Genomic DNA, 110633 nt, shown 5'->3' on the forward strand with positions numbered 1-110633 from the left:
CTCTACTCTAAAGTCATGGGTGGGTAACTGCTCGAATGGAAGAGCAGAGAAGGGTGTTAAACTACAACCTCCTCTTCCTCTGTGTGATGAAGCCTCTCCTTTGCGCTGCAGGTAAAGAAGAGTGGATCTCGTACTCCCAGTGGAACCAGCAGCTCCAGCAGGCCTTTGAGGCGGCCTACTGGGTGTCTGGGGACGACCCCAATGAGAAGCACCCTGACCTGGTGCACAAGAAAGGCATCTATAAGGACAGCTATGGGGCCTCTAGCGCCTGGTGTGACTACCAGCTGAGACCCAACTTCACCATCGCCATGGTGGTGGTGAGTCGCCCGCATGTCATGATCATGTTCAAAGGAATGCATTGCAGGAGCCTCTGGTTAGTTTGGGACCCCTGCTGGAGAGGGGCTGTCTTCTGGATTGTGTGGGGTGCTGGCGTGATTCGGTTGTCCCGCTCTGTCTCAAGGGCTCCAGAGCTGTTAGCTACAATACGTTGGCCAATAGCAGGGCCTGGCGTGATTGGCCGGTTGTCCCGCTCTCTGTCTCAAGGCTCCAGAGCTGTTCACGGTGGAGCGGGCCTGGAGCGCTCTGCAGGTGGCTGAGAAGAAGCTCCTGGGACCCGCGGCTCTGTCCCAAGGCTCCATGAGGTTCAAGAAGCTCCTGGGACCTCTGGGCATGAAGACCCTGGAGCGACCTTCCAGCTCCCTCGTGGAGAAGAGCCCTGGGAGGCGGCCTTCTCTCTCGTGGTGGGCGACACTCACCCCTAGCCGTGACCCACCGCTCCACGAGCGGCTCCGATGCCGTGAGCGGTGCTCCGGTCTTCATTGAATGTATTTTAACTCTAAATCTGTCCTTCTGGTCACATGACATCTATTGTTCTGTCCATCACCTGGAGAGGATCCTCCTCTGTCTCTCCTCCTGTAGGAGCGCTGACGCGTGATCGCTTCCACGAGCGGTTCGGCGTCAGTGAGCGGTGCCCGGCCTCATTGAATGTATTTTAACTCTAAATCTGTCCTTCTGTACACATTACATCTATTGTTCTGTCCATCCTGGAGAGGGATCTCCTGTTGCTCTCCAGGTTTCTTCCCTTTTTTTCCCCCTGAAGGGTTATTTGGGAGTTTTTCCTGGTCCGATGTGAGGTTTTGGGGCAGGGATGTCTATGTGTACAGATTGTAAAGCACTCCGAGACAAATTAGTAATTTATGAAATTGGGCTATACAAATAAACTGAATTGAATTGAATGTGTGTGTCCGTGTGTTGTGTAGTGACATGGTGTACTGCGGTGTGTATGACAACGCTCTGGACGACGACAACTACAACCTGGCCAAAGGCTTCAACTACCACCAGGGGCCGGTGAGTGTGACGACCACCTGCTCACACACACACTGCAGGTGTGTGAGCAGCACACGCACACAGGCTGCTACCTGTGCAGGGGTTAGTGTCATGGAGGAGGAAGACGAGGAGGAAGGGCGAGCAGAGGACGCCTGTAGGTGTCAAGCTGGACCCGATGCTCACAAGGCCCGCCCCTCTGCACTCTCTGGAGTAGATCTCTCTGGAGTAGATCTCCCAGGAGCCTCTAGAGTTTCTTAAACGTCCCTCTAGGCGACGCTGAACCTCTGAATGATGACTCTGTCGTGGACGAGTTCCACAGCAGCGCTCTGAAGGCTGGAGGAAGGTCCAGAACCACACCAACCTCCCTCTGGTTCTGACTGTTTGTGTGTGTGTGTTTTTGTGTGTGTGTGTGTGTGTAGGAGTGGCTGTGGCCGGTGGGTTACTTCCTGCGTGCTAAGCTCTACTTTGCCAAGAAGCTGGGAGAGGAGATCTACGCTGAGGCCGTGACGCTGGTGAAGAACGTCCTGTCTCAGCACTACACCCACCTGGAGAGGTGAGCCTAACCACGCCCCAGCCCCCTCAGCTGAGCCTAACCACACACCCTCAGCTGAGCCTAACCACGCCCCCACCCCCTCAGCTGAGCCTAACCATGCCCCAGCCCCCTCAGCTGAGCCTAACCACGCCCCCTCAGCTGAGCCTAACCACGCCCCAGCCCCCTCAGCTGAGTCTAACCACACACCCTCAGCTGAGCCTAACCACGCCCCAGCCCCCTCAGCTGAGCCTAACCATGCCCCAGCCCTCAGCTGAGCCTAACCACACCCCGCCCCCTCAGCTGAGCCTAACCATGCCCCAGCCCCCTCAGCTGAGCCTAACCACGCCCCCGCCCCTTCAGCTGAGCCTAACTACGCCCCTTCCCCCTCAGCTGAGCCTAACCACGCACAACCTCCTCAGCTGAGCCTAACCACGCCCCCTCTGGTATTCCCCTGTGAATCATGTGGGTGCCCTGGTCGGTCCCTTCGAGGTCCTCGTGCTCTGTAGCGTGTGATCTCTGTAGCGTTGGTAACTGTTGGTCTTCCTAGGTCTCCATGGAAGGGTCTGCCGGAGCTGACCAATGAGAAGGGCCAGCACTGCCCGTTCAGCTGTGAGACCCAGGCCTGGTCTGTGGCCACCGTGCTGGAGGTCCTCTACGACCTCTAAACGCCCCCTGAAGGGAGCAGCCCTACTTCCTGGAGTAGGCCACTGTAGACACATGGCTTGTAGACGCACACAGAACCACACACACACACACACACACACACACACACACGCTCAGTCCACTGGCTCTAGTCACACTAGATAGGTGACGCGAGGGGTGGTTCCTCCTTCCCTCTCGCTGGGTTCACTGCTACCCTGCCCACCGCCTGCCAGGAGCTCCTGAGGCTCCCCTCCCATGTGGTAGTCCCCTCAGTCTGTAACGGCCCCCAGGGGCCCTCTGGCATCACGTCGCCATGTTGAGAGCTGCGTGGAGGCAACCCCTCAGTCAGAGCTATGATCTGAATTACAAATGTAGCACCATGGCACATGTGTTAGCTTGAATCCCTTCACTGGTAGGGTTGGGTTAGAGGTTAGAGGTTATCCTCATAACTCTACTCTATCCTCATACCTCTACTCTATCCTCATAACTCTACTCTATCCTCATACCTCTACTCTATCCTCATACCTCTACTCTATCCTCATACCTCTACCCTCATAACTCTACTCTATCCTCATTACTCTTCATTAAGTTCATGAATGTTACACACGTGTTAATATGTAATATGTCAGAAGTTCACCGTGAAGCATGAACTAATCCTACTGAAGCAGAAATATGAAATACACCTAATTGAAAGCGAGCGTTTGTGTTCTTGAGTTGCTGGCAGCAGATGGAGAACCCGTGTTCCTCGTCTCTCCCATCGTGATGTCTCTGCATGTGAAACCTGTTGCAGCTCATTAAAGGATGTGACTCCACGCTGTCTGTCTGTCTCTGAGCCAGAAACATGGGGCTCACGTACATTTTGTCATCAGATTTATTGAACTTCATAGAGAATAACTTGTTTACTAGTACGAATAACAATATCAAGATTCAAGATTCAAGATTCAAGATGTTTTATTTGTCACATACACACACAGGGTGTGCAGTGAAATGAAAGTGGCAATGCTCAGCAGGAATGTGCAAGGGCAACAAGTACACACTATTTACAAATAAAAAACAACACAATATTTACAGTAAGTGTGTGTGTGTGTGTGTGTGTGTGTGTGTGTGTGCCTAAGAGGGGCAGTTGTGTGGGTCTATGTGGGGGTCCTGGTGAGGTCGGAGTTCACAATCCTGATGGCCTGAGGAAAGAAACTCCGTCTCAGTCTCTCTGTTCTTGCAGACACGGAGGCGCCTGCCTGACCGCAGCAGCTGAAACAGTCTGTTGTTGGGGTGGTGAGGATCCTTCATGATCCTGCTGGCTCTGGTTCTGCACCTCCTGTACAAGTCCTGCAGGGTGGGAGTGTAGTCAATAGTGCGCTCAGCCGAACGCACTACTCTCTGCAGAGCCTTCCTGTCCTGAGCGGAGCAGTTGCCAAACCAGGCTGTGATGCTTCCTGTCAGGACGCTCTCTACAGCTCCAGAGTAGAAGGACTGAAGGATCCTCTGGGAAACTTTAAATTTCCTCAGCTGCCTGAGGTGGTAGAGGCGCTGCCTTGCCTTTCTCACCAGAGTGTCTGTGTTTGTTGACCATGTCAGATCCTCGGTCAGATATCTAACATGTCATTAAATAATAAAAGGAGCAGTGGATATGTTGAATACCATTGTTCCTAGGAAGAACTGCGACACTTGTATTCCACATCATTCAAATGGGTTCCAGGCTTTGGTCGTCCTGCAGTGTGCATGTTCTCCTCGTGGCGGCGCGGTTCCCTCGAGGTTCTCCGGTTCCTCTCCCAGTCCAAAGGTGAATTAGACTGAGCTCCCTTCAGATGTTCATGGTTCTGTCTCTAAAGCCCTGAGATGAACTGGACCCGGTCCAGGTGAACCGCTTCACCCGACGTCAGCTGGGCCCAGCACCCCCGACTCTGAATACGAGAAGCAGTAAGTAAGAGTTTCATTTAGGAAGCCGAAATGTTATAAATCGATTCAATTCAGTATATTTTGTCTGAACACATGACATCCTGAGCTTTGACCTTTGACCTCACATCGGATCAGGAGCAACTCCCAAGAAATAGGAAAAAAAGTAAGAACCCTTCAGGAGAGAAACAGGAGGATCCCTCTCCAGAATGGACAGAACAATAGATGTCATGTGACCAGGTGAACAATAGATGTCATGTGACCAAATGAACAATAGATGTCATGTGACCAAATGAACAATAGATGTCATGTGACTAGATGAACAATAGATGTCATGTGACCAAATGAACAATAGATGTCATGTGACCAAATGAACAATAGATGTCATGTGACCAGGTGAACAATAGATGTCATGTGACCAGATGAACAATAGATGTCATGTGACCAAATGAACAATAGATGTCATGTGACCAAATGAACAATAGATGTCATGTGACTAGATGAACAATAGATGTCATGTGACCACATGAACAATAGATGTCATGTGACTAGATGAACAATAGATGTCATGTGACCAAATGAACAATAGATGTCATGTGACCAGATGAACAATAGATGTCATGTGACCAGATGAACAATAGATGTCATGTGACCAGGTGAACAATAGATGTCATGAGACCAGAAGAACAATAGATGTCATGTGACCAGGTGAACAATATATGTCATGTGACCAGATGAACAATAGATGTCATGTGACTAGATGAACAATAGATGTCATGTGACCAGGTGAACAATATATGTCATGTGACCAGATGAACAATAGATGTCATGTGACTAGATGAACAATAGATGTCATGTGACCAGATGAACAATAGATGTCATGTGACTAGATGAACAATAGATGACATGTGACCAGATGAACAATAGATGTCATGTGACCAGATGAACAATAGATGTCATGTGACCAGATGAACAATAGATGTCATGTGACCAGATGAACAATAGATGTCATGTGACCAGGTGAACAATAGATGTCATGTGACCAGATGAACAATAGATGTCATGTGACCAGATGAACAATAGATGTCATGTGACTAGATGAACAATAGATGTCATGTGACCAGGTGAACAATAGATGTCATGTGACAAGATGAACAATAGATGTCATGTGACCAGATGAACAATAGATGTCATGTGACCAGATGAACAATAGATGTCATGTGACCAGATGATCAATAGATGTCATGTGACCAGGTGAACAATAGATGTCATGTGACCAGGTGAACAATAGATGTCATGTGACTAGATGAACAATAGATGTCATGTGACTAGATGATCAATAGATGTCATGTGACCAGATGAACAATAGATGTCATGAGACCAGATGAACAATAGATGTCATGTGACCAGATGAACAATAGATGTCATGTGACCAGATGAACAATAGATGTCATGTGACCAGGTGAACAATAGATGTCATGTGACTAGATGAACAATAGATGTCATGTGACCAGGTGAACAATAGATGTCATGTGACCAGATGATCCCTACCTCTTTGCATCCCTACCTCTCTGCATCCCTACCTCTCTACCTCTTTGCATCCCTACCTCTCTGCATCCCTACCTCTTTGCATCCCTACCTCTCTGCATCCCTACCTCTTTGCATCCCTACCTCTCTACATCCCTACCTCTACCTCTTCGCATCCCTACCTCTCTACCTCTTCGCATCCCTACCTCTCTACATCCCTACCTCTCTACCTCTTTGCATCCCTACCTCTCTGCATCCCTACCTCTTTGCATCCCTACCTCTCTACCTCTTTGCATCCCTACCTCTCTACATCCCTACCTCTCTACCTCTTTGCATCCCTACCTCTCTACATCCCTACCTCTCTGCATCCCTACCTCTTTGCATCCCTACCTCCCTACCTCTCTGCATCCCTACATCTCTGCATCATGTGTTAGGATGGTCAGGCCCTTGTAATTCAATGTGAATGATAAAAGTTGTAGACAGATATGTAGATAAGTAACTTTCCACGAGTAATAAATCAAACATATTGAGGAGAGATATGCATTGAATATGTATCTCTAATTACTGCTACAAGTCAACGTTACATTAAGGATACAAGTCAACAAACAAAAGCACATATGTTGCATCTACAATTGTTTCTATAACTATTCATGAAGTATTTAAAGGGCTTTCCATAATGTCTGGACTACACTACACTAACATATATATTTAAAAGACACATTAAGGCTGAGGATATGATCAGGTAGTGTATCAAACCAAAGTACTTCCATATATGTATATTTATATATGTGTATATATATATACACACACATATACAGGACTGTCTCAGAAAATTAGAATATTGTGATAAAGTTCTTTATTTTCTGTAATGCAATTAAAAAAACAAAAATGTCATGCATTCTGGATTCATTACAAATCAACTGAAATATTGCAAGCCTTTTATTCTTTTAATATTGCTGATTATGGCTTACAGCATAAGAAAACTCTAAAATCCTATCTCATAAAATTGTAATATTTCCTCAGACCAAGTAAAAAAGATTTATAACAGCTGAGTGTTTGTCAAGGCTCAGGAAACCCTTGCAGGTGTTTCGAGTTAATTAGACAATTCAAGTGATTTGTTTAATACCCTACTAGTATACTTTTTCATGATATTCTAATATTTAGAGATAGGATATTTTAGTTTTCTTAAGCTGTAAGCCATAATCAGCAATAAATCAGAATAAAAGGCTTGCAATATTTCAGTTGATTTGTAATGAATCCAGAATGCATGACATTTTTGTGTTTTTTTAATTGCATTACAGAAAATAAAGAACTTCATCACAATATTCTAATTTTCTGAGACAGTCCTGTATATATATATACAAATGTATATATATATATACATATCTTCACTTAGACAGGAACAGAAGCAATGCAAATTGTTTATGTTATATCATGACACATTGTTTGTTATATTATGACATTGTTTATGTTATATCATGACATTGTTTATGTTATATCATGACACATTGTTTGTTATATTATGACATTGTTTGTTATATCATGACACATTGTTTATGTTATATCATGACATTGTTTATGTTATATCATGACACATTGTTTATGTTATATTATGACATTGTTTATGTTATATCATGACATTGTTTATGTTATATCATGACATTGTTTATGTTATATCATGACACATTGTTTATGTTATATTATGACATTGTTTATGTTATATCATGACATTGTTTATGTTATATTATGACATTGTTTATGTTATATTATTACATTATTTATGTTATATCATGACACTGTTTATGTTATATCATGACATTGTTTATGTTATATCATGACACATTGTTTATGTTATATCATGACACATTGTTTATGTTATATTATGACATTGTTTATGTTATATCATGACATTGTTTATGTTATATCATGACATTGTTTATGTTATATCATGACATTGTTTATGTTTTATCATGACATTGTTTATGTTATATCATGACATTGTTTATGTTATATCATGACATTGTTTATGTTATATCATGACATTGTTTATGTTATATCATGACATTGTTTATGTTATATTATTACATTATTTATGTTATATCATGACATTGTTTATGTTATATCATGACATTGTTTATGTTATATCATGACATTGTTTATGTTATATCATGACACTGTTTGTTATATCATGACACATTGTTTATGTTATATTATGACATTGTTTATGTTATATCATGACATTGTTTATTATATCATGACATTAATTTATGTTATATCATGACATTGTTTATGTTATATCATGACATTGTTTATGTTATATCATGACATTGTTTATGTTCTGTCATGACACATTGTTTATGTTATATCATGACATTGTTTATGTTATATCATGACATTTTTATATTATATCATGACATTGTTTATGTTATATCATGACATTGTTTATGTTATATCATGACATTGTTTATGTTATATCATGACACATAGTTTATGTTATATCATGACATTGTTTATGTTATATCATGACACATAGTTTATGTTATATCATGACACATTGTTTATGTTATATCATGACATTGTTTATGTTATATCATGACATTGTTTATGTTATATCATGACATTGTTTATGTTATATCATGACATTGTTTATGTTATATCATGACATTGTTTATGTTCTGTCATGACACATTGTTTATGTTATATCATGACATTGTTTATGTTATATCATGACATTGTTTATGTTATATCATGACATTGTTTATGTTATATCATGACATTGTTTATGTTATATCATGACATTGTTTATGTTATATCATGACATTGTTTATGTTATATCATGACATTGTTTATGTTATATTATGACATTGTTTATATATTATGACACATTGTTTATGTTATATCATGACATTGTTTATGTTATATCATGACATTGTTTGTTATATCATGACATCGTTTATGTTATATCATGACACATTGTTTATGTTATATCATGACATTGTTTATGTTATATCATGACATTGTTTATGTTATATCATGACATTGTTTATGTTATATCATGACATTGTTTATGTTATATCATGACACATTGTTTATGTTATATCATGACATTGTTTGTTATATCATGACACATTGTTTATGTTATATCATGACATTGTTTATGTTATATCATGACACATTGTTTATGTTATATCATGACATTGTTTATGTTATATCATGACATTGTTTATGTTATATCATGACATTGTTTATGTTATATCATGACATTGTTTATGTTATATCATGACATTGTTTATGTTATATCATGACATTGTTTATGTTATATTATGACACATTGTTTATGTTATATCATGACATTGTTTATGTAATATTATGACACATTGTTTATGTTATATCATGACATTGTTTATGTTATATCATGACATTGTTTGTTATATCATGACATCGTTTATGTTATATCATGACACATTGTTTATGTTATATCATGACATTGTTTATGTTATATCATGACATTGTTTATGTTATATCATGACATTGTTTATGTTATATCATGACACTGTTTGTTATATCATGACACATTGTTTATGTTATATTATGACACATTGTTTATGTTATATTATGACATTGTTTATGTTATATCATGACACATTGTTTATGTTATATCATGACATTGTTTATGTTATATCATGACATTGTTTATGTTATATCATGACATTGTTTATGTTATATCATGACATTGTTTATGTTATATCATGACACATTGTTTATGTTATATTATGACACATTGTTTATGTTATATCATGACATTGTTTATGTTATATCATGACACATTGTTTATGTTATATCATGACATTGTTTATGTTATATCATGACATTGTTTATGTTATATCATGACATTGTTTATGTTATATTATGACATTGTTTATGTTATATCATGACATTGTTTATGTTATATCATGACACATTGTTTATGTTATATCATGACATTGTTTATGTTATATCATGACATTGTTTGTTATATCATGACATCGTTTATGTTATATCATGACACATTGTTTATGTTATATCATGACATTGTTTATGTTATATCATGACATTGTTTATGTTATATCATGACATTGTTTATGTTATATCATGACATTGTTTATGTTATATCATGACACATTGTTTATGTTATATTATGACACATTGTTTATGTTATATCATGACATTGTTTATGTTATATCATGACATTGTTTATGTTATATCATGACATTGTTTATGTTATATCATGACATTGTTTATGTTATATCATGACATTGTTTATGTTATATCATGACACATAGTTTATGTTATATCATGACACATAATTTATGTTATATCATGACATTGTTTATGTTATATCATGACATTGTTTATGTTATATCATGACATTGTTTATGTTATATCATGACATTGTTTATGTTATATCATGACATTGTTTATGTTATATCATGACATTGTTTATGTTATATCATGACATTGTTTATGTTATATCATGACATTGTTTATGTTATATCATGACATTGTTTATGTTATATCATGACATTGTTTATGTTATATCATGACATTGTTTATGTTATATCATGACATTGTTTATGTTATATCATGACACATTGTTTATGTTATATTATGACATTGTTTATGTTATATCATGACATTGTTTGTCATATCATGACATTGTTTATGTTATATCATGACATTGTTTATGTTATATCATGACATTGTTTATGTTATATCATGACATTGTTTATGTTATATCATGACATTGTTTATGTTATATCATGACATTGTTTATGTTATATCATGACATTGTTTATGTTATATCATGACACATTGTTTATGTTATATCATGACATTGTTTATGTTATATCATGACATTGTTTATGTTATATCATGACACATTGTTTATGTTATATCATGACATTGTTTATGTTATATCATGACATTGTTTATGTTATATCATGACATTGTTTATGTTATATCATGACATTGTTTATGTTATATCATGACATTGTTTATGTTATATCATGACATTGTTTATGTTATATCATGACACATTGTTTATGTTATATCATGACATTGTTTATGTTATATCATGACATTGTTTATGTTATATCATGACATTGTTTATGTTATATCATGACACATTGTTTATGTTATATCATGACATTGTTTATGTTATATCATGACATTGTTTATGTTATATCATGACATTGTTTATGTTATATCATGACACATTGTTTATGTTATATCATGACATTGTTTATGTTATATCATGACATTGTTTATGTTATATCATGACACATTGTTTATGTTATATCATGACATTGTTTATGTTATATCATGACATTGTTTATGTTATATCATGACATTGTTTATGTTATATCATGACATTGTTTATGTTATATCATGACATTGTTTATGTTATATCATGACATTGTTTATGTTATATCATGACATTGTTTATGTTATATCATGACATTGTTTATGTTATATCATGACATTGTTTATGTTATATCATGACATTGTTTATGTTATATCATGACACATTGTTTATGTTATATCATGACATTGTTTATGTTATATCATGACATTGTTTATGTTATATCATGACATTGTTTATGTTATATCATGACATTGTTTATGTTTTATCATGACATTGTTTATGTTATATCATGACATTGTTTATGTTATATCATGACATTGTTTGTTATATCATGACATTGTTTATGTTATATCATGACATTGTTTATGTTTTATCATGACATTGTTTATGTTATATCATGACATTGTTTATGTTATATCATGACATTGTTTATGTTATATCATGACATTGTTTATGTTATATCATGACATTGTTTATGTTATATCATGACATTGTTTATGTTATATCATGACATTGTTTATGTTATATCATGACATTGTTTATGTTATATCATGACATTGTTTATGTTTTATCATGACATTGTTTATGTGTTATGACAGTTATATCATGACATTGTTTATGTATATCATGACATTGTTTATGTATCACATTGTTTATGTTATATCATGACATTGTTTATGTTATAGCATGACATTGTTTGTTATATCATGACATTGTTTATGTTATATCATGACATTGTTTGTTATATCATGACATTGTTTATGTTATATCATGACACATTGTTTATGTTGAAGTTTGAAACTGTGAATATTCAGCAAAACAAAAGACAGTAAGCAAGATAATATAGAACAATCACATCTATTCATCTCTATTTGATTTGTGTGTATTTTTATGTGTGTCACCAATGTAGGCAGAGATATGATGGAGGCAGAGAAGCAGCAGAGAGCAGGAGAGGAAAAGACCACATATTTATTTATCCATATATTTATCCATATATTTATATATTTATTTTTTATTACTATTATTATCCATATGCATTGTATATTTGTTGTGTTGCTATGACTCGGTGCTTTGGCAAAATCAGCAGAGAACAGTCAGTGGTCAGTCAGTAGTCAGTCAGTGGTCAGTCAGTAGTCAGTCAGTGGTCAGTCAGTAGTCAGTGAGTGGTCAGTCAGTGGTCAGTCAGTAGTCAGTGGTCAGTCAGTGGTCAGTCAGTGGTCAGTCAGTTGTCAGCCAGTGGTAAGTCAGTAGTCAGTCAGTAGTCAGTCAGTGGTCAGTCAGTGGTAGTCAGTCAGTGGTCAGTCAGTGGTTAGTCAGTCAGTAGTCAGTCAGTGGTTAGTCAGTCAGTAGTCAGTCAGTGGTCAGTCAGTGGTCAGTCAGTAGTCAGTCAGTGGTTAATCAGTCAGTAGTCAGTCAGTGGTCAGTCAGTGGTTAATCAGTCAGTAGTCAGTCAGTGGTTAGTCAGTGGTCAGTCAGTAGTCAGTCAGTGGTTAGTCAGTGGTTAATCAGTCAGTAGTCAGTCAGTGGTTAGTCAGTCAGTGGTCAGTCAGTAGTTAGTCAGTCAGTGGTCAGTCAGTGGTCAGTCAGTGGTTAATCAGTCAGTAGTCAGTCAGTGGTCAGTCAGTGGTCAGTCAGTGGTCAGTCAGTGGTCAGACAGTGGTCAGTTAGTGGTCAGTCAGTGGTCAGTCAGTGGTCAGACAGTGGTCAGTCAGTGGTCAGTCAGTCAGTGGTCAGTCAGTGGTCGGTCAGTGGTCAGTCAGTGGTCAGTCAGTCAGCCGGTCAGTCAGTGGTTAGTCAGTCAATATTATGTGTCAGTCGGTCAGTCACTGAATCAGTAGTCAGTCAGTAGTCGGTCAGTGGTCAGTCAGTGGTCAGTCAGTCAGAAAGTCAGTGGTCAGTCAGTCGGTCAGTGGTCAGTCAGTCGGTGGTCAGTCAGTGGTCAGTCGGTGGGTAGTTGTTAAAGAATATATATGTAAGCTTGTTAAAGCATATATATGTTGGCATATAACAGCCCTGTGTATGTTTTGCATAAATATATATGTAAGATGGAAAAAACACTGAATAGAGTTGAATAAGATACGGGAGCAATCTGGCGTCTGAGACACACCTCTGAGAGATAACAGTGAGACCCCTCCTCCATATCAGAGCTCTCTATACTCTCAGAGATAACGAAGGGTCCAGATGTGGCCATTATTCTCCTTTTAGACACTCGAGGCCAGCCACTGACCTCGGACCTGACACACACACACACGTCCTTCCTATGACCCAACACACACACACCATGGGAACAGGCCTTTCTCCCCCCCTTATGTTTGGACAGCCTTCTGGGTAAATCCAGACCCCCATCCCTCAAACAAGGCGCCTTCCTGTCTTCCCCCACCTTTTCAATACATGTGAACTCATTGGCAGACGAGAAGAACCAATGAAGGAACGGCAGAGGCGGGAGCTGGCAACAAGAACCAATGAGAAGACACCGCCCCCTTTGCTCCTGTCCAATCAGAACTGTTCCTTTCGGCTATTTAAAATGGCCGCTCACACTGAGACGGCGTCTTTTTCTCCAGGGCGGAGGCTACTGGTCAGAGCTCTGGAGAAGGGTCCATATGCATGATGTCTACTTGTATCCTGATTTCTGAATAAAACGCTAATAGATATAACGTAGAAGTCTACCGCTCTTTCTTCCAGTGAGTCCTGTCCAGGTGGTGTGATGCAGTCCAAAAACCAACATAGTCAATAGTCAGTCAGTAGTTAGTCAGTGGTCAGTCAGTGGTCAGTCAGTAGTCAGTCAGTGGTCAGTCAGTAGTCAGTCAGTGGTCAGTCAGTCAGTGGTCAGTCAGTAGTCAGTCAGTAGTCAGTCAGTAGTTAGTCAGTAGTCAGTCAGTCAGTAGTCAGTCAGTCAGTGGTCAGTCAGTAGTCAGTCAGTCAGTGGTTAGTCAGTAGTCAGTCAGTGGTCAGTCAGTAGTCAGTCAGTGGTTAGTCAGTAGTCAGTCAGTGGTCAGTCAGTAGTCAGTCAGTAGTCAGTCAGTAGTTAGTCAGTAGTCAGTCAGTCAGTGGTCAGTCAGTCAGCACATGAGTAAATACATAAATCTCACTCCAGCTGCAGAGCTGCTGTCCAGCGTCATGGTTCTGCTTTTCATCTGGACCCAGAATGTTGTGTAGTCCTGGACCAGAGTGGCACTGTCAACAACAACAATAACAACAACATGGACATGAGTCAGTTTTTCAAGTTTTTCAAAGTTAGAAATGATCCGTTATTGGATCATGTCGTATGTGAAGCTGTTTGGTGGATGCAGTACCACTAGTGACCACTAGAGGGCCAACAGCTGTGAGCAGACAGCAGGTAGCTCTGTTTAGAGGTGTGGCCTCATCAGAACAGTGAATAGTCCAACAGAGGAGCTGTTACCTGAAGTAGACATCTCTGTAGTTACTGTTGCTAGGGGCCTCCCACATCACCTGGACCTTCTTCTTCTTGACACCTGATGCCTGACTGACAGTTGAGTTCTGCAAGAAGAACACACACACACACACACACACACACACACACACACACACACACACACACACACACACACACACACACACACACACACACACACACACACAAACACACAGACACACATACAAATTGGTCATCACAAAGATAGAAAACATCCATATTTACTATTTTCAATAGTTCTTCTCCCTCATGACATCAGACAATAGCAATTCAAAAGAGAGTTGTGATATCAGTAGCAGCAGCAGCAGCACTAGCAGCAGCACTAGCAGCAGCACTAGCAGCAGCACTAGCAGCAGCAGCAGCAGCAGCAGCAGCACTAGCAGCAGCACTAGCAGCAGCAGCAGCAGCAGCAGCAGCACTAGCAGCAGCAGCAGCAGCAGCAGCAGCAGCAGCAGCAGCACTAGCAGCAGCAGCGGCACTGCAGCAGCAGCAGCGCGGCAGCAGCAGCAGCGGCGGCACTGGCAGCGGCGGCGGCAGCGGCAGCAGCACTGGCAGCAGCGGCGGCGGCAGCGGCAGCAGCGGCAGCGGCAGCGGCAGCGGCACTGGCGGCAGCAGCGGCTGGCAGCAGCGGCAGCGGCGGCGGCGGCAGCACTGGCAGCGGCGGCAGCGGCACTGGCAGCAGCAGCGGCGGCAGCGGCAGCACTAGCAGCAGCAGCAGCAGCAGCGGCGCTGGCGGCGGCACTGCAGCGGCACTGGCAGCGGCACTGGCAGCAGCACTGCAGCAGCGGCACTGGCAGCAGCACTGGCAGCGGCGGCGGCGGCACTGGCGGCAGCGGCAGCGGCACTGGCACGGCAGCGGCGGCAGCACTGGCACTGGCAGCAGCAGCGGCGCAGCACTGGCGGCAGCAGCTGGCAGCGGCAGCAGCACAGCAGCAGCACTGGCAGCAGCACGCGCGGCAGCAGCGCAGCAGCACTGGCAGCGGCAGCAGCAGCAGCAGCAGCACTAGCAGCACTAGCAGCACTAGCAGCAGCAGCAGCAGCACTAGCAGCACTAGCAGCAGCAGCAGCACTAGCAGCAGCAGCACTAGCAGCACTAGCAGCAGCAGCACTAGCAGCACTAGCAGCAGTGCATGTGAAGCGCGCACACACCTGCATGTTGTTGCAGTGCAGTGCAGTGAACAGGGAGCGGCTGATGTTGGTGAAGCTCCCCACAGGCCACACCTCCTCTAGGGAGAGAAGGCTTGTTTACTCACAAACACAACTTGTTGTTGTGACATCTGTAGTGGTCACGACTACTTCATGTTCTCCTGTGACGTTCCCTCCTGTGACGTTCCCTCTTATGATGTTCCCTCCTGTGATGTTCCCTCCTGTGACGTTCCCTCCTGTGACGTTCCCTCTTATGATGTTCCCTCCTGTGACGTTCCCTCTTGTGATGTTCCCTCTTGTGATGTTCCCTCTTGTGACGTTCCCTCCTGTGACGTTCCCTCCTGTGACATTCCCTCTTATGATGTTCCCTCCTGTGACGTTCCCTCTTGTGACGTTCCCTCCTGTGACATTCCCTCTTGTGACGTTCCCTCCTGTGACGTTCCCTCCTGTGACGTTCCCTCTTATGATGTTCCCTCCTGTGACTTTCCCTCTTATGATGTTCCCTCCTGTGACGTTCCCTCCTGTGACGTTCCCTCCTGTGACGTTCCCTCTTATGACGTTCCCTCCTGTGACGTTCCCTCTTATGATGTTCCCTCCTGTGACGTTCCCTCCTGTGACGTTCCCTCTTATGATGTTCCCTCCTGTGACGTTCCCTCCTGTGACGTTCCCTCCTGTGACGTTCCCTCTTATGATGTTCCCTCCTGTGATGTTCCCTCCTGTGATGTTCCCTCCTGTGACGTTCCCTCTTATGATGTTCCCTCCTGTGACGTTCCCTCTTATGATGTTCCCTCCTGTGATGTTCCCTCCTGTGACGTTCCCTCCTGTGACGTTCCCTCCTGTGACGTTCCCTCTTATGATGTTCCCTCCTGTGACGTTCCCTCTTATGATGTTCCCTCCTGTGATGTTCCCTCTTGTGATGTTCCCTCTTGTGATGTTCCCTCCTGTGACGTTCCCTCCTGTGACATTCCCTCTTATGATGTTCCCTCCTGTGACGTTCCCTCTTGTGACGTTCCCTCCTGTGACATTCCCTCTTGTGACGTTCCCTCCTGTGACGTTCCCTCCTGTGACGTTCCCTCCTGTGACGTTCCCTCTTATGATGTTCCCTCCTGTGACTTTCCCTCTTATGATGTTCCCTCCTGTGACGTTCCCTCCTGTGACGTTCCCTCTTATGACGTTCCCTCCTGTGACGTTCCCTCTTATGATGTTCCCTCCTGTGACGTTCCCTCTTATGATGTTCCCTCCTGTGACGTTCCCTCCTGTGACGTTCCCTCTTATGATGTTCCCTCCTGTGACTTTCCCTCTTATGATGTTCCCTCCTGTGACGTTCCCTCCTGTGACGTTCCCTCCTGTGATGTTCCCTCTTATGATGTTCCCTCCTGTGACGTTCCCTCTTATGATGTTCCCTCCTGTGACGTTCCCTCCTGTGACGTTCCCTCTTATGATGTTCCCTCCTGTGACGTTCCCTCTTATGATGTTCCCTCCTGTGATGTTCCCTCCTGTGACGTTCCCTCTTGTGATGTTCCCTCTTGTGATGTTCCCTCCTGTGATGTTCCCTCCTGTGACGTTCCCTCCTGTGACGTTCCCTCCTGTGACATTCCCTCTTATGATGTTCCCTCCTGTGACGTTCCCTCTTGTGATGTTCCCTCCTGTGACGTTCCCTCCTGTGACATTCCCTCTTATGATGTTCCCTCCTGTGATGTTCCCTCCTGTGACGTTCCCTCTTATGATGTTCCCTCCTGTGACGTTCCCTCCTGTGACATTCCCTCTTATGATGTTCCCTCCTGTGATGTTCCCTCCTGTGACGTTCCCTCCTGTGACGTTCCCTCTTATGATGTTCCCTCCTGTGACGTTCCCTCCTGTGACATTCCCTCTTATGACGTTCCCTCCTGTGACGTTCCCTCCTGTGACGTTCCCTCCCATGTTCCACTGAAGGTTCCCTTACCGCTGCCTTTCCTGCTTCTGGCCTGCAACAAGAAGCCTTGGAACTCAGTGGAGCTGTTCTTCACCTCCACCGTCACTGAGAGGAGGAGGAGGGAGGAAACAGGATGCATCATGGGTAAATGAAGAGGAGTGTTACTGGAAGAGGAGGAAACTGGACTGGGCCTCAGGCCTGCACTGGGCCTCAGACCTGTACTGGGCCTCAGACCTGTACTGGGTCTCAGACCTGTACTGGGCCTCAGACCTGTACTGGGCCTCAGACCTGTACTGGGCCCCAGACCTGTACTGGGCCCCAGACCTGTACTGGGTCTCAGACCTGTACTGGGCCTCAGACCTGCACTGGGCCTCAGACCTGTACTGGGCCTCAGACCTGTACTGGGTCTCGGACCTGTACTGGGCCTCAGACCTGTACTGGGCCTCAGACCTGTACTGGGCCCCAGGCCTGTACTGGGTCTCAGACCTGTACTGGGCCTCAGACCTGTACTGGGCCCCAGACCTGTACTGGGTCTCAGGCCTGTACTGGGCCTCAGACCTGTACTGGGCCTCAGGCCTGTACTGGGCCTCAGGCCTGTACTGGGTCTCAGACCTGTACTGGGTCTCAGACCTGTACTGGGCCTCAGGCCTGTACTGGGCCCCAGACCTGTACTGGGTCTCAGGCCTGTACTGGGCCTCAGACCTGTACTGGGCCTCAGGCCTGTACTGGGCCTCAGGCCTGTACTGGGTCTCAGACCTGTACTGGGTCTCAGACCTGCACTGGGCCTCAGACCTGCACTGGGCCTCAGACCTGCACTGGGCCTCAGACCTGCACTGGGCCTGGAGATGATAACATGTGTTCTCACTCAGGTGTAGCGAGGCCTTCACCTGTGCGTGGAGCTGCTTCGTGGGGGGACACCTGTTACATCATCACAGCTGTCATGACATCATTGTCGGGTAAGGACGTACCTGTAATGACTCCGCCCGGCCTGTAGGTGGCGCTGGAAGTGGACAGGGTGAATGGCGGGCTGCTGGTGGAGGCGGTGTAGGGCGGGTGTGAGGGCGCCATGGAGCCACAGGAGAACGCCACGGAGCCGTTAGGGAAGCACACGCACTGCTGCACCCTGCACACGCACACGGCCACCAGCAGGGCGGCGACACCGAGCCGCATCTGAGACAACAGGACGTTACTGGTAAGCAACAGGACGTTATTGGTAAGCAACAGGACGTTACTGGTAAACAACAGGACGTTACTGGTAAACAACAGGACTTTACTGGTAAACAACAGGACGTTACTGGTAAACAGGACGTTATTGGTAAACAACAGGACTTTACTGGTAAACAACAGGACGTTACTGGTAAACAACAGGACGTTACTGGTAAACAACAGGACGTTACTGGTAAACAACAGGACGTTACTGGTAAACAGGACGTTACTGGTAAACAACAGGACGTTACTGGTAACCAACAGGACTTTACTGGTAAACAGGACTTTACTGGTAAACAACGGGACTTTACTGGTAACCAACAGGACGTTACTGGTAACCAACAGGACTTTACTGGTAAACAACGGGACTTTACTGGTAACCAACAGGACTTTACTGGTAAACAACAGGACGTTACTGGTAAACAGGACGTTACTGGTAAACAACAGGACTTTACTGGTAAACAACAGGACGTTACTGGTAAACAACAGGACGTTACTGGTAAACAGGATGTTACTGGTAAACAACAGGACGTTACTGGTAAACAACAGGACTTTACTGGTAAACAACAGGACGTTACTGGTAAACAGGATGTTACTGGTAAACAACAGGACGTTACTGGTAAACAACAGGACTTTACTGGTAAACAACAGGACGTTACTGGTAAACAACAGGACGTTACTGGTAAACAGGACTTTACTGGTAAACAACAGGACGTTATTGGTAAACAACAGGACGTTACTGGTAAACAACAGGACATTACTGGTAAACAACAGGACTTTACTGGTAAACAACAGGACTTTACTGGTAAACAACAGGACATTACTGGTAAACAGGACTTTACTGGTAAACAACAGGACGTTACTGGTAAACAGGACTTTACTGGTAAACAACAGGACGTTATTGGTAAGCAACAGGACGTTATTGGTAAGCAACAGGACGTTACTGGTAAACAACAGGACGTTACTGGTAAACAACAGGACTTTACTGGTAAACAACAGGACGTTACTGGTAAACAGGACGTTATTGGTAAACAACAGGACTTTACTGGTAAACAACAGGACGTTACTGGTAAACAACAGGACTTTACTGGTAAACAACAGGACGTTACTGGTAAACAGGACGTTATTGGTAAACAACAGGACGTTACTGGTAAACAGGACGTTACTGGTAAACAACAGGACGTTACTGGTAAACAGGACGTTACTGGTAAACAACAGGACGTTACTGGTAAACAACAGGACGTTACTGGTAAACAACAGGACTTTACTGGTAAACAACAGGACGTTACTGGTAAACAACAGGACGTTACTGGTAAACAGGACGTTACTGGTAAACAACAGGACGTTATTGGTAAACAACAGGACGTTACTGGTAAACAACAGGACGTTACTGGTAAACAACAGGACGTTACTGGTAAACAGGACGTTACTGGTAAACAACAGGACGTTACTGGTAAACAACAGGACGTTACTGGTAAACAGGACGTTACTGGTAAACAACAGGACGTTACTGGTAAACAGGATGTTACTGGTAAACAACAGGACGTTACTGGTAAACAACAGGACTTTACTGGTAACCAACAGGACGTTACTGGTAAACAACAGGACTTTACTGGTAAACAGGACGTTACTGGTAAACAACAGGACGTTACTGGTAAACAGGACGTTACTGGTAAACAGGACGTTACTGGTAAACAACAGGACGTTACTGGTAAACAACAGGACGTTACTGGTAAACAACAGGACTTTACTGGTAAACAACAGGACGTTACTGGTAAACAACAGGACGTTATTGGTAAACAACAGGACGTTACTGGTAAACAACAGGACGTTACTGGTAAACAGGATGTTACTGGTAAACAACAGGACGTTACTGGTAAACAACAGGACTTTACTGGTAAACAACAGGACGTTACTGGTAAACAACAGGACGTTACTGGTAAACAGGACTTTACTGGTAAACAACAGGACGTTATTGGTAAACAACAGGACGTTACTGGTAAACAACAGGACTTTACTGGTAAACAACAGGACATTACTGGTAAACAGGACTTTACTGGTAAACAACAGGACGTTACTGGTAAACAGGACTTTACTGGTAAACAACAGGACGTTATTGGTAAACAACAGGACGTTACTGGTAAACAACAGGACGTTACTGGTAAACAACAGGACTTTACTGGTAAACAACAGGACGTTACTGGTAAACAACAGGACGTTACTGGTAAACAGGACGTTATTGGTAAACAACAGGACTTTACTGGTAAACAACAGGACGTTACTGGTAAACAGGACGTTACTGGTAAACAACAGGACGTTACTGGTAAACAACAGGACGTTACTGGTAAACAACAGGACGTTACTGGTAAACAGGACTTTACTGGTAAACAACAGGACGTTACTGGTAAACAACAGGACGTTACTGGTAAACAACAGGACTTTACTGGTAAACAACAGGACGTTACTGGTAAACAGGACGTTACTGGTAAACAACAGGACGTTATTGGTAAACAACAGGACGTTACTGGTAAACAACAGGACTTTACTGGTAAACAACAGGACGTTACTGGTAAACAGGACGTTATTGGTAAACAACAGGACTTTACTGGTAAACAACAGGACTTTACTGGTAAACAACGGGACTTTACTGGTAACCAACAGGACTTTACTGGTAAACAGGACGTTATTGGTAAACAACAGGACTTTACTGGTAAACAACAGGACTTTACTGGTAACCAACAGGACGTTACTGGTAAACAACAGGACTTTACTGGTAAACAGGACTTTACTGGTAAACAGGACGTTACTGGTAACCAACAGGACGTTACTGGTAAACAGGACGATACTGGTAAACAGGACGTTACTGGTAAACAACAGGACGTTACTGGTAAACAACAGGACGTTACTGGTAAACAACAGGACGTTATTGGTAAACAACAGGACGTTACTGGTAAACAACAGGACTTTACTGGTAAACAACAGGACGTTACTGGTAAACAGGACTTTACTGGTAAACAACAGGACGTTATTGGTAAACAACAGGACGTTACTGGTAAACAACAGGACTTTACTGGTAAACAACAGGACGTTACTGGTAAACAGGACTTTACTGGTAAACAACAGGACTTTACTGGTAAACAGGACTTTACTGGTAAACAACAGGACATTATTGGTAAACAACAGGACTTTACTGGTAAACAACAGGACGTTACTGGTAAACAACAGGACTTTACTGGTAAACAACAGGACGTTACTGGTAAACAGGACTTTACTGGTAAACAGGACGTTATTGGTAAACAACAGGACGTTACTGGTAAACAGGACGTTACTGGTAAACAGGACGTTACTGGTAAACAACAGGACGTTACTGGTAAACAGGACGTTACTGGTAAACAACAGGACGTTACTGGTAAACAGGACGTTACTGGTAAACAACAGGACGTTACTGGTAAACAACAGGACGTTACTGGTAAACAGGACTTTACTGGTAAACAGGACGTTATTGGTAAACAGGACTTTACTGGTAAACAGGACGTTATTGGTAAACAACAGGACGTTACTGGTAAACAACAGGACGTTACTGGTAAACAGGACTTTACTGGTAAACAACAGGACGTTACTGGTAAACAGGACGTTATTGGTAAACAGGACTTTACTGGTAAACAACAGGACGTTACTGGTAAACAGGACGTTACTGGTAAACAACAGGACTTTACTGGTAAACAACAGGACGTTACTGGTAAACAACAGGACGTTACTGGTAAACAGGACTTTACTGGTAAACAACAGGACGTTACTGGTAAACAGGACGTTATTGGTAAACAACAGGACTTTACTGGTAAACAACAGGACTTTACTGGTAAACAACAGGACGTTACTGGTAAACAACAGGACGTTACTGGTAAACAGGACTTTACTGGTAAACAACAGGACTTTACTGGTAACCAACAGGACGTTACTGGTAAACAACAGGACGTTACTGGTAAACAACAGGACTTTACTGGTAAACAGACGTTACTGGTAAAAAGGATTTTACTGGTAAACAACAGGACGTTACTGGTAAACAACAGGACGTTACTGGTAAACAGGACGTTATTGGTAAACAACAGGACTTTACTGGTAAACAGGACGTTACTGGTAAACAACAGGACTTTACTGGTAAACAACAGGACGTTACTGGTAAACAGGACTTTACTGGTAAACAGGATGTTCCTGGTAAACAGGACTTTCCTGGTAAACAGGATGTTCCTGGTAAACAACAGGACTTTACTGGTAAACAACAGGACGTTACTGGTAAACAACAGGACGTTACTGGTAAACAACAGGACTTTACTGGTAAACAGGACATTATTGGTAAACAGGACTTTACTGGTAAACAGGACTTTACTGGTAAACAACAGGACGTTACTGGTAAACAACAGGACGTTACTGGTAAACAACAGGACGTTACTGGTAAACAACAGGACATTACTGGTAAACAGGACGTTACTGGTAAACAGGACGTTACTGGTAAACAACAGGACGTTACTGGTAAACAGGACGTTACTGGTAAACAGGACTTTACTGGTAAACAGGACGTTATTGGTAAACAACAGGACTTTACTGGTAAACAACAGGACGTTACTGGTAAACAACAGGACGTTACTGGTAAACAGGACTTCACTGGTAAACAGGACGTTACTGGTAAACAACAGGACTTTATTGGTAAACAACAGGATGTTACTGGTAAACAACAGGACTTTACTGGTAAACAGGACTTTACTGGTAAACAACAGGACGTTACTGGTAAACAGGACTTTACTGGTAAACAGGACTTTACTGGTAAACAACAGGACTTTACTGGTAAACAACAGGACTTTACTGGTAAACAGGACGTTACTGGTAAACAGGACTTTCCTGGTAAACAGGATGTTCCTGGTAAACAACAGGATGTTCCTGGTAAACAACAGGACTTTACTGGTAAACAACAGGACGTTACTGGTAAACAACAGGACGTTACTGGTAAACAGGACTTTACTGGTAAACAGGACTTTACTGGTAAACAGGACGTTACTGGTAAACAACAGGACTTTACTGGTAAACAACAGGACGTTACTGGTAAACAGGACGTTACTGGTAAAAAACAGGACGTTACTGGTAAACAGGACTTTACTGGTAAACAGGACGTTATTGGTAAACAACAGGACTTTACTGGTAAACAACAGGACGTTACTGGTAAACAACAGGACGTTACTGGTAAACAGGACTTCACTGGTAAACAGGACGTTACTGGTAAACAACAGGATGTTACTGGTAAACAACAGGACTTTACTGGTAAACAGGACTTTACTGGTAAACAACAGGACGTTACTGGTAAACAACAGGACGTTACTGGTAAACAGGACTTTACTGGTAAACAACAGGACTTTACTGGTAAACAGGACGTTACTGGTAAACAACAGGACTTTACTGGTAAACAGGATGTTACTGGTAAACAGGACTTTACTGGTAAACAGGTGTAACCTGTGGCTCAATTTCAAGATTTAATTTCTAATGTCTAAAATGTTGTCTCCAGATTCGGCTATGGAGCTCAAGTCGTGTGTGAAAAAACACAAAATGAAGTTGAAGTTAAGGGCTTTTACTGAACATAAAAATAAATCAAGTAAACATATTGTGGCACCATGAATGCCCGTGACAAAATAATAATAAAAACTGTCCACACCAATTTACCATCAAATGCAATGCAAGTCTTTTATTTCCCAATACCAGAGGTTTTAGTTCAATCGGTATCGTCGTCTCCCCACTTCCCTCTTGTGGGCTTCTGTCCTGTCTTTTATCTGCCACGTCGGGTGGTGATTGGTTGCCGGCCCGTGCCTCCAATCACCCCAGGTGTTTTCACTTTGTCGTCTGGCTGTCGGTGTTCCGTTGGCTCCCTCTCTGGGCAGTGGAAGTACAGGAACAGTCGGTATTTCCATCCCTTACTTCCCTCGTGGTCTCGTCCGTGGCTGGCTGCCACACACCCCTCCTCAGCTCCAACCGGGAGGGCGGCGCCCATCCCCAAAGGCGTCTCTCCGGGACATGGCATCCAGCGTTCCATGCGGCCCCGGACCTGTGGGACGGAGAAGGCAAAGGATTGAAGGGACAGGAACCAGCGAGTGACCCTGGCATTAGTTTCTTTGTTCCTTGACATCCAGACGAGAGGGCGTGGTCCGTGACAAGGGTGAAGTGCCCCAACAAATAATATTTAACTCTTCCAACGCCCATTTAATGGCTAAACATTCTTTCTCGATCGTCGAGTAGTTTTGTTCTCGGGTAGCAGTTTTCTGCTGATATACGTAATGGGTGTTCCTCCTTCTTGCAGCTGTGATAGAACGGCCCACCCCTGTTTCGATCGTCTGTCTGGACGATGAGGGTTTGGAGAAATCGGGGTCACCAACACTGGTCCTGAGCAGAGCGCCTCTTTGAGCTCTTGGAATGCCTTCTCCGTCTCTTCTGTCCACAGGATCCGTCGGCCAGCCGGCTCCTGGTGAGGTCCGTGAGGGTGCTGCGAGGGAGGAGAAATGGGACAAACCCGGTAATAGCTGGTGAGCCCCACCTAGGAGCCTGATTCGCACCTGCTTTTTGGTTTGGGGCGGGGCCAGTTTCGTATCGCCGACCTTGCCTGCCTGGGGTTTGACGCATCCACGCCCTATTGTAAACCCCAGGTAATCTGCGTCCCGAAGGCCGAGGCGACACTTCTTGGGGTTGGCGGTCAGCCCGGCCCCTCTCAGGGCTCTCAGCACGGCGGTGACCTGCTGGAGATGGGTCCCCCACTCCTCCCCATGGATGACAATATCATCTATGTAGGCTGCTGCATATTTCTGGTGGGGCCGGAGGGTCCATCAGCCTCTGGAAGGTGGCCGGGGCTCCATGTAGGCCAAACGGGAGCATTAGGTAGTGGAACAACCCGTCGGGGCTGATGAAGGCGGTCTTCTCCCGGGCCGCTGGCGCCAGGGTACCTGCCAGTACCCTTGGTCAGGTCTAGGGTGGTGATATATCGGCTGGTCCCCAGCCGCCGATCAACTCGTCCACCCTAGGCATGGGGTATGCGTCGAACTTGGATATCAGGTTTAGTTGCCGGAAATCATTACAGAACCTGAGGGTTCCGTCTGTTTTGGGACCAGCACAATGGGGCAACTCCACTCACATAGGGGCTCTTCGATGATCCCATTCTGTAACATCGTTTTAACCTCTTGCCGCACGGCTTCTCTACGGGCCTCCGGATTCGTGGGGCCTCAGCTTTACCTTCTTCCCGGGCTCGGTAATGATGTGATGTTCCAGAAGGTTGGTATGGCCGGCTTCCGTAGAGAACACATCTCTATGGCGGTCGATCAGCTCTCGGAGGTCCTGGCGTTGTCTCTCGGATAGCTGCTCGCCCATAGGTACCACTACGGCCTCCGTTTTTGACGGGCCTGGTGGGAGAGATACAGCACACACAGCCTCCCGGGCGACCCATTTTTTTAACAAATTGATGTGATATACCTTCTCTGGTGGTCTTCGCCCGGGCTGCCTAATGCGGTAGTTGACCTCTCCCACCTTTCGATCACCTCGTAGGGGCCGTGCCATTTGGCCAGGAACTTGCACTCCGAGGTGGGCACCAGCACCAACACTCTGTCTCCGGCGCCGAACACCCGGGGCTGTGCGCTCCTGTTGTAGACACGGGCTTGGGCGGCCTGGGCGGCCTCCATGTGTTCTCTTACCACGGGCCATATAGTGGCCATTCTCTCCTGTACCTCCTCCACGTGTTCCACCAGGGTCCGATGGGGTGAGGGTTGTTGCTCCCAGGCTTCTTTGGCCAGGTCTAGGAGTCCTCTGGGTTGTCTCCCGTATAGCAGCTCGAAGGGAGAAAATCCTGTGGAAGCCTGGGGCACCTCACGAATGGCAAACATTAGGTGTGGTAAGAGCTGATCCCAATTCCTTCCGTCCGCGTCGATAACTTTCCTCAACATCTGTTTCAGGGTCTGGTTGAAGCGCTCTACCAGCCCGTCAGTCTGAGGGTGGTATACTGACGTTCTCAACTGGGTAATGTTCATGACTCGCATAGGTCTTTCATGATTCGGGACATGAAGGGGTGCCTTGGTCTGTTAATATTTCCTCGGGATGCCTACCCGTGAAAACATTAGCATTAGCTCATGAGCTATTCCTTGGAGGCCATGGTGCGTGGGGAATTGCTTGGTACCTGGTGGCGTAGTCTAGGACTACTAGGATGTATTGGTGTCCTCGGCACTTTTTGGCAGTGGCCCGACCAGGTCCATCCCTATTCGACTAAACGGTACGGCAATTATAGGCAAGGGGACTAGGGGGTCGCGGTGATGGGGTCTGGGTGCCACCTGTTGGCACTCGGGACAGCTCCGGCAGTACTCTTCTACGGCTTTCTTTATGCCTGGCCAGTAAAACCTGGCTTTAATCCTCTCTAGGGTTTCTCTACTCCTAGGTGGGCTCGAGCTGGTGAGTGTGAGCTAAGCGCAGCACCGTGGGGATAAATGGCCGTGGTACTAACAACAAGTCACTAGTTCCGGAGGCTTTCCGGACAACCTGGTATAATAATGCATTTTTAATGGCAAAGTGAGGATATACACGTTGTCTCACCCTTGACGAGTCGCCCGTCGATCACAGAGACTTGCTGCAGAGCGCTGGTGAGGTTGACATCCTCGAGCTGGGCAGAGCCGAATCTCCCGGCTAGAGGCTCAGCCCTTGGGCCCACGTCGGTGTCGTTGTTGAAGGGGAACATGTCCCATTGGTCGGCTTCCTCTCTGCTGGGAAGCGTCTGCCTCTTCCTCGAGGGGGTTCCTTTCCCCTTCCCTCGTCTCCCCCGGTCCCTCTTCCTCTTCCGCCACTACCTCCCCGGTGCTGGACTCTCCTTCTGAGATGGGGTCGGTGGAGCCTTGGGGGTCGACGTCCTGCACCGCACAGAGGCGGGTGCCGAGTGGCGCTGCCTGGGAGGCGGGGCCGAGGCCCCTCGGCCTTTCCATGCCCTCCCCTGGCCAGGCGCAGCCACAGCTGTCTGAAGAGGGGGAAGTCCCGCCCGATGAGCACGGCTACTGGTAGGCCTGGTACGACCCCGGCGGTGCCCGAGTATGTTCCCTTTATTGTTTTTAACGTGATGTTTGTAGTGGGGTACTGACGGTGCTCGCCATGTATACACGTGACACTCAGTGTGTCTTCCAGGAGAGGGGTCTGGGCGAACTCCGGTCGCACCAGCGTCACCACGCTTCCGGAATCTATCAGGGCGATGGCGTCTCGCCCGTTAGCGGTGACCGGAGTCGAGGGTGAGTCCCCCGTCTCTTCTGCCCAGCCTGTGGTTAGTAACCCATAGGGTCGTCCGGCGGGTTTCTCGCTGGTGGCCGAGACCATGTGCACATCACCCTTCTGGGGACAGTTCCAGGCGATGTGGCCTCCCTCCCCGCACTCGTAACACCTTCGGTGGTCGGGGTTGGTGGGGGGCCGTCTCCATGGTGTTTCCTGTGTAGGTCTCACGACGGGCCCCTCCTCGGGCTGTCGCTTCTTGGGGCGTGGGGCTTCTGTATTCCCAGCCGTCCACTGCGCAGTACTCCTGGGCGGCCTGGTACCCTTCCAGCAGATCCACCAGCTGGTCCACGCTCTGGGATTCTGTTGACACACCAATTTCTTGGCGTCGTGGGAAGTGACCTCATGAATCGGTCCATGATGATCCGTTCGATGGGAGTGAGGGTTTTTGGCTCTGAGATCAGCCAAGCATTGGTAAGCCTCACTAGCTCATGCATCTGTGCTCGAGGGGTGACTGTGGGGTCGAATACCCACTCGTGGTAACGCTGGGCTCGGGTGATCAGTGTAAACCCATGGCGTTTCAAAATTTCCCGTTTTAGGGTGTCAAAAGTGGTAAGGGGGTCAGTGGCTACGTCCTGGTAGGTGGTCTGCGCTATGCCTGACAAAAATGGGCTAATCAGTCCTACCCATTGGTCGATAGGCCACTCTTCTCTGACCGCGGTCCTCTCAAAGGTTAGCAGGAAGACCTCAATGTCATCCCGGGGTCTGCTTGGTGAGGAAGCGTGCGGGGTGGACCCGGCGGTCCCTCTCATAGCCAGCCTGCTCCTCCTGGGCTTCGTAACGCTCCGTGAGTTGGGTCCGCAGAAGCTCGGTGGTTTGCTGCTGCACCAGCAGGGTCTGGTCGTGGCGCGTCTGCTGCTGTTGATTGTTAACTATGAGCTGTTGATTGTTAGCCACGAGTTGTGCAATCAGCGCCGTTAAATCCTTTGATTCCATTGTAGTTGGGGGGGTTTAATCATTATCTTCAGTCAGAATGCGAAACCCGCATTCTCCACCATATGTGGCACCCGGTGGGTGCCCGTGACTGAGAAATAATAATTAAACTGTCCACACCCAATTACCATCAAATGCAAAGTCTTTTATTTCCCAATACCAGAGGTTTTAGTTCAATCGGCGATCGTCGTCTCCCCACTTCCCTCTTGTGGGCTTCTGTCCTGTCTTTTATCTGCCACGTACGGGTGGTGATTGGTTGCCGCCCGTGCCTCCAATCACCCCAGGTGTTTTCACTTTTGTCGTCTGGCTGTCGGTGTTCCGTTGGCTCCCTCTCTGGGCCGCAGTGGGGAAGTACAGGGAACAGTCGGTATTTCCCATCCCTTACTTCCCCTCGTGGTCTCGTCCGTGGCTGGCTGCCACAATATGTATAATGAAAAGAAATTTTCAGTGGGCATTGTATTCATCCATCTCGTGGGTAGCTCGCCATCTTCCTCGGCTACAAAGTTGGTATCTCAAAAACCTGACCTGTACACAAGGTCACAAAACAGTTGATTCAAAACACAAACAAATGTTAACAGCAGTAACCAAAAGCGCTGACAGTCAGGGAAATACAAAAGAAAGGATAAAACCATGTCATATAACAAAATGGAGGTCTAACATTTACACACAATATTCTCAGCACATTGCACAGTCTACAACACAAAATTAACTTCAAAGTAATGGAGGTAAACTCTCGCTGCACTCACCGCTGTCTGCACCCACACGAAAACAGGAAGTGACCTCCCTTGACCCGGATATTTATCAGGACTCGGGTCCTGGATGGGCCAATTAAAAGTCTTTCCTCCCTGAGCCAATCAGTGGGTTACACAGGACTTTACTGTCGACGGTCTTCATCGTGTTCTGACATGTGACCCGCCGTGAGCTCATGACCACGGACGTGTTCATAGGTCCAGCAGCCGCTCCACGGGATCCACGAGAACACACTCCCCTCAGCGCTGCTCAAATAGTTCATTTCAATAACTCAGAGGGCAAATTATGAACTTGTATTATTTCACAAAAGAGCCCAAAAACTTTTTGGAATCTTAAGTAATCTTTTCTTTTTCTCTCATTAATAATTTCAGTAACTTCCTATTCCTCTGGTGAAACCAACCACACGGCTTTTTGTACATGAAGTCGTTCAGACTCGAGTCCACTGAACGAGTGCTTATTAAATATAATAATAATAATAATAATCATTTATTTTATATAGCGCTTCTCAAGGCACCCGAAGTCGCTTTACAGAGTCCAGTAGTCACACACAGTCGTCCCGGTGGTGGTGAGCTACATCAGGAGCCACAGCTACTGACCGACAGGGCAGACTGACGGAAGCGTGGCAGCCAATCAGCGCCTACGGCCCCTCCCACAATCAGCGCCTACGGCCCCTCCACCAATCAGCGCCTACGGCCCCTCCCCCAATCAGCGCCTACGGCCCCTCCACCAATCAGCGCCTACGGCCCCTTCCCCAATCAGCGCCTACGGCCCCTACCCCAATCAGCGCCTACGGCCCCTCCCCCAATCAGCGCCTACGGCCTCCCCAATCAGCGCCTCGGGCCCTCCCCCAATCAGCGCCTACGGCCCCTCCCCAATCAGCGCCTACGGCCCCTACCCCAATCAGCGCCTACGGCCCCTCCCCCAATCAGCGCCTACAGCCCCTCCCCCACCACCAACATTCATTCACATCCATATGATGCGGTGCATGTCTTTATGATGGTGGGAAACCGGAGTACCCGGAGTACCCAGAGTAAACCCACGCAGGCACGAGGAGAACATGAGGAGACCACGAGGAGACCACCAGGAGAACATGAGGAGAACACGAGGAGAATACCAGAACATGAGGAGAACACCAGGAGAACATGAAGAGAACACCAGGAGAACACCAGGAGAACACCAGAACATGCTCCACACAGAATTCGAACCCAGGGCCTTCTTGCTGTGAGGCGACGGTGCTAACCACTGAGCCACCGTGCGAAACTATATAAATTAGGGCTGTCAATTGATTTTAAAAAATTAACTAATTAATCGCACATTTTGAAATTGCGATTAATTAATCGCGCTTAAAAGTTTTTTCCTTCTTTTTAAAGACAAAACTTCACACAGAGCTGTGTTTTCAAAGAGGCTCCTACCTATAAAGTGCCAGCGAGGTATTTAATATCATGGATGATAAATTGTTTCTTCAGTGAAACATCAGATTAGTAAAAAAAAAGAAGTATATTGAGACCCCATTGGTCCTGTCATCTTTACCACTGAACAGCAGAACCAGTGGCCTTGGGAACTGACTGACATTCACATATGTCACGTTCACCCTCTGGAGGCTGGGGGCATTTTATACATTTTACAAAATAAATTAAATTCACCGTTTAAAGTCTTTTGCATGTGACACACCCCCACGTGTTATACATCAAACATTCCAGAACAATCTCAGCTCTATTCAATGAGGCTCATTGTCCTCAAGCCGTGTTCTCTGCTCTCTGACTGACAGGCTGCTAAATGAGCCTCACCTGTGAGGTGGGAGGTCCTTTGTGATTTACTGAGTGTTCATTGGTTGTTTTTTTCCCGAAATGTTGAGACAAACGGATTGACCAATCACGGTGAAGGTTTCGTGTGTCGAGTTCTTTCCGCGCCGCGTCCCCCGACACGTCGCCCCTCCGTTCCTCTGTGTATCAGAGGGGGAGACGGGAGGAAGGAGGAGCAGGAGGAAACCCGACTGATTCATCCACGACTTTAAACTGATTTATGCTCCTTATTTTCGCGGAGAAATAATTGTTTTAAAAACGGAAAGTGTCAAACCGTACTGCCGCGGTTTAAAAAAATAAAAAAAGTTGCGTTAAAATATTTTAGTGCGTTAACGCGGCCAAATTAATCGCATAGATTAACGCTGACAGCCCTAATATAAATATATAAATATAATTATGAAAAGTGTCAAATGGAAGTAAAACGATCAGAAGCGATGCTGCCACTCCTCTGGTCTGTCCACGCTCCTCTTGTCATTGATAAAACCTGGAGCACAGACCACAGACCACTGACTACAAACCAGACCACTGATTAGACCACAGACTCGACCACAGACCAGACCACTGACTACAGACTCGACCACAGACCACTGACTACAGACTCGACCACAGACCACTGACTACAGACCAGACCACAGACTCGACCACAGACCACTGACTACAGACCAGACCACTGACTAGACCACAGACTCGACCACTGACTAGACCACAGACTCGACCACTGACTAGACCACAGACTAGACCACAGACCACTGACTAGACCACTGACTACAGACCAGACCACAGATTACAGACCAGACCACTGACTACAGACCACAGACTAGACCACAGATTACAGACCAGACCACTGACTACAGACCAGACCAGAGATTACAGACCAGACCACTGACTACAGACCAGACCACTGACTACAGACCAGACCACTGACTACAGACCACAGACTAGACCACTGACTACAGACCAGACCACATATTACAGACCTGACCACAGACCAGACTACAGACCTCTGACCACTGACCGGACCACAGACGACCTGCATGGGGTCCCCCCCCACATGTCGACACATTAACTGGAGAAATGTAAAGAATATATATTCTAGTTTAGCATAGCCTAGTATTGTTTGCATAAATGTTATGTGGAAAGTGGAAAATCACTGTGGAAGGTTTGAAACTCTAGCAGGGCAGTCCAGCGCCTGAACTGATCAAAGAAGATAACAGTGACACACGAAAGAACTTTATGCACCAACGCTCACCCTAGATTTGAATAGAACAAAGCAACACTCATGCTCACATGAACAGGAGAGCAACAGAGACAACTACTGAGCGCAGATAAGATAAGGAAAGGTCCAGCTTTGACAATTAATATCCGGATTCAACCACAGCCCACTCTCACACACACACACACACCTACACTGGCCCTTTGTAAATATCCTGGGAACGACCTTCTCGCCACAGCGCATCCCACCTAGGAAGAGATAAGACTATCTTAGAAAACTCCCCAGCTCAGTCAAGGAAGCTACATGTGAATTCCATCTTCCTTTCTCACACTTTCACAACATATGCACTCATTGGCAGACGAGAAGAACCAATGAAGGAGCGACAACGGCGGAAGCAGAGGAACAAGAGCCAATGAGAAAACCCCACCCCCTTATCTCCTGACCAATCAGAACTGGTCCTTTCGGCTATTTAAAATGGCTGCACACTCTGAACCGTGGTCTTCTCTCCAGCGCTGGGGCCACTGGTCCCAGCTGAGGAGGGGGTTCCATGCATGATGTCTACTTGTATCCTGATTTCTGAATAAAACGCTAATAAATGTAACGTAGAAGTCTACCGCTCTATTTCTTCCAGTGAGTGTCGTCCAGATGGTGTGTCGCTGTCCAAACTCCAACAGAAACATCTGTAGAACATGGGAAGGAGTTCTTTCCATGTCTTCATATCTCAGAGGTCTCTCAGGACACGGACCCCAAGAGTCCAGTACTCACCTCGTCTGTGGGGTGTCAGTTGTTCCCTGCAGTAACAGACGCAGCAGTTTGAGCTGGATGGCGTCTGATCGGCGTCTGATCGGCGTCTGCGTGGCGTCTGATCGGCGTCTGCGTGGCGTCTGATCGGCGTCTGGGTGGCGTCTGCGTGGCGTCTGATCGGCGTCTGGGTGGCGTCTGATCGGCGTCTGGGTGGCGTCTGATCGGCGTCTGGGTGGCGTTTGATCGGCGTCTGGGTGGCGTCTGAGGCTCTACTGCAGCCTCAGATCCAGAGCGTCCTCCAGACCTCTTTAGTGGTTGTGGGCAGTTTGGTTTCCAGCGGCTCGTATTTCAGGTGATATCTTAATTAGCACCCGCAGTGCCCTGTGATTGCTCCTTCATTCTCTCTATTGAGTTTCTATACCAACAGCTTGCGTTACCATGGTTACGCTGGAAAACATTGACATTCAAGCTATTCACTCAGTGAGTTGGGAGACTTAAATCACGAGGCCACCTGAAACTCAGTGAGGGATGCAGGGCGTAGGTCACCCAGAGAGCCGCCAGCAGGTGTCAAACACTGGAGCTTTATTCTTTATGAGAGACAACAACAACAACTACAGCAGAACAGTAAACAACACTCTGAGAGATGAGAGGCCTTGTGTTGGTACTTCTCCAGTGGTGAACGCCCATTGACTGACACCTGGAGGCTGTACCTGCACGTGTTTCCAGGTGTTTACTGTGTGTGTGTGTGTGGGGGGCAACATGACGTCTGCCCACACAGGAGCTGCACATCAGGAACAACTCAGGAGTTCATTTGACCCGATGGACGTGATGTCAGCGTGGCGGCTCAGGTGGAACATGTGTATTGTTGAGCTCCTCAGAACATCTGCTCCACACCTGAAGTGTGCCGACTACCATCTACTATAGAAATACACTGAGTATGGAACAGGACGCCATGGAAACCCACCGGAACATATCCGTACTGTTCCTTTAAGAAGACTGGATTACAGACGGGTACTACAGGTGGCATCACAAAGAGAATAGAAGGGGAGTTACATGAAGTGATGGACACAGGGCGGGTGATAGGGTATAGGTCTAACATGGACAGGTCGAAGGTGAAGCCAGTGACCACAGGTTGACCTTTGACCTCAGTGAGAGGAGTAAGAGTCACAAGGTCACAGTTACTGTAGTCTGGCCTTACATTGCTAGCAGCAGGCTGTGTGTAGCACCAATGTAATGTGTGAGGTGAGGGGTCACAGTGATGCCTTCAGGGTCTCGGTGCCCTACAGGACTGGCAGCAGGCCTTCCTGTAGTACCAGTGGGAACACAGTTTCACCTTCAGCACCAGGGCGCAGTTGGCTGTTGGCTTGTCTTGGCAGGAGTCTTCTAGAACGACGGCCGCTGCTGGAGACACCAGAGAGGAGGAAACATGTTGGACATGGACTCGGAGGATCCTCCACTGACGTGTAGCTGTTGCTTCTGTACCCGGTGCTGCTGTGGGACAGCTCTGGGCCTCACAGCTCTGTCTGGCCTCTGGCCTGTGGGCGGAGTTGCAGCTGTGGCCCCTGGTTACTACCTCCTGTCCTTGGTAACACTTCACTTCCCGAACCTGGACGCCCCTCCCACAGGTCTTACTGCACTGAGGGGGCATTGCTCTGCTTATTATTGGTGATCAGCTGGCCTACAGGACACCACGTCATGCACAGGATGCGTATGAAGGTGCATGAAGGTGTACAGGTGGCCCCGTGGTGGGAGCCCCCGTGGTTATGCGTTACAGACCTGAGACCAGGCCGTGGTGAACCACTTGGAGCAGGGTCTCTGGAAGCAGGAGGAGCTGGTCTCTGGTGCGTTGGTGTCGTCACAGCTGCCGTCTGGGAACTCTTTGAACACGCCGGCCTGCAGGCCCACACACACCACCGCACGCCGGCGCACGCCGCGGCCGCAGGTAGCGTTACACTGCAACGCAGCAAGAGAACAGCACTGACTTCTGGTCTGGAAGAAGTCAGAGTCCCCACCAGCCCAAATGAGATGCGGCAAAGAAGACTTTAAACCTGCTGCCATTCCTGTTCCACCCAGTGGGGGGCGCAGTCTCTGTCGCCACAGGGGTAGATGGCCAGCGGGCGCAGCAGCTGGTCACATTGGTCCTCTGACATCACCACCCCACCTGACGACCGGCACGTCACCGCACGCACCATCCTCCCCTCTCCACACACCCCGGAGCACTGACACACACACACACACACGTCACAGTGTGTGACGGGTGAAGCCGTGCTGAGCGTGGCGGTCACTCACCGGTCCCCAGTCAGAAACTGTCCATCTCCTGTCACAGGGCGGGCCTTCACAATCCTGACTTTCTATTGGCTGAGAAGACTTGTTACAGAGGCTCATTTCCATGGAACAACGGACCTCCCGAGTGCGGACACCCCGAGAGCCACAACGGGCCGAGCACTAACACACAAACACACACAGACACACACATGCATGAAGTACACACAAAGAACATCCATCTTGCAAAGACCGGTACAGTTTCAATTTAAATTACACGTGGCGTGGTGCTTTACCTCGGACCACTCGGACACCTCCCACTGGGGTCCACAGCTGTGGCCGAGGCAGACCTTCCTATTGGCTGGCTTGTGAAGGTCATGTGACAGACAAAGTGAATCGTAGACGGATGAGTCCAGACCGGGCGACAGCATCTTCCAGCAGCGCACAGTCCGGTATTGAACACCCTCGGCACAGGTCCGAGAGCACTCGCTCCACCCACTGGTCTCCCATCTGAGGAGGTAAGGACGGCCTTTAACACCATGTCAGCAACAGGGTGTGAACCGGTTCACATTCCTACTCCTGTTCCGACATGGGAGGGCATTCTAGTTTCTCTCCTTCTTTGCCATTTCAAAAGAAACTGCCAAAGTGTGGAGCGGTTCTCTCCGGCAGTACCTTGGAGGACATTCCTTCCCGGTGCAGAACTCGTGTGTGGGCTCAGGTCTGGTCACCGAGTCACAGGAACTGTCGTCCACCTCAGTGCCGTCGTATCGGACGCAAAGGGCATAGCTGGTGGTGATACCTGTAAACATATGGACACACAAGGTGAACAGAGCACAGATACTCAACTATATCTATCGATAAAACCAGAGGAAACCAACCAACTAAGTAAAATTCAAGCATGTCTTAAAGACATAAAAACATGGATGACCTGCAACTTCTTGATGTTAAACTCAGACAAAACCAAAGTAATTTTACTCGGCCCTGAGCACCTCAGAGATCAATGATCTGGTGATGTGGTTTCTGTAGACGGCATTGCCCTGGCATCCAACACCACTGTAAAGAATCTTGGAGTTATCTTTGATTGGGACTTGTCCTTTAACTCCCACGTAAAGCAAATCTCAAGGACTGCATTCTTTCATCTACGTAATATTTCAAAAATCAGGCACATCTTGTCTCAAAAAGATGCAGAAAAATTGGTTCACGCGTTCGTTACTTCGAGACTGGATTACTGCAACTCCTTATTATCAGGCTGCTCTATAAGTCTTAGGTCAACTCCTTATTATCAGGCTGCTCTATAAGTCTTAGGTCAACTCCTTATTATCAGGCTGCTCTATAAGTCTCTTAGGTCCCTCCAGTTGATCCAGAATGCTGCAGCTCGTGTTCTCACTAAACTAAGAACAGAGATCACATCACTCCTGCACTAGCTGCTCTGCACTGGCTCCCAGTAACATCAAGAATCACTTTTAAAATTCTTCTCTTAACGTACAAAGCCTTGATTGGTGATGCTCCATCATATCTTAAGGAGCTTGTAGTACCATATTGCCCCACTAGAGAGCTGCCTCACTAAATGCGGGACTACTTGTAGTTCCTAGAGTCTTAAAAAGTAGAATGGGAGCCAGAGCCTTTAGTTATCAAGCTCCTCTTTTATGGAACCAGCTTCCAATTTCAGTCCGGGAGGCAGACACAGTCACCTCGTTTAAGAGTCGACTGAAGACCTTCCTCTTTGACAGAGCTTATAGTTAGGGCTGAATCAGGTTCACCTGGTCCAGCCCCTTGATATGCTGCTATAGGCTTATAGCTGCCGGGGGACGTTTAGGATGCACTGAGTACCTATCTCCTCTCCTCTCTCCTTATGGACGTTTAGGGTGCACTGAGCACCTCTATCATACCTGCAAACTCATGAGGGGTGAAAAAGGTGACAACGGGGGAGGGGGGTGCAGGTGACTTTTTGTTGTCACCACACCACATCCACGTTGTTTGAAGCCTCAAAGCTTTTAGAACCACAACTACAGTCATTTTATTGTTCTGACCACAAATCTAAATAATGATAATAAACAGTTTAAGAACAAAAGGCCCTCCGCTCTGACTCAGCCCTGTAATGATAGTAATAACAAATATACATTGTCATTATATATAATATGGTTAAAGTCATTCATGAACCAACTTACTTTTTTTTGCCTGAACAGTCCTCATGGACTTGTACCTGAATCTGTTCTGTCTCTACCTGTTTGTCACGATTAGGGCTGCAACAACGAATCGATAAAATCGATAAAATTCGATTATTAAAATAGTTGGCAACGAATTTCATTATCGATTCGTTGTGTCGCGCGATTATTACGGCGCTCAATAAGTCACGGAGCATAAACAAAGTTGATTTGAGTGCAGAGCGGCGCAGGAGAAACAAGAGTGTAGCAGAGGGAGAGGAGAGAAGGAACGCTGCGTTGTGAGAGCCAATCAGCGCTGAGCTGCTCCTCTGTTGATGAATCTAATTGGCTGCTGCTGCTCACGTGGCGCTGGATGCGGAAGTCCTTCACGTAGTCGGAGACATTCACGGAGCTAAGTGCGCCCGGTGACGTTATGAACCCAGACACCAGGGCGCTACATGTCACGACGTGTGTGGCATTTCCACAAGAGTAGAACGTAGAAAACGTGGTTATTTATTCCGTGGCGGATAGCGGAAAATATTTTTCCACGGAGAAAGGCAACGGAGATAAGCCACAACGCCACGCTGAGCTGCTGCGCGCGTGCAGATATTTAACGGAGCGGAGCAGCGCGCGCCTGATCGGGACACGTCTCATCAAAGATGTTCTATTGTGAAGAGCACCACTTCACATGTTTTCCGCGTCTCACTGCAATCTCAACGGCAGCGGGCCAGGTGAAAAAAAAATAATATCTGAACGCGTCTCTGATATTGTTCAGGGGGCCGCATGGGGACCACTGCTCAGGAGAGGAAAGCTGTCAGTCTGTTTGTGACGGGTTCATCACCATGGTGACCAGTGAACAGGTTCATCACATGCTGACCAGTGAACAGGTTCATCACCATGGTGACCAGTGGATCTCCAGGACCTTTCCATGACTTTAAACCAAATTTCCATGATTAAACATTTTGTGAAAACTGTCTATACGTGACAAAGTGAAAAGATATAGTATTTAAACTAACAATGAGAATTCCAAAGCATACCGTATATATACCGTGTAAATTAACATCTGAATAAAACAAATTTGCATTACTTTTCCAAATATTTTGGGATTTTATTTTTTTCAATTACTTTTCTAGGCCTGCTAATAGCCATTTAAAAATGCCATGACTTTTCCAGGTTTTCCATGACCGTACGGACCCTGTTTTGAATAAAGGGTTGAAAATTAAAGTGTTTTTGTTTTTTTATCCGATTAATCGATTAATCGATAAAATAATCAACAGATTAATCGATTATCAAAATAATCGTTAGTTGCAGCCCTAGTCACGATACTCATATTATAACTTCTATACATATTACATACCTGCCATAAATATCATGATACCCGATACCAGAATTCAATACAATACCATAAAAACAATATGGTACCATAAATACGAGACTGGTATATTTATCTATAATAGTAATAAATAAATCATCTGTATGGTTCACTTATTACCAACTTTTTCAACACTTAACAAATGACAGTAATATTAGTATTAATACAGCCAGATATGAATGAAACTACATGGTTCCATCATAGCATTGATTATACACTATGAGGCCGTTAGTCTCTGACCAGATGATCCACAGTTCATCAGGATGAGCAGCTGGAGAGTTACAGAACTTTACAGACTGAAACATTTCACTTCTGGCATCTTTTTATTTTTTAAGCCGAAGTCTCTAAGCTCCGCCTCTTCTCTCGCTGTGAGCTGCGCAGCGCAGTGTGCGCAGACAGCTCGACACGGAGCAGCGCGTGAGCTCTGATCGCTCTCTTAATTAAGTATTGATACTAAAAATATGCTAAATCACATCGTGTTTAACGTATGGGTACTTTGTTAGCATCGCTACACCGTGCAGCGTGACAGCAGTAGATGTAGCGGACTGACATTCAAGCTAACCTGAACCCCCAAACGCTGTGGACATCTGAACGCTGATTGGCCGAGACGCGACACGTCCCATCAAAGATGTTTTATTGCGAAGAGCAACACTTCACACTTTTCTCCGCGTCTCACTGCAATCTCAACGGCAGCGGGCCAGGTGACCCCCCCCCCAAAACAAAAACTCTTCGGATCTCCACGATTCACGTGGTTGACCTATTTTGAGTTCAAAACGGTGAATTTCACCGAAAGGTGACAAGTTTGCAGGTATGCTATCTCCTCTTTTTTTCTCTCCTTAGGGATGAATTTTCATCTCTCCATCACACGTTACTAACTCTGCTTTCTCCCCGGAGTCCTTTTGACTTCACGTCTCATGGGGTCATCGGACCCTATGAGACGGCATAGATCCTATCTGCTGATGGATCATCGAGGTCTGGGTCGTGGAATTCCTGCTCCTGACTGCGCCACTGTCCTGTTGAGACTCCGCCCACTCCGCCATCTGCCTGATGGATCGTGGAGGTCTCCATCGTGGAATATGCCTACTATGAACTCTTCATACACTCTGTCACATTCATTGAATGTATTTTAACTCTAAATCTGTCCTTCTGGTCACATGACATCTATTGTTCTGTCCATCCTGGAGAGGGATCCTCCTCTGTTGCTCTCCTGAAGGTTTCTTCCCTTTTTTTCCCCTGAAGGGTTATTTGGGAGTTGTTCCTGATCCGATGTGAGGTTTTGGGGCAGGGATGTCTATGTGAAAGGGAATGTACCAGGAAAGTACCAGGGACATTTGTGGGACAGTGAATGACACCTGCTGGACAGTCCCTTCAGGGCAGGCCCAGGAGTGACTATACCCTGCCAGGGAATGTCCAGGGTCAATAGGACAATGAGTGACACCTGCTGGACAATAGGCCTAATCGTGAAATCCCCCTATCAAAGAACCAGGGACATTGGGTGGACATTGACTGACACCGGGTGGACTATATGCCAAAATACATTGGTCTGTCGGGCCTCTGGAGCACCCTCCATGACCTTGCGCACCCTCCGTCCCCTTGGACCCCAAACTTAAGCACTGCCCTGAGTTAAAACCATTCTGCCGAATTTTTTTAATTTCGGGCCCCTGGTGGTATAAACGAAAATAATTGATATTGCCCGTGTCAAAACATAACCCACCAGGGGCCCGAAGCATATTTTTTTTTCCAGAGGGGTTTTAACTCAGAGATGTGGCCCCGATCCTGGGTACTTTTCTTGCAAATTGACCGTTTTCCTCCCATACAAAGGAGTACTTTTAGCCATCAGGACGGGGACATTTTTCATACTCGGCCGGCCCATACACACGGTTTACAAATGTCCCAGTTAATATACAAGGGATTAGGGACATTCGTCATATACGGCTGGCCCATACAACCGGTTTGCAAATGTCCGAGTATCAGTTACAAGGGAAGTTGCCTGCATCTCATATAGAGACATTTCCTGGAACTTGCATGTGCGTGGCATGTATTATGAACGACTCGGCTCCCCCTGGTGGCGAGAAGAGAGCAATTGACATTTGCAATACTTTTATTGCTTTTAAAAAAAATTAATAACGCGGCGAGCGAAGGTCAGAACTGAAATCTTTTTCCTCCACAGGGTACCTTGGAAGGGGCACTGTGTCCCTGAGGTGTTTTTTTGATTTTTAGCGGCCTCCTAGGGCTCCGAAACTCGGCCGGCAACTCTTGATACCCGGACGCGCGACGTGTATGGCTGATGTTCCCAAGTTCATTCAGGCTGGCTATACAAATAAACTGAATAAAATTTAAAAAAATTAATAGAGGGAGATCAACAGCGTGCAAGTTGACTGACTCAGTGGAGAGCCGTCCTTCAGAGGACCGCTGGCTCGATGCCCATGTGTCCTTGGGCAAGACACTTAGCCCAAATGTCTCCCGTAGCTGTTCTACGATGTGTGAATGTCAGTTACTGATGGACAGGTGAACCTTAGCTCCTCCCCTCAGGGTGTGAATGTCAGTTCTATTTCATCCTTCCTGACCGCCAGAGGCGGTGCTTAGCACTGGATATCTTTGTCTCGCGCACACGCAGGTTGAGTCTGAATAACAACAAAGTCACCTGTGACCTCCGATGACCCCCAGCCGGGTATAAGTTCCGGTGACATCTCGAGATCAGTCCTTTTTCATCTTCTCGCAAACGCTGGCTTTTCTCTACGGCGGACCATCAAGTCGGACTGGAAAACACAGAGGTCTCTCTCGGTCTCCACCAGAGCACCTTCAGCGTGAAGCTTCAATCGGGTGACACAGTTGTTGTCTCTGACTGCAGATCTCTCAGGAGCAGAGCTCTCGCTCAGCTAACTGTGCTAACGAGAGCGCGTCCGCTCGGTGTCGCTAGGCGGCTACATCGGCTCCGGCTCTCTGTAGCGTGCGGGCAGCGTGTGTGTTGACCTTGGTAGCATGGCCGCCGTGCATAGCTAGCAGAGTGTGTCCACTCAGGCTAACGGAGGCTACGCTAAATCTGACAGCTACCTGGACCTAGACCTCAGTAGCAGAGTGCTCCCGCTCAAGCTACTGCTGCGACCCCAGCAGTCACAGCTACCGTGCTGGTGAGGACAGCGTTCTCCCCTCACTAGACGGACTGTCTCTGACCCGTTCCATGGGAACCGGGCCACAGTAGCAAGCTACGGCTAGGACCCCATCAATCAGAGCTGCAATACGGGTAAGGAGAGTGTCCTCACTCACTAATAGGCATGGTGCAGTGCCCTGTGCCCATTATGCTAGAGTTTTTGCAGTCCCTCCTAGATCAGGGCCGGTCTCCCTCTACCCTGAGGGTGAATGTAGCTCCTACCTCATGGCAGCATGTGAAGATCAACAATGACATGTAGGGAGCCACAGGCTGGTGTCTCTCTTCCAAGGGCTCCTCCTTAGGACCTGCCCATGGTACTGGACACCCGATGCTCGCCTCCTTCTGAACCCCTGGCGGGGTCAGAACTAAGGTGGCTGTCGGCAAAGACCGTTTTCCTCCTTGCCATCACTTCAGCAAAGAGAGTAGGCGAGTCGGGGAGTGAATCCCATCTTAGCTGGAACTCAGATGGCTCGGGGTCACACTATCTCAACCAGCCTGTCCGGCTTGCACAGTTTGACCCCCCATTGGGAGAGGAGCGGTCAGAGCTCCTGTGCGGGCCCTCAGAATGTCGAAGCCATCACAGGCATACGACAGTCAGAGCAGCTTTTCATCTGTCATGGTGGATCTAAGGAGGCGGTGCCCTCTCCAAGCAGTACCTGTCCCTCTGGATTTTGGAGGCCGTTGCCTGTGCAGACAGAGCGAATGGCAGCGCTCTGCCATCCGGAGCAAAGAGCCGTTCGATCAGGAGTGTTTCCACGTCATGGGCAACCCTGAGAGGTGTGCCAGTGGAAGATACATGTGCTGCTTGGGCATCACCGAGCACATTCACCAAGTTCTACAGAGTGAACGTTGCCACCCCCTCACCCACTGGGGCTGGTTCTCCGTCCAGAGCCCTCTGCCTGATCCATACAAGGTCGGCTCCTTGGGATTCCTTGTGACTGTTGATATAAGGCATCCAGTGCTAAGCTCCGCCTCTGGCGGTCAGGAAGGATGAAATAGAACGCAAGTTACGTATGTAACTATGGTTCTATGAATCCTGGATGACCCCCAGAGTTCTTGGTCACTCGGAATCACGAGATTCCGAGTGACTGATCTCAGGATGACACCGGAACTTATATCCGGCTGGAGGTCATCCGAGGTCACAGGTGACTTTGTTGTTATTAAGACTCGACCTGCTATGCGCAAGACAGAAGATATCCAGAACTAAGTCATCCAGGATTCATAGAACCATAGTTACATACGTAACTTGCGTTACTGATGGACAGGTGAATTTTAGCCCCTCCCACCGGTGTGTTTACCTGTCGTACAGGTGGAGCTGCAGGGAGCATAAGCAGAAACCTTCCAGCGATACATGTCCGCCAGACTAACATCTGGCTCCAAACCCACGTCAAAGTCATTACTGGGGAGAGACAGAGACACCAGGGAGTCATCACTGTGACGCTGTCAGGAGAAAAGGAAGTTAACCCAGGACGGAGCTATGACATCATATCGCCTGTAGAACACATGACGGCCCTCCTATGGAAGTCATTGCAGTCGCCTGTAGACATCTTGCACAGCGCCTTCACACTGTGTCCTCCGCTGTGGCCTCTTACCTCTCTGAGCCGGCTGCATGGACTGAAGGCCCCTGCACCAGGATGGCAGTGTGTGTGTCTGTGTGCGTAACAGAGTGTGTGTCGGTAGCCGTGTCTGCTGGTGGGTCAGTCAGCGGGCCGTCCACAGAGTGTGTGTTGGAATGTGTGTGGTTGTAGTGCAAGTCCTCCAGCAGCAGATAGGGGGCGTCTTCTGGCTGCTGGGCTGCAGAATGAACACTGGGACTCCCTGTGAAGGAGAGAAGCCCATGAGTGGAGGCGGATTGGGGTATTAACAGAAGAATTAATCTGATTTTATGTCTGGTCTGATCCCTGGGGTAACCCAGAAGTAACTCAGGGGAACTCAGGGGGATTCAGGGATAACTCAGGGGGAACCCAGGGATAACCCAGTGGTAACCCAGGGGTAACCCAGTGGTAACCCAGGGGGAACCTAGGGGGAACCAAGTGTTAACCCAGGGGTAACCCAGTGGCAACCCAGGGGGAACCAAGTGTTAACCCAGGGGTAACTCAGGGATAACACAGGGATAACCCAGTGGTAACTCAGGGGAACCCAGTGGTAACCCAGGGGTAACTCAGGGATAACTCAGGGGGAACCCAGGGTAACCCAGGGGGAACCCAGGGGGAACCCAGTGGTAACCCAGGGGGAACCTAGGGGGAACCAAGTGTTAACCCAGTGGTAACCCAGGGGTAACCTAGGGGGAACCAAGTGTTAACCCAGTGGTAACCTAGGGGTAACCTAGGGGGAACCAAGTGTTAACCCAGTGGGAACCAAGTGTTAACCCAGCGGGAACTCAGGGGGAACCAAGTGTTAACCCAGGGGGAACTCAGGGGGAACCAAGTGGTAACCCAGGGGTAACCCAGGGGGAACCAAGTGTTAACCCAGTAGTAACCCAGGGGGAACCCAGTGGGAACTCAGGGGGAACCCAGTGGGAACTCAGGGAGAACCCAGTGGTAACCCCGGGGGAACCAAGTGTTAACCCAGTGGTAACCCAGGGGGAACTCAGTGACCCAGTGGTAACCCAGGGGGAACCAAGTGTTAACCCAGGGAACTCAGTGGGAACCCAGGGGAACCAAGTGGTAACCCAGTGGTAACTCAGGGGGAACCAAGTGTTAACCCAGTGGGAACTCAGGGGGAACCCAGGGGGAACTAAGTGTTAATTCAGGGGGAACCCAGGAGTAACCCAGTGGTAACTCAGGGGGAACCCATGGGGAACCCAGTGTTAACTCAGGGGGAACCCAGTGGTAACTCAGGGGGAACCCAGTGTTAACTCAGGGGGAACCCAGTGGTAAGCCAGGGGGAACTCAGGGGTAACCAAGTGGTAACCCAGGGGGAACCCAGTGGGAACTCAGGGGGAACCCAGTGGGAACCCAGGGGGAACCAAGTGTTAACCCAGTGGGAACTCAGGGGGAACCAAGTGTTAACTCAGGGGTAACCCAGTGGTAACCCAGTGGGAACCAAGTGTTAACCCAGTGGGAACCCAGGGGAACCCAGGGAACCCAGGGGAACCAGGGAACCCAGTGGAACTCAGGGGGAACCCAGGGGGAACCAAGTGTTAACCCAGTGGTAACCAGGGCAGTGGTACCCAGGGGAACCAAGTTAACCCAGTGGGGAACTCAGGGGAACCAAGTGTTAACTCAGGGGAACCCAGGGGAACCAAGTGTTAACCCAGTGGAACTCAGGGGAACCAAGTGTTAACCCAGTGGTAACCCAGGGGAAACCAAGTGTTAACCCAGTGGTAACCCAGGGGGAACCCAGTGGTAAGCCAGGGGGAACTCAGGGGTAACCCAGGGGGAACCAAGTGTTAACCCAGTGGTAACCCAGGGGGAACCAAGTGTTAACCCAGTGGGAACTCAGGGGGAACCAAGTGTTAACTCAGGGGGAACCAAGTGTTAACTCAGGGTAACCCAGTGTTAACCAGGGAACCAGGGGTAACCCAGTGGGAACCAAGTGGGAACTCAGGGGGAACCAAGTGTTAACCCAGTGGTAACCCAGTGGGAACTCAAGTGGTAACCCAGGGGGAACTCAGGGGTAACCCAGGGGGAACTCAGGGGGAACCCAGGGGAACCAAGTGGAACCCAGGGAACCAGCCCAGGGGGAACTCAGGGGGAACCCAGTGGGAACCCCAGGGGAACCAAGTGTTAACCCAGTGGGAACTCAGGAGGAACCAAGTGTTAACCCAGGGGGAACCAAGTGTTAACTCAGGGGTAACCCAGGAGGAACCAAGTAGGGAACCCAGTGGGAACCAAGTGGGAACTCAGGGGGAACCAAGTGTTAACCCAGTGGTAACCCAGTGGGAACTCAGGGGGAACCAAGTGTTAACTCAGGGGGAACCAAGTGTTAACTCAGGGGTAACCCAGGGGGAACCAAGTGATAACCCAGGGATAACCCAGTGGGAACCAAGTGGGAACCCAGTGGGAACTCAGGGGGAACCCAGTGTTAACCCAGGGGGAACCAAGTGTTAACCCAGTGGTAACCCAGGGGGAACCCAGTGGGAACCCAGGGGGAACCCAGTGGGAACTCAGGGGGAACCAAGTGTTAACCCAGTGGTAACCCAGTGGGAACTCAGGGGGAACCCAGTGGGAACTCAGGGGGAACCCAGTGTTAACCCGGGGGAACCCAGGGAACCAGTGGTAACCCAGGGGGAACTCAGGGGGAACCCAGTGTTAACTCAGGGGGAACCCAGGAGTAACCCAGTGGGAACCAAGTGTTAACCCAGTGGGAACTCAGGGGGAACCAAGTGTTAACTCAGGGGTAACCCAGTGGTAACCCAGGGGGAACCAAGTGTTAACCCAGTGGTAACCCAGGGGGAACCAAGTGTTAACCCAGTGGGAACTCAGGGGGAACCAAGTGTTAACCCAGTGGGAACTCAGGGGGAACCCAGTGGTAACCCAGGGGGAACCAAGTGTTAACCCAGTGGTAACTCAGGGTGAACCCAGTGGTAACTCAGGGGGAACCCAGTGGTAACCCAGGGGAACCCAGTGGTAACCCAGGGGGAACCAAGTGTTAACCCAGTGGGAACTCAGGGGGAACCAAGTGTTAACCCAGTGGGAACTCAGGGGGAACCAAGTGTTAACCCAGGGGGAACCAAGTGTTAACCCAGGGGTAACCCAGTGGTAACCCAGGGGGAACCAAGTGTTAACCCAGTGGGAACTCAGGGGGAACCAAGTGTTAACCCAGGGGTAACCCAGTGGTAACCCAGGGGGAACCAAGTGTTAACCCAGTGGGAACTCAGGGGGAACCCAGTGGGAACCAAGGGGGAACCAAGTGTTAACTCAGGGGGAACCAAGTGTTAACCCAGGAGTAACCCAGTGGTAACCCAGGGGGAACCAAGTGGTAACCCAGGGGGAACTCAGGGGGAACCCAGTGGTAAGCCAGGGGGAACTCAGGGGTAACCCAGGGGGAACTCAGGGGGAACCCAGTGGGAACCCCAGGGGAACCAAGTGTTAACCCAGTGGGAACTCAGGAGGAACCAAGTGTTAACCCAGGGGGAACCAAGTGTTAACTCAGGGGTAACCCAGGGGGAACCAAGTGTTAACCCAGGAGGAACCAAGTAGGGAACCCAGTGGGAACTCAGGGGGAACCCAGTGTTAACCCAGGGGGAACCAAGTGTTAACCCAGTGGGAACTCAGGGGGAACCCAGTGGGAACTCAGGGGGAACCAAGTGTTAACTCAGGGGTAACCAAGTGTTAACCCAGGGATAACCCAGGGGGAACCAAGTGGGAACCCAGTGGTAACCCCGGGGGAACCAAGTGTTAACCCAGTGGTAACCCAGGGGGAACCAAGTGTTAGCCCAGGGGGAACCAAGTGTTAACCCAGTGTTAACCCAGGGGGAACCAAGTGTTAACCCAGTGGGAACTCAGGGGGAACGAAGTGTTAACCCAGGGATAACCACGTGTTAACCCAGTGGGAACTCAGGGGGAACCCAGTGGTAACCCCGGGGGAACCAAGTGTTAACCCAGGGGGAACCAAGTGTTAACCCAGTGGTAACCCAGGGGGAACCAAGTGTTAACCCAGTGGTAACCCAGGGGGAACCAAGTGTTAACCCAGTGGGAACTCAGGGGGAACCCAGGGGGAACCAAGTGTTAACCCAGTGGTAACCCAGGGGGAACCAAGTGTTAACCCAGTGGGAACTCAGGGGGAACCCAGGGGGAACCAAGTGTTAACCCAGTGGTAACCCAGGGGGAACCAAGTGTTAACCCAGGGGTAACCCAGGGGGAACCAAGTGTTAACCCAGTGGGAACTCAGGGGGAACCCAGTGGTAACCCAGGGGGAACCAAGTGGTAACCCAGGGGGAACTCAGGGGTAACCCAGGGGGAACTCAGGGGGAACCCAGTGGTAACCCAGGGGGAACTCAGGGGGAACCCAGTGGTAAGCCAGGGGGAACCAAGTGTTAACCCAGGGGGAACCAAGTGTTAACCCAGGAGGAACCAAGTGTTAACCCAGGGATAACCCAGGGGGAACCAAGTGTTAACCCAGGGATAACCCAGGGGGAACCAAGTGGGAACCCAGTGTTAACCCAGGGGGAACCAAGTGTTAACCCAGTGGGAACTCAGGGGGAACCAAGTGTTAACCCAGGGGGAACCAAGTGTTAACCCAGGGGGAACCCAGTGGTAACCCAGGGGGAACCCAGTGGTAAGCCAGGGGGAACCCAGTGGTAACCCAGGGGTAACTCAGGGGTAACGCAGTGGTAACCCAGGGGTAACCCAGTGGTAACCCAGGGGGAACTCAGAGGTAACTCAGGGGGAACCCAGTGGTAAGCCAGTGGTAACCCAGGGGGAACTCAGGGGTAACCCAGTGTTAACTCAGGGGGAACCCAGTGGTAAGCCAGTGGTAACCCAGGGGGAACTCAGGGGTAACCCAGGGGTAACCCAGGGGTAACTCAGGGGGAACCCAGTGGTAAGCCAGGGGGAACCCAGTGGTAAGCCAGTGGTAACCCAGGGGTAACTCAGGGGTAACGCAGTGGTAACCCAGGGGTAACTCAGGGGGAACCCAGGGGTAACCCAGGGGGAACTCAGGGGTAACCCAGGGGGAACTCAGGGGTAACCCAGGGGGAACTCAGGGGTAACCCAGGGGGAACCCAGGGGGAACTCAGGGGTAACTCAGGGGTAACCCAGGGGGAACCCAGTGGGAACTCAGGGGTAACCCAGGGGGAACTCAGGGGTAACTCAGGGGTAACTCAGGGGGAACCCAGGGGGAACTCAGGGGGAACTCAGGGGGAACTCAGGGGAACTCAGGGGGAACCCAGGGGGAACTCAGGGGTAACCCAGGGGTAACTCAGGGGTAACTCAGGGGGAACCCAGGGGGAACTCAGGGGTAACCCAGTGGTAAGCCAGGGGGAACTCAGGGGGAACCCAGGGGGAACTCAGGGGTAACTCAGGGGTAACTCAGGGGGAACTCAGGGGTAACCCAGTGGTAACCCAGGGGTAACCCAGGGGTAACTCAGGGGTAACGCAGTGGTAAGCCAGTGGTAACCCAGGGGTAACTCAGGGGGAACCCAGTGGTAAGCCAGTGGTAACCCAGGGGTAACTCAGGGGTAACGCAGTGGTAACCCAGGGGGAACTCAGGGGGAACTCAGGGGGAACTCAGGGGTAACCCAGGGGTAACTCAGGGGGAACCCAGGGGTAAACCAGGGGTAACCCAGGGGGAACCCGCGCTGCCGTTGGGAGAACATGCGCTCAAACCGATCCCCGGCCCTCTTGCTGTGCTAGCCACGACTTCACTGAGTAATATTAAGAGGAAACATGTCCTGACAAAATGTTGAGTTTATTCATGAACATATGAAAGCACCGAAGACAAAGAAGTGAGGCTCCATGTGTGTCCTACCCAGCAGGGGGTGCACTAGGGTGATGTCATCGGCAGTGTGGGGCTCGTCAATGGAGTTTGAGGAACTTCCTTAAAGAACAGAGAAGCTCATTAGAGCTCGTACAGACAGATGAACACATCTCGGCCTGAAGGAGGTTCTTTCTGAGAGCACGAGAGGCTCATGTTATAATAATAATAATAAAGTTGACTATTAGAAGAAGTATCAGCATGCACACACGGGTCTGAGACTCACGGTAGCCTGCAGGCACAGCAGGGCCCGGCTGCACCTCGTTGAGGCTGAACACATCACTGGTTCCACCTCGGTAGACCAGCATGCCGGCCGGCGGGGGGGGGCTGGGGGTCCTGACTGCCCAGACTGCCTCCTCTTCCTCCTCCTGTGATTGGTCCTCGGCTTCCAGCTGGCTGTTGTACTGATAGACAGATGTCGCACTCCCATCAGTGGCTCTGAGCTGATCCACCTGGTTGAAGGTGAGGTTCAGGTGGGAGGAGCCTGCAGCAGCAGGGAGGTGGTGGGAGGAGCCTGGCGCAGCAGGGAGGTGGTGGGAGGGGCCTGGAGCAGCAGGGAGGTGGTGGGAGGAGCGGGGGATGGTGTACTCGTAGGTGATGTGGGGAAGCTTCCCGTTCAGGTTGTAGTACTTCAGAGAGAAGACCACCGGTTACCACCCAACACGTGTGTGTAGTGTGGAGTGTGTAGTGTTTAGTGTGTGTACCATAGCGTTCAGGCCCTGCAGGGTGGGCCCCGGGGCCAGGATGTACTCCAGCCCGTCAGAGAACACGCTGCTTGGACGTCGGTATTTAATCACTGTTCCTGCCACGTGGAAGTTCTGAGGGTTGTCGAACACAGAGTTCCCGTTGAAGAAGAAGTGACCCGCTTCATCTGAGAGGGCTGAGGAGAGGAGACCAGGTCACACTAACTAACCACTCTCACCTGAGAGGACTACAGGAGACATGGACCAGGTCACACTAACTAACCACTCTCACCTGAGAGGACTACAGGAGACATGGACCAGGTCACACTAACTAACCACTCTCACCTGAGAGGACTACAGGAGACATGGACCAGGTCACACTAACTAACCACTCTCACCTGAGAGGACTACAGGAGACATGGACCAGGTCACACTAACTAACCACTCTCACCTGAGAGGACTACAGGAGACATGGACCAGGTCACACTAACTAACCACTCTCACCTGAGAGAACTGTGATTTGGGGCGATATAAAATTATTTGAAAATAACATTTGAATATGTAAACATACTCAGATGACCTGCTGGTGACCAGAGCAATGACCTGAAGGAAGCGGCTCTCACCCAGGATGTTCTCCGTCCTGTGTCTCTCGATGATCTGGATGTCTGACGCTCCAGCTGGGATGTGGGTGACCAACACATAGCCTGATGACAGAAGCACCTCCTTTACACACAGGCAGTCAGGGTGGTGTCAGGAACACTGTCACACATGTGTGTACTACAGACCATACCTGCAAACTCATGAGGGGTGAAAAAGGTGACAACGGGGGGGGGGTGCAGGTGACTTTTTTTTTTTTTTGTCACCACACCACATCCACGTTGTTTGAAGCCTCAAAGCTTTTAGAACCACAACTACAGTCATTTTATTGTTCTGACCACAAATCTAAATGATAATAAACATTTTAAGAACAAAAGGTTCTCCGCTCTGACTCAGCCCTGTAATGATAGTAATAACAAATATACATTGTCATTATATATAATATGGTTAAAGTCATTCATGAACCAACTTCCTTTTTTTTGCCTGAACAGTCCTCATGGACTTGTCCCTGAATCTGTTCTGTCTCTACCTGTTTGTCACGATACTCATATTATAACTTCTATACATATTACATACCTGCCATAAATATCATGATACCCGATACCAGAATTCAATACACCATACAAACAATATGGTACCATAATTACGAGACCGGTATATTTATCTATAATAGTAATAAATAACACATCTGTATGGTTCACTTTTTACCAACTTTTTCAACACTTAACAAATGACAGTAATATTAGTATTAATACAGCCAGATATGAATGAAACTACATGGTTCCATCATAGCATTGATTATACACTATGAGGCCGTTAGTCTCTGACCAGATGATCCACAGTTCATCAGGATGAGCAGCTGGAGAGTTACACAACTTTACAGACTGAAACATTTCACTTCTGGCATCATTTTATTTTTTAAGCCGAAGTCTCTAAGCTCCGCCACTTCTCTCGCTGTGAGCTGCGCAGCGCAGTGTGCGCAGACAGCTCGACACGGAGCAGCGCGTGAGCTCTGATCGCTCTCTTAATGAAGTATCGATACTAACAATATGCTAAATCACATCGTGTTTAACGTACGGGTACTTTGTTAGCATCGCTACACCGTGCAGCGTGACAGGAGTAGATGTAGCGGCTAACATTCAAGCTAACCTGAACCCCCAAACGATGTCGACATCTTGACGCTGATTGGCCGAGACTCGACACGTCCCATCAAAGATGTTTTATTGCGAAGAGCAACACTTCACACTTTTCTCCGCGTCTCACTGCAATCTCAACGGCAGCGGGCCAGGTGACCCCCAAAAACAAACACTCTTCGGATCTCCACGATTCACGTGGATGACCTATTTTGAGTTCAAAACGGTGAATTTCACCGAAAGGTGACAAGTTTGCAGGTATGACAGACACACACATGTGTGTCGTACAGGCACACACCAGCATGGCGTGAACATCTCTGACCAGGAAGCTACCTGCATTACCTCCACCCATAGTAACTAAGGGAGTCATAGTAACAAAGGGAGTCATAGTAACACAGGGAGTCATAGTGACTACGGGAGTCATAGTAACAAAGGGAGTCATAAAAATACATTTAAATATACACTTTTATTAATCCCCAAGGGGAAATTAGTTCTCTGCATTTAACCCATCCTTAGTTATTAAGGAGCAGTGGGCTGCGGTGATGCGCCCGGGAAGCAACTGGGGGTTCAGTGCCTTGCTCAAGGACACTTCGACTTGCAGCTAATGGGGAGAGCGGGGATCGAACCCACGACCTTGCGGTTGAATACTGATGGCGCGGCTGTGTCCAGACGCCGTCGAGGTAGCTCCGCGGAGATTGTGCGCTCTTTTAGTTTTTGTGTTTATTTTTAATATTTTCTTTGCCACAAACACATCGGCAATAACAGCATACGACCGCAGCACACTTTTGGACATAAACTTTTGCGCAAAACAAGGGTTTTGTCCACTTTGTCCATCGATCCAGCGTGGCGGCAGAGATCGTCGAGCAACCACAACAACAACAGTGGAGCCGCTACTACGGGGGACGACGAAACATCGAGGGAAACGGAGCGGGATTCGAACAGACTGAGAGTTCAAGCCCACCGTCCACCTCTGCCCAGCATCCTTCTTGCTAACGCCCAGTCTCTGGAAAATAAGATGGATGATGTTAGGCAAGGATCAGATTCCAACGGGACATGAGGGACTGTAACATCTTTGTCTGACGGAAACATGGCTGACGCTGGTGCCGGATCGAGTCATATGCCCAACCGAGTCCTTCTCTGTTTTCCGTGCAGACAGAACGGAAGAGTCTGGTAAATCTAAGGGTGGAGGGTTTGCTTCATGACTAACAACAAGTGGTGCAACCCCAAGGACATTAAGACTCTTTCTCGCTCCTGCTCGAACCTGGAACATCTGACGATCTCATGCCGCCCATTCTACCTTCCCGGAGTTCAGCTCGGTCATCACCACAGCCGCTACATTCCACCACAAGCGGACACCGACGTAGCACTATCGGACCTACATGATGTGTTATGTCGGCATCAGAACAAGTATCCCGACGCTGCTGTGGTGGTGGCTGGGGACTTTAATAGGCAAACCTAAAAAGTCATGCCGAACTTTCACCAGCACATTACGTGCTACCAGAGGGAAAGAACGTTGGACCACTGCTATACGCCATTCAAGAGAGGCTACAAGGCTGTCTCTCTCCTCCGCTCGCAAATCAGACCATGCCGCCATTTTCCTGCTACCGAGTACCGCAAAAGATCGCGGGAAGCGGTAGTGACGAGGGACGAAGCGGTGGTCTGACCAATCAGAGGCTGAGCTACAGGACGCTGCGTGTCGCCGACTGGGACATGATCCAATCCAGTTCCAGTGACGCCAGCGAGTTTATGGAAGTAGCAATGAGCCTCATAGCAACGCTTAGCGGACACCATCGCCCCACGGTAAAAGTTAGGGTCTTTCCTAACCAAAAGCCGTGGGTTGATAGATCCATCCGTGAAGCTGTGAACGCCTGCATTGCTGCCTATAACTCCGGTCTTGTATCCGCAACATGGACGAGTACAAGGCAGCGGTCTATGGACTGAGGAGGGCGGTGAAGGAGGCCAAGAGGAGGTACCGAGACAGAGTGGAATCACAGATGGAGCAGCGCGACACCAGGCGCCTATGGCAGGGGCTACGGACTATCACAGACTACCAGAGCAGACCCGCGCAATGGTGAGTGCCGACGCATCCCTAGCGGACGACCTGAACTCATTTTATGCACGGTTTGAGGCTAGCAACAACAGCGCTAGCTCGCCTAACAACAACACCGTTAGCGTAGCCGAGGTGAGTTCTACCGCTGGGGATGAACACACACCTCTGTGACCGAGCACAGTGTGAGGAGGGCTCTGTTGAGGGTGAACACCAGGAAAGCTGCAGGTCCAGATGGCATATCTGGGCGAGTACTGAAGACCTGTGCTAACCAGCTAGCTCCAGTGTTCACCACAATATTCAACCTCTCCTGGCTGAGTCCGTGGTCCCCGCCTGCTTCAAGAGATCCACTATTGTCCCTGTGCCCAAGAATGCTTCTCCAGCATGTATGAATGACTACCGACCGTGGCCCTCACCTCGGTGGTCATGAAATGCTTTGAGAGGCTGATAAAGGACTACATCTGCGCCTTCCTCCCTTCCTCCATGGACCCGCTGCAGTTTGCTTATCGCCCAAACAGATCCACGGATGATGCTGTCTCCCAGGTACTGCACACCACACTCTCTCATCTGGACAGCCAGAGGTGGGGCTATGAGAGACTGCAGATCATCGATTATAGTTGAGCTTTCAACACGACAATCCCCTCCAGACTGGCCGGCAAGCTGATTGAGCTGAGACTGAACAGGCTCCTGTGTGCTTGGACCCTGGACTTACTGCACGCCAGGACACAGGTGGTCAGAGTGGGCAGACACACCTCCAAACCCCTCACCCTGAACACAGGATCCCCAGGGTTGCGCCCTCAGCCCCTAGTGTACTCCCTGTACACACATGACTGTGTGGCCAGGTTCAGCACCAACACCATCATCAAGTTTGCGGATGACACAGTGGTGGTGGGCCTGATCTCCGACAACGACGAGAAGGCCTACCTGGAGGAAGTTGCTGATCTGTCACTCTGGTGCCAGGACAACAGCCTCATCATGAATGTCACCAAAACTAAGGAGCTGATTGTGGACTTTAGGAGGGTACAACAACAGAGGACGACTCACCACTGGGGATTAACGGGACTACTGTGGAGAGGGTGAGCGGTATAAATACCTGGGAGTCCACATCACCAAGGATCTGACATAGTCAACGAACACAGACACTCTGGTGAGAAAGGCAAGGCAGCGCCTACCACCTCAGGCAGCTGAGGAAATTTAAAGTTTCCCAGAGGATCCTTCAGTCCTTCTACTCTGGAGCTGTAGAGAGCGTCCTGACAGGAAGCATCACAGCCTGGTTTGGCAACTGCTCCGCCAGGACAGGAAGGTTTCAGAGAGTAGTGCTCGGCTGAACGCACTATTGAACTACACTCCCACCCTGCAGGACTTGTACACCAGGAGGTGCAGAACCAGAGCCGGCAGGATCATGAAGGATCCTCACCACCCCAACAACAGACTGTTTCAGCTGCTGCGGTCAGGCAGGCGCCCGTAGTCACGCTGCAAGAACAGAGAGACTGAGACGGAGTTTCTTTCCTCAGGCCATCAGGACTGTGAACTCCGACCTCACCAGGACCCCCACATAGACCCACACAACTGCCCCTCTTAGGCACACACACACACACACACACACTTACTGTAAATATTGTGTTGTTTTTTATTGTAAATAGTGTGTACTTGTTGCCCTTGCACATTCCTGCTGAGCATTGCCACTTTCATTTCACTGCACACCCTGTGTGTGTATGTGACAAATAAAACATCTTGAATCTTGAATCTTGAAGGACGGCCCTCTTACCCCACTGAGCTAAAGCCGCCCCAAAATATAAATAGTGACTACGGGAGTCATAGTAACAAAGGGAGTCATAGTGACTACGGGAGTCATAGTAACAAAGGGAGTCATAGTAACAAAGGGAGTCATAGTAACTAAGGGAGGCATAGTGACTATGGGAGTCATAGTAACAAAGGGAGTCATAGTGACTTCGGGAGTCATAGTGACTACGGGAGTCACAGTGACTACGGGAGTCATAGTAACAAAGGGAGTCACAGTGACTACGGGAGTCATAGTAACAAAGGGAGTCACAGTGACTACGGGAGTCATAGTAACAAAGGGAGTCATAGTGACTATGGGAGTCATAGTAACTAAGGGAGGCATAGTGACTATGGGAGTCATAGTAACAAAGGGAGTCATAGTGACTTCGGGAGTCATAGTGACTACGGGAGTCACAGTGACTACGGGAGTCATAGTAACAAAGGGAGTCATAGTGACTACGGGAGTCATAGTGACTATGGGAGTCATAGTAACAAAGGGAGTCATAGTGACTACGGGAGTCACAGTGACTACGGGAGTCATAGTAACAAAGGGAGTCATAGTGACTTCGGGAGTCACAGTGACTACGGGAGTCATAGTAACAAAGGGAGTCATAGTGACTATGGGAGTCATAGTAACAAAGGGAGTCATAGTGACTTCGGGAGTCATAGTGACTACGGGAGTCATAGTAACAAAGGGAGTCATAGTGACTACGGGAGTCATAGTAACAAAGGGAGTCATAGTGACTACGGGAGTCATAGTAACAAAGGGAGTCATAGTGACTTCGGGAGTCATAGTGACTACGGGAGTCACAGTGACTACGGGAGTCATAGTAACAAAGGGAGTCACAGTGACTACGGGAGTCATAGTAACAAAGGGAGTCATAGTGACTATGGGAGTCATAGTAACTAAGGGAGGCATAGTGACTATGGGAGTCATAGTAACAAAGGGAGTCATAGTGACTTCGGGAGTCATAGTGACTACGGGAGTCATAGTAACAAAGGGAGTCATAGTGACTACGGGAGTCATAGTGACTATGGGAGTCATAGTAACAAAGGGAGTCATAGTGACTACGGGAGTCACAGTGACTACGGGAGTCATAGTAACAAAGGGAGTCATAGTGACTTCGGGAGTCATAGTGACTACGGGAGTCACAGTGACTACGGGAGTCATAGTAACAAAGGGAGTCATAGTGACTATGGGAGTCATAGTAACAAAGGGAGTCATAGTGACTTCGGGAGTCATAGTGACTACGGGAGTCATAGTAACAAAGGGAGTCATAGTGACTACGGGAGTCATAGTAACAAAGGGAGTCATAGTGACTACGGGAGTCATAATAACAAAGGGAGTCATAGTGACTACGGGAGTCATAGTAACTAAGGGAGGCATAGTGACTACAGGAGTCATAGTTGCGTAGGTGCTGTATTTTTTTATTTAAAAAGAGCGTTCGATACAGTTAGAGGGTACCTGTTGAGATCGCGAATATGTAGCCAGATCAAAAGATAATGTGTTTCTAAAGGTTATTCATGCACTGACGGTCCAGTATTCAATAACAATACGTAGTTTAGGCTGTTCAAAGTCCTCAACTCTGACAAGCTTCATTGCACTGGTGCTTGAATATGGCGCCGGTGGTGTGACGTCACATCGTTGATAGATCGACAGCCAGCCACAGCGGATGTGTTCAGAAACCAATGTAAACAACGTCGAGCGCTCGCAAACAAATGCTGAGAACTTGATAATAATATAGAAAACGGGCGAAATATGGACGATGAAAGATTGTCAGATTCAGCAACTGGATACTTGTATGAACCATTAAAAGCAGACTATCCCCATTTAGTGAATTGTGACAGCGATGATAGCGATGATTCTGATGAAGTTGATGCCGAAGGACCGCCGGTCCAGATGCTTCACCGTGCGGACCGTGCACGCAAGTCGGCGGACGTTTGGTGCAGTTGTGGGAAATGTGTGCCACAAAAAACAGACAGTGTGCATTTGTTGTAAAGAACACAAACTTATGTCCGATGATATAGTGTCATTAGACCTCATCTGCTTCACACAAAAGAGTGAGCTTGATAGCTACATCGCGCATAAGCCAGCGCTGGAGATGTCTTTCATTGATGCAATGTTCGGCCGACATGTTCGGGGGCCTGCACCCGAGGGAGAACTGTCAAATCGGTAAGTTTGCCAGTTGTTTCATGTAGGCTAATTTGCGATCACCAGAGTTGGTGTGATTATTACTAATATTCGCGTGTAGAAGTGGCTCCGGATGGGCTGAATTCCTTTCAACGACTCTACGTCATAGTGACCTTTGACATGAGTAAATAACTGGCAAGATGTCTGCGCCCTGAAGCGTTCACGGACTCGGAATGTTGACAAAGAAATGTAAAGCCTCGGGCTATGCGTGACTTGTTGACAATAGCGGCGGGGAAAATATGATTTATTTGATGCGCCTAATGGATGTAGCACGTTGTTGTTTTGGGCTACAGGTACCCTTTAACCATGATGTGCTACTAAGCAAACTGTTAGGCTTTAACTTCTCTGATCAAGCCATCAAATGGTTTGGATCTTATTCATCCCATAGAGAACAATGTACTGTGGTTGATGGTGTCAGCTCCTCTTACCTGAGCTGCCCAGTAGGGGTCCCCCAAGGATCCATACTGGCGCCCATTTTATTCTCTCTTTATATTAATGACTTACCTGACTCTTGCTTCAATGTGGATGTTCAGCTGTATGCTGATGACACGGTCATTTTTACGGTGGCCAAAAATAGTGAGGAGGCAGCACGAGTGCTCTCTACTGCTCTGAGTCATATTCAAGGCTGGCTCACCAGGTCCTGTCTCTCATTGAACACTAAAAAAACAGTGTGTATGTTCTTTTCTAAGCAATCCTTAACTGTTGCACATTCTAATGTGTTTTTGGGAACTGAGAAACTGAATGTTGTTAATGAGTTCAAATACTTAGGCATTATGCTTGATTCCACACTCTCCTTTAGGAGCCATGTTAAAATGATGTCGAAAACCATAAATTCCCATATACATGATTTCAAACAAATAAGAAACTCTCTATCGACTAATGCTGCTTTGCTGTTTTTACATTCTATGATACTTTCGCATGTGAGCTACTGCTTAACCAGTTGGTCTATGACAAGCTCAATAATTATTAAACCGGTCGAACTACTCTATAAAAAAGCATTGAAAATACTGGATAAAAAACCTTTTAAGTATCATCATTGCTATATTTTAACCAAATACAACATGTTAAGTTTTAATAACTTTAGAAAATTCACTTCGGCCTGTTTGATTTACAAAGTACTAAATGGCCTAGCGCCACCCCCCCTTAAAACCTTTATCAAACATAGATCTATTAACTCCACTCTGTCCACCAGAGCTGTCACAAACAGGGACTGTGAGGTCCCGTTTAGAAAAACCCTGTTTGGGCAAAATGTGCTGTCCTTCAAAGGATGCATGATGTGGAACAGCCTACCTCCTTCTATAAGGGAAAGCCCCAGCCTGGTCACCTTCAAAGGATGCAGGATGTGGAACAGCCTACCTCCTTCTATAAGGGAAAGCCCCAGCCTGGTCACCTTCAAAGGATGCATGATGTGGAACAGCCTACCTCCTTCTATAAGGGAAAGCCCCAGCCTGGTCACCTTCAAAGGATGCATGGTGTGGAACAGCCGACCTCCTTCTATAAGGGAAAGCCCCAGCCTGGTCACCTTCAAAGGATGCATGATGTGGAACAGCCGACCTCCTTCTATAAGGGAAAGCCCCAGCCTGGTCACCTTCAAAGGATGCATGATGTGGAACAGCCGACCTCCTTCTATAAGGGAAAGCCCCAGCCTGGTCACCTTCAATGGCCACCTGAAGGCATGGCTCAGACTTCATCAGCCCTGTGACCATTAGAGTTAACCCGCACGGTATCCAAATGTCCTAAATGCACCTTTTTATTAATCTTCTTTTCTTCTTTTGTATTGCTGTTCTGTCATTACGTGTGAAGTGATGTGTGCTTTCCATTTCACTCTGCTTGTACTCTTAAACTACATCAACCTGCCAAGGGACTACAGATGGAAACTAGCCTCCCGGCTATAATCTGCAGGGCTCCAGACTGCGACCAAATGGTCGCATTTTGCGCCTAAAATTAGACACAGTGCGAGTAAATTTTTCATCAACTCGCGCATGCGCGACCAGTAAATTAGCAGATTTCTTTTTTTTTTAATTAAATATTTTTGTTGCTGACAAACTTGTTCTACACTTCAGCCCACTATAGTTAGCGGTAATGCCTGAATGACTGGTGTGCTAACCGACATTAACTCCAGAAGAAGAAGAAAGGAGACGAAAACCGAAGAAGAAGAAGGCTGGCCTGTGTGTGAGAGCGGGGGGGGGGCTAATGTGTGAAAAGAGGCGCACCGCAGCGGAGACGCAACGAGGGCGAGGGCCGCAGAGTGAGAGGTCAGAGGGGATCCTCACCACCGAAGGCGCCCCGTCCCCCGAGTTGAATCTCTTGGTCAACTCAGCCGACTCTCACATGTCTGAGCCCCTATAGACTGATGCTCACGGTAAACGCATTCGATCAGGAGCGCGCGAGGATTTTGATCAAGTTAGCGGAAGGATCTAAGTGACAACATCCGGTTTTGCAAAGTTAGCGGAAAGAACCACGTGAAACAACATCCGTTTATCAAAATAAGATGTCGACAAATCATACACGAACATATAAAAGTAAACAATGAACTGTCGTATCTTTATAGATCATTTCTGAGATTTAGCTTAAATTATGCTAATATTAAAACATTTTTACTGGACCAAGGAAGAGTTTATAAAAATAAGTCAGACTTTTGTATGTTAAGAAAAGTCCTGTATATAGATTACCCAAGAGTTCCAGGAAATGAATAATGCAGATGTGTTCCATACATATCTGAAATCTACAATAGCAATCAAACAATTTTAATGTATCAATTAGGACATTTTCAAAGTAAAAGTCCTAAATGTTTAAAGAAATCTGTAATTTCTTTAATGTTTGAGTTGCTTTATATATGTATTTCCTCATAGTCCTAGGCAATAATGCTACACAATAAATAGAATGCTTCAATCGACTCGGTGATCGGTATTATCGGTGATCGGCAGATACTGATTTCAGTGATCGGTGATCGGCACCAAAAACCTGATCGGTGCATCTCTAATCATAACATCATCAAACCCTAGATGGTATTGAAAAGAGAACGTGCTGCATAGTAATATTTATTTTGGATTCCGCTTCCTAAAACAAACTGCTTTCTATGAATGCATTCAATCAATGGGTGGGGGGTGAGTGTGCTCACCCGTGTGCGCGCATCACGGCAGAACTTCGATGTCGGTGCGCGCATCGCTCTGTCACGCGAGCCGAGAATTGTTGACGGGGGGGGGGGGGGGTAGACGAAAATTACAGAGTGGCGGGTGGAGATTTCACCCTGTTATAATGGTAGGGGAAACACTGGAGTTGATAAGCGTGTCTTCTTGTCTGATCAATACACAACTGTGAGGTGCGTGAATGGACCGAGCGGCCAGCTGCTGATCACTCACTCAATAGCTCGGCCTGCACGAATAGACGGTGCACAGCTGCAAACATTTTTTTTGGGGAGCACCAAGACCCATTTTGACCCAGGAAAAACCCTGTGTGCGCCCCTAAACTTTCTGCTTGCGCCCCTAAAATTTTAAGTTAGGGGCCACTGTGCTCCTAGTAAAAAAAAGTTAGTCTGGAGCCCTGATCTGGCATATTTACATGTACATTGTACTGTCTATCAATATGCACTGTCCCTTATTCTCTAAATAAATAAATAAATAAATAGTAACTAAGGGAGGCATAGTGACTACGGGAGTCATAGTACATACCTGCAAACTCACGAGGGGTGAAAAAAGTGACAACGGGGGGTGCAGGTGACTTTTTTTTTTTTTTGTCACCACACCACATCCACGTTGTTTGAAGCCTCAAAGCTTTTAGAACCACAACTACAGTCATTTTATTGTTCTGACCACAAATCTAAATAATGATAATAAACAGTTTAAGACCAAAAGGTTCTCCGCTCTGACTCAGCCCTATAATGATAGTAATAACAAATATACATTGTCATTATATATAATATGGTTAAAGTCATTCATGAACCAACTTCCTTTTTTTTGCCTGAACAGTCCTCATGGACTTGTCCCTGAATCTGTTCTGTCTCTACCTGTTTGTCACGATACTCATATTATAACTTCTATACATATTACATACCTGCCATAAATATCATGATACCCCATACCAGAATTCAATACACCATACAAACAATATGGTACCATAATTACGAGACTGGTATATTTATCTATAATAGTAATAAATAAAACATCTGTAGGTTTTTACCAACTTTTTCAACACTTAACAAATGACAGTAATATGAGTATTAATACAGCCAGATATGAATGAAACTACATGGTTCCATCAGAGCATTGATTATACACTATGAGGCGTTAGTCTCTGACCAGATGATCCACAGTTCATCAGGATGAGCAGCTGGAGAGTTACACAACTTTACAGACTGAAACATTTCACTTCTGGCATCTTTTTATTTTTTAAGCCGAAGTCTCTAAGCTCCGCCACTTCTCTCGCTGTGAGCTGCGCAGCGCAGTGTGCGCAGACAGCTCGACACGGAGCAGCGCGTGCGCTCTGATCGCTCTCTTAATGAAGTATCGATACTAAAAATATGCTAAATCACATCGTGTTTAACGTACGGGTACTTTGTTAGCATCGCTACACCGTGCAGCGTGACAGGAGTAGATGTAGCGGCTAACATTCAAGCTAACCTGAACCCCCAAACGATGTTGACATCTTGACGCTGATTGGCCGAGACTCGACACGTCCCATCAAAGATGTTTTATTGCGAAGAGCAACACTTCACACTTTTCTCCGCGTCTCACTGCAATCTCAACGGCAGCGGGCCAGGTGAGCCCCCAAAAACAAAAACTCTTCGGATCTCCACGATTCACGTGGATGACCTATTTTGAGTTCAAAACGGTGAATTTCACCGAAAGGTGACAAGTTTGCAGGTATGATAGTAACAAAGGGAGTCATAGTGACTACGTGAGTCATAGTAACAAAGGGAGTCATAGTGACTACGGGAGTCATAGTAACAAAGGGAGTCATAGTGACTTCGGGAGTCATAGTGACTACGGGAGTCATAGTAACAAAGGGAGTCATAGTGACTACGGGAGTCACAGTAACAAAGGGAGTCATAGTGACTTCGGGAGTCATAGTGACTACGGGAGTCATAGTGACTTCGGGAGTCATAGTGACTACGGGAGTCATAGTGACTTCGGGAGTCATAGTGACTACGGGAGTCATAGTAACAAAGGGAGTCACAGTGACTACGGGAGTCATAGTGACTACGGGAGTCATAGTAACAAAGGGAGTCACAGTGACTACGGGAGTCATAGTGACTACGGGAGTCATAGTAACAAAGGGAGTCATAGTGACTATGGGAGTCATAGTAACAAAGGGAGTCATAGTAACTTCGGGAGTCATAGTAACTACGGGAGTCATAGTAACTAAGGGAGGCATAGTGACTATGGGAGTCATAGTAACAAAGGGAGTCATACTGACTACGGGAGTCAAAGTAACAAAGGGAGTCATAGTGACTACGGGAGTCATAGTAACAAAGGGAGTCATAGTAACAAAGGGAGTCACAGTGACTACGGGAGTCATCGTAACTAAGGGAGTCACAGTGACTACGGGAGTCATACTGTGATGTGTCCTGCAGTGGGTCTGGATCAGGATTCCCTGACACACACTAACCGTGTATGTGTGTTACCTAACTGTGCCACCACCACCACTCTACCCCCCCCCCCCCTCCTGTGTATGTGTGTTACCTAACTGTGCCACCACCACACCCCCCCCCCCCTCCTGTGTATGTGTGTTACCTAACTGTGCCACCACCACCACACACCCCTCCTGTGTATGTGTGTTACCTAACTGTGCCACCACCACACCCCCCTCCTGTGTATGTGTGTTACCTAACTGTGCCACCACCACCACACACTACCCCCCCCCCCTCCTGTGTATGTGTGTAGCCCTGGGGGGAAATACAAATAAGAATATAAATAAGCCACAAAGATCAATATATATCTTGTCTTGATTGATTGATTGGGCACACCGGTGTCAATTGGTCTCACCTGGTGGGGGTGGGGTTTAGAAGTTAAAAGGTGAAAGGAGAGATGATGGGTGAATGAAGTGTGAAGGTGTGTACTGCTGCAGGAAGACACTGCTACAGAAAGACACTGCGACAGAAAGACACGGCTGCAGAAAGACACTGCTACGGAAAGACACGGCGGCGGAAAGACACTGCACTCGAAAGAAGGACGGCGCTGGAAGGAAGGAGCTGCAACAGGCCTGCAACGTGTTGGGGAGCGTGAGTGTGTGTGAGCGTGTATGTGGGCCCAATGGGGGGGGTAAATTAAGTGATTAATCACCATCATCATCAATGAGATGGCGCGGCAGTGTCCAGTCGCCGTCGCGGCAGCTCCGCGGAGATTGTGCGCTCTTTTAGTTTTTGTGTTTATTTTTAATATTTTCTTTGCCACAAACACATCGGCACTAACAACATACGACCGCAGCACACTTTTGGACATAAACTTTTGCGCAAAACAAGGGTTTTTGTCCACTTTTTCCATCGATCCAGCGTGGCCGGCGGAGATTGTACGAGCGAACCGCAACAACAACAGTGGAGCCGCTACTACGGGGAGACGACGAAAACATCGAGGGAAACGGAGCGGAATTGAACAGACTGAGAGTTCAAGCCCACCGTCCACCTTTGCCCAGCATCCTTCTTGCTAACGTCCAGTCTCTGGAAAATAAGATGGATGATTTTAGGGCAAGGATCAGATTCCAACGGGACATGCGGGATTGTAACATCTTTTGTCTGACGGAAACTTGGCTGACCCCGCTGGTGCCGGATCGAGTCATATGCCCAACCGAGTCCTTCTCTGTTTTCCGTGCAGACAGAACGGAAGAGTCTGGTAAATCTAAGGGTGGAGGGGTCTGCTTCATGACAACAACAAGTGGTGCGACCCCAAGGACATTAAGACTCTTTCTCGCTCCTGCTCGCCGAACCTGGAACATCTGACGATCTCATGCCGTCCATTCTACCTTCCTCCGGTGTTCAGCTCGGTCATCACCACAGCCGCTCACATTCCACCACAAGCGGACACCGACGTAGCACTATCGGACCTACATGATGTGTTATGTCGGCATCAGAACAAGTATCCCGACGCGGCTGTGGTGGTGGCTGGGGACTTTAACAAGGCAAACCTAAAAAAAGTCATGCCGAACTTTCACCAGCACATTACGTGTGCTACCAGAGGGAAAGAACGTTGGACCACTGCTATACGCCATTCAAGAGAGGCTACAAGGCTGTCTCTCTCCTCCGTTAGGGAAATCAGACCATGCCGCCATTTTTCTGCTTCCGGAGTATAAACAAAGGATCGCGGGAAGCGGTAGTGACGAGGAACGAATGCGGTGGTCTGACCAATCAGAGGCTGAGCTACAGGACGCTCTGAGTATTGTCGACTGGGACATGATCCAATCCAGTTCCAGTGACGTCAGCGAGTTTGCGGAAGTAGCAATGAGCCTCATAGCAACGCTTAACGGACACCATCGTCCCCACGGTAAAAGTTAGGTCTTTCCTAACCAAAAGCCGTGGGTTGATAGATCCATCCGTGAAGCTGTGAACGCCCGCATTGCTGCCTATAACTCCGGTCTTGTATCCGGCAACATGGACGAGTACAAGGCAGCGGTCTATGGACTGAGGAGGGCGGTGAAGAAGGCCAAGAGGAGGTACCGAGACAGAGTGGAATCACAGATGGAGCAGCGCGACACCAGGCGCCTATGGCAGGGGCTACGGACTATTACAAACTACCAGAGCAGACCTCGCAATGGAGAGTGCCGACGCATCCCTAGCGGACGACCTGAACTCATTTTATGCACGGTTTGAGGCTAGCAACAACAGCGCTAGCTCGCCGCTAACAACAACACCGTTAGCGTAGCCGAGGTGAGTTCTACCGCTGGGGATGAACACACACCCTCTGTGACCGAGCACAGTGTGAGGAGGGCTCTGTTGAGGGTGAACACCAGGAAAGCTGCAGGTCCAGATGGCATATCTGGGCGAGTACTGAAGACCTGTGCTAACCAGCTAGCTCCAGTGTTCACCACAATATTCAACCTCCCTGGCTGAGTCCGTGGTCCCCGCCTGCTTCAAGAGATCCACTATTGTCCCTGTGCCCAAGAATGCTTCTCCAGCATGTATGAATTACTACCGACCGTGGCCCTCACCGGTGGTCATGAAATGCTTTGAGAGGCTGATAAAGGACTACATCTGCGCCTTCCTCCCTTCCTCCATGGACCCGCTGCAGTTTGCTTATCGCCCAAACAGATCCACGGATGATGCTGTCTCCCAGGTACTGCACACCACACTCTCTCATCTGGACAGCCAGAGGGGGGGCTATGTGAGACTGCTGTTCATTGATTATAGTTCAGCTTTCAACACCATAGTCCCCTCCAGACTGGCCGGCAAGCTGACTGAGCTGGGACTGAACACCCCTGTGTGCTTGGATCCTGGACTTCCTGACCGCCAGGCCACAGGTGGTCAGGGTGGGCAGACACACCTCCAAATCCCTCACCCTGAACACAGGATCCCCCCAGGGTTGCGCCCTCAGCCCCCTACTGTACTCCCTGTACACACATGACTGTGTGGCCAGGTTCAGCTCCAACACCATCATCAAGTTTATGGATGACACAGTGGTGGTGGCCCTGATCTCCGACAGCGACGAGGAGACATACCTGGAGGAAGTTGCTGATCTGCCACCCTGGTGCCAGGACAACAGCCTCATCATGAATGTCACCAAAACTAAGGAGCTGATTGTGGACTTTAGGAGGCACAACAACAGAGGACGACTCACCACTGGGGATTAACGGGACTACTGTGGAGAGGGTGAGCGGGTATAAATACCTGGGAGTCCACATCACCGAGGATCTGACATGGTCAACAAACACAGACACTCTGGTGAGAAAGGCAAGGCAGCGCCTACCACCTCAGGCAGCTGAGGAAATTTAAAGTTTCCCAGAGGATCCTTGAGTCCTTCTACTCTGGAGCTGTAGAGAGCGTCCTGACAGGAAGCATCACAGGCTGGTTTGGCAACTGCTCCGCCAGGACAGGAAGGCTCTGCAGAGAGTAGTGCGTCGGCTGAGCGCACTATTGGAACTACACTCCCACCCTGCAGGACTTGTACACCAGGAGGTGCAGAACCAGAGCCGCAGGATCATGAAGGATCCTCACCACCCCAACAACAGACTGTTTCAGCTGCGGTCAGGCAGGCGCCTCCGTAGTCACGCTGCAAGAACAGAGAGACTGAGACGGAGTTTCTTTCCTCAGGCCATCAGGATTGTGAACTCCGACCTCACCAGGACCCCCACATAGACCCACACAACTGCCCCTCTTAGGCACACACACACACACACACACACACTTACTGTAAATATTGTGTTGTTTTTTATTTGTAAATAGTGTGTACTTGTTGCCCTTGCACATTCCTGCTGAGCATTGCCACTTTCATTTCACTGCACACCCTGTGTGTGTATGTGACAAATAAAACATCTTGAATCTTGAATCTTGTTATCAATTTGTTTGGAGAAATCCGGTTTCTTAGTTTGATTGTTTTGTTTGTTTTGATTGTATTATTGGATATATCATTTACATCAGTAAACAAATGGTGTTCACTAAAAGCGGTCATCTGGGGTCAGTTTGGTAATTTCCTATATGGTCGATCCAATTGATCACTCAAATCATGCTCAATAATAATGGAGACATGAACCCAACCACCCCATCTTTCTAATTCAAAGTGTTGGGGTGCTACATAAAATGGGGGAACTGCTGGGAGCATATAGTTGTTAGTTTCTGACCACAGAAAACCACCTTGGGGAAGTGAGATAAGCAGAACTTTTAACTGAGTATAATTAAAACTGCTATATATATATATATATACAAAAACATAAAAAAGAAACACACTTTATTTAGGCACATATAAATCAGGAAAGGGCATTATGGCACAACTATGGCAGTGGTGTAAAGGTGAAGACCTTAACCCTTTGCATGCCATACTGGTCAAGGATGTGGAGGAGCAAACTGAGGTTAGCTTCATTGAAGAAACTCTGCAAACCATAAAAGCTCTGGGAATTGTTAGGGTCCGAGGAAGGGTGTTTGACCCTCAAGGTCAATGTCTAACTGTTCTGTGTGAATGCAGAGAAAAGGTCAACACACCAGCCCTCCCTCTGGATGTGTTACCAGAAGGCAGGTTATTACCTTGGAGGATTTTTGGACCCTCTGACGAGGAAAAGGTGTCCCCTAATGCCCCACTAAGGGATGAGGCACAGGAACCTGAAAAAGGTTTTCCCCTCCGAGAATCCACGCCGGAAGCTATTATTAGAGCCGTGGGAGATATAATGCAGAGAACATCCAGACCTACCAGCGACAGTTACTCGTACCGGAGATTGCGAATATTCTCTGGAGTCACCCCCACCCCTGCTGGGGAAGAGCCGCTGGATAACTGGATAGAGCAAGCGCGCCTGATGATAGATGAGTGTGATCGATCAGACAGCGATAAGCGAATGAAGATCATGGAGAGTGTTAAGGGTCCTGCCTTAGAGATCCTGCAAGCGGTTCGATTCAACAACCCTGATGCCACTCCTATAGAGTACATTGATGTTATTGAGAACACTTTTGGAACCCCGGAAACGGGGGAAGAGCTTTACTTTTCTTTTAGACTGCTGTGTCAGCACTCCTCCGAGAAACTTTCCGAGTTTCTGAGAAGAATGGAGAGCTTGTTGAACAAAGTAGTTAAAAAGGGAGGCTTGCGCCATGTCCAAGCCGATAAAGCACGTCTGGACCAACTCATTAAAGGAGCCACCAGATCGGACATGATGCTCCTAAACCTCTGGCTTCGGGAGCAACGGCAGCAACCACCGTCATTTTTACAATTGTTAAATGAGATACGCACTGAAGAAGAGTATAAAGCTTCTCGTCGCAAGTTGACGCCAATCAAATCAGTGCATGTGAAGACTGTTATGATACCTGCTGAGGCAGATATAAGAGATCTTGGAGCTGAAATACAAGAACTGAAATCACAAGTCCACGAGCTTACAGCTTGGTCCACAGCAACGTCACCGTCGCGGCCTGCACTACAACATGCAGGCACTACGGAGACGGACTCTTCAGGGGAAGATGGAAGGTCTCCAAGTCTCAAGGCCTTGAGAAATGATGTTCAAAAGTTGAGGAAACAGGTCTCAATTATGTCCATCCGATCTACTCAAGCTCCTACACCCCACCCCCGATGGAAGAGAGCACCATCTAGTCCAGAGTCTCCACCCCACCACAGGTGGGAGAGAGCCTTGCCGCAAGGAGATGCAAGTGACTTTTTCTGCTACCGTTGCGGTGAGGAGGGGCACTTTGCCACGAAATGTCGGGCGCCGGAAAACTATCAAAAGATGATCCAGAAATTAATCCGTGCTCAGCGACAGCTGAGAATAGGTAATAGGGAAAGAAATGCTTCCCCCACTAGAGAAAACCCCCATAACGCCCATGTGAGAAGAAGTGGGGTAAAAGTACAGACCAGCCATCTACCGGAGGGACTGATAGGGCCACCCTCCACCGCCTGGGTAAAAGTGGATGGAAAACCCTGCACTGCTCTGCTGGATAGTGGATCCCAAGTGACAATAATCTTTGACAGCTGGTATGCCAAGCACCTATCCCATGTGCCCTTGCAGCCAGTCAGTGGGTTAGACATTTGGGGCCTTAGTGAATCAGAGAGCAGCTATCCCTATAGAGGCTACATCCAGGTGGAATTAGAGCTTCCAGAAAAGGCACCTGACACCCCCACGTCAATCCCTATTCTTGCTTTGGTGTGCCCTGATCCCCGTTGTTCTGACAACATTCCTATTCTGGTAGGCACCAATGTCCGCAAGGTCAGACCTTTTACGTCAAGTGAGGGAGTTGCAGGTAATCTCTGATCCATGAGAGTAGGGGTATCCAAGCTTAAAGCTCAGCCTTTCCCCACCACCATGCCTCAGGAGGCTATATGTGAGAGCCCGGTAGCTGAAGTTAAGTGGTCCGGCCCTGGCCCCCTTGTCATTCTAGCTGGCAATGAGTACATAGCCATCTGTAAAGTTCATGAAAAACACTGTTTGGCCTTTAGTATTCTTATCACAGAACGTGCCTCCTCACCTGCTCTACCTCCAAGTGTGGTTGTGCAGCCCACTGTTTTATTCTCAAACATAATGGACAAGAACAAGTTCCTTGTGTTGTTGCGGAATGAGTCAAGAAAGGCCACCTCCATCCCTCCAGGTACAGTGATTGCGCATCTATATGTAGCGGATATGGTGACCGAGGTACCAAGTAAAAAAACAGAGGCAGCCCCAAATATTGACGTGTCCCTGTTTGATTTCGGTGATTCCCCCATCCCCGCAGAGTATGAAGCCAGACTAAGACAAAAACTCTCTGAGAAGTCCAATGTTTTCTCAACTGCCGAATGGGACGTGGGCTTAGCCAAGAGAGTGGAACATCGTATACGACTGACTGATGATACCCCTTTCAGGGAAAGATCTCGGCGCATATCACTCACTGACCTAGACGACCTCCGACGTCACCTTCAAGGACTTCTGGCCGCCGGACTAATAAAGGAATCCAGAAGCCCCTATGCTTCGCCCATTGTCCTGGCAAGAAAGAAGACTGGAAAACTGCGCATGTATGTGGACTATCGAACGCTGAATCGAAGAACAATCCCTGATCAGTACACCATGCCCCGCATTGATGATGCGTTGGACTGTTTGACCGGAAGCAAGTGGTTTTCAGTGTTGGACTTGCGCAGTGGTTACTACCAGATCCCGATGGCAGAAGAGGATAAAGAGAAAACTGCCTTCATATGTCCATTGGGATTTTATCAGTTTGAGAGGATGCCGCAGGGAGTCACCGGAGCACCGGCTACTTTCCAAAGACTTATAGAGAAGGCGGTCGGGGATATGCACCTGCTTGAGGTCATAGTTTACCTCGACGATCTGATCGTATTCGGGAAAAGTCTAGACGAGCATGAGGAAAGACTCCTCAAGGTGATAAACCGGCTGGAAGAGGCTGGGTTAAAGTTGTCAATAGACAAATGCCAGTTCTGTCGGCCAGAAGTCAACTACGTAGGACACATTGTGTCGGAGAATGGAATTTCCACAGACCCGGCCAAAGCTGAAGCGGTAGCCAACTGGGACCAGCCCACTAATCTTAAGTCTTTGCAGTCTTTCTTAGGATTCTGTGGGTACTACCGCCGCTTCATAAGCAACTACTCGATCATAGTCGGACCCTTACTGAACTCTGTAAGGGTTATCCCCACCCAAAAGAAGAAGAACGCAGCCCAGGTACCCGATAAAACTTACTACCAAGTGAGTAAACCCTTCGGGGACAGATGGGATCCCTCCTGCACGGAAGCCTTCAAAAAGATAATTCACTGCCTCACCCACGCCCCTGTCCTCGCCTTCACTGACCCAGCCAAGCCCTATGTGTTGCACATCGATGCTAGCTTGAAGGGCTTAGGGGCGGTGTTAAACCAAGACCACCCCGAAGGGTTGAGACCAGTCGCCTTTGCGAGCCGAAAGCTGAGTTCGTCGGAACGGAACTATCCAGTGCATAAGCTTGAATTTCTGGCACTTAAATGGGCAGTGGTGGATAAATTCCATGACTATTTGTATGGAGCATCTTTTACCGTGAGGACCGATAACAACCCCCTGACATATATCCTCACTAGTGGCAAGCTGAACGCCACAGGTCATCGTTGGCTGGTGGCACTCTCGACCTACAACTTCACCCTCCAGTATCGACCTGGAAGCAGCAATATTGATGCTGACGCCTTGTCCCGCAACCCTCTGCCCGATGATGACATAGAATGGCAACACCTACTCCCGGAAAGTGTCCACGCCCTCTGTAAGCAGGTCCGATGTGGGATATCAGCGGGTGAATCGCTCAACATGGCAGAGCCATTAGGAGTTTCCCCTGATGCCCTTCCGGAGTATTATGTGTTCCCTACCCGTCTGTATTTTGGTTGTTTGATTCAGATCAGTCGGGAAGATCTGATTACAGCTCAAGATACAGACCCCACAATATCTCCCGTGAAGAAAGCAGTCCTGGAAGGGCACTCGTCCCCCTTAGCTAGAGGCGATAATCCCAGAGTAACCCTTTTGCAGCGAGAGGTCAACAAGCTGATGGTAACTAAGGGCTTGCTTTACCGAGTTACCGAAAGACCTCCGGGTACTGAGGTACACCAGCTTGTCCTCCCCAGGGAGTATGTCCCCATGGTACTCGGGTCCTTGCATGACGAGTCGGGGCATCTGGGCGTCGAAAAGACTGTGCAGCTCATCAGAGACCGGTTTTACTGGCCTAAGATGGGAGTGGAGGTGGAAAAATACATAAAAAGTTGTGGCAGATGTGTCGCACGTAAAACCCTCCCCCAGAGAGCTGCCCTGCTTAATCAGATAACCAGTAAGGGACCCCTTGATCTTGTATGTATCGATTTCCTGTCCATTGAGCCCGATGCCCAGGGAGTGGCCAATGTCCTTGTGGTAACTGATCACTTCACCCGATACGCCCAAGCCTTTCCAGCCAAAGACCAGAAAGCGGCAACAGTGGCAAAAATTCTCGGGGAGCGGTATTTTGTCCACTATGGACTCCCAGCAAGGATACATTCAGATCAGGGGCGGGATTTCGAGAGTCACGTGATCCGAGACCTACTCCAAATGTTAGGGATTCGTAAGTCCAGGACATCCCCGTACCATCCGCAGGGGGATCCCCAACCAGAACGGTTCAACCGAACTCTTCTATCCATGCTGGGAACGCTGGATCCAAGGCAAAAACAAAAGTGGAGTCGGAACATCAGTCATTTAGTGCATGCCTATAATTGCACGAGGAATGAGGCCACGGGTTATTCACCTTATCTGCTGATGTTTGAGGGCCTTCGCCTGCCGGTTGATATTTGTTTTGGCGTAATGGAGGAGAATGACCAGAGCGTAACGTACCCCCAGTATGTTACTAAGCTTAAAACAGATCTCCGCAAAGCCTACCAACTTGCCACTGCAGCTGCTGACCAGAATCACCAGAGAAAGAAGAGAGCACATGACAAGTTGGTAAAAGAACAAGTCCTGGCCGAAGGTGACCGGGTGCTGCTGAGAAACTTTGGTGTCACTGGAAAGCACAAGCTAAAAGATAAATGGAGGTCTGAGCCCTACATCGTGGTTGGACAGATGCCAAATCTTCCAGTCTACCACGTGAAACCAGAAAGGGGAACCGGAGTGATAAAAACATGGCACCGCAATCATCTCTTACCTATTGGCTACTTGGTGAGATTTTCCACGCAGAATGATGAGCCTGAGCGGCCCCGGAGACCGGTGACCAGACCACAACAGAGACGGGGTCAAGGCACAACACAGATTCTTGTGGAAGACATTCCCCTCTCCTCAGAGTCTGAATATGAGGATGTGGACCCCCCAAGACCATCAGTAGTTGAATGGAGATATTTTGTTGCAACCAGAGTTCCTCACAAAACCGCAAGGTCCGGTCCCCGACGAAGTCAGAGCGACTTCGCCATTCAGAGATCTGGCACCTGTGGACCTACCACCAGAGACTGCTGATCTACCTCTTCCCTCCGAAGCAGACGAAGATTCTGAGGGAGGAGCTGAGGGAAATAATGTGGAAGTAACGGAAGAAGTTGAACTTCCAGTTGAACGCCCCAAAAGAATCAGAAAACCTGTGATTCGACTGGGTTATGATGAGTTGGGAACACCTTCCAACCAGCCAGTGACTGGCCTAAGCCACGGGGTGTTTATAGGAAGCGAAACATTCCAAACTTCAAGAAGTCACCCGTGCCCAACCGTCTGGTGCCACCCGATGGCCTTGTGTCCCGATTGTGTTAGGTAGTCAGCCCCAATCGATTACAGATAGCTTAACATTTGATGAGGACATCAAAGCTTCTAGAAGGGGGAGTGTGTAGCCCTGGGGGGAAATACAAATAAGAATATAAATAAGCTACAAAGATCAATATATATCTTGTCTTGATTGATTGATTGGGCACACCGGTGTCAATTGGTCTCACCTGGTGGGGGCGGGGTTTAGATGTTAAAAGGTGAAAGGAGAGATGATGGGTGAATGAAGTGTGAAGGTGCGTACTGCTGCAGGAAGACACTGCGACAGAAAGACACTGCGACAGAAAGACACTGCTACAGAAAGACACGGCTGCAGAAAGACACTGCTACGGAAAGACACGGCGGCGGAAAGACACTGCACTCGAAAGAAGGACGGCGCTGGAAGGAAGGAGCTGCAACAGGCCTGCAACGTGTTGGGGAGCGTGAGTGTGTGTGAGCGTGTATGTGGGCCCAATGGGGGGGGTAAATTAAGTGATTAATCACCATCATCATCAATGTTATCAATTTGTTTGGAGAAATCCGGTTTCTTAGTTTGATTGTTTTGTTTGTTTTGATTGTATTATTGGATATATCATTTACATCAGTAAACAAATGGTGTTCACTAAAAGCGGTCATCTGGGGTCAGTTTGGTAATTTCCTATATGGTCGATCCAATTGATCACTCAAATCATGCTCAATAATAATGGAGACATGAACCCAACCACCCCATCTTTCTAATTCAAAGTGTTGGGGTGCTACATGTGTGTTACCTAACTGTGCCACCACCACCACACACTACCCCCCCCCCCCTCCTGTGTATGTGTGTTACCTAACTGTGCCAGTGCCTTCCTGTAGGAGCCAGAGATGCGCTGGCAGGTTGTCCCGCTGCCCCCACACAGCCCACAGCGGTCCACCGCCCGGCTGCCGTACAGCTCCCCGTCACAGCCCACGGGCTGAGGACGCCACAGGGACATGTTATTGAGAGGACCGCCACGCGTCCTCCCAGGACAACACCTCATCGTCAGCATCCGGGTACCTGACACGCCCCCTCGATGCAGACGCCTTGGTACTCGGTGTCGTGGCAGAAGGTGCCATCGTGAGCGGGAACCAGCAGCTGCCGCTCCCCACTGGTGGTGGTGCACTGCAGGTCACATGGCTTACTGGAGATGCTGATGTAGTCGGCTGCAGAGGGAAGGACAGGTCCAAAAGACGTTCACCTCCAAGACCCACAACAGAAAAAGGCCACGGGTGAGCTGTTTGTGGCTTCATTGGGGCCTGGGTCACTGACACACGGCCTGGGTCACTGACGCACGGCCTGGGTCACTGACATATGGCCTGGGTCACTGACGCACGGCCTGGGTCACTGACGCACGGCCTGGGTCACTGACGCACGGCCTGGGTCACTGACACACGGCCTGGGTCACTGACGCACGACCTGGGTCACTGACGCACGGCCTGGGTCACTGACGCACGGCCTGGGTCACTGACGCACGGCCTGGGTCACTGACATATGGCCTGGGTCACTGACGCACGGCCTGGGTCACTGACGCACGGCCTGGGTCACTGACGCACGGCCTGGGTCACTGACATATGGCCTGGGTCACTGACACACGGCCTGGGTCACTGACACACGGCCTGGGTCACTGACGCACGGCCTGGGTCACTGACGCACGGCCTGGGTCACTGACGCATGGCCTGGGTCACTGACATATGGCCTGGGTCACTGACGCACGGCCTGGGTCACTGACACATGGCCTGGGTCACTGACACACAGCCTGGGTCACTGACGCACGGCCTGGGTCACTGACGCATGGCCTGGGTCACTGACACATGGCCTGGGTCACTGACTCATGGCCTGGGTCACTGACGCATGGCCTGGGTCACTGACGCACGGCCTGGGTCACTGACGCATGGCCTGGGTCACTGACACACGGCCTGGGTCACTGACGCATGGCCTGGGTCACTGACGCACGGCCTGGGTCACTGACGCACGGCCTGGGTCACTGACGCACGACCTGGGTCACTGACACACGGCCTGGGTCACTGACGCACGGCCTGGGTCACTGACACATGGCCTGGGTCACTGACGCATGGCCTGGGTCACTGACGCATGGCCTGGGTCACTGACGCATGGCCTGGGTCACTGACGCACGGCCTGGGTTACTGACGCACGGCCTGGGTCACTGACGCATGGCCTGGGTCACTGACGCATGGCCTGGGTCAGGGGCCAGAGGGGTGTGTCCTACCAGGGTAGAGAGGGATCCACTGGTAGTATCTTCTTCCAAAGGCTTTGGCATTGAACTGGGAACACTGGTGCTGCTTGAAGCTCACCGTGGACCTGGGACAGGGCTGGAGCACTCACACGCACACGCACAAACACACACACAGGAAGTTTAGCTCAGTGTTATCTCAGGTGAGGGTAAAGGTGATCAGTTAATCAGGCCCTTGTCCCCATTGGTCAGTCAGACATGGAAGGTGGAGCAGGGTCCAGGTTCAAACCCTGAAAGACATGTTAGTGGTCCGTGTGTGTGTGTGTAGGTCCTACCTGCAGTGGACAGAGCTGGTACTGCTTCGGGGAGCCAGCACAGTAAGAGCTGTTGACGTTGTGGGTGGTGGACAGCCTGAGACACAGAGGACAAGGAGGCCATCACACCATGCAGCCTGTAGCCTAGCAACCACACTACAACCCCAGCATCGAGAGAGGGCCTCGGGGTCCTCCGCGTGGGGGGGCAAGAGCCAGCAGCAAGAACTGAACTAAAGGTCCCAGTTGGTCTTGACCCTCGGAGGACCCTCAGTGGACCCTCAGTGCATCAGGTCTGTGGGTGGTCCTTTATTGCGTCATCATTCATATCAATAACCTTCATGGGGACATGAACTCGTGTTTCAACACGGATGCTCTGGAGCCTGGTGGAGTCAGTCAGTCTGTCCCAGGTGGAGATGACAGTGTGTTACTCTGCATGCCCACTGGGGGGCGCTGTTCACCTTCCTGTGCTTGAACAGCCAATCAGGTCATGAAGGAGCAGCTGTTGGACCCAGAGAGGCCAGAAGAACAATGACAAGGGTCTGGTGCTCCATGGAGCTGGAGCTGCTCTCCATCACCTCTCACCTCTCCATCACCCCTCACCTCTCCATCACCTCTCCATCACCCCTCCATCACCCCTCCATCACCTCTCACCTCTCCATCACCTCTCCATCACCTCTCACCTCTCACCTCTCCATCACCCCTCACCTCTCCATCAACCCTCCATCACCTCTCCATCACCCCTCCATCACCTCTCCATCACCATCACCTCTCACCTCTCCATCACCCCTCACCTCTCCATCACCTCTCCATCACCCCTCACCTCTCCATCACCTCTCACCTCTCCATCACCTCTCAATCACCTCTCCATCACCTCTCCATCACCCCTCACCTCTCCATCACCTCTCCATCACCCCTCACCTCTCCATCAACCCTCCATCACCTCTCCATCACCTCTCCATCACCCCTCACCTCTCCATCACCCTTCACCTCTCCATCACCTCTCCATCAACCCTCCATCACCTCTCCATCACCCCTCACCTCTCCATCAACCCTCCATCACCTCTCACCTCTCCATCACCCCTCACCTCTCCATCAACTCTCCATCACCACTCACCTCTCCATCACCTCTCCATCACCTCTCACCTCTCCATCACCCCTCACCTCTCCATTAACTGTTAATATTAATCTGATTTATTGAAGGGACCGTAATGTCTAGGTTCCGGCAAAGCATCAGAAGAGACGGCACTTTGCCTGTGAGGAGAGAGATATATTGTGTCTGCAGCTCAAGGGCAGCTACACGCCTGACAGTATTCAACATTCACACTTGTTATCAGTATTTACACATACCAAGAGGGGCACACGGCCAACAGACAGCCCCCACCCGGGGGTACGAGGGATGGGATATGCACCTGTGACGAGATCTGGGTATAAAAGATGGAATCTTGATGTGCTAAAAAAGGGTGTGGTTTTCGGGCTTCAACTTGCATGTTGAGGAGAGCTCCCCGTGGTTTGTACTTTGCTTTTGATCAGTGAATAAACGTCTCCCTAAAGTAGAGAACTATAGCAGATTAGTATTATTGTATAAGCTCTTCCAGGCTGACAATTCTGAATTACGTTACAATTTGGTGACCCCGACCGTTGGTTGGCTGACCTGGACGGTAACAAAGAGCTTTTGACCAGAGCGGTGACGTCCGTTTCCCGGACTCCCGACCAAGGGTCGGCGGCTGTTCGGCGGTTGACAACCAAAGGATCCTCATAAACAACAGGTAAAGACAACCTTTTTAATAAAATGTCTGTATTGAATACACTAAATTAGGTTGTCAACGGCGGATAAGCCTCTACCCATAAATTAAAAATATAGACAGTTAGAAATTGTAACTGATCACATGTAAAGTATAAACACATAAATCACACTGTTAGGGATATAGGGAGTGTCCATTGATAGGGTATAGTTAGGGAATCTAGAGCTGTAGTTGTGTTAACAGTAGGGAATTTGAAGACTAGGGCCTTTAGGTAAATTAATAGAGTTTCGGAATACTAAGGAACACTCTTCGGAGATACTAAGGTCGGCTCTTAGTCGGTAGAAATCCATGTTCCATATTTTAAGTGTGAGGGTCCACTAAAATAAAGAGAACCGCTGGTCCTGACTGCTGGGTGAGTCAGTGTAGCTGAGAAATCCATGTTCCATATTTTAAGTGTGAGGGTCCACGGAAATAAAGAGAACCGCTGGTCCTGACTGCTGGGTGAGTCAGTGTAGATTAGAAATCCATGTTCCATATTTTAAGTGTGAGGGTCCACTGAAATAAAGAGAACCGCTGGTCCTGACTGCTGGGTGAGTCAGTGTAGCTAAGAAATCCATGTTCTATATTTTAAGTGTGAGGGTCCACTAAAATAAACTGAACCGCTGGTCCTGTCGTCTGTGTTAAAAGAGGCAGTGTGGTGATGAATTAGGGTGAGTCCGTGTTAAAACAGGGTAATTCCGTTTAATGCGTATGCCGCTGGATGTAGTCACCTAGTGATAGGGGAAATTAGAGAATACAGTTTATCTAGTGTGTATTCTGCGAGATGCGATGGACACAGGGAGAGATTTTTTGTTTTCAATAAACTGTGTGGGGGGTTTCCTGTAGCTCGTGGCGATTTTAACGAGACCTGAACACCGAGTGTATCGGGACACGTAAGTGCCCTGAGAATTCCTCGGAAAAAGGTTCTCGGCCAGACTACGTCTCTGTGGGGCATTGAAGAGGGGTAAAACGGGAAATTCATTGACGAGGGTACTAAGAAGTGAAGGAGAAATAAAACAATATTTGTGAACTGGTGTTATCAAATCCTAGCGGACGAGCGCTGTATCCTTATGATACAGTAGAAGCTTCTCGCCCGAGTTCATACTATTGGTTATTGCAACTTTTCTCCTGGCTTCAAAAGGGATACGTGTAAAAAATCAAATTTTTGCTTGTTTAAAAGACGACTGGAAAACGGATCATTCTGTATGTGTGTGTGTGACTTGCTGTGACCTTGGGGTGCTCACACTCCTTCTCTCGAGAAAAAGGGAAAAACGATTTTGTTAACAAAACATATTGATACATATATGACGGTAAAACCAACATAATTGATAAAGGATATAGAGTTTAAAATCTTGAGCTCAAGTAGTAGGTACATAAAAAGGTATTCTGCAATATAAGTAACGCATGATAAAGATTATAGAGTGTGTGAAAAAAGCTCCTGTTATGTTGAAGCTGTGAAATGTGTGTTTTTCTTTAAATCCCAGCTGTGCTTGATAAACTGCGTGCTTATTGAAATGAAGTTGTCGTGAGTTATGGCCATTAACTCACGTTCACCCTGACTTGTATATGTTGCTTTAACGTGTTATAGCTTGATATATAAATAACTAAATATATGACTTTAGGGGACCCCGAACTCAGATTAGTGACCTGGTTTAAGATAAAGACTAAAGACGCTACACAGACCCCTGACGAGGGTCTGCGGCGGTTTGGCGGTTGACAACAAGAGGCCTCATAAACAACAGGTGTGCAGACGACCTTTTGTCTTAAGACTGTCTGTGATTGGAAAAACTAAATGTTGTTGTCAACAGTTAAATAAGCCTCTACCCATAGTTTAGAAATAGCTTATAAAAAACGGGGACCGATTGACTAGAATTGTATCATATAAAAGACAGAACTGTGTCACAAACTGCAGACAGGAACCTTGGGGAAGCCAAGTGAGTGTGTATGACAGTGTGTGTGTGTGTGTGTGCGTCCGAGCGCGCTCTTGGAGCATGTGTCATTTGTTGGGAACTTGGTGTGTTGCTTTAACTATTTCGAGAAAAAGGGAAAGCGTGGATTAACAAGGGGGAGATTGATAAAACTGGGAACGCTACCTATATTATTAATATTATTACAACCTTAAAACAATGTGATTCTGAAGCTGGAGAGATGGAATTAAAAGGAATAAAAGTTCCGCTGGGGAACAATTAAATATCATTATATATAAACCAAGGAGCATTTTGTGAATGTTCTGTTGATGCGCTATACGATAAATATAATACGCACTTCTTAGCTGATAAGACAGGAGCGAAGGGACAGATAGCATTGAGGCACGAGGGCTAGCCTTCAGCTAACCACGTGGAAGGACGAGGCAGGACATAGGGAAAGATCAGACAAGAGTGCCTCAAGGTACAGGATAGAAGGGAGACACAGTGGTCAGGGGTGGTACTGCACCCACAATACGAGATAGGGCCTCTAGAGGTAGGGAGACTCATACCCCAGTGGGCAGATAGGCTACTGCAGGGAATTAACCCATGGACACCATCGTGTTGCCAAAGTTATGTATATAAAATAAAGATTAATGTACACACACATACTTCATTAACCAACCAAGGCCATAAAATGGAAGAGAGTAGGTGAGAAAGCATTAGACAAAATAAATAGAGCAGTTACGTGCAGGAAAAGCTAGGAAAATTTAAAATAATGAAGATGCATGCTCCAACTAAAAACTGAAAAGTGCTCAGCTGCACACTCTGCTGCGCGCCCCCACAAAAGTGCTGCCTTCACAGGACGGAGAGCGGCCCCTCCCCTGGCCCCTCCCCTACCCACTTCGCTGCGCGCCGCACTCACAAGTCAGAGAGTAGCCCCGCCTCCACCCAAACTTGAGCTCTCCGCCGTGCGCGCTGTCGCTGTGCGCACCACCGTTACAGGACAGGAGAGCCAGAACAGTGACTGAAGACATCGTTTGATGATAATTATTAATTGAGAGAGTGCACGACCATATGTTTATTTTTTACAATTTTTTAGGGATATGAATTGTTAATTAAAAGATATTTTTATTATAATTTTTTCCTCAGTCTCTCTTAAAGATTTGACCCTTTGCAATCATAACTGCAGTTTTTGTTCAGCCACAAGGCACCTCCCTAAGCAGTTAAGACATGGAGACAACTAAGACAATGGTTGATGTTTCTAAGCTAATGACGATGCCACCACTGGATTGTGAGGGAGGAGCAGCCTATTTAGGTAGAATCAGAGAGTTGTGGAACAACAAACTAGGGGAAGATTTTCTTGAGGATAGCATGACTGAACAGTTATTCAGGATGTCAATAGAATCATCTGTGACTATGACCATAAAGACTGAGCTGAAAGGGATAGTAGGACTCAAGTACATGAACTTCTATGACTGGGAAGCTCAGGTCAGACGCCAAATAGATAACAATAAACAGAGCAGGAAAAAGATGAACGTGACCAAAGCAGAAGCAAAGCAAATGTCACAAACCTCGGTGCAGCAGACAGCAGCACAACCACATGGACCTTACGTCCCGTATAGTCCGTATCCAGCCCCTCCGCCAGATCCATATGCACTGGTCTATCGACAGCCACAGCAAGCCGCGTTAGCACCACCTCAAGCCCAGTTCCCACAACCATATTATCCGCAACAGGCGGGTCAACAGCCCATAAATGGGGCCTCACATCATTGGGAGAACAGCACTAAAAGAGGAAGAGGGATGAGGACTAAGAGGGGTAATAACTGGGGCTTTAGAGGAGGTAGACATAACTGTTTCAACTGCGGCCAGGCTGGACATTGGGCAAAATGTTGTCCTTATCCGCCAAAGGGTTAGCAGTCTGTCAGGACCGCTTCAGTACTCCCATAATGTCTAACCACGCCATAACAAGCACCCAACACATAGCCACAGCCACAAGGCAACAGTGATCCACGGCACCAGGCCCGGACCAGAGACACAAAATTAGGCGTGCCCAGATCCAACAGCTGACAGCGAACTGTATCCACTGAACAGAAATGTGCCACGCCCACTAGTCAGCCAATGATTCAACTGGAGACTAAAGAGACACTGAACAGGAAGCAAAGCGTCCGGTGGGACAGAGTAGATGATGATGACATCACACCTCTGCATGACAACAGCCAGCAGTGGAGACTTTGGTTCAAAGTCCTGCATCCCTACTCGCCACCAGGGGACCAAAGACATTGTGCCCTTAACTACACCTTGATACAAGATGAGATCTAAGATCCTGGGGGAAGGCCTGCAACACGAGAGGTTCATGAAAACTCAACTGTGGAGGCTTGGAGATCGATGCAGAGAAGCAAGGAGTAGCAGCGGCTCGTGAATGAACACCAGAGTTGCAGATTGTATGCAGTCGTTGACACCGCAGCTCCACGTCACAGTGTTGGTCCAGAGTGGAGGCACAGAGAAGAACAATGGTGGAAGCAGAGGTTGAGGCTACGGACTGGGTGCACACACATTAAACACTGGCATTACTCCACATTTGAGAACATGTACAGAACTGCACACACATCGGAGGTCCAGTTAATATTAGAGACACATGCTTAGACGCACACATAGTAGAGAGAACACTGATCATGGGGACACTGACAACATGCTAAACTTATTTCCAGACACTTTTAGGACTAAAGGGTGAACTGATGTGTGACTGATTCCGATAGCTCCCGTAGAGATAGAGTTAAAACCGCGTACAATTCCAATTTAATCATCACCAGCATCCCTTAAGGATGGAACAGACTTTAGATATATATTTTTAAACCATAGAATGGCTGTTATAGGCAAGTGTACTGGAGAGGACGAGGGCTCCCTGGAATACATTCATTAATTAATTTTCTAAACCTTGAAAATGGGCCTTGATTTGGGGCCAATAAATAAATTTATAACCCGTTCTTTAACAATTATGCCGACTTATTATGACATTCCTAACCCAAGCACAATGATGATGCTGTGAGTTCAGATAAGACATGGTTCTCCTGCATTGATTTGACAGACGCATGCATTTTTTATTTTATTCCTCTGTTTTCTTCTAGATTTTGACTGCTTATTAGTATTATTATTGAAAAGGATGGATTTAGGAATTCCATCCTATTTCAAAAGGGGGAAGGGAGCGACTTAACATGTGTTTTAGACAGTGAGAGAGAGAGAGGAAGATAAAAGGACAGAAAGCAAAGGTTGTTTTGACCTAGAAGCTGGCTCGACAATCTATGTTGACGCCAGAGTACGCAGAGGAGGGCCAGACGAGTACAGACCAATAGATCAGATAGCAGTAGGTTTAGAATCAGAATGTGGACTGTCTCAACTGCATTTCAACAACTTGACATGACCGACAGGAATGCAAGGACAGCTAATGACTTATTAGAGCTTTTGCACTCCATGATGTTGTTAAATGTGCCGCTCACGGTACTTCTTTTGATTTTGTATTGTATTGTATTGTGATGTATCAGGCAGGAGATGTTCATGAACACTCCGTGAAGGGAGTGAGGACATTGATCCTGCAGCCTCCATGAGGGCTCTCGTGGAGGTTGAGTCGACTGCCTCTCAAGAGGAGCAGTTAAGGTTAACAGGGGGGTCCGGTCTCATGCGGGTTGGTGGTAGCACCTGTTTCACTCCTTCCTCAGTTGGTTTTGGTGGCTCATGGTGATTTCCATGGAGCCAGGGGGGAGGTGGTGAAGGCTTTGCAGGCTACCTGGTGGTCTCGATACAGGTTACCCACAGTCAACAATCCTGTGCGATCAGACGTAAGTTGCGGAGTACGACATGAGAAAGTCGCACATCGCTCCGATAGGCCATATTCCAGCTCCAAGACAGCCATAGTGTTATTTGATTTCATTGATATAATCAGACCGGTAAGCAAAACAATATGTGTTGGTGGTGATTGACAGATTCAGCAGAGGGGGGGAAGCCGCCCAGCAGCCAAAGCTGAGGCTATAACTGGAGCTTAGTTTCTAACCAGAGAAGTCCAATAATCAGTTCTGATAAGGGGACGCAGTTTTTACATTTCAAGTCATTTAGCTGATGCGGTTGTCTAAAGCGACTTACAATAAGTGCATTCAACCATGAGTACAAACTCAGAACTACAAGAATCAAGTGGGTAACATTTCTTTAAGAAAGTAATACCATAAGTAAATGCCACTGAAGCGCTAATCTGTCTTTATCCAAGGTATGGTTGGAAAAGTGTGTTTTTAGGTTCCGGCGGAGGATATAGAGACTTTCTGCTGTCCTGATGTCAGTGAGGAGCTCAGGCCACCACTGAGAAGCCAGAACAGCAAACAGTCTTGATTTTGTCAGGTGAGTAATTTGTTGTGTCTTTTGACAACACGATAATGAATAAATATGTCTGTCATTGAGGGTCAAGCAGAGGTTAGGTTGGGGGCATCATCCCCAGTCCCAGAGAGAGAGCTAGTGGTACGCTGAAAGAAAAGCTATCCAGAATCTGCAGGGAGACTAGAATGGACTAGCTGACGGCTCTGCCGTGGGCATTAATGAGCATGAGAATACAAACTAACCGTAGTACACAGTTAACTCCCCATGAGAGGCTGACCGGACGGCCTAGGCCCGTACCGTACCAGGGAGACCTCATAAAGGTCCCCGTGGGAGCTGTTAGCCAAAGAAATACGAAGCTATTTCCAGGGAGCGGCAGGTAGGCAGGAAGCACTGTTTCAACAGGTGGAAGGAGCCACGGAGGAGAGGCACGTCGGACCAGACCCACAGGAGGAGGAGGTCCATCCGAGGAAGGGGGATGAGCCACGTCAGACTGGACCCCACCTGATGGGACTGACCACGCCCACCGCAGTGGAGAGAAACCACACTGGAACCACATCACACACTGCACCAAGGCAGAAGCACCTGAAGGAAGGCCAGAGGAGAGGAGACCATCACGGCAAAGCCCTGCCGGCCACAGAGGAGAGGTGAAGCAAGGCGTGGCCAATCCACACCAGAACACCAGCAGATGGCTGAGGGAGCTGGAGAGGGGGATGACCTTCACACTCACAGAAAGGAGGAAAACAAGATGGAGAGCCCAGCTGAAAGAACAATGCCCGTCTCATGGAACCCCAAGAAGAAGACGTGGTCCCTAGCAATAGGAGGTAACAGCCATTATCGGACTAAAGGTCAGATTGACCTGCGATGATGTCGGTTCATCAGGGTGTCTCTAGAGAACCCTGCGATTCTGATAAATGTGTTTTATAACCTAATATTGTTGTGGCTTGCATTTCTTATCAGGTCTAACCACCTGAGAAAAACATCATATTCTGCCATTGACTAGTCGAGTTGCCTTAAGTGACATTAGTAGAGTGTAACCCTTATAAAAGGGCATTTCCGTTTTCTTATGTGTTGTGATAATAATCGATAACAAGATATAAGCAATAACACCCCAAAGGACCCAACCCCTAAGAAGACCTGCAGCAGCTCATGCATTCATCCACCAGGTGCTGGTAACCTGATGCATGAGTGGTTCCTGCTGTACGCAAAGTACATGAACCAGAAGAGTCACAGGAGCAACAACATTTTCGGTCTGGTGAGAGACCTCTGTCTCCCAAGGGGGGAATGTGCTGGTTAAAATGGTTCAAATTGTGTGCTTCCACAACAATAGGGTGTATTAAATTTTTACATTGTGTTATATTAGGCTTAAAGTACATCTAAAAGATGATTCAGAGGGCACACACAGCTCTCTCCCTCAGACAAGGGTCAACAACCCCAGACATAGATACACACAGCGGCCTGGTGCTGCTCCAGTCTGAACCGGTAGAGAGGAGACTGCAGAGAGGACCAGGAGGCTCAGACACAATAACGATAAGAGAAGTAACGAGGGGGGGGGACGTCAGCAAGAAACCTCCACATTCCTTAAAGTAACCGGCGTGGACTGGGACCGAGGTCACACTGAGTGACGAGAACTAATGGAGAGGATGGGGACGATGGTGAGCAGATAAGTATCAACGGCGACGGATCCGAGGAAGAAACCGAATTGGACGCTCCCTTCCTGTACACATAACTTGCTAAGGTTTGACCATATCCCATATAGTGCACACACTTAAAGAGGCGGGAGACTGTTATGATAGGGAGTTTTTTTCCATACTGTGTTTGTATTAGCATACTATGTGCTCAGAGGAATATCCAGTAGAAAGGAGAGGGTTACAAATACCTGGAGACAACGGTTCTCTAGTACGAGGAATATAAAGATCCTGGATATAAGAGGGTTCAGTTTAGCTTCTTATGACATCTTTCAAGTTTTTGGATATCACACAACACTTATTTCTACTTATAATGTTCAGATCTCCACCCTGTCACTGATCGAGCCAGTTCTTCTAGATTTATATTAAATTGAGTTACATAATGAATTATGTAAAAATGGGGATTGTTAATATTAATCTGATTTATTGAAGGGACCGTAATGTCTAGGTTCCGGCAAAGCATCAGAAGAGACGGCACTTTGCCTGTGAGGAGAGAGATATATTGTGTCTGCAGCTCAAGGGCAGCTACACGCCTGACAGTATTCAACATTCACACTTGTTATCAGTATTTACACATACCAAGAGGGGCACGGCCAACAGACAGCCCCCACCCGGGGGTACGAGGGATGGGATATGCACCTGTGACGAGATCTGGGTATAAAAGATGGAATCTTGATGTGCTAAAAAAGGGTGTGGTTTTCGGGCTTCAACTTGCATGTTGAGGAGAGCTCCCCGTGGTTTGTACTTTGCTTTTGATCAGTGAATAAACGTCTCCCTAAAGTAGAGAACTATAGCAGATTAGTATTATTGTATAAGCTCTTCCAGGCTGACAATTCTGAATTACCACATCACCTCTCACCTCTCCATCAACCCTCCATCACCTCTCACCTCTCCATCACCCCTCCATCACCTCTCCATCACCTCTCCATCAACCCTCCATCACCTCTCCATCACCTCTCACCTCTCCATCAACCCTCCATCACCTCTCCATCAACCCTCCATCACCTCTCACCTCTCCATCAACCCTCCATCACCTCTCACCTCTCCATCAACCCTCCATCACCTCTCCATCAACCCTCCATCACCTCTCCATCAACCCTCCATCACCTCTCCATCACCTCTCACCTCTCCATCAACCCTCCATCACCTCTCCATCAACCCTCCATCACCTCTCCATCAACCCTCCATCACCTCTCCATCAACCCTCCATCACCTCTCACCTCTCCATCAACCCTCCATCACCTCTCACCTCTCCATCAACCCTCCATCACCTCTCCATCACCTCTCCATCACCTCTCACCTCTCCATCAACCCTCCATCACCTCTCCATCAACCCTCCATCACCTCTCCATCACCTCTCCCTCACCTCTCCATCAACCCTCCATCACCTCTCCATCACCTCTCACCTCTCCATCAACCCTCCATCACCTCTCCATCACCTCTCACCTCTCCATCAACCCTCCATCACCTCTCCATCACCTCTCCATCAACCCTCCATCACCTCTCACCTCTCCATCAACCCTCCATCACCTCTCCATCAACCCTCCATCACCTCTCCATCAACCCTCCATCACCTCTCCATCACCTCTCCATCACCTCTCCATCAACCCTCCATCACCTCTCCATCACCTCTCACCTCTCCATCACCTCTCCATCACCTCTCACCTCTCCATCAACCCTCCATCACCTCTCCATCACCTCTCCCTCACACATCCCTGTGCGCTGCAGCCTTTCTTTCTCTAGTAGTAGTAAACACATCAGTTGGAGCAGGAGTTGATATCTTGGTTGAAGTGGGTTCAGCTGTATAGATGTTACATAACTAATATAATATACATACATAACCATATATATATACACAGTTATATATACATAATATAACTGTGGAGCACTTGTATTACCAAATGAAGGGCACACAGTCCCGGCTGGCGTTGGCCGCTTCACACCAGCTTGGTGTTCTATTGTGATTGCGTCATACTCAGGGTTCATCTATTCATGTCTTCAGAGGAAACAACAACTGTCATGTGTTGTCTGACCTTTTCAGTGTACACCAGCTGAGGCCATACATCTCAAAGGTCTGAGCTTCACACCTTTGAGTGACTAGAAGGACGTCCAGGGTCAGGGCATCTGTCTTTCATTTACCCCCCCCCCCCCTCTGAAGGATGAGAGGCTCCAGAAAGAGGTGAGCCAGAGGTCACTATGTGAGAGTCACATCTAAGAGGAGGAGGAGGGGAGCAGCGTCAGACAGGAGAGGAAGAGGGAGGAAGAGAAGGGGAGAACAGGAGAGAAAGAGGGAACAAGAGAGGAAGAGGAGGGGGAGAGGAAGAGGGAACAGGAGAGGAAGAGGGGGAGCAGGAGAGGAAGAGGGAACAGGAGAGGCAGAGGAGGGGGAGAGGAAGAGGGAACAGGAGAGGAAGAGGGGGAGCAGGAGAGGAAGAGGGAGGAAGAGAAGGGGGGAACAGGAGAGAAAGAGGGAACAAGAGAGGAAGAGGAGGGGGAGAGGAAGAGGGAACAGGAGAGGAAGAGGAGGGGGAGCAGGAGAGGAAGAGGGAACAAGAGAGGAAGAGGAGGGGGAGCAGGAGAGGAAGAGGGAACAAGAGAGGAAGAGGGAACAGGAGAGGAAGAGGGAACAGGAGAGGAAGAGGAGGAGGGAGCATGAGAAGAAGGGGGAGAGGGGAGAGGGCCATTGGTGAGGACAGAGTGCTGTTAATCTTGGTTGACAGACATTTCCACCAGCCTGAGAAGGAGGTCAAAGGTCATGGGATGGCTACACACACATTCTGTCCTGACTGTGTGGCTCCATGCTCCCTCTACCTCTGGACCAGGCAGGCTGAACAGGCCCCTGAACGCCTCACAGACCACAGGCTCCATGCTCCCTCTACCTCTGGACCAGGCAGGCTGAACAGGCCCCTGAGCCTCACAGACCACAGGCTCCATGCTCCCTCTACCTCTGGACCAGGCAGGCTGAACAGGCCCCTGAACGCCTCACAGACCACAGGCTCCATGCTCCCTCTACCTCTGGACCAGGCAGGCTGAACAGGCCCCTGAACGCCTCACAGACCACAGGCTCCATGCTCCCTCTACCTCTGGACCAGGCAGGCTGAACAGGCCCCTGAACGCCTCACAGACCACAGGCTCCATGCTCCCTCTACCTCTGGACCAGGCAGGCTGAACAGGCCCTGAACGCCTCACAGACCACAGGCTCCATGCTCCCTCTACCTCTGGACCAGGCAGGCTGAACAGGCCCCTGAACGCCTCACAGACCACAGGCTCCATGCTCCCACTACCTCTGGACCAGGCAGGCTGAACAGGCCCCTGAACGCCTCACAGACCACAGGCTCCATGCTCCCTCTACCTCTGGACCAGGCAGGCTGAACAAGCCCCTGAACGCCTCACAGACCACAGGCTCCATGCTCCCTCTACCTCTGGACCAGGCAGGCTGAACAGGCCCCTGAACGCCTCACAGACCACAGGCTCCATGCTCCCTCTACCTCTGGACCAGGCAGGCTGAACAGGCCCCTGAACGCCTCACAGACCACAGGCTCCATGCTCCCACTACCTCTGGACCAGGCAGGCTGAACAGGCCCCTGAACGCCTCACAGACCACAGGCTCCATGCTCCCTCTACCTCTGGACCAGGCAGTGCCTCTCCTGGCTCCTCACTCCTCCTCCACAGCTCCTGGAGCAGGAGGACCAGCTGGACCACTCCCCCCACCACTGGAACACCTCCTGGGGAAAGGACAACAGTCAGGAGGTACCTGATGGGGGGGGGGGACATGACACACTGAGGGAGAGGTATGACATGCGTAGCAGTGTGTAGCAGTACCTTTCTGCTGGTCTGTTTGACATTGTGACCCCCAGAGCTGAGTGGTTGTAGACGGGTAGAGGTGGTACGCTGCTCCACCCTCCCTTCACTTCTGTCCTGGCAGACACACACACACACATGAACACACACACACACACACACATGAACAGACTGTCCATCAGTAACTAACATCCACACACTAGTGGGAGGAGCTAAGCAGGGCTCCAGACTGCGACCAAATGGTCGCATTTTGCGCCTAAAATTAGACACAGTGCGAGTAAATTTTTCATCAACTCGCGCATGCGCGACCAGTAAATTAGCAGATTTCTTTTTTTTGTTATGAAATATTTTTGTTGCTGACAAACTTGTTCTACACTTCAGCCCACTATAGTTAGCGGTAATGCCTGAATGACTGGTTTGCTAACCGACATTAACTCCAGAAGAAGAAGAAAGGAGACGAAAACCGAAGAAGAAGAAGGCTGGCCTGTGTGTGAGAGGGGGGCTAATGTGTGAAAAGAGCGCACCGCAGCGGAGGCATACGAGGGGGGCCAGAGTGAGAGGTCAGAGGGGATCCTCACCACCGAGCGGCGTCCCCGTCCCCCGAGTTGAATCTCTTGGTCAACTCAGCCGACTCTCACATGTCTGAGCCCCTATAGACTGATGCTCACGGTAAACACATTGGATCGGGAGCGCGCGAGGATTTTGATAACGTTAGCGGAAGGATCTAAGTGACAACATCCGGTTTTGCAAAGTTAGCGGAAAGAACCACGTGAAACAACATCCGTTTATCAAAATAAGATGTCGACAAATCATACACGAACATATAAAAGTAAACAATGAACTGTCGTATCTTTATAGATCATTTCTGAGATTTAGCTTAAATTATGCTAATATTAAAACATTTTTACTGGACCAAGGAAGAGTTTATAAAAATAAGTCAGACTTTTGTATGTTAAACAAAGTCCTGTATATAGATTTCCCCAAGAGTTCCAGGAAATGAATGATGCAGATGTGTTCCATACATATCTGAAATCCCCTACAATAGCAATCAAACAATTTTAATGTATCAATTAGGACATTTTTCAAAGTAAAAGTCCTAAATGTTTAAAGAAATCTGTAATTTCTTTAATGTTTGAGTTGCTTTATATATGTATTTCCTCATAGTCCTCATAGCAATAATGCTACACAATAAATATAATGCTTCAATCAACACCGTGATCGTTGATCGGTATTATCGGATCGGCAGATACTGATTTCAGTGATCGGTGATCGGCACCAAAAACCTGATCGGTGCATCTCTAATCATAACATCATCAAACCCTAGATGGTATTGAAAAGAGAACGTGCTGAATAGTAATATTTATTTTTGATTCCGTTTCCTAAAAGAAACTGCTTTCTATGAATGCATTCAATCAATGGGTGGGGGGTGAGTGTGCTCACCCGTGTGCGCGCATCACGGCAGAACTGATGTCGATGTCGGTGCATCGCTCTGTCACGCGAGCCGAGAATTGTTGACGGGGGGGGTAGACGAAAATTACAGAGTGGCGGGTGGAGATTTTACCCTGTTATAATGGTAGGGGAAACACTGGAGTTGATAAGCGTGTCTTCTTGTCTGATCAATACACAACTGTGAGGTGCGTGAATGGACAGAGCACCGAAGACCCATTTTGACCCAGGAAAAACCCTGTGTGCGCCCCTAAACTTTCTGCTTGCGCCCCTAAAATTTTAAGTTAGGGGCCACTGTGCTCCTAGTAAAAAAAGTTAGTCTGGAGCCCTGCTAAGGTTCACCTGTCCATCAGTAACTAACATTCACCCTGGTGGGAGGAGCTAAGGTTCACCTGTCCATCAGTAACTAACATCCACACACTGGTGGGAGGAGCTAAGGTTCACCTGTCCATCAGTAACTAACATTCACACCCTGGTGGGAGGAGCTAAGGTTCACCTGTCCATCAGTAACTAACATTCACCCTGGTGGGAGGAGCTAAGGTTCACCTGTCCATCAGTAACTAACATCCACACACTGGTGGGAGGAGCTAAGGTTCACCTGTCCATCAGTAACTAACATCCACACACTGGTGGGAGGAGCTAAGGTTCACCTGTCCATCAGTAACTAACATTCACACCCTGGTGGGAGGAGCTACGGTTCACCTGTCCATCAGTAACTAACATTCACACCCTGGTGGGAGGAGCTACGGTTCACCTGTCCATCAGTAACTAACATTCACACCCTGGTGGGAGGAGCTAAGGTTCACCTGTCCATCAGTAACTAACATCCACACCCTGGTGGGAGGAGCTAAGGAGTCCTCTGATTGTTCAAGTCATAAATGTATATGTACACATGTCGTTTCCCCTGAAATGAAGGCCTATTAAATCATCTAATATTTTAAAACCATTGGGTAGCTCTCGGACATTAAACTTGAATAAATGAATAAACGTAAATTGTTCAGACATATGAAGACATGTAGATATGAGCCATAGTGAGGCCACTGCTCTCACGAGTTATACACTAAGAGCTGTAACAACAGGACCTCTTTCAGGAGAGCTTCATGCTGAGGCCCTGAACACAACATGGCAGGTCGTGTTCAGAGGCCCCGAACACAACATGGCAGGTCGTGTTCAGAGGCCCTGAACACAACATGGCAGGTCGTGTTCAGAGGCCCCGAACACAACATGGCAGGTCGTGTTCAGAGGCCCTGAACACAACATGGCAGGTCGTGTTCAGAGGCCCCGAACACAACATGGCAGGTCGTGTTCAGAGGCCCTGAACACAACATGGCAGGTCGTGTTCAGAGGCCCTGAACACAACATGGCAAGTCGTGTTCAGATGACTTTCTGCTCACAGGAAGCTGCAAACAATTGTTTCACAGCCTTTGGTGAAGCATCTGTTTGGAGTTTAACCCCCAGACTGTCTTCACACTGCAGTACTGTAGTGTGGTACTACAGTACTGCAGTGTGGTACTGCAGTACTGTAGTGTGGTACTACAGTACTGCAGTGTGGTACTACAGTGTGGTACTGCAGTACTACAGTGTGGTACTACAGTACTGCAGTGTGGTACTACAGTGTGGTACTGCAGTACTACAGTGTGGTACTACAGTACTGCAGTGTGGTACTGCAGTACTGCAGTGTGGTACTACAGTGTGGTACTGCAGTACTGCAGTGTGGTACTGCAGTACTGCAGTGTGGTACTACAGTACTGCAGTGTGGTACAGTACTGCAGTACTACAGTGTGGTACTACAGTACTACAGTGTGGTACTACAGTACTGCAGTGTGGTACTGCAGTACTGCAGTGTGGTACTACAGTACTGCAGTGTGGTACTGCAGTACTACAGTGTGGTACTACAGTACTGCAGTGTGGTACTGCAGTACTGTAGTGTGGTACTACAGTACTGCAGTGTGGTACTACAGTACTGCAGTGTGGTACTGCAGTACTACAGTGTGGTACTACAGTACTGCAGTGTGGTACTGCAGTACTGTAGTGTGGTACTACAGTACTGCAGTGTGGTACTACAGTACTGCAGTGTGGTACTGCGGTGGTACTGCAGTACTGTAGTGTGCCACAGTACTGCAGTGTGGTACTACAGTACTGCAGTGTGGTACTGCAGTACTACAGTGTGGTACTACAGTACTACAGTGTGGTACTACAGTACTGCAGTGTGGTACTGCAGTACTGTAGTGTGGTACTACAGTACTACAGTGTGGTACTACAGTACTGCAGTGTGGTACTGCAGTACTGTAGTGTGGTACTACAGTACTGCAGTGTGGTACTACAGTGTGGTACTGCAGTACAGTACTGCAGTGTGGTACTACAGTGTGGTACTGCAGTACTGCAGTGTGGTACTGCAGCACTGCAGTGTGGCACTACAGTACTGCGGTGGTACTGCAGTACTGTAGTGTGGTACTACAGTACTGCAGTGTGGTACTACAGTGTGGTACTGCAGTACTACAGTGTGGTACTACAGTACTGCAGTGTGGTACTACAGTGTGGTACTGCAGTACTACAGTGTGGTACTACAGTACTGCAGTGTGGTACTGCAGTACTGCAGTGTGGTACTACAGTGTGGTACTGCAGTACTGCAGTGTGGTACTGCAGTACTGCAGTGTGGTACTGCAGTACTACAGTGTGGTACTACAGTACTGCAGTGTGGTACTACAGTACTGCAGTGTGGTACTGCAGTACTGCAGTGTGGTACTACAGTACTGCAGTACTACAGTGTGGTACTACAGTACTGCAGTGTGGTACTACAGTACTGCAGTGTGGTACTACAGTACTACAGTGTGGTACTGCAGTACTACAGTGTGGTACTACAGTACTGCAGTGTGGTACTGCAGTACTACAGTGTGGTACTGCAGTACTACAGTGTGGTACTGCAGTACTGCAGTGTGGTACTACAGTGTGGTACTGCAGTACTACAGTACTACAGTATTGTAGTACCACACTGCAGTCTACCAGCCCGGTGGTTCTGCGTTTACCAGACCCGGTGGTTCCGCCTCTACCAGCCCGGTGGTTCTGAGTATCACGGTGACCCACTCGGTGCTCGCGCTCCTCGTTCCCCGGGAGTCGAACGAACGGCTCGTTCCCTGTAACTTTTACCGCGCTTTGCAAATGGAGACCTCGCGAGACGTCGAGCTAGTTACCTTAACGGGCCCGCTGCCGGTGAGCACCGGGACGTGGAGCAGGAGGAACGAGCACACCGGGAGCACTAAGCCTCCGTTACCGAACATGGTTCATTCATGTCCCGGACCAACGACAGTCCTCGTCCTCGTCTTCCTCCTCCTCCTCACTCCCCTCTCTCTCTCCCTCTCTCCCCTCCTTCCTCCACCCCTTCTGATTTTAGCTCCGCCCTCTGGTGGAGCTCGTGCTCGTTACACACGGGGCGCGCGCCGCACGCGACCGGCCTGCGTTGGTTCGGGGGTCAGAAGTTCTCCTCCACGTCTCCCGGAGCTCTTGTTGTCACACAGGTACTCATATCAGGGCTCTCAAATTCATATCGCACCTGTGGCTGTCACGTGTCACGTGTCTGTGGTTCACCTGTCGGGAGCGTCCAGTGTGTCCGTTGATATCTTTGCACGTGCGCGCTTACCTGTTCAATAAGGGCTCCATCACACCAGCTGCACCAAAAACGCCTTGTCAAAAACCTGCTGGGCAAAACAGCGAGGTGCTGTGGAGCGGACCTGCGTGCGCAACCAACCGTTGATTTTGGGTTCAATATATTTAAAAAAAAGAAAGGAAAGAGTTCGGCGAACACCACCATCTATTCCATGAGTTGTGTCTCATGGCGAGGCTTCAATTCACTTCCTGAGCAGGAGTCAGTTTGAGTCGTGTTTAGATTTAGAATGATAAAGATCTTCGTAATTAAATACCGCTAATATAATATATAATATGAGGTTCTCCTCGGGAAAACAGGAAGGAAAGCCTCCTGCTTGATCCGATTGGCTGCCTTGGCCGAGTGTGACGTTGATGAGCTGTGCGCCTCCGCGCCTCGAGTCTAAAGTTGAGAGTATTTCAACTTTTAACCACGCCTGAAAAACGCAGGAAAACCCGCCGCGTGGCGTTTAGATGGCGTGTCTGAAAGTCGCGCCGTACCAAAGGGAATCAATGGTTTTGCGGGCGACGCGTTTTTGAGAGGCGCGTCTGGTGTGATCGAGCCCTAAAGCTGCTGATTGTCATTATTTAAAGTCATTTTAATGGAGGTTGTTTTCCCGGCTGCGAGGGCTTCGTGTCACGGAGGACAGCCTCCCTCCTAAGGCCAGCGCACTGCGCCCCCTAGCGGGGACACTGGGCACCACACCCGGTGGATGGCCGGAGTCCTGGACACCAAAGAGGCTCTAAAGGCTCTAAAGGCTCTACAGCAGGCCTATTCAACTAGCGGCCCGCGGGCCGGATGCGGCACGTTTGAGTTTAACTACGGCCCGCAAGACTGCCTGCAAATCACTATAGCTTGGTAAGAAAAAATAAAACTGACGGACACGCCTCTTTTATACATTGAGACATCTAACCCAGAGCCATCGAGTTTCACTGTTGCCTCAACCAAACCTGTATGGTTACATCAGGGGTGCTCAATACGTCGATCGCGGCGACCTGCCAGTCGATCGCGGCGTAGTATTGGTAGATCGCATGACATTAAAAAAAATTGGCCCGCCCCCTGTCACTTCCTCTATAGCGTCACATTACAGCAGCAGCATGTCATTTCTGTCTCTACGTGTCGCGTTAACAGTCCTCTGCCCGCCGTCTAAATGCCGCAGAGCTCCGGGACCGGTTTGCGGGCATCGGGACGGAGCAAAGAAAAAGTCACTAGCCCCCCGCCCCCGTCCCGTCGGTCGATCGCCTTGACTTGGTCACATAATAAGTAGCTCGCATGCTGAAAAAGTGTGAGCACCCCTGGGTTACATCTTTATGTTACGCACCGTGTTGGTTGCCGGTGTTACACCCCTACTGGTTTTCAAACCTACTAGTTTCCCTACCGTGCGTGCGTTGTGTTCTCTTCACATCTGCAGCGGGGCTCTGTCGCTCACCAGATTGTCACACATTCACAAACATATTGCTGGAGATCTTCAAGCCACCGTTCATATCCATGTCGGCGATTACGATTGTATAAGTGAGCAGTGCATCACAGCCACGGATGAAGAAATACATTTTAGAAAAAATAAAAATATAAAGATCGCCCGACCTGGTTTCGATCCCTTTCACGCAAAAGGAGTCTGCACTCAAAGACATGCAGTCTGTGCGCTGCGCCACCAGATATTAGTTTCAGCTCAAGTAATTTATATATTGATGCATTAAGTCACATTTCTTATGTTTTCATGGGAACAGTGGTCGAAGGGATCTGAAACAACTGGTTACCTTGAGCGGATATTTACACTTTAAAACATGTTTATAGTGATGCTTGTTCGCAACACTTTTGCCACACAATACCGACGCATTTTCGTGTGTGACTGTTTACCTGTGGAAACAACAGTAGAACACTGGCAGGTTAAATGATTTTTCCCAGCTGCTCCTGAACGCATCATCTCACTCTTCCGGTAAGCTCTGGTTGCCAGCTCAGCAGCGAGCATGACTTCTTCTTCTCTCCCTCCCGCTCCCTCTTGCTCAGTGTGTATCATGTATAGTTATCCCCCTGCCTCCCTTAATGATAACGATACATGCAACAAGTGTAGTTTATTTGCTAGGTTGGAGGCAGGTCTAAGTGGGTTAGATGCACGGCTCCGCGCTATCGAAGCTCAGACAGCTATGCTAGTTAGCCCGCCCTCTCCCGTAGTCGGCGCGGAGCTACAGTCAGCTGTTAGCTGTTAGCTGATAGCTGTTCCCCGGCGGTAACCGTGCAGCCGGGTGGTTGGGTAACTGTTCCAGGAGTAGTAAGTCTACACAGAAGCTCGCTGTGCACCAACCACTTCACGTTTCCAACCGGTTTTCCCTGCTCAGCGACACACCCGCTGAGGAACACACCCTGGTTATCGGGAGCTCTATAGTCAGGAACGTGAAAATAGCGAAGCCGCGGACCAGAGTCGTGTGCCTCCCGGGGGCCAGAGCGGGCGACGTGGAGTCTTGTTTGAAGCTGCTGGCTAAGGACAAGCGGAGATACAGTCAGATTGTAATACACGCGGTGGTAATGGCGCGAGCCCGTCGGTCGGAAGTCACTAAAATTAATGTGGAATCGGTGTGTGCTTATGCCAAGACGTTGTCGGACACCGTAATTTTCTCTGGCCCTCTCCCAAATTTGCAGACAGACAAATTGTATGGCGAATGTCGTCTTTCAACCGCTGGCTGTCGAGGTGCCCAGCGAATAATGTGGGCTACGTAGACAACTGGAAGACTTTCTGGGGAAAACCTGATCTGATGAGGAGAGACGGCATCCATCCCACGTTGGACGGAGCGCGTCTCATTTCTGCGAATATGACCAAGTTGATCACCGGACTTAATCTATGACAACCCAGGGTTCAGATCAGGAACCGGGAGCAGAGTTGTAGTTTAACACCCTTCTCTGCTCTTCCATTCGAGCAGTTACCCACCCTTGACTTTAGAGTAGAGACTGTGTCTGTCCCACGGCCACTTCAATTAAATAAATCAAAAGTAAGCAGAAGAGGAGTCGTACACAATAACCTTATACAAGTTAACACAATTATTTCAGCAGTGCAACAAAATAGGTCTATTAAATGTGGTCTCCTAAATATTCGATCTCTGTCATCTAAAGCTGTGTTACTAAATGATTTAATATCAGATAATCACATTGATTTATGTTGCCTAACTGAAACCTGGCTGAGCCATGAAGAATATGTCTGCCTGAATGAATCGACTCCTCCAAGTCATATTAATACTCACATTCCTCGAGGCACCGGTCGAGGAGGTGGAGTAGCAGCCATCTTTGAATCGAGCCTATTAATGAATCCTCAACCAAAATTACACTACACCTCATTTGAAAGTCTTGTTCTTTGTCTTTCACATCAAACCTGGAAAACACTACAGCCAATTCGATTTGTGATTCTGTACCGGCCACCAGGTCCATATTCAGAGTTTATATCTGAATTCTCAGAATTTATATCTAGTTTGGTTCTTAAAACCGATAAAGTTATTATTGTTGGAGATTTTAATATCCATGTGGATGTTGATAATGATTGCCTTAGTGCTGCATTCATCTCCTTGTTGGACTCGATTGGCTTCTGTCAGAGAGTACAGAAACCCACTCACAGCTTTGGCCACACGCTTGATCTTGTTCTTACTTATGGCGTTGACATTGAGCATTTGAACGTCTTCCCACAGAATCCTCTTCTGTCAGACCACAACCTCATAACTTTTGAATTTATACTACCGGAGTGTACTCCGTTAGTCAAAGTTTCTACACCAGATGTCTAACTGACAGTGCTGTAGCTAAATTTAAAGAAGCGATTCCTTCTGTATTTGATTCGATACCACGTCTCAATATAACAGAGGACTCCTGGTCTAACTTTAGTCCGTCCCAGATTGATCATCTTGTTGACAGTGCCACAGGCTCTCTGAGAATGACACTGGACTCGATAGCCCTCTGAAGAAGAAGACAGTGAGGAAGAGGAGGTTTGCTCCTGGTATAACCCTCAGACCCGCAAACTGAAGCAAACGTCACGAAAGCTTGAACGCATATGGCGTTCAACTAATCTCGAAAAATCCCGCTTAGTTTGGCGAGATAGTCTTAAAACATATAAGAAGGCCCTCCGTAATGCCAGAGCAGCCTATTACTCATCAGTAATAGAAAAAAATAAGAACAACCCCAGGTTTCTCTTCAGCACTGTAGCCAGGCTGACAGAGAGTCACAGCTCTGTGAAGCCGAGCATTCCTATAGACCTCAGTGGTAATGACTTCATGAACTTCTTTAATGAAAAGATTTTAACTATTAGGGACAAGATTAATATTCTCTTGCCCATAACCAGTGCCAATCTGTCCTCAAGTGGAATGGCCTTGGAAACCGCTGTATGTCCTGGTGTATATTTGGAGGGCTTTTCTCCCATCAACCGTGACCAATTATCTTCAACGGTTTCTACTTCGAACACGTCTACCTGTCTCTTGGACCCCATCCCGACGAGGCTGCTTGAAGACGTTTTGCCTTTAATTGGCGGCTCTCTATTAGATATTATCAATGTGTCTCTGCTAACAGGCCACGTACCACACTCCTTCAAGGTGGCTGTTATTAAACCTCTCCTGAAGAAGCCCACTCTGGATCCAGAGGTGTTGGCTAACTACAGACCGATCTCTAACCTCCCCTTCCTCTCCAAGATCCTTGAGAAAGTGGTCGCAAATCAGTTGTGCGACTTTCTACATCATAATAGTTTATTTGAGAAATTTCAATCAGGATTTAGAAAACACCACAGCATCGAGACAGCACTGGTGAAAATTACAAATGACCTCTTAATGGCAGCAGATAAAGGACTCCTCTCTGTCCTGGTCTTGTTCGACCTTAGTGCTGCATTCGACACCATTGACCATGACATCCTGTTACAGAGACTGGAGCAGTCGATTGGCATTTCAGGCACGGCACTAATTTGGTTTAAATCCTACTTATCAGATCGATCTCAGTTTGTATTTGTAAACGATGACGCCTCGATAACCACTAACGTTAATCACGGAGTTCCACAAGGTTCTGTGCTTGGACCAATTTTATTTACCTTATACATGCTTCCTTTGGGCAATATTATCAGGAAACACTCCATAAACTTTCATTGTTATGCAGATGATACTCAACTATATTTATCGATAAAACCAGAGGAGAGCAACCAACTCGGTAAAATTCAAGCATGTCTTAAAGACATAAAAACATGGATGACCTGCAACTTCTTGATGTTAAACTCAGACAAAACCGAAGTAATTTTAATCGGGCCCTGAGCACCTCAGAGATCAATTATCTGGTGATGTGGATTCTGTAGACGGCATTGCCCTGGCATCCAACACCACTGTAAAGAATCTTGGCGTTATCTTTGATCGGGACTTGTCCTTTAACTCCCACGTAAAGCAAATCTCAAGGACTGCATTCTTTCATCTACGTAATATTTCAAAAATCAGGCACATCTTGTCTCAAAAAGATGCAGAAAAATTGGTTCACGCGTTCGTTACTTCGAGACTGGATTACTGCAACTCCTTATTATCAGGCTGCTCTATAAGTCTCTATAGTCAACTCCTTATTATCAGGCTGCTCTAATAAATCTCTTAGGTCCCTCCAGTTGATCCAGAATGCTGCAGCTCGTGTTCTCACTAAAACTAAGAAAAGAGATCACATCACTCCTGCACTAGCTGCTCTGCACTGGCTCCCAGTAAAATCAAGAATCACTTTTAAAATTCTTCTCTTAACCTACAAAGCCTTGATTGGTGATGCACCATCATATCTTAAGAAGCTTGTAGTACCATATTGCCCCACTAGAGAGCTACGCTCACTAAATGCGGGACTACTTGTAGTTCCTAGAGTCTTAAAAAGTAGAATGGGAGCCAGAGCCTTTAGTTATCAAGCTCCTCTTTTATGGAACCAGCTTCCAATTTCAGTCCGGGAGGCAGACACAGTCACCTCGTTTAAGAGTCGACTTAAGACCTTCCTCTTTGACAGAGCTTATAGTTAGGGCTGAATCAGGTTCACCTGGTCCAGCCCCTTGATATGCTGCTATAGGCTTATAGCTGCCGGGGACGTTTTAGGATGCACTGAGTACCTATCTCCTCTTTTTCTCCTTAAGGATGAATTTTCATCTCTCAATAACACGTTACTAACTCTGCTTTCTCTTCCGGAGTCCTTTTGACTTCACGTCTCATGGGGTCATCGGACCCTATGAGACGGCATAGATCCTATCTGCCTGATGGATCATCGAGGTCTGGGTCGTGGAATTCCTGCTCCTGACTGCGCCACTGTCCTGTTGAGACTCCGCCCACTGTTGAGACTCCCCTCCTCCTCCCCACCGCCATCTGCCTGATGGATCGTGGAGGTCTCCATCGTGGAATATGCCTACTATGAACTATTCATACACACTGTCATATTCATTGAATGTATTTTAACTCTAAATCTGTCCTTCTGTACACATTACATCTATTGCATCTGTCCATCCTGGAGAGGGATCCTCCTCTGTTGCTCTCCTGCAGGTTTCTTCCCTTTTTTTTCCCCCTGAAGGGTTATTTGGGAGTTTTTCCTGGTCCGATGTGAGGTTTTGGGGCAGGGATGTCTATGTGTACAGATTCTAAAGCACTCCGAGACAAATTTGTAATTTGTGAAATTGGGCTATACAAATAAACTGAATTGAATTGAATTGAAATATACATAACTGTTTTTCATTTTTAGCCATTATTTGATCAATATTCTGTGCGGCCCTCACACCCCCCGTGATTTTCTTATTCGGCCCACTTGCTACTGAAGTTGAATAGCCCTGCTCTACAGACTCTAAAGGCTCTAAAGACTAAGGCTCTAAAGGCTCTAAAGACTACAGGCTCTACAGACTAAAGGCTCTAAAGACTCTAAGGCTCTCAAGACTAAAGGCTCTACAGGCTCTAAAGACTCTACAGGCTCTACAGACTAAAGGCTCTAAAGACTAAAGGCTCTACAGACTCTAAAGGCTCTAAAGACTCTACAGGCTCTACAGACTAAAGGCTCTAAAGACTAAAGGCTCTACAGACTCTAAAGGCTCTAAAGACTCTACAGGCTCTACAGACTAAAGGCTCTAAAGACTAAAGGCTCTCAAGACTAAAGGCTCTACAGGCTCTAAAGACTCTACAGGCTCTACAGACTAAAGGCTCTAAAGACTAAAGGCTCTACAGACTCTAAAGGCTCTAAAGACTCTAAAGGCTCTAAAGACTCTACAGCACAGGTCACTAACTGGCGGACCGCGGTCCGGGTCCGGACCCAGAGGCCGTCCCATCCGGACCCGGACCGCCAGCCAAAACAGAAGGTTATGATTTAAAACCTGACGGGGTGTTTTAATTTTTTTACCCGGCGGCGCGGCGCAGCTTTTGCAGTCTTTACGGTAGTGGTTTAGCGGATGCGGAAACGCACAGACCAATTGCATGCGAGTTAAGCCATCCCACGTGATACCACTCAGCCAATCAAATCTATGCATTCTCGGCGGTAAACATTACGTCTCAACAGACAGCGCTACGCAGACAGATGAGAAAGTAGAGGCAGGTTACACTTGAAAAGACGGTAGAAAGAAAAAGAAAGATAGCGATACATGTAGAAAACAAAGGAGAGAAACGGACGACTGCGCGGAGAAAGTTGAGAAAAAGGCGAGTGAGACAGCGAAAGGGAGAGAAACGGACAACTGCGCCGGAGAAAGTTTAGAAAAAGGCGAGTGAGACAGCGAAAGGGAGAGAAACATAAGGAACAAATGTCGCTCTCCAAAAAAAGAAAAGTTGACAGTGAAAATAGAGCATTTAATCCAGAATGGACAGACTCATTTCTGTTCATACTTCCCACAGGGAGCACAAAACCAGTGTGTCTTATATGTTCAGAAACCGTGGCACTTATTAAAAGTGGCAATGTGAAACGCCATTATGAGACAAAACATAAAGGTTTTGAACAAACATACCCACTCAAATCCGAAGTGAGATCACAGAAAATAAGTGGTCTCACAGCCCAATATGAACAGTCCACCAGGATCCTGAGCCACACGTTCACTGCCCAACAACGTGCTCATGAGTGTTCCTCAGAGTTGCTTGGATTTTGGGGCAACACAAAAAGCCATTTACTGATGGAGGGCTTGTCAAAGAATGCATGAGTGTCGTCGCTGAAACATTACTTGACGGAAAACCAAAACAAGAGCTTTGTGATAAGATAAAGCAAATACCCATGTCAGCATCATCTGCCACAAAGAAAAGTGAAATATTAACTCAGGATGTGCTAACCCAGCTAAATGAAGCCATACATAAGGCACCATGTGTAGGCTTAGCTGTGGATGAGTCCACTGACATCTGTGACAATGCTCAGCTGTTAGTGTACGTCAGGTTTTTCAACACAGACCAGAAAGCATTCTGTGAAGACCTGTTAGGTGTCACTCCCCTTCAGACCAGTACAAGAGGAGAAGATATCTACCTGGCCATTAAGGAGATGTTAACGAAGAAAGGAATAGAACCAACACAAGTGGTTTCAATAGCCACAGATGGAGCCCCTGCTATGATAGGGAGAGAGAAAGGAGCTGTAGCAAGAATGAAAGAGGACAATCCAGAGCTCATAGCTTACCATTGCATCATTCATCAATCTGTCCTCTGTGCCTCCGTCAGATGAGCATGCTGAAGTGATGAATACAATGATGAAAATGATCAATGTTCTCAGGGCATCCTCTTCCACCCAGCATCGCATGCTGAGGGAATTCCTCAGAGAAGTTGATGCCAATGCTGATGATCTTTTGCTGCACAATAATGTGAGATGGCTCAGCAAAGGGAGGGTCTTAGCGCGCTTTTGGTCCATCAGGAGGGAAGTAGCATCTTTTTTGGCAGAGCTAACACATCAGAAAGCAACACAGTTTTCTCTCTTTTTAGGAAATGATAAACAGATGGATAATGTGGCCTTTTTGGTTGATATCACTGCACATCTGAATGAACTGAATTTGAGGCTACAAGGCAAGGACAATTCAATTTGTGAACTGATGACCGCTGTCCGCTCCTTTTAAAAGAAACTTGAGTTGTTCAAGGAAGACCTGCAGGGAGACTGCACACTTCCCAGCAGTGCAGGAACAGGTTCAGGGACAGAGAGATGCGTCTTCTTTTGTTGACTTCATTGATAAGCTGATCGTAAACTTCAGCAACCGTTTTGACAGCTTCAGCTTTGGACAGCAGCTCACCATGTTCATTCAGAACCCATTTATCATCACTGATGTCAGGGGGTTCTCAAAGGAAGTCACACAGCACTTTAAATGGGTAAATCCTGGGCCTCTCCAGATGCAACTGGTTGATCTCCAAGCAGATGTGTCCCTGAAAGAGCAGTTTCTAAGAACTGACCCTTCCACTTTCTGGCTCCAAACGGTCCCTGAGACAGCTTTTCCAGGTCTGAGGAAAGTTGCCAGATACATCTTGACCATGTTTGGCTCCACCTACAACTGTGAGGCAGCTTTCTCCACGATGAATATCATCAAAAATAAATATCGTTCGAGGCTCACCAATGAGCACCTCCACATGTGCTTGAGGATAGCCCTGACTCCATTCAAGCCCAGGTTTAAAGTCCTGGCAGGACAAGCTAGAGCTCAATTCTCACACTGAGCAAACAAGTGGGGGAGTGGGATGCAAGAGTGATGCTCTAAAACTGTTCAATTGTTAAGATGTGTTGAGATTTATTATCTGTAAAATTGTTTGAGACTGTGAAACAAATGGGGAAATTTAAGCTTTTCCTCCCTTTATTTAATTTTTCTGAAGTTAAGCACTTTATTTGATTATTATTATTTATTATTACATGCACAATTTTCATTTTTTATTTATTTTATTTTAAAATGCAGCCCTATTTTTATTTAGTTCATGAGAACATTATACATATCTGCAGTCCAGTTCTATGTTACATGATAATAAATATTGTTAAAAAGTGTTTTAATCGTACTGAATTCATTTGATTTGAAAGGTATTGATTACATGCAGATGTTGATACAACTACCAGGCTATATATATCACACTAAATAGTTAGACATTATGATCTTCTGGACCTTTGCTTCAAGAAAATTTCTCTAACTGGACCTCTTAACATTTTAGTTGAATACCCCTGCTCTACAGGCTCTACAGACCAAAGGCTCTAAAGACTAAAGGCTCTACAGACTCTAAAGGCTCTAAAGACTCTACAGGCTCTACAGACTAAAGGCTCTACAGACTCTACAGGCTCTAAAGGCTCTAAGGCTCTACAGACTCTACAGACAGTGACCCCCGCGGCCTCAGTCAGCTTCACTTCATGTTTGGCTATTTTTCAAATAATTTGCTCTTCAGCGCGTTTGTTCGCGGTGACATGTCTTCAGAGGCTGGTGGCGGTATCGCGCACGTCCGTCCCTCTTTGATGTGGGGCTCCGCTGTCAAAGCGCCTCCATTTCCCAGACTGCATTGCGTCTCATACAGCCGCCATATTGCCTTGGCCGAAACGCGCTGGATCGATTCGCACCCTCAACTGAAAATGTAAGTCCAGAAACAATCTCCTTTAAAGCCGCCGACGCGAAGCCGCGCGTGTGTCCGTCGTGTTGTGTAAATGCCGGGCGCGTGTGTGTCGCGCGGGCCCGCGGTGGGGGGGGAGGGCACGCGCCGCTCGGCTGTCCGGAACAGCGGCGGCTCTGTGTCTGTTGTTGTTGTCTGTCACAGACGCCACAGTACCGATTCCCTCGCAATATGTAGCTGCAGCGCGTCGGTACCGTGTGAAGCGGACCCCCCCCCCCCTGCGGGCTGCGCGGCGAGGCGGTGAGCGGCCGGCGCATGTGCCTCAACTAGCTTCAGCAGAGTGCTATCTTTAGCCGGGCCCCATGGCATGAAACCTGTACGCGGGTCCGTCTATCACCTGCAGCCGATGCGCTGATATCCATAGGAAGCAGCGCATCCAGTCGCCGCTCCGCCTGGCGCTGCAGTAGCGACCGGCTGCTGACGTCACACACCACATGCGGACGCTGTTGTTTCCATGCGGATTGTGGTCACGTCACACATGAACACGCTGTAGCCATACGGTGCATGTCTCATGTTGTCTCATGCTGCAGTCATACGGTGCATGTCTCATGTCTCATGCTGCAGTCATATGGTGCATGTCTCATGCTGCAGTCATACGGTGCATGTCTCATGTCTCATGCTGCAGTCATATGGTGCATGTCTCATGCTGCAGTCATACGGTGCATGTCTCATGTTGTCTCATGCTGCAGTCATACAGTTTATGTCTCATGTCTCATGCTGCAGTCATACGGTGCATGTCTCATGTTGTCTCATGCTGCAGTCATACGGTGCATGTCTCATGTCTCATGCTGCAGTCATATGGTGCATGTCTCATGCTGCAGTCATACGGTGCATGTCTCATGTCTCATGCTGCAGTCATATGGTGCATGTCTCATGCTGCAGTCATACGGTGCATGTCTCATGTTGTCTCATGCTGCAGTCATACAGTGCATGTCTCATGTTGTCTCATGCTGCAGTCATACGGTGCATGTCTCATGTCTCATGTTGCAGTCATACGGTGCATGTCTCATGTCTCATGCTGCAGTCATACGGTGCATGTCTCATGTCTCATGCTGCAGTCATACGGTGCATGTCTCATGTCTCATGCTGCAGTCATACGGTGCATGTCTCATGTCTCATGCTGCAGTCATACGGTGCATGTCTCATGCTGCAGTCATACGGTGCATGTCTCATGTCTCATGCTGCAGTCATACGGTGCATGTCTCATGTCTCATGCTGCAGTCATACGGTGCATGTCTCATGCTGCAGTCATATGGTGCATGTCTCATGTTGTAGTCATATGGTGCATGTCTCATGTCTCATGCTGCAGTCATACGGTGCATGTCTCATGTCTCATGTTGCAGTCATACGGTGCATGTCTCATGCTGCAGTCATACGGTGCATGTCTCATGCTGCAGTCATACGGTGCATGTCTCATGCTGCAGTCATATGGTGCATGTCTCATGCTGCAGTCATATGGTGCATGTCTCATGTTGCAGTCATACGGTGCATGTCTCATGTTGCAGTCATACGGTGCATGTCTAATGTCTCATGCTGAAGTCATACGGTGCATGTATCATGTCTCATGCTGCAGTCATACGGTGCATGTCTCATGCTGCAGTCATACAGTGCATGTCTCATGCTGCAGTCATACGGTGCATGTCTCATGTCTCATGCTGCAGTCATACGGTGCATGTCTCATGTCTCATGTTGCAGTCATACGGTGCATGTCTCATGTCTCATGTTGCAGTCATACGGTGCATGTCTCATGTCTCATGCTGCAGTCATACGGTGCATGTCTCATGTTGCAGTCATACGGTGCATGTCTCATGCTGCAGTCATACGGTGCATGTCTCACGTTGGTCCGTAGTGTACTAGAGGTGCCGAGGAGGTACACAGGTTGTTGTTGTTGTCTTTGTGACTGTGTTGTGGGCACATGCGTATGCATTCAGCACTAGTGAGCTGTGCCTCATGTCAGACATCAGCCTCTGGGGAGTTGAAGGTAAACACAGGAGTTCACAGCCCAGCGCTGTCCATCCTCTGTGAGCTGACAGGTGCTCTCATGCTTCCTGCTTATCTCTCAGCTCTGGGAGCTTCGTGTTTTATAAGCTGCTTGGAGCTCGTGTTAGCTCGTCTACCCTTCACCTAAAGCACAGCCTTATAAACAGGGACAGACCATCTGAGGAAGACTCTAAACTCTGGGGGGTAGAGCGGCTGGTCCATTGACTCAAGCGTTGGTGTTTCTATGTTTTAAAGCCATACTTTACCTTCTAGTACCCTCTTTGAATAAGCTCCGCTCACCCCGTGTTACCTTGAATTATGGAGGCACGTCTCATGGTGATCGAAGGATGAAGAACGATGCGTTCAAGTACACACGGCAACACTTTACACCTGTTTATTATAAGTCAGCTGGGGCCGTGTGACCCAGTGTGTCTGCGTACAAAAGTGCTCTGTGTGTTTGTCCCTGCTCTCAGCACCGTTTGGGGATGATTACTAATTGTTGTGTTTATGTGTCCAGAGCTGCGTGATGACTCAGACCGTCCAGACCAACGGGGTCCAGCCCCTCAGCAAGACCTGGGAGCTGAGCCTGTACGAGCTGCAGAGAACCCCACAGGTAACAATTCATAGGATTTCACTCCTCAACGGCCACACGCAGCACGCAGAGCCAAGAGCAGCGCTCTGCTCTGGTGAGTCACAACGGCTCCTTTGACTGGAGAACCACAAGACGGATGGACCCTCATCTAACCAGACTCACACGCTCCTGTCACATGTGCCACCGTGTGTTGGTCCACAGAGGACCAGATCTTTACCTGGAAGACCACGATGTAGACTCCATGTTTTATTCAGCCATTGTTGGGGGGAGAACTCAACTCCTGGAAGAAGAACCGTGTGCTGTGTGATATCGATGATACGCCTCTTCAGCTGCTGGATATGAGACGTGGAGGACGTATCCGTGTGTGTCTAACCTTCATGTGAAGTGTTTCAGGAGGTCCGTGTGTCTAACCTTCATGTGACCTTCATGTGAAGTGTTTCAGGAGGTCTGTGTGTCTAACCTTCATGTGACCTTCATGTGAAGTGTTTCAGGAGGTCTGTGTGTCTAACCTTCATGTGACCTTCATGTGAAGTGTTTCAGGAGGTCTGTGTTTGTCTAACCTTCATGTGACCTTCATGTGAAGTGTTTCAGGAGGTCCGTGTGTCTAACCTTCATGTGACCTTCATGTGAAGTGTTTCAGGAGGTCCGTGTGTCTAACCTTCATGTGACCTTCATGTGAAGTGTTTCAGGAGGTCTGTGTGTCTAACCTTCATGTGACCTTCATGTGAAGTGTTTCAGGAGGTCTGTGTCTAACCTTCATGTGACCTTCATGTGAAGTGTTTCAGGAGGTCTGTGTGTCTAACCTTCATGTGACCTTCATGTGAAGTGTTTCAGGAGGTCTGTGTGTCTAACCTTCATGTGACCTTCATGTGAAGTGTTTCAGGAGGTCCGTGTGTGTCTAACCTTCATGTGACCTTCATGTGAAGTGTTTCAGGAGGTCTGTGTGTCTAACCTTCATGTGACCTTCATGTGAAGTGTTTCAGGAGGTCCGTGTGTCTAACCTTCATGTGACCTTCATGTGAAGTGTTTCAGGAGGTCCGTGTGTGTCTAACCTTCATGTGAAGTGTTTCAGGAGGTCTGTGTGTCTAACCTTCATGTGACCTTCATGTGAAGTGTTTCAGGAGGTCTGTGTGTCTAACCTTCATGTGACCTTCATGTGAAGTGTTTCAGGAGGTCTGTGTGTCTAACCTTCATGTGACCTTCATGTGAAGTGTTTCAGGAGGTCCGTGTGTCTAACCTTCATGTGACCTTCATGTGAAGTGTTTCAGGAGGTCCGTGTGTCTAACCTTCATGTGACCTTCATGTGAAGTGTTTCAGGAGGTCCGTGTGTGTCTAACCTTCATGTGACCTTCATGTGAAGTGTTTCAGGAGGTCCGTGTGTCTAACCTTCATGTGACCTTCATGTGAAGTGTTTCAGGAGGTCTGTGTGTCTAACCTTCATGTGACCTTCATGTGAAGTGTTTCAGGAGGTCTGTGTTTGTCTAACCTTCATGTGACCTTCATGTGAAGTGTTTCAGGAGGTCTGTGTGTCTAACCTTCATGTGACCTTCATGTGAAGTGTTTCAGGAGGTCCGTGTGTGTCTAACCTTCATGTGACCTTCATGTGAAGTGTTTCAGGAGGTCTGTGTGTGTCTAACCTTCATGTGACCTTCATGTGAAGTGTTTCAGGAGGTCTGTGTGTCTAACCTTCATGTGACCTTCATGTGAAGTGTTTCAGGAGGTCTGTGTGTGTCTAACCTTCATGTGACCTTCATGTGAAGTGTTTCAGGAGGTCTGTGTGTCTAACCTTCATGTGACCTTCATGTGAAGTGTTTCAGGAGGTCTGTGTGTCTAACCTTCATGTGACCTTCATGTGAAGTGTTTCAGGAGGTCTGTGTGTGTCTAACCTTCATGTGACCTTCATGTGAAGTGTTTCAGGAGGTCTGTGTGTCTAACCTTCATGTGACCTTCATGTGAAGTGTTTCAGGAGGTCTGTGTTTGTCTAACCTTCATGTGACCTTCATGTGAAGTGTTTCAGGAGGTCTGTGTG

General features: G+C 48.0%; 3 protein-coding genes across 14 annotated transcripts; 1 reads left to right on the forward strand and 2 right to left on the reverse strand.

The window, feature by feature from the left end:
* Positions 1-6: 6 nt before the first annotated feature.
* On the forward strand, positions 7-3312 carry LOC130199566 (glycogen debranching enzyme-like). The gene is made up of 5 exons (XM_056423188.1): positions 7-317; positions 544-641; positions 1260-1347; positions 1746-1879; positions 2406-3312. Exons 1-5 carry the CDS (start codon positions 36-38, stop codon positions 2521-2523), a joined length of 720 nt encoding a protein of 239 aa, XP_056279163.1. The 5' UTR covers positions 7-35; the 3' UTR covers positions 2524-3312.
* A 10818-nt stretch (positions 3313-14130) lies between these two features.
* LOC130199862 (putative ferric-chelate reductase 1) lies at positions 14131-19091 on the reverse strand. 2 transcript variants are annotated; one of them, XM_056423687.1, is made up of 5 exons: positions 18784-19091; positions 17846-17920; positions 15907-15983; positions 14725-14822; positions 14132-14498 (listed from the first exon to the last, which is right to left on the reverse strand). In XM_056423687.1, exons 1-5 carry the CDS (start codon positions 18983-18985, stop codon positions 14384-14386), a joined length of 567 nt encoding a protein of 188 aa, XP_056279662.1. In that variant the 5' UTR covers positions 18986-19091; the 3' UTR covers positions 14132-14383. The 2 variants fall into 2 exon arrangements, with proteins under 2 accessions (XP_056279663.1, XP_056279662.1); XM_056423688.1 differs by lacking the exon at positions 17846-17920 and having other exon boundaries at positions 14131-14498.
* Positions 19092-34348: 15257 nt separating this feature from the next.
* Positions 34349-96348, reverse strand: si:ch211-267e7.3 (ADAMTS-like protein 2). Of its 11 annotated transcripts, XM_056424155.1 has the most exons (21): positions 95055-95162; positions 90439-90534; positions 90241-90341; positions 76906-76981; positions 76607-76709; positions 75397-75542; positions 75190-75313; positions 59859-60194; positions 51442-51522; positions 50840-51015; positions 50362-50764; positions 50130-50198; positions 44309-44534; positions 44015-44115; positions 36722-36848; positions 36346-36559; positions 36077-36232; positions 35836-36006; positions 35564-35740; positions 35270-35423; positions 34349-35188 (listed from the first exon to the last, which is right to left on the reverse strand). In XM_056424155.1, exons 1-21 carry the CDS (start codon positions 95139-95141, stop codon positions 35052-35054), a joined length of 3261 nt encoding a protein of 1086 aa, XP_056280130.1. In that variant the 5' UTR covers positions 95142-95162; the 3' UTR covers positions 34349-35051. The 11 variants fall into 11 exon arrangements, with proteins under 11 accessions (XP_056280130.1, XP_056280128.1, XP_056280132.1 ...); XM_056424153.1 differs by lacking the exon at positions 95055-95162 and adding an exon at positions 95501-96348 and having other exon boundaries at positions 34349-35423; positions 90439-90529; XM_056424157.1 differs by having other exon boundaries at positions 34349-35423; positions 50362-50539.
* Positions 96349-110633: the final 14285 nt, after the last annotated feature.

The sequence above is a fragment of the Pseudoliparis swirei genome, chromosome 9 (genome assembly GCF_029220125.1).
Source record: "Pseudoliparis swirei isolate HS2019 ecotype Mariana Trench chromosome 9, NWPU_hadal_v1, whole genome shotgun sequence".
NCBI lineage: Eukaryota > Metazoa > Chordata > Actinopteri > Perciformes > Liparidae > Pseudoliparis > Pseudoliparis swirei.

What these genes read in the sequence shown, in the direction of transcription:
- si:ch211-267e7.3 (XM_056424152.1), bottom strand. Translation starts at nt 95,141, where the DNA reads ATGTTCGGTAACGGAGGCTTAGTGCTCCCGGTGTGCTCGTTCCTCCTG. An exon ending in CAGCTCCACCTGTACGACAG is followed by an intron (nt 36,849 to 44,014) that starts GTAAACACACCG and finishes ATATGTTTACAG; the next exon opens with GTATCACCACCAGCTATGCC. An exon ending in GGGAAGGAATGTCCTCCAAG is followed by an intron (nt 36,560 to 36,721) that starts GTACTGCCGGAG and finishes TTACCTCCTCAG; the next exon opens with ATGGGAGACCAGTGGGTGGA.
- LOC130199566 (XM_056423188.1), top strand. Translation starts at nt 36, where the DNA reads ATGGAAGAGCAGAGAAGGGTGTTAAACTACAACCTCCTCTTCCTCTGT. An exon ending in TCACCATCGCCATGGTGGTG is followed by an intron (nt 318 to 543) that starts GTGAGTCGCCCG and finishes CTCTGTCTCAAG; the next exon opens with GCTCCAGAGCTGTTCACGGT. An exon ending in CACTACACCCACCTGGAGAG is followed by an intron (nt 1,880 to 2,405) that starts GTGAGCCTAACC and finishes TGGTCTTCCTAG; the next exon opens with GTCTCCATGGAAGGGTCTGC.
- LOC130199862 (XM_056423687.1), bottom strand. Translation starts at nt 18,985, where the DNA reads ATGCGGCTCGGTGTCGCCGCCCTGCTGGTGGCCGTGTGCGTGTGCAGG. An exon ending in GCCGGGCGGAGTCATTACAG is followed by an intron (nt 17,921 to 18,783) that starts GTACGTCCTTAC and finishes TCCTCCTCTCAG; the next exon opens with TGACGGTGGAGGTGAAGAAC. An exon ending in TACAGAGATGTCTACTTCAG is followed by an intron (nt 14,499 to 14,724) that starts GTAACAGCTCCT and finishes TGTTGTTGACAG; the next exon opens with TGCCACTCTGGTCCAGGACT.